The 143,421-nt window shown below is 42.5% G+C and overlaps 2 protein-coding genes across 10 annotated transcripts; one reads left to right on the forward strand and one right to left on the reverse strand.

The window, feature by feature from the left end:
- Positions 1-308: 308 nt before the first annotated feature.
- On the forward strand, positions 309-67,601 carry LOC146375051 (transcription factor COE3). 6 transcript variants are annotated; one of them, XM_084949075.1, is made up of 16 exons: positions 309-985; positions 1,275-1,431; positions 1,739-1,802; positions 2,079-2,134; positions 4,020-4,093; positions 5,763-5,831; positions 39,938-40,019; positions 42,013-42,154; positions 46,879-47,012; positions 47,156-47,282; positions 57,777-57,865; positions 62,899-62,964; positions 63,192-63,363; positions 63,733-63,918; positions 64,340-64,507; positions 65,751-67,601. In XM_084949075.1, the coding sequence occupies exons 1-16, from the start codon at positions 855-857 to the stop codon at positions 65,780-65,782; spliced, it is 1,749 nt and encodes a 582-aa protein (XP_084805201.1). In that variant the 5' UTR covers positions 309-854; the 3' UTR covers positions 65,783-67,601. The 6 variants fall into 6 exon arrangements, with proteins under 6 accessions (XP_084805201.1, XP_084805203.1, XP_084805202.1 ...); XM_084949077.1 differs by having other exon boundaries at positions 311-985; positions 42,013-42,130; positions 46,882-47,012; XM_084949076.1 differs by having other exon boundaries at positions 312-985; positions 42,013-42,130.
- An 8,422-nt stretch (positions 67,602-76,023) lies between these two features.
- On the reverse strand, positions 76,024-94,683 carry LOC146375052 (methylated-DNA--protein-cysteine methyltransferase-like). Of its 4 annotated transcripts, none has more exons than XM_084949084.1 (5): positions 94,597-94,683; positions 92,183-92,328; positions 83,222-83,382; positions 78,669-78,808; positions 76,024-76,179 (listed from the first exon to the last, which is right to left on the reverse strand). In XM_084949084.1, the coding sequence occupies exons 1-5, from the start codon at positions 94,603-94,605 to the stop codon at positions 76,051-76,053; spliced, it is 585 nt and encodes a 194-aa protein (XP_084805210.1). In that variant the 5' UTR covers positions 94,606-94,683; the 3' UTR covers positions 76,024-76,050. The 4 variants fall into 4 exon arrangements, with proteins under 4 accessions (XP_084805210.1, XP_084805209.1, XP_084805208.1 ...); XM_084949083.1 differs by having other exon boundaries at positions 92,183-92,331; positions 94,597-94,677; XM_084949082.1 differs by having other exon boundaries at positions 94,588-94,676.
- Between the last annotated feature and the right edge of the window lie 48,738 nt (positions 94,684-143,421).

Below are 143,421 nucleotides of genomic sequence, written 5' to 3' on the forward strand. Positions count from 1 at the left end.
TATGTGTGATGGTTACACCCGGTTGAATTTTCCATATCATTAAAAAAATCAAACTCACCACATATAGGGCCTAAGCAAGAGGAAAAGTGGAGCGAATGAGTGTTCTCAAGCTGCTGCACTATAGGGCTGTACCCGTACAGTGGAGCGCCACTGCCTGACAGGAACCGTCAGAGTTCCATATATGGTCAAAACCACGCCCCTTCAGCGTCATATTCTGACAGCGCCTCTCCCGTGGGTTTAGAGTTTTGGCTCCCGGGAAAGATTTCAGTCCTCGGGGAAAGAGGGCTTAGTTTTGCATGTTCCCATCCATCCTGCACGACGCGAAAGGGCCCCTTATCCACCTCTCCTGTGTACTAGGAACACCTCCACTGGTGATCAGCCTTTGCCTGTGTTTGTCTTGTGGAGAAGCAGCAGCACCTTTTCAGGAGTGGGTTTTTTATTCAACAAGAAGTCCTGAAGGTTTTGGATGCGGTGCTTCAGGGATGTGGGCACTTTGAGAGCAGCATCACCCACAAACACAAACAACTGCCATCGATTTTTCTGTGAATAGCACAAAAAAAAAGAAAAAGAAAAAAAAAAACAGAGGAACAATAGCAACACAAAAAAATCTTGTCTATTGAACAATTCACTTTTCCAGTCTGTGGATACCGCTCTAACTAAGTACAGCACTTTGAGAATTGTTCACATCGGACGGACTGAAGAGGGAGGCAAGACCTGTGGACCGGGTTTTCCCTCGCAAGTCTGAATCGGCTCTCGCTACTTATCCCGTGAAAAAAAAACCCTGAAGGATAACACGCTTGGACGTTTATTTGCCTAATTTCGCAGGAGGCTCTTTTTCACGCAAATTGTCCTAAATGTTTGGGATTCAGGAAACTATACCGCGGGGTGGGACGACGATGAAGGAGGAACCGCTGGGTGGACTGAACTCGGTCCGCTCCTGGATGCACACAGCTGGGGTGGTGGATGCAAACACAGCCGCCCAAAGGTACGCATGCCAAAAAGCATCTGATTTTTCTCACGCATTCCCTCCTCATCATATCGACCCCTCAATCCCCTGAATACTCTGTATCAATTACGGTCTCCCAATAAATGCCCCCCCTTCGGCTTTCCCTTCTTTCATTACATCAGATTACCCATTATTGTGACAAATCAAGAAATCTCCCCCGTACTCAAGCGTGCTTCTGCATCTCCAATGTTTCCATCAGCTTCTCCATCATCTAGTATCCCCGGTGTCCGGTGCTTAACCGAGATGGTCTCTTGTTTTCTCCCCGCAGCGGTGTCGGCTTGGCACGGGCACATTATGAAAAGCAGCCCCCTTCCAACCTCAGAAAATCCAATTTTTTCCATTTCGTCCTGGCGCTGTATGACAGACAGGGTCAGCCCGTGGAGATCGAAAGGACAGCTTTTGTGGACTTTGTGGAGAAAGAAAAAGTAAGCGGTGTATTTTAGAATACATGCACCTCTCTACATAATCAGCACATGTATCGAAATTATGTACTCAGAAATGGGCAATGGGTTACTAAGGGGAAGTCACGTGTAATATTGATTTTCTTTAAAAAGAAAAAAAGGGGGAAAAAAAATTCAATTCCTTGATGAAAGAGGGTCATTTTAGCATCTAAAGCCGTTTCTCTTCTTTAGCACCAAAACTCTGAATTTATTTTTAAACGCATAGACATGTGGTGGTGATGGGCAGTTGTTTTTCTGATTGCTGATTTTCACAAACTGTTGTTTTCTGCAGGAACCAACCAGTGAAAAAACTAACAATGGGATACATTACAAACTACAGTTATTGTACAGTAACGGTGAGTGAAACTGTCTTTAATATTTTTACAAACATGTGAAAATCGATCAGTGAGTTTGTCTGTGTGCGCAAAACCACACGTAATAATAATAATAATTATAATAATTATAATAATAATAATATTATAAAATTATAGTCACTATCTGAACTCTTAGATTTTAATGAAAAGTTCAACTTTTTTCTCTTTTTTTGAGGGTTTTATTATTATTTATTTTCATAAATTCATTACCCACAATTCCTCAAAAATGTAAAAGTGCTCCTCTTTTTCTCTCCCCAGGCGTCAGAACAGAACAGGATCTTTACATACGGTTAATCGATTCCATGACGAAGCAGGTAAGCTGCTGCTGTTACACTTGTTTCTGCGCACAGTGCAAACTTGCCTCGCATCCACGGTTCACAAGTGGGGGAGGAAAAAAACATTAAAAAAAGCCAAACCAAATCTTAACATGGCGTGCAAATCGTCACCCCCGAGATACATAGACACACTTCTCGGTTTTCTAAAAAGAAAAAAGAAAAAAAATCTGCTTGCAAAATGCAGTTGTGGCACAAAATAAAACTCAAATTACAGATGGAATCAGAAGAGACAGCTTCCATTTTGACTGTTTACGTTTGACCATATCATATTGCAAGACCCAAAAGTCAATTTCTCTTCGCCAGAGTTGAGTCTTTTTTTCTGTAGGTTCAGTTTGTCCAGCATTAAAATTTAAACACTACCTCTGCTCCATATGATCCGATTTGACTTTTCCTGCAAAGAGTCAGAGGTGACGGTCTAAACATTTTTTTTTTTAAATTGCTTTAAATGTTATATTTATAAAAATAGACATTTAAAAAAATCTGCTCAGGTGTAAACACGTGAATGGCTTTCATAGCGTAAAAATAAACCCCCAAAAATGTTTATGAGCATTTTTTTTTTTTAGATTACCGAACTTAATTATGATTAGGAGAAATAAAATTAGACGCCACGCTTTCGTCTCTCCATATCGTGTTTTATTATTAAACAGAGGATTTAGCTAGAGCCTCCTGAATAGAGCCGTGAAGCCTGGACCACTGGTCACAGACAACATTCCTGTGCGAATGATCCGAGTCAATGACGCAGAACAAGCAATTTATGGATTTCTGTTTCTACAGCTGCAAATAGCCACATAAATCAAACCAATATAGATAATCGCCTGGTTCCCCCGAAAAAAACGAAGAGAGGGGAGGAAAAAAAAAACACAGCAGGTCAAGTAGGACAGCTTTTAGAAGCGAGAGAGAGTGATGCGACCTGGTTCAGATATGTCACTTTTTCAAAGTCATTCTTTCCTGTTGGCATAAAGAGAGTCAGGGGCAAAAAATATAAATTTCATTCTAGGCAAACAGAACGTAAAAATTAAATGCAACCTATCAGGTTTATTTATTATTTATATATATGTAGATTTTTTGGCATTATGTGCAATATTTTCTTTATAATTTGTTGCTTTGCTTTGCATTTACACTCGGTGCCGGTTCAGCGTACGAGGGAGTAAAGTGTCTATCCTTAGAAATGGTAGAAGGAGGGAGGGATCGAGGGAGGGAGAGAAGAGCGGCAGAACTGATAGCTCCACGCCATCTGTTTCAGCCAATGCTCAAAAATTACTCAACCGTACCGCCAGACACCGCTTTTTATCCACAGAAAGATCATTGTTAGCGGCTCAAAATAAACAACAGATTGCCCATTAACACTTTCCCCCAAATATCCCCAGATTATAAGCATATTGATGACACTTCTATTGGATCTCTCCTTATGAAAATCCCTCTGTCTCCCCCCCCCCTCTCTCTTCCTCTGTCTGTCTGCCACATATTATCCAGATTAATAAAAAATACAGTTTATGATTATTATTAAATATATGCATTGCTACTTTTATTTTTATATAAATTTTTACTATTGCTGCCACAAAAATGTAGAAGCAGTTGATATTTGTGCATTTTTAATAGTTAAATTTAGACAGTCATTTATGTTTATATAAATCAGTATAATTTACAGCACAGGGGAATGCTGGGATTATTTGAATCATATTTCCTATTCAGTATTTGGTCTCATCTGTTATATTGTGTTGCTCTAACATCACCTGTGTTCATGCCCTGATTTATTTTGTTAAACAGTAGCCTAATTATTTGCCAGTTCAAGAGTTTTCTTGATGTGTGTGTTGAAAACGACGGCTGTGTTTTCACTTTATTTCCATCTCATTTTGTTTCAAAGGCCATAGTTTATGAGGGTCAAGACAAGAATCCAGAAATGTGCAGAGTTCTTCTTACTCATGAAATTATGTGCAGGTAAGCGTTATTTTCCTGCTCTGTCCATTTTGCAGATTCAAGCAAAAAGTAATTCCCTCCCCTTCAATAAGTTTTGACACTCATGATGTGATGCAGCGAGCCAAAACTGTCCTGTGGTCCTTCAGCAGCCACAGAGCGAGAGAGAGCTGCTGTCATTTCTAACTTTGATATGATGTGATTCAACTTTGATATGAATATGACAGTGAAAATGAACTGTCTTTTCCAGTGAAGGGGAACTGAATGTGTAATAAACACTCAGTGACAAAGTACATAAGTTGTGGTTTTGTTTTTTTTAATCTTTTAGTTTGTTTTTATATTTTAAGAATTATATATCAGCATGCCAGGGACAATGTGTCTTCTGTTATGCATTAATGCTGCATGCTATGCATCTTTTTTTTTTGTACTCAATTCTCGGTTGATCCCACCTGTCAACAATGATCAGCAAGCCTTTTAGTGTCATTTAACCACATAAATCTCCACTCATATTGCGCTGCTATTCAGCGGTGTCATTGATACTAAAAGGAAAAACGCCTTTTGTTGTTATTGTTGAGCTCAGCATGAGCTTTGTGAACATTGAATTCGGATACTGTCGGTTAACCGCTCCTTTGTTGCACCGGTGCATTGTTCAAGTTACTGGTTGAGAGCAAGTGCAGCATGAGAGCTGAGAATGATTTGTCTTTTTCCATGCATAAACTCATCACTCACGCTCAATTTATACAAGCATCCATCACTTATTTGTGACACATTGAATATGGTCGTGCTCGAGAGGTAATATATTTTTTTTTCCAAAGGGAAGTGCATTTTGCTGCTGAATAAAACAACTACTACAACTGCTGCCTATTATCACATAAGAAAATATACATAATGAGAATATTCTTTTGATATATTATCTAATTAAAGCAATTTTTTTTAGCCGTGTAATAAACTAGTTTTTGAATTATATATTTTTTCTCAGTACTTTGCAGCCATAAAACACTTTTTTATTATTGCTTCTAGAAAGTCATGTAAATCAGGGATATTTAAATAGCGTGTGCTTGACTGACAGTAGCTTTGCACAAAATCTTTGTTTTCCCTTTCTGCACCATATGGCATAAATCAATCTTATTCACATATGTTTATATGTTTTCATTTCAAATGGAAGCTGGGATGATGTATTTGTTTATTTTTGCTGTTTTTTTTATTCCAGTCCCAATCAAAGAAGTGAAAGGCAGCTAGCTATAGGCTTAGGGAGGAGATGGTTGAAACATGTGGTGGAAGATAGATTAGTGCTTTTGAGGCCATAATTGATAAATGCCCCGCAGAAATATTGGTTGAGGGTGGCACCTTGCATCTCCCTCAGAAATAGCAGCTTGGCAATTAGAGGTAAACAAAAGCTGAAGCTGTGAAAAGTGACTCCCCTGCCTCCTGGCCCAATCCCCACTCCCCTCCCCTCCAACACTAAGCCAAACAACACAACATGTTGTTTTCACCATTTTTATCAGCCATCAGCATCAATGGAAAGGATAGATTGAGTGAAAGAAATCTCATGGTAATTTTTACCCCCCATATCAAAAGCACTCAGATACGCGTAATACATGCATGATTTTTTTTTTTGTGCATTATTTATTTATTTGTATTTATTGTGCAAAGTATCGCTTGCCCTGTAACACACTTTTCTATGTTTTTGTAGCCGATGCTGTGACAAGAAAAGCTGTGGAAACAGGAACGAGACTCCCTCAGACCCAGTGATCATTGACAGGTAGGCCGTGTGCAGCTTTTTCCTTTTCTGTGTTTGCGAACAGGGAATGAGTAAGTGAATGAGTGAGCATCAGACTGACTAAATGCATGAGTGACTGAGTGGATGAGCAGGCACACGGATGAGCTAGTGAACAAATTAGTCCCCTCCCGCTGTACCAGACGGCCCAGTTGGGCTGACTTGCATCTTACAGCCCACAGTGTGGGAACTGTGGGTGACTCTGTGTGAGTGGCTGAGGGGTGTCTTTCCCAAGTACCTGTGCACTGAGGGGCGGTCACCACCTGGATAGGGTTTGTTCAGTCACAGGTGGTTCAATCACTAGAGGATCATGCTGGGAATACACCTAATTAGCTTAGGCAACTTTGCATTTATTTGGCTGGCTTCCTTTCTTTGTTTATGACAGTGATGCTTACACTGTCAATAGTTGTTTTTCATTGACTGTTTCCTTCGTTCAAGTTAGCTGTGAGCTAGGTGCCATTAAAGCTTTGTTTTAGGAGGGATAAACATTTTATGTCTGCTGTTTTGTTCTGCACCTTCAGGCTAGTTATCTGCCACTTTTATATTACCTTCATCACTTTATAAAGTGGGAGAATAAATGGCCTTCTTCCAGGCGTTGACATTTTCCCTCACACTGTGAAACTATAGGTCTTGGTCAATGTGAATATGTTTAGGTTGGTGGTACGAGGGTGTGCGCGCTTATGTGCTTATGTGTGTTTGGTGGCTATAGAGGTGAGGTAGGGGGTGTAGTTTGAGCGTCGATCTCAATGTAACTCTCACCACGTAGTAGGGAGAGACAGCAATGCTAATGTTTGACTAGCTGGAATCACTGTTTGCTTAGTGGAGAATGCCTGGTATCTGACAGAGGGGACAACTCTCTTATTAGTAATCAAATAGGGCTGAGCAGTTGTTGCTGCCACTCCACTCCAGCGGCTTCTCATGCATCAGGAAGTAGGAGCTGGCTGCCCTGGGAGCCTGGATGGATTACCAGAGCTACTGCTGTCTGAAGTCAAGCTCACAAAGACACACATGTAGATAAACGCAGATGCACACTCAGACAAGGACACAAACGCAGACAGACAGACACCCACACACACGCATGCACATCCTCAAACACACACGCGTGCTGCTTGTATGTCGTTCATGCTGTTGCTGTGGCTGAATGTATCTCAATGCAAGTACAAGAAAACTATTGAGGGTTTTTTTAGGGCATCGTAAGAGTATAGCTTTTTCCTTTTTTTTTTCTCGCCGGATTGCAAGGATTTCTTAATTCATTAGTCAGGTGCATTTGTTCCTTACAATAGTGACAGCGATAGTGCAAACATTAACATATAACTTGAGACGTCTACGTCTCCTGATTTCCGCCGCTTTCATGTTTGCTTTGTGCTGCTCTGCTGCCTTTTACTGTTTAGAGTTTCGCACGCCATTGTTCTTCAATCTGCGGGACAAAACATGTAACTTAAGTACAATAAGCAAAATGAATGCATGGAGAATTAAAGTCAAGAAGAGGGGTGGGAAAAAAAGAACAGGGAAAAAAGAAGCGGATGGATATTGTAAGCTCAACTGGCTCAGGGAGGGCTCGGATTTTCATTGTGACGAGTCTGAATAGGAGTAGAGTATCCCTTTCCTTGCACAATGAGCAGCTCTGTTGAAACACAAAAGCATATGTTCCTCATTAGACCCTCCCATTGTCTCCATGTCGTAACTATGAGCCCGTCAGCTCACCCTAACAGACCCACACAGGTTCCCAGTGACTGAAGGAGGCTCGCAGAGAGGGGTGCTTGTGAAAGGTTGCAGGGCAAGAGTTACGGACACGGCCAGAGCACACTGTAGGCTTGCTATGTAAGCTTATTTACTGCAATTACTTGACTTTTCCCGCTGTGCATATGGGTAAGCTTTTCTGTTAAAGCTTCCATGTTTTACAGCCATTTCTGTTACATCTGTCATTTTCTCATGCACATCATTACAGGCACCTGTGCTGCGGTCGCTGCTGGCAGAAACTGATTATTTCCAATTGAGTAGAACATAGTTGAGTGACATAAACCTAGAGGAGAGGTTTGATTGTTGAATCAGGCACGTCTCATCTGTCTACAATTACAGTATGAAAACCAGCTAGCACTGCCACATTTCCCAGAGAAACAGTAGCATGGCCGAACCTTAAGAAACAGATTTGGAGTGAATCATTGATGGCGTTCATTCTCTGTAACATTTTCCCAGATGGTAAGAGGGGAAAGCGCACACAGCTAGCTGGCATCTAGCAAGACATTAACTGGCATTCCCATGGATCTGGCATATCCAACGGAGTTTGGGAAACTTATCATTCCAAATGTGTCCTATTTTCCTGCGGTCAAGCCAGACATCTGTTTACCCTATTTTCTCTCAGAGTTTTGATACAGATTTTCACTCAGATTTTTGAAGAGGAAGGATTCTCTTTAAAAAAAAAAAAAAAAGTTGGTTAGATATAGGCCCAACAGCTGTCACAAAGTTTCAGCACTGCTTGGTCTTTAAATATTTCAGCACTTACATTTGATGCCCTTGCATAATTCATATAAATTTTTGGATGAAGAAAGGCCCTATTTTTGCTGCATTTGGGTGGGTTTATATGTGCTACTAAAGTTTCAGTGTCTTTTGCAAAAGTCAGTTCGTATTTTGCTCTACAAAAAAGTCGATTCACTGTTAAGAGCATGAGCACTCTTTTTCCTTTCTTCAGACATCAAACCAGAAACTAAAAAAAAAAAAAAAGTAAGTCAGTCCGTGCTTGTTAAATAAAGGAAACAGCCACTAATTGTAGCATTGTTGCTATGATCACATAGCTGTACACTTTGCTATGTCTCATTTATAAATCCAGCAGTGCTACAGTTGTCACATTTATAAGTTAATGGTCCTTTAAAGTAAGTGGGAGTGTAGGCTGATTTAACTGGTAATTTAAGTCTTTAGAAATATAGTGATGAGGCACCCAATATCTGATTAGATGGTTTTCCCATTTACAGTACACATATAGCCAAACATAACTCAATTTACGGTGACTCCTCTGGTTGGGTATCTGCCTTCACTCTCTTGCATATTGACTTTGTCCTCTCTTGTGTGAAAGATTAGATACATTGTTCCGGCTTACAAATGGATTTTGTAATAAGACAGCACATGTTGTTGAAAGAGGAGAGAAAATGACTCATTCTGACTGTCAGGGTTCAAAGGTCACATTTTACACAGGGATCTCGAGCAATTTATGCAAGTAGCATTGAAACAGACACGCGGCAAATGTGTTAAGAGCGTGTATGAATTTGGATTTTTTTAAGGTGTGTGAGTTTACGCTGCCATTCACCAACAGATTCTGGACCATATCTAAACATGTCAGCTTCATTTATTCCAGCGGCTACGGCCCTCCCTTTCACTTCCTGTCACAAAGGTCAAAGAGCACTGACCTTTGGAGTGCAGCCCAGCCACTGAATAATTCATGACATTGACTTGTTTTTTCCCCTTATTTTTCCCCTTGTCTCTTTCTTTCTCTCTCTTTTTTTTTGGTCAGCACACATGGTTGTGCTGTGGGAGGCTTTTATTCATTTAGCTCATTTATAAAGGCCTCACCGCACCTGTTCGTGTGTTAATGCAATTAAATTTTTGCCTAATGTAGATTTTGCTTAGCTTTCTGTTATGTCCCTCATTAGTGAGCCTGTATTTTCTAAATGACTTTGCGTTATCGTTCATTTGTGGAACACCTACGAGGTCATTTCCCAGAGTGCACTTGACTTGTTGTCAAGTTGTTTACCAGAAACAAAAGACCGCAGCCTTAGAACGTCTCGCATGTGGTTCCCTCGGCCTTCTAAGAAACAAATCGGAAAATTTGTGCGCTCCCATCTGGTTTGTGCAAAACCGTGATTACCTCCAAAAGCTGAACAAATGCCAGTATTTATAAGGTCAGCCCTTTATGTGGAAATGTGATGTAAATGAGAATCAGCGAAAGGGGACATTAAACAAAATTAAATTCATTGTCTCCTTTAATGTCATTTACATTTTTGGCTAAGCCCTGGACTGTCAAAGAGGATTTCTAAAACCATTTTAATTGCACATCAGCATTGGAAAAGAGGGTGTGTTTTCACTGAGCGGCTGACTTGATAACCTGCAAAGAGAAGTCTGTTTATGAAGTGCCTAAATGACATGTTTTCACTGCATCTGCAGAGGGGCAATTAAGATGGCACTCGGTAGGTAGTGTTAATCTAACACCATCCCAACATCCATAATGAAAATGATGCAGTGGATAGGGTCACTGTTGTTTTGATTTAGAGTTGATTGCTGCAGGTGTTACTTTTATTTCTCTTTTTAACATTATACCACTGAGCTGTGGGATCTTTAGATTTTACAGTGAGTCATTTAAAGTTGTTAACATGTATAGGAAATGCTCTGTTATTATATTTACACACGCATGCAAACACCTGCAAATGTCTTATTATTTGCGGCTTAATAAAATATCCATCTTGCTGTTGGATTTATGGCTGTGTTTGGTGTAATTCGTGTGACAGATGTGAGTTTTTCACGCCCATTGAGAAATGGGAGAATAAACTGGCCACCCCTGCCTAAGTCGACGTGATGTTTGAGTGAAGCCTGTCTCCTCCCGAGCCAGAGTAGGAAGAGCAGGAAGTGTTGAGAGTGAAAGCTGTACTTGGCAGCCCTCCTTTGGCTTGCACTTGCCGAGAAATGAAACCCAGACCCTCTCTGCAGCCCCAGAGCCAGAACCTCCTTCCCAGTGCTCCAACATCCAGGATTGGGTAATACTGTTCACTAAGCAAAACATTACCTCAAATTATTCTCGCCCTGTTTTCTATTCCCTCCTCCCTCATGTCGGTTTTATCGCAGTTTGTAAATGTCAAGACACGTACAAAGACGCACAGTATAAATGATATTTTCCAAATTATGCTCACATGTTTGGGTTCACATGAGTGGCGGCTGAATGTAACGTGGTGCCTGACGTTCCCGAGGGAGACCCACCTCACTAGGGTAGGATTCCCCAGTGGCATCAGCTAATGGCAAGACTTGACAACAGCAGAGAAGCCGGGGGTGTTGTGTTTTACTAGCGCTGAGCAGGGGTGATGACTTTAACATGTGTGCAGAGAAAGACGGAGATGTTTGTGTGGCGTGTGTGCATGTGTTTTGTGTGTGTACCTGCATCTCTGAGTGTGTGCACACACTCGCGTGTGTGTGTGTGTGTGCTGTGCTAAAGAGAGAGGTGTGCAGTACGAAAGTGGCGCGGGCCAACAGAGCGACGGATTCGGCTCCAGCTTGACGGCAGTGAAAGACGAAACATGGTTCCACATGTGTTGAGAAAGAGCAGTCCATCTGTCCATTGAGACAACCCCTCCCCCCCTCCAACCCCACCCCCCTTCTCTTTCCCTCTTTCCTTCTCTTCCTCTCTCCTTCTCTAGCTGCCCGAACCACCCACCCCCTCCACTTTTTACTCCCCTGGTTCACTGCTGACAGAAACAAGGCTAGAGCTGGGGTGATGGGATGAATGCTGGGCCAAGAGCAACACTGGACCTTGTATACACACAGTTACACACACACACACACACGCACACACACACAAGCCGAAGAGGAGTAAGAAAAGGTTATCAAAGATTTTATATTTATTTATTCACTTGTTTTTTTTTTTTGGTGTATGTCTTTATATGTTGTTAAAGTTTGCCATCTTTATTCGCCGACTTGTTTTTCCATAGTTTTCATGTCCAGCTGCGGAGCGATCATTTATTTTGATATTATGAGCGAAAACACTCTATCGAGATTTATTCACTGTTCCCCGACACACTGCTGCAATAAGCCACCGTGGTGAAAATCCTACATTATTGAAATTAAATCTGAGGTAAATAAAACATGCCACTCTTTCTCAAATATTTAGCAGCTCTCCTTTATAATTAAACTTTGTAGCTGTTGTGATGATGTTGTTTGGTTCCTTAAAGCATTAATGACGCAAGATCTTTGTCGAACAGCTCCCGATTCTGTGAATCACATTTAGGTCACTCAGACCTATGTGTGTGTGTTTTTTTTCTTTTTCCTTTTTTGTGCTATTTTTTCAGTTGAAAAAGAGTCTCCTTTCTTTCTCTTGGCATGTTCTTACTCCCATTCAATCCTTATTAGGTTTCCCCTAATTGTCAAACAAACTGTTGGGTCAACCTCAGTCGTATCTGGCCGTAAAACAGCACATTAGGCCCTGGTGAGGGATATATGTGGTATTTCATCGGAGACGGAGTAATGCTGGGGTTTTATGGTTAAGTACCAGTTCACGCCCACGCCATTTGTTTCGCATTAGAGTGGAGGTTTTGTAAATCAGATCAATATGTTCGCTGAGATGTGATTCCATGTTGGGATCTCCCGAGTCGTTCTTTCCTCAAGTATTTTTCTTAGGGGACTGGTTGTCGATGCACACTCCTCTGCTCCCCCTCCCTGCCCATCCTTCCTTTTTTCCCTACCTCTGTCAGTCCCTCCCTCCACCACCACCGCCGCAATCTTTTTCCATTTTCTGAATGTAGCAATTTGTAGTGTGACACAGGCTAGATTAGGATGGGAAGCAGTCTGAAGATTTCATCGGACATGGTCCTGCTCCCGCTGGTGTGAGGTCACAGGACAAAGATGGGGGAATTCAGGGATAGGGTCATCAGTTACCTCGGGGAAACGAGCTGGTCTGCTGGCTGCTCTGTTGGCCCCAGGGGTGCCTGGGATGTATCGGAGGAGAAGCCCCAGAGAAAGAACCCTGAACCAGTGTCATTTATTAAAAGTGACAAGTTATTTCTAACTATAGCTCTGTTTTTATTGTTTTACAATGCTGTCATTTGGAACAGTGCCTCTCTGTTCAGGAATCACAAACAAGTGATGAATGAACCAGGTGACCAGCTTTTTTAACATACACACATGCTCGATGCTCCTCTGCAACACACGCGCGCTGTTAAATGATATTTTGTGTCTCATTTCTGTGGTAAATTAAACAAATGTGCAGGTTTAAAAAAGATCGACCCCGTGATAAGTGTACAAAAAACATTTCACCATGCACCAGATTTTTCTGCAGGACATTTGTTCAGTAAATTAATAACAGCTTACAGTATGAATCTCAGCTTGACCTCTGCATAATCAGTACCAGGAGTTCTGCAGAATATGACCACACTGTGGTGTGTGTGTGTGTGTGTGTGCACAGAGAGTAGATATTCAGCTTTTACTGTTTCAGTTGTTTTTCTATTCTGGGTTTTATTTATAAAAATCAGAAAGTTCACAGTAATAATGGCATATTTTTTTAGTGTTTGACCAAAGCTCTTCATTGAGGGTCATTGAGGTACTCTGCTCCCCATCTTTTTTTTTACTGCCTGCCCCAACTGCGTTAATGATATATGACAGAAATTTCCTTGTGCTGGTTCAGTGGCAAGAAAGGTCCTGGCTAGTCTATATCAATCCATCTGACTTATGTTCCCATGTCTTGAATTACCGCTTGATGGAAACCTGCTGTGGGCTTCTCTTGCCAATTGAAATCAGATCTCCTCCACAGCCTGGTGTGATATTGATCCATATTCAACACCCAGGCTGCAGATCGATCAGTATTGATTTACAATAAAAAACACTCCTCTGCTTGTTCAGCACTGCGATCGATACTTTAAAGTAAAGGGGGGGAAAAAAATTTAAAAAGAAGAAAAACAGGGCTGTTCTTTCTACCATGCAGCGACCAGCTGGAATATATTAAAAAATATATATGAAGAGATGTTTCATTTCATTAGAGGAGTGCGAGTTTAAGTGACCAAACCTTGACCACACCAGCAACCAGCAACCACGTCTGCAGTGAACAATGATCCTCTCCTGCTCATGTGAGACAAACCAATAAAAATGGTTTAACAGGATGACACTTCTATAAGGACTCATTTATTGAAGGAGGTGTGTCTGTTTCTGAATTAGTGGCACATCTGCACTGCAGTGGGGAGTGCTAAAACTGTCATATCAAATCTTTCAGAAAATTGAAATGGAATGCTAAAAGTGGTGGATCGCTTGAGCTTGATTTCAGCGTGTTAACACGATGACATGATTTCCTGCGGTTTGATATTAATTCATGTCTCATTCTCTATCCCACCCGCACACACACGCTGGGCCCCTGCCTTCCACACGGTCATCATTAGGACCCAATACAACACCGAACACACTGGAACAGACTAACAGGACCTATTGAGCTCCATCCAGATCCACTTTCCTCCCTGTCACATCTTAGTCCTAATCTCTCGGACTTCCTCTTCTCTGCCAAATAACTGTTCCCATCCAGCAGGTCCCAGCTTTAGCCCGGGCTGCCAACATCTGAAAGTTATTATCCCCAATCTCTGACATCCAGGAGTTTACAGTTATATAATGATGGGGAAAACCACATGTCCCCAGAGGCAGAGAACATTTTTGAGATGCCTCCCCATCTGTTTTGGGGGAGCTGCCCATTTTGGGCCAAACTCAGAATGGCAGGCAGGCAGATATTTTTTGTAATCTTTTATTTTCGACCACTGGAACAGGCCAGTCTGGGAGTCATTATATGGGGTGATAAAGCAAATCCAATTGGGTCAGGTTCCCCTCCACACAGTGCTGGTGGCACCAGCTCTCCCTGCCTCACTGCTCGTCTGACTGTGTAAGTGGTGGTTGTTTGTTTGTCCTAGGGAGGCTGGGCTGGGGACTAATGCAAGCCCCGGGGCCAGCCAGGTCGGAGGCGACGGTAAACCCGAGCTGCCTGGTGCAGCAGTGTTCCCTCGCTGCTGGCTCGGCCTTGTTTGGACTGCAGCTCCGGTTTGCTTTCTTAGAGGGAAGTTGAGCCTCCGTAATCACTGAACCTTTCGCTCGGGTGGGGAGTGTAGCTGAGACCAGAGGGAGTGATGACATAGGTCCACAGAGGCCCGGCCTGGTCCACCCCTGCTGCTCTTAGCATATTTATTTTCTCTTCTCATTGTATGGTTTAAGTCACACATATTATGTTCGGACTTTATGCACGTGCATAGGCACTCAGATGGGATAAGGTGCATAGTGCAAAGCTGTAGGCTTTGTTTTTACTAATAATGCCAGGGATTAGTGACTTGCTGACCTCAGTGTAATCTTTATTAGTCTATTAACTGCATAGTCTAGCTATGAAGCCTGATTGGAGAAGAGCCGTACTGACATACAGCTCAGGCTAGCAAGAATCACCTGCTATTCTTAAGTTGACACTATTTTAGATTATAGCTACATAAATGTATGTGTCTGCTAAAGTGTTTCAAAATTTTACAGATTTAGATCATTTAAGATCTCCACACTGCCCCCTGGGCACCCCTCAAAAATGTTTTATTCAGCATCACCACTCTGTTCTGTTTTGTTACGTTATTGAAATGGGTTGTCGAGTCGAATAGAGTCAACCTGGTGCGCCAATCTCATTGTAGCCAGTGGAGAGTGAAAGCCATCTCTGCAGCGTAGGCTCACCAGAACACACACAGAGATTGGACAAGGGGGGCAGTGAGAGCGAGAGTGCGTCCTCCAGATGGAGATCCCAGATATGGGGGAAAATGTCCGGGCCATTTTCCAGGGTTTCCATAATGGGAATCTACCCCTTGCTTGGTTATTAAGTTGTGCACACAAGGCGGAGAGAGATGGAGAGGAGAGGAGATAAGGGCAGGCGAGGCGAGAGATGGACAACCTGCGTGCCGTCACCTCTCTATTGTAAGTGTCAAGCAGACCCTGTTGGAGAAATCGCAGGTCATGTGGACAGATGATTGTCAAAGCTCCACGTTGATATAAAGCTTTGCGATTTTCTTTGAGCAGCTAAGGTGCATTAGATTTGTTTTTGTTTTTTGGGGGGAGGAGAGGGAGAAAGTATGAGGTTCAGGTCAGGAAGGTCAGATCTGGGGGTCAAAGGGTCACAGCCTCTTTGGTACCTGAGTAACCTCACATGGCTAAGCCATTTCTCAAGCTCCCTGAAATGATGGCGGGGTGCAGAGAGGAGGGGTAAGTTGAAGGGGTGGGCAGGAGAGTGATCTATCAGCGGCAGCAGGAGACATGCAGACAGCATGGCAGCTACTGCAGCTAAACAGAGTGAGACAGATAGGCAGAAGTCTCTCATACGTAACACCAGGAGCTTTAAGAAGACAGCACTGAGTGTTATGGATGCTTGACATTGACCTCTTATACACAGAGTGTGTATTTATCAAGGTTGTAGGACAACAGTGTATTTGTTTGTAAATTATTTAGTTCACTGGGTGAAATGCTGTTTTCCTCACATAAAACTTTTGTAAGATAAGAACAATCTGTTTCTAGCCTCCCTTTTGTGTCTCTTGTCAACCTTTTTTTCTACAAGGCTTAGAATTTAGGTGATCATATTTTGAACACTGTCACTTCTATCAAGTCAAATCTACTTTAAAAAGAGGGGAGGAGAAAAAAAAAAGCTCTGAAGCTTACATTTTTCTCGAAGAGAAATATTTGTGTACAGATAGGCCTGTCATTCTGTGAAACAGCATTCATGATTCTTTTATTGGTGCTCAGCCATCACCCCCTCTCTTCCTCAGTGGAAAAAAGGCTAGTCTACAAAGTGGCTTTTTGTCGTTTGAGAGAAGTAAACTTCATCAGGTCGACGGCGAGGTGTGCTTCACATGTCACTCAGTCGAGCTCCCTCCTAATGAAATGCTGCATACAGATTTCTGCCTGCGGGCTCAGGGGGATAAGACCGTGGTAACAGAATGAAACAAACCCCTTCCCATTCCCTTCACTCACACACAAACACAGACACACATGCAAAACACACATCCACAAACACACATTCATGCCGTCGTATACACACACACACACACACACACACTCTCTTGCTGGAGAGCATCCATGTGAGGAGATCCAAATCTGCAATTTATTCAAATATTGATATTTCTACTTGTCAGGAGAAAGGTGCCTTGAAATTTCCTCTGAGTACTCCTGTCAAAAAAATAGCAGGAAATATGTCAGATAATTCATAAATGGAGTTCAGCGCTGCAAAGTCAGTTGGGAACAGCAAAATATATATATGCTTGTCAATGAAGAATAGGAGCAATATTACAGAGCCTGCTGCTCATTCTTCCATCATGTCAAGCAAACAGCTTTTGCAGGCCCAAGTGTATGTTTCACAGTCTGTGTGTGTATTTGTGTATATGCATGTATATTTGTATATATCCTCGTGTACGTACATGTGTATGTATATTTATGCATGTGAATATGTTTGTGCTTAGGCTGTGTTGTGACTTCCACTTAGATCTGTTTGTTATCTTTTTCCATCAAGACACTCCATTTCCCGCCCTGATGCAGCCAATGGGAATATGTCCTTTTTTTTTCTCTCGCAGAGGTCCGTAACTGGACGCTGGCCTCCATGTGGTTTGAATTAGGGCCCCCGAAACTGTGAAGGACGCCTCAAATGACGTGAGGCACTTGCAGACCAAATTCCATTCTGCTGAATGGTGGAGAAAAGAACTCTCCGGAATCCTCCGAGATTTTTTGGCTCGGGCACGTCAGCGATTAAAACAGGGCGGAAACCAATAACTCAATGAATCATGGGGCAACGTCCCATGAAATCTTTCACTGCTCTGTCACACCCTCGTGCAAACCCAGATCAACTCAAACTCTGCTGATTAGTCTTGTTTTTTTCTTAAGTGGAAAAAAAAATAGACAAAAGTCTTGTTCTTTTCTTCTGCTCACTGAACAGAACTTCGACAGTTTGAGCAGAAAAGGCACGTCTCTCCCTTGCCTCCCTTTTTTCCTTCACCTTCGTCCCATTTTTTGACAAAGTGTGTGCTCACCGATGATGCATCGCTTGACCACGTTGTGCCAAGGCAAGACAGAATAGGACTCCACATATCTCCTGTGGTCATGTGATGCCATAGTTCATAGCAGTTGATGAGATGCAGTTTGGCACAGCTTGGGACCCATCTGGGAGATGCAGATACGCAGACATGAGAAGTATTTTACAGCAATGCATCTGCGCGCTTGAAGAGCTATTTAGCATATGCTGCTATACAAGAGAATTTGCTTTGCTGTTGCCAGCTGCAGATTAGTCCTCATTTCTCAAAAATCCGACAGAACAGCTGATCCGTAGTCACAAACAGCATTGAGTGCTGTCCAAAAACTAATACATGTTAACATTTTGCTTAACTACATCAGCGCTGTCTCCAATCATAAAATAAATTAAGGAAAAGCAAAGTGTAATTTCGGTTTTCCTCGTATCAACAATAACAGTGTCAAGCGGTGCAGTAGTGCTGCTGCCTGCACTGGCCGTTTTGTTTCTGTTAGCTCCAGCAGAAGTCAGAGCCCATGCTGCTGCTCTAACTCAAGTGGCTGATATGTTAGGCCATCTAGGGCATGGCAGGCGGTTGACAGTCCATGCAGCCTGTCTACCCACAGGACATCTCCACATAGTGTGTCCACAGTGGGGCCAGTGCTGTCATCTGGGCCCACTATGGACCACTGCTCTGCTGACAGTGAGAGGGTAAACGTTTACCACCTCAATCCCCCATTAACTCGGTGAAGGCACTTCGATCCTCTGTGAAAATAATGATATTGATTGGAGCTTGGCTCTACAAACGAAACGGTTGCAACTAAAAGAGGGATGGGCCCTTGCATTAGAATATGGGATTTTCGAGGATAAAAGAGTGTTTGGATCTTGTTATATTTTTCCTCTCCTCCATCTCCCTCAAGCTTTCCCCCCACCTCCTCGTCTCCTCTCTTTCTGCATTTTTATGTGTGTGCATGTAGTGTGAGAGCCTGTGCGTCTCCTAAGATTACCCTCCGCTATCCCCGCAATCAAACAACAAATGACAACATCATTGCTCAGGCCTTTCAAAATACAACACAAAAAGTGTGTTGTAGCTACATTAACTTGCAACAACCCCCTAATAGACCCTTGTGGGTTTTGTATCTCTCCCCCTTCTCTCTCCTCTCTTCTCTCTGCTAGGCTGTCACATATCCACCCCCCTCACAGTGTGAGCCTCCGAGCCCCGGTGGAGATCAGGAGCTCCCTGTCGGAGGTGCTTTGTCACGTAGCCCAGGGAGCGTGGAACTCACCCAGAGCTGTTGAACAAACACAAGCACAGGGGCTGTCAATAGCAGCTCCGCAAACTAATTGCCTGTCAAATGAACCACCCTCGTTAAGCTGGCCTCACACACACGCATATGCACACACTTGCGTGCGCTGTGACATTCATGCGCTCACACACGCACGCACACACACCCGCACACAAAGCCGATTTGATTCAAAGAGTAGTGATACCTTGTTAGAAGAAAAGACACACGAGTGGCACTTCTCTGTTTGCCGTCTTGTTTCTTCAATCGTTACCAGCGTGTGTAGTGCAGTCACCGTGAGATTGCCTTTTTGTTATTATTAAAGGGAACATAGCATTGTATAGTATAGCTGATGTAATCTGAAGGCATTCCACGCACCCTACAGTATATCAGCTGGTGTAATATTTCTGTTTTTTAAACCACTCATTAGATGGTAGCAGAGCTCCATACGCCAAATGTTATTGTTTTTGTGTTTGTTTTGCTTCTTTTTTTTTTCTTTTCTGTAGTCATTAGGCGGTAGCAGTGGAGTGCCCAGCGCCTTGTCTGGGTGCCTGTAACAGTGCTGTCGGATTGACACAGCTGGGGAGAGCAGCTTGAGGCTGCACGCTCAGGAATACACAGGGGTGTTCAAAGCCCCTCTCTGAATCCTGATCAGAGCGCTGCCCCGGCCAACTGATGGCCTATTAAATATACATGCGCAGAGGTCAGAGCTGGAGGTCCCGGCTTCCTCCCAGCCATGTGCACTTAAGCGGAAGGGCTGGGCAACAATAAAAACCTCCTCTCTCTCCAGCGAGCTCTCCCCTGACACCCTCACCTCCAGTGTGTACGTCAAGTACAGTGCTCACCTAGCGCTATATTACAACTGCCTTTGTGAAAAGGCCAAATGATGCATTTTTTACATGGTTATTATATATTTATATTCAATAACACCAAGGACCACTCTTGTGTCTGTCTGTCTCCTGTTATTTTTCCATTGTCACTGATAAATAGCCTTGCTCACTACAAGCATACAGACAGTCGGAAGTGATTCCATATCCACGGTCTTTGTAGACTGAGACAAGGAGGTAGAGGGAAGAGCCCCGTAATGGCTAGTCATGATTAACATATTCAGAGTGACACTCTCTCTGTGTTCGTTCGTTAAGCCTGGTCTGTCTGACTAATGAAGTGGAGCGGCAGTTTATCAATTAATCCAGCGCTGAGCCATTTGTGCTGGGGATATTGCTCGTGCTGGGCGTCACAGTGATCCAGTTTGGTGCCCTTTAACCCCTGTGAGTGTCCAACAAGGCAGGACTGCGCGACAATGACAGCAAGACACACAAGTCCACAACTGGAGGTCTTCTAAACAGGATTTGTGCCTGCTGCTTGTCAGCAAAATGCAGAGGAGCGAGTGTGGATTTATTGGGTAATAGGATCATGAAAACAGATCTCTACAAACTAACAGTGGAGGTTTTCAGCATTCTCAGACTTCGCATAGATCATAGCAAACAACTTAGTGCTGTCTCTATTAAAACAAGCCCTCCCCTGCCATTATCTTTCCCCCCACTGCTCCTTCCTCCATTTCACATTGTTTGTGTTCATTAAGACATGGGCGACCTGCCTTATCCACACATCAGACCAAGCTCTCAAGAGTAATTGCAATGGTCTCGCAGAGGATAATGTGGTTTAAACTCAGTATAGCCTGTCTATTAGGAGAGACATGATGGCAACCACAAATAATAAAGAACTATTTATTCCTCTCTCTGTGACGCTAACTAGGTAACATATCAAGCCAGCGCCGCTAAGGGTCTCTCTTACTGTCAGAAATGGCACCCTTCATCCATTCCCAGTGGCCCTCGCCTCGACATCTCTGCTCTTCATTTTCTACATGAGCTTGGTCATAAATGCACACACACCTCATATATATTTGATAGTTAATATTTATCCTCACTAGGGAAGTGCACTTTACATGTGGTAACATACGATTACCTGCAATTCTTATAGCAAAGCAACAAAATCGATATGGATATATAATTCATGACACAGAGGCTATCAGTTTTTATGGCTCTCTATCCAGGCTCATTAAAGTTTTATCGTAATTGACTGCAAGCAAGAGTTTTTAAGGCATGTTTCTCCCTCACTTTCTAACTTTAATAATTAAGTAAAGTTTAATTGGTTGTATTTTGAAGCACCTAGTGGATGATAGGAGTCTCCCAAATTCAGAAGCATGAATTATAGAGTGATATGTTATGCATTAACCTGTCAGTTAGTTCATTTGTTAAGGCAGAAAAGTATGGTCCCAACCCCCCGAATCACATCCAGAAATCGAATAACTGGCTGGGCCCTTCAAAAAATTCCTTTTTATGTCTCTCATTGCTGTGTTAATGTAGTGACATGATGCTGTCACTCAGAATGCTCCCATCAACCGCCAGCCCCGAATCGACTCCCCTGATTGGTGGTCAACTTGTTCTCTTGAAGGGAGATTGACAGACGGAAAATTGCACTCTCAGATTTCACCCTTCATTCGTTGCAGTTGTTCTTCCACTCGTCAACTCTCCGCCATGCCTGAGACAGACAGAGGCTTTATCCATTAGCTGCTGGCTTGGCGGGTGGGTGGGCAGATTGAGGCGGGATGGAGGAGGAGATGGGGGTAGGAAGACAATCCTACATTTGAGCACTCTGAGGGAAAATCAATCATGTCATCATAAGTGAGAAGTATGGATGAATTTCATCAGCTGGTTCCTGTCCTGTTCACGCCGCTGGCTTTCTGACTGGCCTGTCCCTCTGATTGGCTTTCCCAGTGACCCTTAAATCCGAAAAGGGAGAAGATTTTGAAAACACTTTAATAAGAGAAATCGGACAGCAGTTTCAGGGTTACAATTTCCCACTTTGCCTGCTGCTACACTGTGGGAAACCTCAAGTGGTTTCTCTTGACAAAGTGGTAATAGATTTACCATATGATTCTGGGCCAAACCAGCATTAGGCAGTTGTGTAAGAAAATGTTTCTCAACTATTTTCCGTCCACAGCAGATATGATGAAGTGTTACAAAGGGCACCGTCACTCTGCCACTGAAAATGTATTTTATAATTTCCCCCATCATCTCGCAAGGTCACCGATGAGCACTAAAAGCACCATAGGTACAGGGTGTGAAGCAATCAAAAATGGATGAAAATGAAGACATGGGAATCACAGATGAGAAATTGACAGCCGTTTACAGCCTTGTTGTTGATGTGAGTGACAGAGTGAGGGAGAAAGTGAGAGGGAAAGAGTGAGAAGGAGTGAGGGGGGAAAAGGGAGAGTTAAAGTGGTGATAAATTTAATGGAAAAATCAAATACAAAACAAATTCATTCCTCTAAACTTGATGCTTCACTCGTTCTTTTCTTGGCCTGTGCTAAGCCTTAGAATAAACTGTCACTCCTTATCGATCGCATCTGAATTGTTACCGAGATTTCTGAAAAGTAGTCTTGACACACACCCCGCAAATAGTAATCTTGGGAGATGAGAACATCCAGAGTGAACAGCTAACACCCCTGACTTAAAATAAAAGAGCCTTTTCTTTTCTCCCCTCTTCAAATCCGAGCTAATACACTTTGGTGAATTACAAATTCAGTGATAAATATGCTCCGGTGAAAGAGGTGCCCTTGCTGGATTTTATTGTCTTTGCCGGTAACTCGGAATGCAAGGGGTAGAGGGGGCGGGGTGGGGGGGGTGGAGGCTTACTATTTTGTCATGGGGGTTGTTTATGAACAGCAACTGAGCATGAAATGTTTGTACACGATTTGTTTGCCATTTGTGATGGAGATGACATGATCAAAAAATCAATTCACTTCACATTTGATTTCCAGCGCGCGGTTAAATGACTGCTGTCGACAGCATCCACTGAAATTCATGTATCATGGTATGGTTCATTATATTCTGATGGTGTATTAATTATGGCTATAGATAGAGAGCTCTGCTGTGAGCGGTAGCCTAGCTGCTGTGTGCCAGGGGGAGCTAGCCTGAGGAGGAAAGCTACGCTTGTATCCACTCATCCCTCAGCTGACAGGCCTGCTCCAGGAGAAAAGGATTTCTCCGGATTGAGTGCCATTTTCTCTTCTTTAACAAGGAAATTAGTGTGTAAAGGAGATCTGTCAGGATAAAGTGCAGCTTGACTGCTGCCGCCCTCCCCTCCTCTCTGTCTTCCTTTCACGCCCTCCTCTCTCTTTTTCCTCCATCCTGTAGCTTGCTCTCCACCTCTCTCTTGCTTTCCCTCTTTCTTTCTGCCTCAATCCCGTCTTTCTTTTTCTTTTCCTTCTCCCCCACTCAATGGCTCCCTCAGGGGATCTTCCTTGAGCATTAGCAGAACACATCCAATGTCCCAGCTACATGATTTCATGATATGATTTGTACCGGGGATTTGCAATAATCCGCAAATAAAGTTGAAAGTGAATGACTCTCAATAAGAGACGCAGACAAGCAAAACCAAACCTTTTAAGATTTTCTTTATCTTTAATGGCATGAAAAATGAATTTGTTTTACATTAGATCACAACAATTTAGCAGTGGCCCGGGTATATTGTTTTGTCTTTGGCTTTTATGATCATGATTAATTCCCGCGCAGAAATCTCAGTGATATACAGAATACATTATTCGCTCATTTAAATGTGCAGCTCCTCTGCAGCTGCAGAAAACTCGGTAGCTCATTACACATTACCAATGTATGCCTGGGAGTTGGAGTAGGCATGTTTCTCACTTGTAGTCAAAGATGTGGTACCTGGCGCTTCAGCGGGATGTCATGAATTGACGATGCGAATAAACTCTGGTGTCATCTCCACAACACCTGCTTCATTCAACTCTTGTTAGTCCATTTGACATTAGTGAGAACTAACTTTTTTACCTTGAGTAGATGGACAGGGATGAGCCCCACTGGCACATTTTAATAAGTCTGCTTCAAAGGTGTAGGGTGTGAAAAAAAATCAAAACATCCTGGGTTAATTTGAAATGTACTCTGCATCTGTGATGGGAAACAGCCTCACAGGTAAGTAAGGGAGACAATTAGGGAATATCCGTAAGTGCAGGCGCTGCATACTAAAAAACGCAAATCACTATTTCCCCATCTGGCCCCTACTGTGCCGAGAACTGCAGCTGAGGTCCGATTTCACCCGTCAATCACGGCCTCCTCGCTGTGGGGTGTGTGTCCTGGTGAGAGAGCCTACCCCCAAGTCATTAGCACACACAGTCAAACTGTACTGAGAACTGCCCTGCACCGCTCTGCTCTGCACCACGGTTTAAATATCCCCAGCCTGTGACAGGATCAGTTTAGCGATCTGTAGGATTGATCTCCTCTTTAAAGTTTTGCCTGAGGCGACTCTAATTGGGAACGAGGCTGCCTCCCACTCCCCTCACTCCCTTAACTGTCAGTCTTGGCTTTGTTTACTGAGGACATGCCCAAACCTATTTACTCAATAATGAGGAGACGTGGTGGGGATGCTGCTGATCACATTGAGGCCCCCAGCGGGACTTCTGCATGCTGGGAAAGGCGGGAACATCAGTTTAGACTTTTTGAGCTAGTAAAAGTTAGCCTACGCCGTCACTATAATGTAGTATAGTGGATATTTTTTCATCTCTTGTTTTCTCATCTGGCGCTCATTCCTTGATTTGCAAAGCACTTGTCTACCTTTGGGAATTTATTGTTTTTCCCTGTCATGCCATGCAGATAGCTAAAATAGAACTGCATTTAAAAGGCCTGAGCACATAAGTAGTACCATTTCAGACTTATATAGTGATCACCATGTGTTTTCTGCCATCTAGAAAGGATTAAAGCAGGCCAAAAGCCCACTCGAAACGTATGAGGTATCGCCTGTGTCTTACCGTGGCGGAGACTATTCATGATTGGAGTGCTCTGGCCCATTGGGCCTTTTCCCCATCTCTTGTAGTGGATTCCTTAGATTCTCTCTCTCATTTAGGTTGTTTTCATTTGCACTGAATGACAAAGGCTTTGGTGTGGATGGCGAGGCCATGGAGTCCATTGATGCCCATTGGGATTATGAATGATGAAGTGGAGAAGCTGCCGCTATCAGAGGGACACAACACTGCTCTTAATAGAAAAGCATTTAGAAAGGCAGCAGGGAGGAGGTGGTGGTGCTGGGGGCTTTCTGACACTCCACTGATAAGAGGCAGCTCTTCAGAGGTGGTAGTGTGTACAATGAAACACGCTGATGGGGATACAATGACACACATGTTGCGTCTGACAGGCGCATGATTTAGACGTGGTACTAAGAGGAAAAAAAAAACAAACCCTGGACCACACAACAGAGAGTTTCATGACATGACGTGACACCGGCAGCACAGACTTTTCTTGCGAGTCTGCCTGTGCGTGTTTCTACTTATTGGTTTGATTTGAGAGAAAACGTATTGTCATTACTCATAGCCGAACTTGACAGATTGAAGAGGGACATGGAAAGGAAGAGAGGAGTTAGTAGTGTAGTGGCACGGGAGTGAAAGAGAGATATGCAGAAAGGGAGAGCTGTCAGTTTGAGGAATGAGCTTGATAAGAGGAAGGGACTCGGCAGATGGGCAGAAGAAACCAGCAGCACACTTCTCAATTAAACATGTAAATACCAAAAGCAGGCAGCGACGGAGAAGGGAAAGTTAAATAAACACAGCACCGTGCTGTGATTACAAGCTCAAAACACCACCACCTTTGCCACTTTTTCAGTTCTTGCAACTCCAGGGAACTCTTTAATCCCGCTAAACTTCTGCTTTAACATGTTATATATTTCCTCCTTCTCTTCCCCCCCCCCCCTCCTTTTCGGTTTTATCACCTCCTGTGGCTAAATTGATTCATGCAGAGTCAAATTCTTTGGGAAGTTGCACGCCCACCAGGAAATCATGATATAGATCTAATTGAGCTATTCATCCATTTACTTTGCCCTTTGTTATAATTTCTCTATTTTAATATTTTTCTAATAATCTTTGTCCATTATTTTTACATACATGCCCCCCTCTCCAACTCCTCCCCCGGTGCGCACCCTGCTGCGAACTACAGGGAGTATTTTAAATACTTCTGTAGGCAGTGTCCCTGACATTAATAACAATGAGCTTGGCATAACCACAGTACATTCTTAGGGTAGATTCACAGTTTGACATTCAGTCCAGATGCTATCGCGGGAGCCTTAGTGTTTAAGACCGCAGCAAAGACAGACATCTGTCACTTGTTACCTTTGAAGTGAATAAGAGAGGGATGCAGAAAAACACAGTGGACAAAAGGCCATTCTGACCACAGACCCTCAGTGTTTACAAACGGAAAGAGAGAGTGACAGGAGAAACTCAAGATGAATGGATCACTGCTGTTGATCTCTCCTCCTCATTCCATGTGCTAAGTTATTCCGTGGCTGCTACCCCAGTGGGGGGTGTAGGGAAACAGGAAGTTGAGAGAGGCAGGCAGAGGCAGACAGAATGCCTCAAGGACTCTGGAGGAGCAGAGCTCTTCTGCCTGCATGGGAAAAAAAACTCCCTAACAACTTACTGTACACTTCTCTAACCTGAGGTACCTAACATTACAAATGTGAACATAATCCACATTTTAATGAGTAGATGATGCTATATTAAGGCAATATTTGCAATAGTGTTGATGTTGAAACAAGCACGTCTATTGCATTAGCTGTTATTTGTGTTGGGGCTAAGATTTAAAGTGTAAAGAAATGTATTTCTACAATTATTAGAACAATGGCCGTATTCATTTATCTTCTGTCATGTCTCCTTAGACCTGTTTCTATTTCAGGTTGCACGTCAAGTGAGAGCAGCTATATCTGGCTGGCAATTAAGCTGGTCCTGCCTCCCCTTGATGCTTGATTAGTCCGATTGATGGAGGAGGCCATATGTGGCGGTGTCAAAACTTGGCAGCCGGTCTCCATCCTCTCAAATGAGAGGCAGGCAATAAAGAGGCAGGCTGCCCAGAGTGGGTGCATGTATGCGAGGCCTGCAGCGCCATGATTTGGGCCCCCTGATATGTAATATTTTCTCCGGAGGTCTTCGGGGCGCTGACCACTCCAGCCAAGTTCTTGTCGGGGCAGAGGTGGCCACCGGCTAGGCGTGTCACTGTACCGAGCCCTCTGGGGGCACAAGCTCCAGGCAAAGTGTGGGGGGTGTTGTGTGTGGGGTGGAGAGGAGTGGTAGATTGTGGGGGGGTTAGAAAGCTGAAAGATATGGCCCTCTTCCCAATCTCGCTCGGAGACAACAAAAAGGGAATGCTTGAGAAGGGGAAGCAGCGGGAGGAGAGCACAAAGACAAAGGCGCGGGCAAGGTCAGTCTAGCTAATGGGCCTGAGCCGTAGGCTGCCTGGGGCTAGGCACACTTCTGTTCTCTCTCACACACTGGGCCTTCAAAGACCCTTCAGTCCACCCCTCTCCTTCTCTCCTCTCCTTTCCCTCCATCTCTTCCACTCCTCTTTTTCTCATTTCACCACTTCCACTGGTGACAATTCCTCCCTTCAAAAGGTTTTGCACAGGTGCCTTTAAAGACACATTATCCACAAAACACCTCGGAAATACTCGCTTGCACGCCGTATCAACAATTGTGATGTTAATGAGTGACATTTCCCCAATTAGAAATAATTTCACACGGCCAATCCAAAATGACAGAGAAGGCGTTTTCTTTGTAAGCTAAGAAGATGCGTAATTCTCCGAGTGTATCCGCTGTCACCGGGCGTCATTAGATCCAAGGTGGGTCCCTGGAAGTGCTAAGAGGAACTGTTGGAAATGAGGAGGAGGTGGAGTGTTGTTGTCAGGTTGGCTGGCTGGCGTTGCTTGGCTCCACTCGAGGGCTCCTTTAATGTGCAGCGGAGTAGAATAAGTGAGTGGCTGTGGGCACCAGCTGAGCTCACTCTCGTCTTCGCCTGGTAGCTGAGGGGTGAGCCGCTGCCACCTGACACTGGGCACACGGCTCAGGGCTCCTCTTGGCAACGTGGCACAGCACACATGTCCCCTCATTTGGATGGAGATTCAGACACAACACACAAAAGCTTTACCCCTCCTCCTCCTCCCTTCCCTTCCCTCCCTCGCTCACTCACACAGTCTCTCTTTTCCCCTCCTGTTTTTTTTTTCTCCCCTTCCTTTAGTTTTTGACAGCATCGTAATAATCTGGGTATCTTCTTGATCATGCCCCATGTTTTTTTTTCCCTTTCCTCCTCATCTTCTCAGAGACGAGTTTGAAATTGCCTGCGTCAGGACTTTGCTAATTAAAGTCATACTTTCAAAAATGCCATAATAACTGTTAATTAGCTTGATGCTATTTTCAGCATAATTTGCTAATTAGTGGAAAACCTGTACAGCGTTTCTCTCTAATTACAGTATGGCTCCGCACGGCGCATCTGTGCCTTGACTCCAAATGATACCATTACAAAGTCCCGTATTACGCATTCTCTCAAAACAGTTAATTGCCTCCACAGATAGTGAGATACTTCAGTCAGCTGATTTTTATGGTAATAAATGGACAGGCACAGACACAAACCACCCTGGTTCATATTTATGAAATATGAAAAAGGAAAACAACCTCCTTATGAGATGCATGGTGTTACTTTGGAATATAATCTGGCTGGTTCTGTGATGATTTTGTGCGCTCATGCGTTGAGTTGCTGAGACTTTTAATGAAGTTTGATTTATTCTTTATTATAATCTTGTGAACAAGTAAGTCATAACATTGTCATTAAAGCAAAATATGTAGCGGGTAACAGCATAAACAATATGTAAGGTAATGGCAATGGATCTGATGGATTGTACTTTCCATGTAAATACTAGAAGCAACATAATGTGGCCATGCCACAGCTTATTACTGAGAATGTAAGTACCTTGTCGTCCCGCCACTTATTTTCATGTAGCCTAGCAAGGGGAGAGAATTATGGACATGACCACAGGTTGACCCTAATACATGTGTATACCAGACACAAATTATGACTCATTAAGTGTGGTGAGGAGCATGATTGGCATGACCTCTGAACTCAGGACGTCAGCTGTGCCCATCCTCCGCTTTGCCCTGCTTTTGACAGCCACCAGTCTGACAGGGCTAGCAGCGGAGCTGGCTAATTAATGCACCACTTCAGAGACCCTTTCATTTATGGCTTCTGAAAGGCATTATTAAATTAATTAAACCACCAAGAGTTAGTCATTATGAAATCAGGAGGTTTACATGGATGACAGCGTTTATGAATTAAACATCCCCAAAGTTCCTCGCAGGAGATACCCCGAGCTGCATGCGGGTACCTAGCGCGACAGATGTTTGCCCCCCTTCTCCTCAAGCTAACCTGTATTGCAAGCGATTTAGGTCTCATTTGGGGGTTTGAAAACTAAAGGCAGGAGAGAAAGAGGTTCAGGATAGCTAATGAGCAGAGAAAGAGAGGGGAAAAGGAGGTCACTAGCTCTGTTCATCTGTAGACAGTACAGATGGTTGTTTTTTATACAATACAACAATGGCGTACATCAATTTGTTGATCGCTAATAGATACTACTCTCAGATGAATTGCAGACTGGAATCAGTTGTCTGTGGGCTTTAGCTGTGAACTCAACATTTATAGCCTCAAAACATTTAGAAAAGCTGTATGCTGTTTTTAACTCATCATGTGATGTGAAAACTACAAATGGTTCACGAGATAAATCCCATAAACTTGGGCTTAGCTGGAGAGCAGGGGGCAGAGATGAGTAGCTCACTCAGGAGCCTTGACGATAGACTCCTTTTCATCTGTGGACTGAGATTCACAGATTATCTCAAGAGGCTCTCTATCTCTGTCCTCGTCTCTATTTCTCTTTTTCTGTTGCACCCTCCCCTTCTCGCCCCTCGATTCAGGAAGTTTGCCAGCTACTGTCTTTGTTTACAATGCCAAGGGAAAATGTCAGAGCCGTTGAGAAAAATATCCTTAGAATCTTTTTTTTTTCATCTTCTTAATCTAACAGTTTACTGAACTTGATAAGTGTCCTATCAACATGCTAATCAAATTACTTCGGAACCAAAATTGACAGTTTTCATTAATTATACAAGATTATTCTAATTGCAATTCAAATTTATTCATTCCGAACAGAAGGTATTCAGTAATATTTTACAAAATTTGCATATTAAATGGAGGGAGTTGTGCATTATGCATGGTAATGTATGCACAGTTTCTTATTTTTAACTTCACGGCCATATGTGATGTCGTTGTAGGAGCAGGTGAAAAGTCTAAGTGTGTTTAATTTGCTTGACAAACATTCGGCTGGAGCTTGTCAAGGGGAGTATTGTGAATGCCAATCTTTATTCCCTCTTTATTGATTACCCCAAACTCTAAACATCTGGAGGTAAATGGCACTGAGAGAGATGAACTGAATCATGGGATTAGTACCTTCAATGACTGAATCACTATCAATTACTTCAATAGCATAATTCAAGTGTACTGCATAAAAGCCACAGTACCTTGGTTTGAGCCAGGATTAATATTGCAATTTAACGTAACAATGGAAGCATGGGAATGATATGGATGGCATCCAACTTTTTTACATTGATGTCATAAAGCTAATGCCGTTATCTAAATACCAATGTATTTAATTCCTAATTTAGGCTTTGTTTGTAGAATGAAAAGGCTCAACGCATTAGGCGCATGTTTTAAAAAGGTAATGGATTCTGTGAGTAAAACAACCTTATTTATTCACTGAGACGCAAACCCCCCAATTTGCTCTTTGTTTTTATTTCCTAGAGCGGGCAGTGAAGTGCAAACAGCTTACTGGGAAGCTGTTTACAACTGTATATGACAAAGAGTGCGTGTGCATGTGTGTGCGCGCGAGCGTGTGTGTGTGTTAGTTTACGGGGAAGGGGTGGCTCTTCCAACTCCACAGGCAAGGTCTTGTGTTGTAATGTAAGCGTAATAATTATCAAACAGCATCGGGGGCTCTGGGTATGGGCTTTAGCAGGGGGAGAGCATGTTTGATATGTAGAATCAGCCCATAGTGCATCCATAGAGGGTGACTAAATCGCACGGTTCATGGATCACATTAGTATTGCTCTGCATCCACCCTCGCACTATAGGTGATTTCCATTTAGACACACATTTCCACATGAAGATAAATATGACTTGAATCGTAATTTCCCTGAAGTAAATATAATACAAATACAACATAATACAGTGTCAGGCCAGGCAGGCTAATAGATTACTAGCGTGTTTTCCATTTGTATGGTAAGTGGTGAACCTAGGTGGTGGTCTGGTGAGTAACAAATTGAATGTTTAATCCATCTCAGTGCAGATTGAGGGTATCAGAAAGATCGGTAGTCGTGCGAGTTCTCTCGTGACTGCTAGTATATTAGATATTTTTACTCTTTAGGGGTTTTAGGAATGTTGCTGGATTAACAAAAGGTGCAAAGTGGTAGATAAATTCAATTTCTTATCTTTTCTGAAGTCATCTGTTATTTTTCAAACGGGTATTTGGATTTGACATGCAGTCTTGCAGTCACTCACTGGTGTAATCTCTGATGTTGGATTGCAATAACACTAGCTCTGTTTGAGTTAAATACTTATACGCTTTTTTATGACTTTCAATTACAGAATTTAATATTGCACTTTATGTGGAGCATTGAATTATTAACTGAAACCTCTCTTACCACTTGACACTCACTATTCAGGCTTCTTCCTTATATGCTATCGAGATCTTTGCGGGGAAACCGTGACAAATATGTGAAAGATACGCGCCCTTAATGTTACCAAACATTCTCTGAGTACATATTTAATTCTTTAATAAATGTTTGCTCTGGCATTTTGGAGAAGCTAGATTAGCGTCGACTGCACGGCGTCTCATATAAGTGTGACAAATTGATATTTTTATATAGCTTAATCTGTTTACTATGATGTTTATGCGAGGAATTATTACAAACTAATTAAAGAAATCACTTTGATATAATTAGTCAGATTTCAGGAAGCTCATTAGTAGTAATTTGCATGAAAAATAAGCCCTGTAGTGGTGCTTAGACCCAGCTATCCGATCTGTGTTTTATCTGGTTACACATCAACCCCCATTGTTTGTTGTTTGAGGCTGTCTGAAGTGGCCCACAATATTTTCAGTCATTGCCCTGAGAAGCGGTGGGGTGTCTTTCAACAAATTCCTCCCCTAAAGCAAGTCAACCTGTATGTGGAAGCAGACACACGCCTCTGTGTACATAAGGCAGGAGGAGTGAGCGGCAAAACACTGTCTATTTATCTGTCAGGTTCCTGACAAAGAACTGAGCTGACAAGTATGGGTTTCCCTCAGCAGAGCAGGGGGGCTTTATTCACCGTACTTACATGCCCAGTCTATGCCCAGAGACTCATGTTATTTGCAAATCACACTCTTTGAAAATTCACAAACGGGGCGAGACATGCCACGCTATGAGTTTGTCAGCTGCCTTCACAACAGCTAGCTATATCGCTAACAGTGTGCGTTTCGGTAAGGAAGCAGCTTTCTCTTAGCATTTGCCTCGCTGTCACTTTTTCCAACACATGCGTTCCTTGTGTCTTCATGCTTGGGGTCTCTCCTCCCTCAGAGGGTTGCCATCTTCCCTTTGGACTGACAAAACGCCCACGCTGAAATATGAAAAAAAAAAAGAGAGGGGGGAAAAAGGAAAAGAGATTCCTGGAATTACATCATTCTCTGCTGAAGCAGTTTCTCCACAAACCTGTGTGCAGATTTTCTCACATTTAAAGGATGATTAAGAAAAAAAAAGTTGCCTTAATTTTTTTTCCTCCTTTAAAAGATACCTGGCCTATCTTAGGCTTTGGGGTTGAAAATGCTGGTACAAAAACAGGACCTGTTTATTCTTTATACCCTTTTCCCACCATTGGCGAAATCCTTCCCTAAACATCCGGACAGAGAAGCACTTGTGTGGCGCTGATGTCACAGACCTACCTGGCCTCCCTCTCACAAAAGCTAAGGTATCATTAGCTAGGCCCACACAATGGCCATTCAACCAAGCCACTGTGCTCCTCAGGACTCTGGAACAATGTTATTTTTTGTCTCAGAATTATAAGGACAGAGTTTTGCAGGAAACCTGACAGACAAAACCTTTTAGAGGTAAATGCTCCAGGCGGCTTTTGGGTTTAATCTTTTCCCATTAGCATTTCACCCCCCCCCCCCCCCCCCCCCCCTTACACACACACACACACCACCTCCACCCCCTCTATGCTCACACACAAAGACCATATTTACAGGGTCAAAAGTAAAGGCTCTGGGTCTCTGGAGACTGCTTTTTGTGTAGATCTTTCCTATATATTTGCAACACTTTTTAGAATTTATTTAGCTAATGGATTTCACTCGGGCTCCTGGGTAGCTCACTAAAATCTTAAATGTGTATTTGTTTGTGGTGAATTGTTTTTTTCTTTTCCATAACAGAATAAGAACACGGATAAATGAATATAACACACCCCTTAACTAAATATCGTGCCAAATTTTACACATGCGCACGAGAATATTAAAAATTATTAAGCCATAAAAGCGGGGGTTTATATAATAGAATTGTTTTTTGTCAACAATGCAACAGCTATGCCATGGGTTCATATGTGCTACCTTTGTGTGTGTGTGTGTTTGGTCTCATGTGTGCGTGTGTGCACATTCACTTACGCTCGTGTGTGCACGTGTGAGTGTGTATGTGTGTGTGACTCCATGTGTGTGATTCATTCCAGGGCAGTTTTAGTCCTTATAAAATATTCATTTTGGTTGTGCAGGGCCCTGTAATTGCCATCTCTCACCCTGAATTATTTATACCTCGCACAGACTGACAAAGCTTTGCCATACGGCCCCAGATGAATCAGAAAGCAGCCATCTCTGCTGCCAACAGCACTGGGCTTTCACACAAATATGGCAGCCACGTCTCTCTGCCTGGCCTCTCTTAATTTGACATTTTCTTTTTCCCCCTGCCTTTGTCCTAGGTGCACAGAAAGGTTACCTGTTAGCTTTAAGCACCGACCCGCTCTCTGTCTTTCTATCTTTATACCCCCCACCACCTACATGACAGTCCACAGTGGGTGTTTTTTTTTAAACTCTTCTGAGAATGCGTTAATGTGGTGCCGATGTCGCAGCCTCATGTTTCATGATGGCTTACCAGTTTTGACAGCCACTTTAGATGTATGTATTATACATTAGTAATAATACGATGCCGAAATACACTTGCATACATTTGAGCATGCATGGGCAGACAGCAAAACCACTGACTCACTGACCTATATGTTACACACACACAAACAAACGCTCATATACATACGCATGCAAATTAGCCCCTGCTGGCCTGCTGGGTCCAGCAAGGCTTTCTGTAAATGGTCAAAGCCCCCCTGCCGGCCTTGCCTGTACAGATGTGTTTCTCTCCGTCTTGCCTGGGTCTGATCACTCCAAGGTGCCACAGGAGAGAGACGGCGGCGGTGTATGGCTCTCATTGTAAACCCGCTCTGGGGCCTTCCAGAACCCCACGTCCAACACCCTAAATACTACTATTCACCCTGGCCAGTTACTCCAACATATGCTTATCTTCCATCTCACTAGTGCAGGGAGGTGCTGACTGGTATTTCCTCAAGGCCTCAAGCTCCAACGCTGACCAGTAATCAAAGCACCATATTTCTCCTCCTGCAGAAAAATAACCTGGAGATACCTCTATGCCGTCCAGCTGGTGAGCAGAGTAAATATTCCTCAGGGCTGTATTGTGGATGTACGTGATTATTTTTGTAATGTCAGCCACCTCATGAGGAACACTCAGACTGTCACGGTCATTATCAGTAATCATCATCACATTTCTGTGGTGCTTATGATTAAGTAAAATCTAGGAGTTCCAGTTTGGATGTAGATGATGCCGGCACTATAGCAGCAACCAGTGTTTTATTCGTTTTTACAACAGGGCCGTGCAAGACAAAACAACGCAGAATTATTTATGTTTTGTGTCTTATTATATTGTGTTCAAAGTCCTAGTAGAGAAAAAGCTGTATTCAGAGTAAAACAAAGAACAGCGTACAACAGTACACAGCCTCAGCAGTATCTTGATGTGAGGGGATGGGAGAGGCAGAGAGAAAGCTTGGGGCTAAACATGCAGTATGTGGCGGGCTGGAGCTAAAAGCTGCATAAAGCACACAGCCTTAGTCCACTGTTAGCAAGTGATGGATAGTTAGCAGGAGCTTCGAGTCTTCGTCTAATCTGTTACAGTAAACCTGTGCCAAAGCCTGAAGGGAATCAGTGGGGGCTGGCTAGGAGTGGGTTTGACGTGAAACCATTTGTGAAGACGAGCGATTCTCTTAAGTAAGAAACTAACAGTGTCCAGTGAGGGAGAAGGATAGTTAGAGAGCGAGAGAGACAGGAGGTGAAGAGAATGAGTGAGAGTGCGAGAGAGGGAGAGAAGGAGGAAGAGATACAATAATGAGTCCTGTAGCCATGGAGTAAATGAAGAGGGATTGACAGAGTGAGGGATCCTCAAGTGAAATAATGTCAATGCCACTCTGCCCATTAGAGAGAAAGGGGGATGGTGGAGGAGAGGGTAAAGAGGGATGAATGGAGGGACACAGCTACATCTTACGGTGCAGAGGAAGCACATAAATTATTTGTGACACCCTCACAACACACATACCACCAACAAAAATATGAAATATGAAACAACAAAATGAACTGACAATAGCAGCAGGAAAAAATAAAGAAATGAAAACAAAAAAGGCCTTGGAAATACCCAATAAATTCTTTGAGACACGTTGTTGGGATATTTGATGCCGAACAATAATAATCACAGTGACATCTGCCTTGCTGCTCTCGGAGGAGACGGGCAGAGCCCGTGAGTGGAAGGGGTTAATCTTCCAAACCCAATAAGGTTGGATAGTGAGGCACTTGTTCCCCGATAAAGAAGTGATAGGATCTGTGGGTCTGGTCCCTTGGCGCTTGTACAGGGGTAGAGCAAATATTGTTAATGTGCTGTGGTTTACTTCAGCTAAGGCGAGAAAAACAGCTCTGCTTGACGAGAGAAGACAGTGGCAAACATGAATACGACGGGAATGGCCACGGAGCTCAGTTCACCCTCCCAGGGACTTAACTGGCACATATATCCGAGCCCACTCAGTTGCATAAATAAGTGTTCGGGAAGATTAAGATCTATAAGTGTCTCTATTTCTCGTTTTACCTGCTCCGCCTTGTCACAACAGGGATCTGAATGCAGTTCAGTGAAGTGCCTAATAACTGGAGCAGTAGGTAGGGAAGGCAGGAAGCTTGACATTAAGACCCTGGCGTTTTGGAAATCCGATACGCTATTGACCCGTGTACTACTATCTCAGCGTAGAGATCTGGTGTCAGCAGATTGTAGTCTGGTGTTGGGAACCGTTTTCTTACAGGGCTCCTGTAACAGGGGCCCATTGAGTCTGGGAGGCAGCTGGGGCCTGATGGGCTGGAGCTGGGTGGTGATCGATACTCACCGCCCTGCAACGGATGACCTCACTGTCATGGCTGCCGGCTGTGGACACTGCATGCTAGTCATTAGTGCCGGGGCACCAATCAGGAGCTTAGAGTTGTCAATACCTGACTCTTACAGAAACCATGGCCATCTGTCAGTGTATTGTGTAGCAGCCTAAGTAAATATGGGCAAGCTCTTTTGAACAATAAGAACAAGGTGTACTATTAGAGAACGGAAAATATATCCTCATGTAAGCAACTAAAGAAACTGGTGGGTGAAAACACTTTTTAAAAAAAGCTGACTTTTTTTTGTAAGTCATAAGAAAATCCGAAAAAGAAATGGATAAAAAAATGTGAATGAAATTGACAGGACAGCGAGCCTCCACTGTCGATAGAGTCTTCTTAATAATACAACATTATCCTTATTTGCCCTCTTCACTCAAATCAAAGGAATGGACATTTATGCATGAGTGACATCAACCCGGCAATTAAGTTGGTCATTTAAACAAGAGAGGGCCTTCCTCACCTCGCCTGTTTGTTTTTTTCCCCCTCTCCCTCTCTTCTTTTTTTCCTATTCCTCTTCTGTTTGATGATGGGAGAGGGTGAGCTAGAATTAGGGCGATGGGTCTTCCTTTGAGTGTCAGCCTAAAATGATCAGAGTAAAGATAAGAGGGTCTAGCAGCCCTCAAATCAGTCAAAGTGCCAAAGTCGGCCTTTTTCTCCTCAATTACCGGGTCTGTGAAGCCAGGGAGTGGAAGGCGCAGAGCCTGCTGCATTACTAAAGAGACAATCTATTTCCCCTTTGACCAGAGGGAGAGAAATCATTATGGCATGATTAGTAGCTTCAGCAGTGGGCGAGCATGGAGGTACTACAGGAGAATCGTATTAATTGCCTTAGACCAAGGCATGAGCAGGATTGTTTTAATGTTGATTTGTGGACCTGTATGACTAGCTGTCGGAGATAAAAGCTGATGTCAGGTCTTAGTTATACTGGTAGACTTCGGGCATGCAGACAGAGAGGGTTGATGTCAGAATGAGCTTCTGTGGCTACACCGAAAGTCTTTCTCTATATGCCTGTCAATGTCTTCCTCTTTGTCTTCCTTCACACTTCATAGTTTTCCTCTACGCCTCCCTCTTTCCTTCCCTCTACTCCCCTCTTTCTCTCAGATGGACTACACCCCAGCCCACCCCACCCCTTCCCATACACCCTTTCTCTCTCTCGCTCTCCTCCAACTGATAGCTGCCTTGGCCGATTATTTCATCCAGTGCGGTCCACTGAGAGCCTCCTCTCCCGGCTTTGGAAGAGCTTTAATTAGCCATGTTAATATCCCCTTCATTGGCCTTAATATCACTCAACACCTTCCTCCATCTCAGCGGCCACCAGGGTCCCCCTGTCCTGTCAGAACAGCTGATTATTGAGAAGGATAGCTTTAATCAAACCTAATTGCAGTTCATTCTTTCTCTCTATCCCCCTTTGCCCTCCATTGCCAACATCTAATGGCAGCGACGACTTGATATCCCATTAAAAAACAATTAAACAACCTCCTTTTGTCTCTGTGCGTGCCAAAACACCAGCACAAACTTCTGTAGATATTTAAGAAGTAAAAGAGAGAGAGAGGGGCCTTGTCTTAATTGCTCTCCTTTTCACCAAGGACCAATTTGCACTGTGCTCATGGAGAATCTTAACCAACTCAAATGTAATGGATGCTATAGCGCTGCCACTGCTGTGGACTATGAAAATTAAGCTTATCTTTTTAGGAGAGAAATTGTGCTTAATTGCCTTCATAACAGTAAACATAAAGGAGCTACTTTATGATAGCGTGGGCGCTCAATTTCTTGTGTTTATTGTTTCTTAACTTTTGGTTTTGCTGTAGTGGGAACAGTATGTAAAAGCATTAAAGTATCCCAGAAAAGAGACAAGACTAACTCTGAAAGTAATGTGTTTCTTTTATGAAGTCAATGCATTGCTTGGGAAATATATTCTATCTCTTGCTTTGACATAAATTGTTTACCAACCGGTGATGGATGTACGTGCGCATGCCTGCACGCACATATGCATGTAGATGTGTGCACGCGCGCACACAAATACGCACCACCCGCCTTGCCCAATCTATATGAGAGGCGACAGACAAATAAAAGTCGTATTTCAGGTCTGCTTTCCGCAGATGTCTGCTGCTCTACATTATGGCTCTTTGGGGAAATAAAAACAGGGTCAGGGAATTAGAGTACATAATGGTCATTTTGATGATCAGCCAACAGATGCAACCCGAAAACACAGTGAACACAATCAAGCGAAATGCACTAATGACAAGTCAGGTTTTTTATGGCCTCACCACACACCGACAGGCAATCAGCATTCTGGCATGGGTTAAAACGTCTTTTATTGATGTCCAAGCCAAAGCTTCTTGGATGTGGAGTGAAAATATTTTCTCACCTCTCCTCTCCCTCCTGGGCCCTCCGCGAAGCACAAGGTATAGGAGTCTATCGAAGAACGCTTCTAAATGACCAGTGCATGTGTTAATGTGGCCGGGGTTAGAAGGGTCATTTCAGACTCTGATTTATGGCTTGGCCAGGATCCCACTGGGCGAACGAGAAGTCTTAAGTGTTGTGAAAGCGTCCTCGCAGGCCACACAAGCCACTGTATTTAGCTGAATGAAATGTCCGTGCAATCTATGGTGCAATCTATGGTAATCCAATGAGCCGCTGCAATTCTGTGAGTCAAGTTAGTATTACAATGAAAACCGCAGTATTGCATATAGTAATGCTAGTGCAATGTGATGAAAAATAAATATCACAGCACTGTATTTATAATGAATCGGAGAAAGCAAAGGCGCAATCAGTCATGATTCTGTGGGGAGAATTTGCAAAAACAACAAGTCGATTTCATTGTTTATTCTGTGTGGTTGTGCGGGATTTTACACAATGGGCTACATCTGAGATAATTTCTCTTATTGGTCTTGTTTTTAGTTTTCCTCTCTTTAACTATTTGATGTCTGTAAAGCCTCATCTGATATACAACTCTCAGTACGAGGGCTTATCAATAAATTCAGCAAGACTTGAGAAGACGGCTTACAAACTAAGCAAGCCCAGATCTCACTCAGACGTGACATTTGTTCAGAGACGATTAGCCAGGTTGTAATTTGTGGCATAATTGCCTCACCCACCCACAAGAACATGGGTGTGTGTATGCGTTATGTGTGTGTATGTGTGTCTGTCTGTGCGCGCGTGTGTGTGTGTGGCATACGGTGGTCCCAGGAGTGTCCGCCTAATTGCCTGACAGGACTATAAGTTTTGTGGCGCGCTCTCACCTTGTTAGGTCCTTTATCCCTGATGCTCTTCAAACAAGACCTGGTCACAGGTGGGCCTCATTTGCTTCCCTATTGAACAGGAGAACTTTAATTGCACAGGGGGTGTCCTGGGATTAAAGCGGTGGGTGGAATATCAAGTGACTTCCTATATGTTAGTGGCAGATGGGAGTTGGGAAAGACCCGTGAACTCAGGTGAGAGGATGAGATCACAAACAGCTCTAGATTTTGAAAGAATAATAAAGAGTGCGACTTCTCAAACCGAGATACCGTGATGCACACACGGTGAATGAATGAATGTGGAAAATGGGTGTGCTTGAGAAATCCTGTTGAAATATTCTGTCACCTCGCCAGCTAAAATTCCAGCTTCAAAAGTATAATTAATATTTTTGCTTTTTCTTTTCTGCTCTCTCACAGATTCTTCCTAAAGTTCTTTCTCAAGTGCAATCAGAACTGTCTGAAGAATGCAGGGAATCCACGAGACATGCGCAGATTCCAGGTGACTGAAAACTATTTCACACATATGCTCTATTTCTGTCCCTGTCTTTCACTGTCTCGCTCTCTTTTTGCAGACACGCACGCTCTCACACACACAGGTGTGCAAATGCACAGCCACAGCTGCTCCACTATACTAAGTCACACTGACACAGATTCACATATGAATACATTTTTATTATTGGCACTGAAGGAGGCAAAAACCAGGCAAAGAGAGAGAGAGAGAGGGATTTTGTGTCCTGTGTGCTCTTGGACAGAATATTTATTAGGGAATACCATCTGACACAAATAAGGATATAGGATTTAAGAGTGCCATCAATTGTGTCCCTGACAGCTTTCTGAGCCTCTGCACAGAGGGGAGGACGATCCAACCAAATGTAACAACAGTGTTAACTCACGAACTGTCTGGCAGCGGAAACGCATACCTTCTTGCACACGCATATCTGCAAGCACGCCCACAGGCAGACACACACACGTAGACATATAGATAGATGTGATACACGCTAGGAACCCTTGCATATATGTTTATCCACATATGCATGTACTTTATGTCAAAACCATGCTTTTTAAAAAAATAATAAAACATTATTGTAAGCTAACAAAATGCTGCCAGTTAAAATACATTTTTACCGTCTCTTAACTCAGTCTTATCTAAAGTGTCAAATAGTTAAGCCTTAAAATGATTGACTCCCTGTTGTTCCATTTGTCTACCTATCCTACTCAGCAGCCCACATCACCACAAGCAGCCCACTAGGTCAAGGTGAGACAGTGAGAGTTTAGTGTGATTTGTCCTATCAGGGTAACGACAGCCTACAGGAGGGCGGTCGTCACTGGCAGCACTGTTTTGTGATAGACACATAAGCCAGCATCCTCCAGGAGGAAGCCCAGATATGAAACAGACAAGACAGGGTGTCCCCTCCTGATGTCACTACCATCAGACCTCCCCTGCCTCTTCAAATCTTCCCTCAGGCTGAATGTGGACTGATGCGTGACAGCCACCAAGGGCTTTCACCTCTCACTCCTATATGTCAAAAGGAATGCAAGAACTTTGTGCATCACTCTTTTTGTGTAACTATATTATTTTCCCAAAACAGAAGATGTTTTTACTTTTTATTATCATTGATTGCCTTTATTCCAGCAGTTAGTATGTCATTTGCCCTAAATAGATTTCCCAGATGTGCCACCGTAGGTGTTTCTCTGGCTAAAGTTGTGTATTCTGCATGCCTTCCACTCTTCTTATTACCCCCAAAACCAGCTGGAGGCCAGAAAGGGCCCAATCCATCATCCTCAGCTTGGCCCAGCTCTGAACCTGCTCACAAGAATGGAGCTCTTTCACTTCCCCTTCTCTCCCCTCCTCTCCCTATACCCCCACCTACCCCAAACCAACCAAAAAAAGCACCCCCCTAAATTCCACTGCTACACCGAGGTCACTTACCGGCGAAGCAAACCTGAGAGGGGCTCTCTGTTTCCGGCTCAGAAACACTTTGGCCATTCACATGTGGCTCACTGTTTGGAATGTGGTAGCCAAAAAAACAACAACAAAAATAAGCATTATGAAATATGGAGTATGGCTTGGAATTTGATCCTAGTAAAATGTTTGCTGAGAGATGGGATAGAGCACTGTTCAGTTGCTAATGACTCCAGTAATATTTTAAAAGGGAGGCCTTCCATCCTCAAAGAGATGGACAAGCTGATCAATAATACCGAGCTTCGCCTATGATGACAGTTGGTAGAGTGGGTAAACGGAAATGGTATTTTAGTGATCGAAATGTCAATTAGCTGTACACAAATGCACGACAGTAAAAAGAAAAAAGGAAATGGCAGGGAGGGGAGGTCGATGTAATGTGATCTGTCCAAAGAGGACAACCAATTCATGAGCTTTAGCACCTGGACACAACAAACTATCCCTCAGAATGTCCCTAAACCTTTACTAAAAATGTACTATTATCACCTTCAAACTTGCTCAATGACATGTTTTGCTTTTATTCCTCTCGCAGGTTGTCGTATCGACGACCGTCAATGTGGACGGCCATGTCTTGGCTGTCTCTGACAACATGTTTGTACACAACAATTCCAAGCATGGGCGAAGGGCTCGCAGACTCGACCCTTCAGAAGGTACGCCTCCTTATCTGGAGAATGGTAGGCACATTTTTACATCTTATAATTTGCTACGCTCCTTTTTCTCATAGTTTCTTTCAGACATCCTCCCATTTTTTTCCTCCCAGATCACACACCTAGTTGCTTCTAGTTGCTTAGAAGCTTTCGTTCCTCCATCACTTTCATTTTTTTTCACTTTTTAAGTTGCTTTTGGCCTCACTCATACCTGCTGTTATGTCTTGATTGGAAGCAACATGCATTAGTCAGTGTTTATCATTTCAGTATCGCCAGCGAAGATGATAATACTCTGACTAATTCACTCTTTTAAAATGTTATACTACTTCCAGTCTCCTAACGCACCTACATTTGTCTTAAAAGCCAATGTGAAACATGATCAAATTGCTGAAGAATTTGGCTGTGAGGTCAATTTCCTGCCACTGGGTTCTGCCGTTTTAGCTGTGAGAGAGCTGAAACAGGGGGAGGAAGGAGAAAGACAGAAAAGAGGGGGGAGGTAAGGGGGGTTGCTAGTGTGTGTGTGTGTGTGTGTGTGTGTGTGAAACAGAGAGAAAGAGAGAGAAGGGGTGTGGGGGGTGGCCTATGAGAAAAACAGAACTTACTGTTTTTCTTCCAACTGATTCCATATGATAGACTGATTGCCTTCTCAGCCAAAAGAGAGAAAAGTAGGACCACCAAACCATGGGAAATCCAAAAAGTAAAATGCACTAAACATAACCTTCTGACCCTTGTGGCCTCCGCTTGCAGATGGGAGCACACACAGCTGAAAGACTGCAAGAAAAAAAAAAGAAAAAGAAAAGTTAACTGACTTAGCCCAATTGTGCAAATTGCTTATTTTCAGATTTCAAGGGCCAATTATGGCTAGGCAAACAGTTTATATACACCACTGACTAAAACAAGCTTCTCTACACATTAATGGGCATTAATGGTTCTATCACCAAAAGCAAATGTAATGTTTAATACAACAACGACTAATACAAAAAAGAAAACGAAAAAAAAAGACCAGACAATTAATATATCTCAGTGCTCTCCAGTCCTAGTGGGGGAAAAGCTAATCTATTTGTTTTTGTCTTTATTAATGACTCCTCTACTGGAGAACAAAATCAAATAATTAAAGTCCTGCCCGGAGCACCAAAGTCATTATGTTCGCTGACATTCTGTTTGTGTGTTTCACGTTTATGACACGATAGGTGTGGATCGCCTAGCAACCAGTTTCTTAATGAGGAGAGCAATTAAAGAGGTTGAGCCCTCGCCTCCATGTTCCCCCGCTCCCATGGGACCCCCTGCGTTGTGTGTGTGTGCGTGTGTGCACGCTCGTGTTCTTTACAGGTTACCCTAACCCATCCTTTTTTATTCTACCCTTCACCACACTCTTCAAAGCAGCAGAGTGACACCCCGTAAAGCAAGAAAAGAAGCCATTGTCAACCGCCCAGTTGAACATGTCTTTGTCTAATAACTTTAATACACCTTCCCTCTGCTTAACTGTGTGTGCTCACACAAGTTGAGATTTGTTTTTTCCCCTCCCTCCCTCTTAGGCTCGGCTCCATAACAAACTAATTTAACATGCATCAACTGCGATTGCTCACTTTGTTTGCGTCACCTTTAACAAACAGAAATGTGACACATGAGAAAAGGAGAGCCGGTCATAAAATGTAATTCCAGCCATGTCCTCCACACTGCTTTGACAACTAGCAGGCAGACAGCATGCTTTAAATTAGCAACACATTCTTCCTTGGGAGTTCACTGGGCGAGAAGCCTTAGATATGTGACTGGCTGACTGACTGTGTGGCTGAAACACAGAGGTATCCTTCCTCTCGGCTCACACCGCACTTGCACCGACTGCCTTGCATTGATCAAGAAGTGCTGCCCCCTGTTGGCAAAGAGGGGCCACAGCCTGTGGATGACAGACTGAATCTCGCCATGTGACATTTTTGTTCACTTGTGTGTACTGTCACACAACAAGCATATTATGCATTCAGACATGGATGTTCTTTGTGACTGCCTGTCACTCAAACATGTATAGATTCAGGCTCAAAGGTGCATAAACATGCTCACAAATAGCTGAGTCTTTCACACAGAGCACCCCCCCCCCTCTCCCCACACACACACAGACACACACGAACAACCAGCACTGACACACACAGAATTTCTCTCTCTCTCTCTTTCTCACTTACTCAGACACACTCGCGCACACACACGTTCCTTAGCTCAGTTCCACCATTATAGAGCCCCAGACAATATAGGAGACTCAGCATAGAGCCTGCAGCGCCTGCCTCATTTGCATGCCAAGTGGCTGTAATGCTGTTAGGGTTTATGCAATAAAGACAAGTGAATCCAGACTGCTGGGCCTAAGAGGAAGAAAGAGAAGGAGAAAAGAAGGGGGGAAAAAGGAGAGGAGGAAAGGAGAAAGAGAAGGAGAGAGTATGAGAGAGAGAGGCTGAGAGTGAGCGAGAGAGAAAGAGAGAGAGAGAGAGTCAAAGGGAACAGATGGCCCAGGGAGAGGTAAAAGGTATAATCCCATCAGCTGCACTATCAACCGACCATCTGGACATCCCACAGCACAATTACAACACATTTCAGCAGGCAGAACAAAGGACGGCTTCACGGGGCCACATCAGACCTGTTTGAGTGTCACAATACTAGAGCTAGGACCTCCTCCGCTCAGATCTTGGATCGGTTTTGACGTCCTCCGCGGCTAACCCTAACCAGAAACGACAAAGATTAGAGCAGATCCCAGATCAGCACCCCGCGATCAATTCACAGCGAAGGCGATCTTGGGGAAAAAAAGTCAAGCAAACAAACAAAAATGGACATGGGTAACGTTTTAGCAAACACAGAGAGAGAGACAAAAGAGCCCCCAAAATAAGCCATGACATATGAATTCAAATTCAGTGAATTTCCTCAGCTGTAGCCCAAAGTTTGCAAAAGACTTAGTGGTGCAACACTCAGAGCGGCAGGGCGGCTCTTTGCATCCTCATCCGTCCACTCCTCATGATGCCTATCATCTGCTGAGGGGGCATTGTGCGTGTCTGTCATCAGATCGCCTGCGCTGACTGTGTAATCCACTTCGCCACGGTCCCCATTCAGCACATGCTTCCCTCTCTGTCTGTGCATTGAGACATATGCAAATTTTTAGGCAGAAGGGTGGACGGCTTAGGGCCTCAGTCGCTGCCTCACCATGGGTCCTTCTGCGTGTGGGAGGGGGCACTGGGATTTCCGAGGTAGTGCGTCTGCATGTGTGTGGTTTTGTGTGCGTGCGCCTGTGTGTGCGTGCGCCTGTGTGTGCGTGTGTGCGTGATTGTGTATGCGTGTCGCAGGTTCCAGGCTGCAGCTGCCCCCCAACAGTCACCGTCACCATCAGGCCCACTTCTTGCCTCCTCCTCCTTCCTGCCCCCCTCGCTCTCTCATCCCCAAAGTCAATTTGTTTACAGTAATTTTGAAGGGTGAATTATTTGCTGTAATCGTCCGCACTGATGAAGGTCAGGCCCTTAGAGGGGGCCCAGCATGCCCATAGAGGGTTGGTCCTCTTTCAGACGCTCTGCTTCGCAATTAAGGAAAGCAAATGTCACTCCTCCAGGCCTCACAAATGAAAATCTGTACGAGGTGATTAGCATGAAGTCAACAGCGCCTGTTAAAGTCAGATTCCCTGTAGTACCAATGTGTGTGTGTGCACTTTATGGGCACGGAGAGAGAGCAAACATGACCTGAACAGACCCAACAGCAAGGCAAACAAAGGGAGATGTCTTGTCTGAGGTGATCCATACAACAATGGCTGACTGTGATTTACTTACTGGATGGAAAGGATAATAGAGGTTTAGAAGTGAGCTTGTAAAGGGGAGAGAAAAAAAAGGAACTTGCAAAATAGTTGCTCGTATTTTGAGGATAAGGGAAAACATGCACAATTCATAGTGTATTAAAAGATATTGATGGAAATAGATTAAATTTGATATTGCTATTTTATGGCTAGCTGTCATGCTATTTCTGTTGTAAACACAGTGTTGTGCTGAGCACCATATTAAGGTAATGCATCAAATGACAGTGAATGTGAGGCACCAGATCACTCAAATTAGATTATAATAACAACCCAGACTGTTGATGAATGGCATAGCTACGTAGCAGAAGTCATGCCAGATGAAAAGCATTGTAATAAACAATATGAAATGGATTGAATCGATCACAAAAAGAGAGAAAAAAAAAACACAATCTGAATAATTCATGAGTGCATTTCACGTTATGAAACCTGAAACTACGCTCACCGCCTGCACTGTACTGCACATGAAGAACAAAGGTAATGAAATAACATGAACCAGCAAAGCTTTAGCTTGTCATTTCCACTTTAACAGCCTGTATTCTTGACTCATTTAAGATGTGTTCAACTTTGAAATTTTACTGTACATGCGGGTGCATGCTTAATCAATTCTGATAGCTACATTTGCCCTGACACATAATTTGCTCCATCAAATCATTTTCCTGGTGAGCCTGGCGTTTAGCCTTTGTGAAGTGGACCATTTGAAGGGTCTGCTTAACTACACCACTCCAGCGCACTGATAAATGATTTTGATTCTCGTGCCTTAAAGGACAAATCCATCATTTTTTTTTCCAGGGGCAATTTCCATGATATGTCTTTTGTGAGAGAGATATGGAGGGCTCAACGTAGAGGTGGCGCAGTAATGTGTCTGAGTGGAAGGAGACGTGAGGCCTAGTGTTGAAGCTTAGGTGCTGAATTTGCTCTTCTCTTTGTCTTGGATAAGCAGCCACCCCATGCATCAAGGCTATCAGTCCCAGCGAGGGATGGACCACTGGAGGTGCCACTGTCATCCTCATAGGGGACAACTTCTTCGATGGCCTACAAGTTGTGTTCGGCACCATGCTTGTATGGAGTGAGGTACGATGTAGAATTTCACATTTTATACTCAATTGAAACCCATTCACAATATTAGAATAATAATTATTAAGACAAACTTTCTAGCAAGTAATGACCGCTTATACCCTCTTTTCTTTTGCCTTTTTTTAATCTCTGTGATCCAGCTCATAACTCCCCACGCCATCCGCGTCCAGACTCCACCTCGGCACATTCCCGGTGTTGTGGAAGTAACGCTGTCCTACAAGTCTAAGCAGTTCTGCAAAGGCGCCCCTGGAAGATTCGTCTATACCGGTGAGTCAAAACTTCCTCCACCCTGCTCTCCCTTTTTCTACAGGCTTATTCATGTACCCCCGCTTTTCCCCCTTCCTTCTGGATGGAGCCCCCAGCCTTAAGTCCAGGCACTAATAATGAACTAACCGTCCGACTTGCTGAATGTTGAATGTGTGAGATTTGCACTGCTCGTGAAAAGCTGTTGTGGAGGGGGGCGACTACAAGTGCAACTCGATCCCTCTCTGACCTGCCACCATACAAGGTCGTTGCCAAGCTCCGTTAGAATCAAGCTGTCAGGAAAGTTATTTCTGCCAGTTCTCTTTATCTGTTCTTTAGTGAGACAGATAATGCTTTCTGCTAATGAGCCAATTTATTATAAGCCAAAATGTGATTTCTTTCTTTTTTTCTTACAATAAATCAGATTAGAAAAGCCATATCTACTGTAGGTTAAGTGCACACATATATCTGGTTATTCTCATGTATGCTGAACATGAATTCATAGGAGAGAATTAACGGCAAAGAGGGAGAGATATGTACGTGAGAGAGAAGGGGAGTGTGTGTGTCACACTCTAAGTAAAGGATCTGATTATCTTGGCTAACAGAAGGAAGTGGTGGTCTTATCTGTCATCATTGGTGAGGAGACAGAGGTTCTGGGGGTCAGAGCCTGTCTGACCTGGAAGCCTCTGACTGTTCCAACTCTGATGGGCAGAATGAAATGGTGGTGCGTCAAGGCACTCACACTTCCCCCTGCACTCCCAAGCCTCCAAGCACAACCCTGGCCTTGCTACGCTCAAGGCCAGGGTTGTGCAGCCCCCCCCAACTCCCTCACCCAAAATCCCCATCCAGACCCCTCCATCCTGGGGCAGCTGTTTCTCATCAAGTCCCCCCTCCCACTTCTAAAATCTCCAGCACCACCACCTCCACCACCACCCCCAACCACCCGTCCCCTTCTCCTCCAACCGTGCAGTCTGGCCCAGCTCTCCTGCATTTAACCTCCCTAGCAGGAGCAGAGCAGAGGCCAACAAGGCACTGGGATAATGAAACAGGAGTGTAGTGTGGCTGCGTAAGTGTATGTGTGTATTTGTATGAGAGTGAGTGAGGGGGAAATGTGTGTGTGTGTGTACATGTGTTACTGTGCAGCCCTGAGAAGGTGTATAAGTTAAGACATTAATGGCTTCTATAGCACCCTAGTGAAAGTGCCAGGTCCCTTAAGAACAGACCCCATTAGTCACAGAGGCTAAGCGGATTGGGATGATTACCATCAGGTTTTACTGGGGAAACGTGTCCCCTTCTCCCTATCTTTGTTGTTTTTTTTTCCCACCATTCTTCTTCTCTGTCTTCCCTGGGTTCCTACTCACTTCCAGTTAGTATAAAGATACAATTACCCCTCGAGGCAACGGTGGTACAATTGATTAGTGTGGTGAATTAAAAGAGAAAGTCACCAATAGACAGGTCTGGCTCCTCTGCTCTGCTATTCCCTATGTGGCTTACCCTGATTGTACAGGGGTTGACGCTTGAGAGAACGAAACCGTTAAAAGAGCAGAATGCATAACGCTAGAAAAAGATATCGCTGCTTCCACACGTACAGTAGTTAAAAGGATGTTAGCTACATCTCTCGGACATTAAAATTACAATTGGCTGATGCATTGAGTGCAAGAGAGCAGATATTGTATTTAAGAATGAAACTCATTTCCAGCTATAGCTTTTCTTTCTGTTTCTGACTCTTGAGCAAATGGCACTTCATTTGCAAATAGATTTGGAGTTATAATAGCACATTACATGGGCTGAAAAGGGCATGTAGTGACACAGTGCTGTCTAAAAGGCACAGAAAGGTACGGTGTCATATTGGAGAGCACCGTGTGCATATCAAAGGTCTAGTTATCAAAGCATATGGCTTCGAGCACGGCTTGAGAGCACGGCTTGAGAGGAGTGCCTTTTTAGACTTTTTTTTTTTATGTTGACTCTTCTTGCACCACCACCCTAATTGTGGAAATTTAACTCGCTCAATTTAAGAAATTATCACAAATTACCAAGAGTCAACACAGAGGAGACTGCAGTCAATTCGAACAGCAGAGGGACATGTCCTCACTCGGGTTAGCACCCTGGAACGGCTCCAAAACTCACAATCCATTCTCAGAAAGAGAGCACGGTGTAGTATATGTCAAATAATCCTGTTGGCATCGACTCTTGAATGTTTAAAACACTAATGAGACAAACAGACATACTATATAAAACTTGAGAAGCCTGCAGTTTACCGACTGCTTTAAATAGCTTATATCCGTTCTTTAAGTGGCACATTTTTAAAGGAATGACTTGTTGCCTATTTTGATGTTTTACAGTCTATACCTTTTACCTTCTAAAAAGCTTGTCGTCCCTTGGAGCTTGCTGATTTGTCCTCTGTCTAATCCATATATTGGTTATCTATTGGTCAGGACAGGACTGGTAGAACCAGCTGTCAGCAAGGTTGTAGAAAATCAAAAGGAGAAAGTCCTGGCTGTATCTGAGTCAATACTTTATTATACTTTTCACTTTATTAAACCCTAAAACCTGTACGTGCGGGCCAGATTAAATATTTCTAAACTAAAAGGTCTCAATTTTCTGGCCTCATTTGCAGCATTTTCACCTTTTTATTGCATACTTACATAAGTGTATGAAAGAGTAAATCATAAATAAAAACTTGAGTGTACAATTCATCCAATTTAAGCTCCTAATTGCATCAGAGCTTTTGGTTTTCTATCTTGGCCAAGTTTCCACGAGTGCTCCCCTCCAGGGGCAACGATGCGGGCTCTTGGTAATATGGTTCTGCAAGCAGTCCTAACACACTCAGCCACTATTTATCCTAATCAGTGACATCCACATAACCAGGATTGCTTAAAATGAACCCCTTCCGCGCCCCAGAAAACGCACATTTACCGGGACCCCATTTGTCATGGGTAAATTGAGGGTCAGTAAACTTCGCCTGTATCCTCCAGTGGGGATCCAGGACATGCATCATAACGTTAGGAGAGAATGATTGGCGAAGGCGAGCTGTCACACATTTGTCAGGGGGAAGGGAACATTATTTGCTAATTTCCCAAGCTGGGCACTGACAGGGTGCTTCGTCTTCAGACCTTTGGTGACCAGCATGGCTTCGCAGCTATTAGTACAAGTCAAGTGTTTTTTCTTTTTCTTTTTTCTCCCTTCACTGTAAAGCGGCAGTAATAAGAGCCATTCGTTCGACCTCACAAGACTGCAGCACACACTGGGTGAAGGATTTTTGGATGAAGCGGATGCCCCCATACAGTGTTCTGTTCTTGCCAGGCCTTAGTTGTGGCCAGACAGCCTTGAGGGCTGATGGATCACAAACTTTCCTCGTCAAGGTGACGCTATCGACTCCACTGCACCAAAATCTGACAAAATGGGTATGAGGCAGTCATTCATCAACATAAGGACAAAGGGGTCATGTGTGCTTCACTCAATACTGGTGGAGCTCAAGAAATGTCAACCTTGTAAGGGATGGAAAAGGGAGATGTTGATAGTGCAGAAGTAAGGGTTCTTTGTAAATACACTTCCACTAAAGCTTCCTGCTTTATGAAAGTCAAACTATTTAATGCCAGTCTCCAACATGCATGCACCCACACTGAGCTGACAACCTCTATGCACAAATCAGAGATATAAATAGTGAAGTCCACTTCTCAAATCCAAAATTAAACCCACTTAATGTTCCGCTCTTAGAAAGAGGAACACAGTGTTACAGCGGTGGACCCTACTCTCCCTAAAAAAAAAAGGAAAAAAAGGGAAAAATTAAACAAACAAATGCAGACGTCTTTATCAAAACACATCAGATAGGGTCCTGTGCTGTCCAGCTCGTGAATTGGCCCTATCCTTGCGTCTCCTCTCCGCCCTGCCGTCACTTTGAAGTTCCAGACTTAGAAGCTGATCAGATGAGGCGCTTCCTTTTCATTTCCTGTCCTGATGGGTTGGGTTTGGTACTCGGTTGGTTGCTGGTCAGCGACGGGGTGTGGCCTACAGCAAAGATATGCTATAATCAAAGGCATTCAAGGAGGTATGTAAACAGATCTGCTTTTGAGGAGCTCTTTGAAACACACACGCCAAACGACTTCATACTTCCGCACCCTTTAAAGCCACTCCGCACAACATTTGTGATATTTCTAAAAAAGGCTGATTTAAAGGAGGAAAAAGAAAATCCCCCTGCAGTATGAACTGCTACAATGAGAAAAGATGACATAGGCATTTATAAATGTCACTGCCACAGTCACGTGGGTTGTAACCAGTTGGCACAACAGTTTTAGCATGTGTCAAAGCATGTTATCCACTAGCCATATCCCCATACCTACCTGTCTCATTACAACTCTGATATTTAGCACCAGCTCCACGGGAGTGGAGCAGACACTCATTGCCAAGTTAGATGGGCCTGGTTTGAAGGCCTTGTGAGCTTGTGTGGAGCACGACAAGGTTCCACGGAGGAAGGTCCTTGTGTCCAATTAGAGGGCTGACGTGACACGTGCTCGCACTCCCCCACTGTCAGGCAGCTTGTCAGGTAGGCTTTGAGAAGCACACTGTGGCATTATTCCACAGCGTGTTATCAGCAAGTGACCTGTGAAATCCAGCTCCAGGAAATTGATTGAAATAAGCACTTGCAGTTGAGCATGTATTTTCCTCCATTACATCTCTCTGTGAAATGCATTGTGGTTATCTTTCATGAGAAAAATGAAAGCATAGGTGCGTGCTTTTTTCTCTCCCAGTAAGGATGGTATTCATTGATTTAATTTTAATTGGACCCACTTTTTGTCCCACAGTATCGTTAGAGGTCTGTTTTGTAATAGCTCTTAAAATGGATTGTCCTCACGAAGTCACAGCATCAGTCCTCTGCCACGGGAAAGATAGACACAGGAGGCAGGGAGGGGGGCTCTTGATAGACGAGGATCTTTCCCTCCTCCTCCTCCTCTTTTTTTCTCTACCTCCTCTTCTTGCCCCATTTTCAGTATGATCTGCACCCAACGGGCTTTAAAAGAACTCCAGCCTCCCGCCCCCTCCTCTGCCGCATTTTGATTGAAATTCATCGGCAAGTTTATTGAGAAATGAATGAGGGAGGCAGCATGGTATTGACTTTGAGAGGAAAACACAACTCATCTTGAATGAGGGGGAAAATGCGGCCGTAATTTAGCCGTCATCGATCTGTGCCCCGTCCATGTATTGATCTTCATTTTACAATATTAATTTGCGCTTGCAATCAGCTGTGAAGGGAACCCATTTGATTTCTGTTGGCCGGTAATGTGTGAAAGTCCGCTGACGTCCTCAGAGAAGTGGCACAAGTACTTTAGATGTCATCTAAGAGGATTGAACAGGTGTCTTCGGCCCTTTCTAATAATACCACCGATATGAAGGGAGTCTGGAATTATGGATGGGCAATCTGTAACATTGCTCCCTTTTAAGCGTGTTAATTACATTTTATCTGTTGCAGGAGCAATATCTGCTGGAGACTGTAACTGTCTGGGTTTTTTTCATCTGTATTGGCTCAAAGTTCATGAAATTTCAATGAACATTGATCTGTCTCCATTGATTTATCTTAACTGCAGATCTTTGAAATTTTAATTTCCTGTTCATCTTGAGACTGCTGGAGATGGAATCACTGAGTGATAACTGGCTGCAGTGGATGGAGATGATATGGTCAGTGTTAACACAGATGAGGTTTGCTTTGCGTGGGTTTGCTGTGAAAATTTCAATTTGCCTTGGTTTGGTGTTGGTTGATTTTTTTTTTAAGATGGTCTGCATGCGTATTTTCTGCTCTCAACACTGGAACACATTTATACTGAGGAGCAGCAGCATGACTTCTGAATATCACGCCTTCCTTGTACGCACAGGAGTCCGTTTTAATTCCTTAACGCAACGCTGTGAAGATATACGCTCGTCCTACGTCCGCAGCTGTTAAATATTGACGAGAAGAGGTCGTTATGTGTGTTGATGCTGTTGTGAACTGCATTCATCTAACAGACTGCAGGTGCCTAGAAGGCTTCAGTTAGACTGTTTGACAAGTCACAAATGCAATAACACTTGAATGAACTTCTGCCTGTGCTGTTTATCTGTCTCCCCCTTTCCAACTCCCACTCCACCTCTAATTTGTGTTAAGGGGAAAGAAAAAAATAACTGCTCAATGGTGTAGGAGGAGTGGAGATAAGCTCGAAGCAGTTAAGTATAATTAGCGAAAGTAATAGCTGGCAAATGGCAACAAGGCTAGGTTTTTATCTCCTGGAAAGATAGAGTTATCGTAATAAGCTGTAATGGCTGGCAGGAATGCTAGTACTCTGTGCGAGCTTCCATTCAGGCTCATAGACTTAACAAGGAACAATTTCCTTTAAATTTACTGCTTTGCTCAAACATTTCCCTATGTTTTTACCTCGATACTGTAAGCCAATACAAGTGTTCAATCCGCTTTCATATGGACTGTGGGCACACTGTGCTGTATCGCCATGTAAGCACTTCTGGCTGCCAGAGACGGCCATGTTACAGTGTTCTTGTAGAGCGGTTACTCATGTCCTATTTCTAGAGAACATGGAGAAGGAGCAGCGGACCACACTCAGATGCCATGTACACGCCATCCACTCTACATTTTAAGTAAAGTGGCTCGACTGAGGCGGCTAAAGGAGCTCTCAGAGAAAATGTGTTAGTGGCATGAAAGGGTGGCAGATTAAGGCATCAGATCAAAATAAGATTGGGAATCTCACTGAAGGCCTGCCATGCATGCCCGTGCGCATGCGTGATATTCAAAATTGGAAATGATATGGTCACAGCTGCACACCGAGTCATGCATTCCATTTCTTCATATTCTGAAACATGATCATTCACTCTCTGGAGAGAGAAAATTACTGAAATATTCATAAAAATGTTCTTCCAAACCTTCGTGAAGGGGAAGCACACTCTTTATCACGTCTGTTCTTTCGTCACTTACCATGCTAATTTTGCTCACATATGGCAATAAATCCTTTTGTTATCAGCTGTTTAACTTGAAACGTATTCGCCGTCACTTTGTTGTCTCATTATATTTGTAAAATTTGTATCACGACAGAAATTAAACCCCAGGCCATCGCTGTGTATATAAGACAGGCAGGGAAAGAGAAAAAAAGAGATATAATTGAACAAAACACGTAACCTGTCTAAATCTGAGCTGAAAATGAGAGAAAATGAAAATTCTATTAGTCTCTAATGTTCCCTCTGCCACCTCCAAACATCCCCCCCGCATGTGCTCTTCATCTCTCCTGCAAAGTATTCAAATGCAAGCCCTGCCTTACCTCCCCGTGTCTCTTTTTCTCTAATTATCCATGAGGTCAGTAAGCAAAATGGGGAAGAAGCCAGGAGATCAATACAAATTATCCCTGAGCAAACCAGTGCTGACAGTTTGAATTGCAGCATATGTTTACCCAAAATCAGGCAATTTATCTTAATATCAGGCGAGTAATGCAGCAGGGGTGAGAGGTCACACAATCTCTCCACCTCATAATTACCCGCCTCTAAAACAGGAAAGTGGTATTGATTGGCCGCGGGCCGGGAAGCGGGCGTGACTGGAACGTGCCAGCGACCCCCCCACCCGTATCATACCTCCTCCAGTCCACACCCCCCCCGCCCCCCCTCCCCTCGGCTAGACTCCCCACCCAATTCAGGATTTATGGGATGTGTGTGGAGGGTTTCATGTTTCCTTGCAGCGATTGAGAAGCCTTACAAGGAGGGGTAAGGAGGAGGTTAGGGGGAGGGGGGCATGCTTTGTCCACACCCTCACCCCACCTCTCTCTCCATATTGTATTGGAAGGAGCAAACAAATTCTGGCATGCATCGAGTCATGCCGGGGCATCACAGAGCTGCTCTTTAGAAGAGAGTAAAGTTTACGACAGAGTGTGAAGTTGGAACATAATGATGTGTCAAGGATTAAAAAAGACATGAGGTGAAGAGGTGGGGCTGCTGTCAATGTGTGTGGTGTGAGGAAAAGTAAGGCGAGTAGTCCCAATGATTCTTGTAAAAGCTCAGCACATGAAAGAAAATCTTTGCCTGAAAGAAAAAATGTGAGGCGCAATGCAACAACTGCACTCATAACACATTTATTGTCTATATTGAATATAAGTGCTCAGTATATATCATCAGCAGCTCTTACAGGATTATTGACATTGTCTGTGTCTGTCTGCACTAGTGTACATGCTATGACTACAAAACTGTCAACTCATCAACTGACAGCACCGTTTAGCGCTAATGCAAGTCTCCATCAGCTGTCAAAAGCATTTGCATGAAATCAATAGCAGATGGCGGTCCGTGTCACCAATTTCATTATGCCGGGGTTGTTACAAAGATCATCTCCATGATAGATGAGATGGTGACATGTCGACATGTAGAGATCATGCCTGATGCTTGGACGACAACTGCAGCCGATTCTGCCAGGTGTTAAACCATGACGGAGAAAACTTTACATCTAATATCGGTTTAGTTCGAGGCGTTTCAATTCCTCCATATTTAGGTGTGTAATAAACTGTGAAAGCTGTCGACAAAATCCAGCATAAACCACATTTGAAGGATTAAGGAGACCCTACCCTCCAAAACATGCATTTACAGGAGGGCATCATTATCACTGGAGAGGCACATCAAACAGAACACCTCTCCCAACCTAGGTCTTGTCCTGTACTGTACGTCTCTCCGGCTGTGTTCCCAGCATGCCTGGCGGGTTGTGTAGGCCCCAACTGAGGCAGAGGACAGGAGAGCGTGATGTATCACCCTGAGAGAGCCCACTGACAGCCTCTGATGATGGATGGCCTGATTATGGAGTGCTTTTTACACATACACAATTTACATCACACTGAGCAGCAGGGTCTGGCAGGGCTGCCGTGCACATACACTCTCTCTCTGCCGGCCATATGCACTCACATCTACACACTCGTGTGTGTACACATGCACACATGTACGGGACTGCCAGAGTGCATAGATAAGAAGGGGAAGGGGGGGTGGAAATAACAAAAGAAAGGGGGCAAATTCCTTGCTATAGCCTTGTCATGTACGATCAATACGGCAGATCAATCCTTTATTAAGGAGAAGATGGCTTTCCCCCACATTCCAAGGCAGACCTTTGTCGTTTCGGGACGCATGATGACATGTCAAATCAGATTTCCAGCAGTGTATGTTGTTGTGGCATGGGTTTATTCAGGTGTGTCCAGCCTATGAGGCTGAATATCACTGTATTTGTAAGCCAGATCCTTGCTATCGATTATCACCCTGCATTGTCCATGCTTGAACACATAACTGCTCCACTTGAGCACGGTTGAGCTAGCAATTACTGTATTTGAGTTTTAGCACAAGTGGTGTGTTCGATTATAAGTATGTGTGTGAGTAACATAAGTATGCGTGAGTAGGTGCAGTATGCCTTATGGGTGTGTTTCGGGGTTGTGCATGTGTATCTGATGTACAAAAGAAAGAATGAGAAACATAAATGTTCCTTTTCCTGCCCTGACTCCCTGGCTTGTGCTCCAGTGGCCCTGCCTGCCTCTATGTGCGTGTGTGTGTTTGTGTGTGTTTGTGGGGGGGAGGGGGGGGGGGGGGTTGCTTGCTTTCACATTCTCTGGTGTTCAGCAGGTTCAGCGAGCTGTGCGGTGTTAATGCTGAAATTACATGCTGAGTAATGAGTGATGGGCCAAATTACAGGCTGAACAATGAATAGAGGCAGGCAGCTCTTATTAGTCTCCATAGAAAGCCATTGATTTATGAAGTGCCTTGCTCGGTGGAGTTACTCTCCTGAAAATGATATCTACATTGAGAAGTGATGTTCTCTATTAAGTCGTTCCTTCCCCCTTTACACTGCTCTCCTCCTTTCTTCCACTCTTCCCCTCCTTCTCTCCTCTGCCCTCCCTCCCTCGCCTTGTCCTGCCTATGAGTGTACACATGATTGTTTAGAATCAGGCGGAGCTGTAAGGAAACCTTCAATTACCCATTAGGACTGTCAGACATAAAACGCCCTGCTCTCACCAAAGTCTGGGTTATGATTCATTTACTTTGTGCCTCTGATTCATCGCCCAATATGCTTCATGCCCCAGATTACTATTTGAGGGGTGGGAGAGATTAATGGCTCCATGGGATCTGCTGCCGTATTTCACATGGCCAGTGTTGCAGTACAGTTGGTGCAGAAGGGTGAAATGACGGCAACTTACACTAGATCAATGTGTGGACAGCCTTTCACAGATTATTAAGGCTCTGTTAGATTAAAAGACCGCCGCTATGTAGTTTGCTTTAGTCAATATTCTCAAGCAGATAAAAAGGGGGAGGGCCCCTCTGAAGAATCCTCAGACTGATGTAGGTCATCATGGCTTTTAATGGAATAGCACTTAGTGGCACAAGTGTCAGAGGAACTTGTGTCGTATAAAACACTGTCTGGCCCTTGAGGTTTGGATTTGGAAATGACTATTTTACTGTAAACTCTAACTCATTTCTCAATTAGTTTAGCCCCCACAATGCTCTAATTTTCACCTTCTCTCGTCTTTCTTTCAGCCCTGAATGAGCCAACCATCGACTATGGGTTCCAGAGGCTGCAGAAGGTCATCCCCAGACACCCCGGCGACCCTGAGAGGTTACCAAAGGTCAGTACAGTGTCTCTGCTGCACTGAAAACCAAAAGAACCATAATGACACAGAGCGGTCTGGGTTATAATTCTTCGACAAATAAACAAAACAACATTACAACCAAGCAGAGCAGTGTGACCCAAAACTCTAACAGATTTTCTTCACATATGTGGCTTACCCACTAACCAGCGTGGTAATGCTATTGGTTTTGTGTGTGGAGAGAGGCGTAAACTCTCTGTGTGGTAAAATAGCTCAATCAGGCGTTTTCCTCTCCAGTAGTCTGTGGAGATGGTAATCTGGTCAGAAACGACGTCTGCACCCTCATTACCCCACTCATGTTTTCCTTTCATTTTCTGCAGCTCGATTTGGTTTAATCTTTTGTTTACAGAACCCTGTGCCGTAAACCCCCTAGTCTTACTGCGGCTAATAGACAAAGACTGCATGTTATTATGCTTTGGCTTTCTTATTGTTTTCTTTTGAACCTTGGTGAAGGAGTTGAAAGCCACATCAGTTTTATACACACCGGTGTGGCACATAAAGACGCTGGCATATTGAAAGACCTGAGCACGAAAACTTGGGTGCAAACAGTGAGAAAAAAACCCTCCCCTGCAGAACCGCTTTGATTCTTTTATTCTTTTTCTCCCCTTTGATTCTTGCGCTCTTTCCATTTCCGATTGATAAAATCTATCTGTGTGTTTTCACTAATTGCTACCCTGCCAGTAACCATTTTGATGACTGACGTTCCAGATGTGTCAAGTGTAATAATATGACTGATTAGTACTTTCAAAACCCCTCGGCACGCAGTAAAGTGGAGGCCACCTCAGAGTTTTAATAATACTGTAAAACCTTTAAAGACCTTATCTATTAAATCCCAGCATGCTACACCGCAATATCATTAATGTCCAACGGACAATTTAATAAAGAACAGACTGTGTGGTAGCTATAGACATTTGACCAAGGCAATGTGGAGAAATGGAACATCACAGCTAGTCCCTGGTTCAGTATATGAAGTGTTTCAATTAGACCCAGTCCCTGTGGAGACAGGAAACAACACCTAGACATGAAATGTTACTCTAATTTCAACTGTAAACGTAGACCAAAAGGTAAAGTACACTTACCCTTTCATATCCACATGACTCGTTCTATCTCCGCAGGCATCACAGGTCAGTCTAGCTGCACTGTTTTTATTTTATAAAGTCACCCAGTGTCTTTGTGAAATCCACATCTTGTGAACAAAGAGAGCAACAGTGTTTAACACAGCTTTATTACAGAGAAACCCTCCTCCCTTTTTTCCTTTCTTTTCTTTCTCTTCTTTTTTTCCTTGAATACAAAGTGTTGTTGGCTCTGAGACAGATTTTGACACTGAACCCAAGATTAGTTTCCTGGGTGTGCGCATACTTAATATAGCATGGTCTCCCAGCCTTTGCATGAAACAATCACAGAGTGAGATGAAACCCTGCACTTCCAATAAACAACATAAATATTTGATTTGCTCTCTAATGGACCCAAATATGGGGTTCAGGGGGCATGTAAATGATCCCACCAAGTGATTCGTCATTGTTAAGCTTGCCATCTGAGGGTCAGCTCTCGGGGTCAAAAGCACATTCCCAATAAAACAGCCCGCGGCGGGCCGAGGCTGGCATGTACATTTGGAATGAGAACAGAAACGGCATATAGAGAACAGCCATTACAGGGTGCAGGTGAGGTAGGGAGACTCTATAAAAAGAAGATAAAGCTGGAGGACGCGCGGTGTGCATTAGCAGAAAGGCAAATCGACACCAAGCCCACTCACCACCTCTACTCCCCCCTCCCATGACTTCACCCTCCAGTTGATAATATTACTCCACTATTGATTTCCACCAGCCTTCTCCCTGGGACCAGTAAGACACGTGGTAATTGTAAGGAGACAGAAAGCCAATATGGGAGTGCTCATGGATAGCAAGGGATGCACGCTAATATTGTTGCTACACAGAGAAAAAAGGGGGGAAGCTGCCTCTGATTGAAGTTTACCTCGTAATTCTAAGACAACATCGTAGATGACAGTCTGACCCTGTGGGAGGAGTGGAGATATAAAAATTCAATGCAAAGTCCAGGGTGAATATGAAAGTAATAAGTGTGAGCAGTCAAGTGATGAGAAAGGAGATTGGTTTGCGGGCATTGCGTTAAGTGAAGAGAGACTTTGGAATTCACCCTCCCTTTTAAGATCTTGTTATAAAACAATTTTCTATTCATAATATAAAAAAGACAATTTATAATACCATTTTGTGCCCTCTGGCAGTAATGGACAAATAGACTGGATATCACATTATATCACACTCAATTTCTCTCTTCTGTAACAAATTAGATTCATTATGAAATTAAAAGTGGAAACTCAATATTGTTTTATTATTAAGCTGATTGCTTTGGATTCTTTTCTTTCCTCCCAAAATGAGCATAAGCCCATTCTTTTCCAATTCTTTGTGTAATCCACAAGGAGAAAATATTACAAATGTGTTCATGTCAAGCAATTACCCATGTATTTAAATGAATCTCTCTTCCTGTGCTCTTTGAAGTACCTTCATCTAATGGCCCTATGCTTCTAAATGCATTCATTACCTCAGGCTAGAGCTAACAGAGTAATTGCCTTACAGTTTTATAATGGCATTAGCACTCCAAGCTACATAACCTAGGCCCTTTTTTATTAACTGTGATAATATAAATACAACATCCATGTTAATCTACTGCTTGAAGAATCACATTTGGGCCATTTTAGACCACATCTCCTTATTGTTAGATATTTTTTATAACACATCATTTGATATGGCTTCCCCCCCACCCACCCCCACCCCCCGGTCGCCTTTTTTCTCAGCAATAACATAAAACGGCTCCTAAATCTTAGGTGATCTGTTATCTGAGCAGTCCCATTTAGACAGTTGCGGAACACGAGACCTTTATGCAAAGCATGGCAAACAATAGAAGGAATCTGTCACGCATTTGTCACAGAACAACAGAAATCATTTGAAGCCTTTAATTGTTTCAATTTAACATGGTGTGTTCTGATATGTCTCCATGACAAGAAAGCCAATTACACTTATGCTGGAGCAGTATTGAGATTTACATGGAAATGCCCTCAGAACACTATTCCGTGTTAATCGTATTCACAGCGTGAGCTGATACGCATGGAAGCGTCTCGTCAGAAGAAAACAAACTTCTTCCTTGATTGGGTGCAGCACTTCTCATCATCCTCGGATATGACTAGGTTGCCACTTAAGCATAGCCCTGCGAGTCAACTTGGTTAGTTAAGACACCACGCGGTAAACGACAGATTAAGGATGAGAGGCAATATCGTTTTCCTCCCTCCTTTTTCCAAGCTCTCCTTATGTCACTGCTGCAAAGTACCATATGGACAAGGAGGGAAAGGACGTTTTACAGAGAATGAAACATGGCTTGCAAACGCGACAGTCTTAATTGCTTTAATTGTTGTTTAAAATTGAGAGCCATGTAGGAGATCTTGAAATATGATAGAATAGATTATTGGTAATTATTAACTGCAGACAAAAAGAAAGAAAACCACTTTATCTCACTCAGCAAGAGAGAGAGAAATCTGTTCTGCCTGATGAGAACACATCAAGACAGCTGGTCCTCTCATTTAGTCTACCTGCCTCACGACAACCATAATTCTTTATTTGTATGCAAACTAGATGCATGCAACGTTGAGCATACACACCAATTTCAGAGGTAAATGCCCATTCTAAGAGCCACCCATCCGGTAACTTGGGGTGGATTAAGCGATATGTTTCTATAAGAGAGCATGGCATACGCTGGAAGTGGCTTCTACAGTGATTCATCTTGATAAATCAAGGACTGTGGTAGATATGCTCCTCTGGATGAAAGGGCCCATACACACGCTCCATACACACTACATACGCTGTGCCTTGGAAATGCAGGCCAAGTCTTGGAGGCCGCTGTTTGAAGGCGCGAAGGCTGTGTTTACATTCATTTATGGCAGCTGCCGTCTTAATCCCACACTGCTATTGCCAAGTGATGGAACACTTCAGACAAATTACCGGGGCCCGCAAAAGAAAACACAGCGAATGTGGGAAGAAAACAAGCGCCATCTGAGATGTTTCTGGTGACAGATTTGCATTGCTTTTAACCAGGGTTCTAACAGCACAGGCGACAAATCTCTGCTCTACAGCAGGTGACAACAAGCGAGCGTTTTAAAACACACGCGAGAGCCGTGTCTGCAACTTGCCTTTGTCAGATTATATGCACTCTAAAAGGAGGAGAGGATTTTTCATTGAGCATATTGCCTTCTGTATTATAGAAAACAAAGAGAGCAGCCTGGTTGCTTGAGAGGGATTTAATTGTAAGTGCTGAATTCAAAGAGCAGATAAAGATACACAAACGGGCCAAACCCCACCTTGCTGAAAGCCCGAAAGAGAGTGGGGGGGAACGGGATCCGGGGCCAACTCATTTTCAGTGTTAAGAGCCAAAGCAACACAGCTAATCCGCATTGTCAAGCGGGGGCAAGCATGCAGACATGGATAAGACCACATCCTGAGCATCCGTGTCCCCAAGGCACAAGCACCCAGCTCTTGCTGGATGGGAAGTCATTTGTGAAGTCCTTTGCAACAGCCAGTCAAAGAGGTTAATTGAAAAATTCCTTAATGTCATTACAACAGAACTAGATTAACCCAGAGCTAATTCACTTTATTGTTCTGAAGAGAGGGGACTCAGCGGTGAACTCTGGAGCAAACGTGAAGCCCAGAATCAGGGGTGAGGTGTTGTTTTTAAAGGACTATGCCAGTTTAATTAAGATAGGGAACATTATTCACTGCTCTGCATGGTTGGAAGGAGTAAAATGGTAGTGCCATATAAATGCAGCTCTAGTGCCTCTTAAATCAAGGTGGCTTTTATTTAGTGTTTGAATATGTAAACATTTCTAAAGCTCCCCGCGACCCTGCTGCGCAATGTTGCTTTTGATATTTTCTGTTACTGTACGTACCACTGGGCTCTCCAATGTAATCTCTTTAGGTTTTAACATTTACTCCCACTGCTTTCCTCATCAGGAGGTGTTACTGAAGAGGGCGGCTGATCTCGTCGAAGCCCTGTATGGAATGCCTCACAACAATCAGGTCCGTGTCCACACAGCTAATTTAAGCATGCTTGTACCTCTGCTAAGTAAGAAACAATTTAGTATCAGCAAAGGGTATTTTTACCACTATATCTGGAAAAATGTAGGCTACGTGCATTGTGAGTTAACCATATAGTCATGAACCATGCATCAAAGAAAAAGCACAGCTATAAAGAAAAAGCAAAAAACAACAACATAAATAACAAAACCTTCCCCTGTGCTTCTCAGGAGATCATTCTGAAGAGGGCAGCTGACATCGCAGAGGCCCTGTACAGCGTTCCCCGCAACCACAACCAGATCCCCTCTCTCGCTAACACAGCCTCCCACGGCATGATGGGAGTCAACTCCTTCAGCAGCCAACTAGCAGTCAATGTGTCTGAGTCACAAGGAAATGACCAAGGTATGAGATTTTGGATATGACTCTGCAATTCAGGTGGGTTTCCAAAGTAGGGTGCAGGGACCTGGAGGTGGGCCCTTGAGGGTATTCCAAGGGGTTTGCAGGAAAATGAGAAATAGTTACATTTCCCTCCTTTTTTCTTATTAAAGTAAGAAAATTGAACAGGAATTATGTCTGAACGCTGTTTTTTTTTTTAAAAGGGTCCAATTAATGTGTCAAGTTCTCTTCTTATTAAACTGGCATCCGCAGCATTCGTTAATATAAAAATTTTACTGCAACAGCAAAACTCCATTGTTTTTTCTTTACTGTAATTAGCAAACACTCCACATACATTAAAAAAATATCCCTCTCCTTTTTTCTTGTGTTGTTCAGTGGGTTACAGCCGGAACACCAGCAGCGTGTCCCCCAGGGGCTACATCTCCAGCAGCACCCCACAGCAGTCGAGCTACAACACCGTCAGCAACAGCATGAATGGCTACGGCAATGCCGGTATGAACTTGGGAGTGCCAAGCTCCCCTGGGTTCCTCAACGGATCCTCTGCCAACTCCCCATATGGAAGTGAGTAGCTTGCCACTATCGCACGCTGTAGTAGCACTAAGCTGCTGCTGATTTAATTCCAGCTCCCACATTCGTTTTCACTTCTATGAATCATTTCTGACGGGGGTTTATAAAATTACCGATGGTGATAATATATTACCGGTTATTCAGGGGGCTTGTTTAGTTTTAGCACTTTGGAGAACACGCGTGCAGCTTAGAATCAAAGAAATATTCATTTTGTCTTTCACCGTTTGCCACCTGTGTTTGTTCAACTGGGCAAGATGTTGATGGTAGGGGCCTGTGAGTACTGATCGTGTATCCCCCCTGGCAGTAATACTATCCCAGCCTTACCTTAACTGCCCTCTCCCTCTTGAGCACTACTCACAGCACGTTCTCACTCTTACCCTCCCTCCTTTCCTTTCCTTCCCTATCGTCTCCACAGTTAAACAAAAGAGCGCCTTCGCCCCTGTGGTCCGACCCCAGGCCTCCCCACCCCCCTCCTGCACCAGCGCCAACGGCAACGGACTGCAAGGTGAGCCCCCCTCACCCCCTCATCCCTTCCCTACGGACTACTGGTCAGATACCGCTGCTCAGGCCTCTGTCCGGTTTGGTGAGGGATTAATCATTACAAATATATGCATTTTGACAGGCCAATTTACACCTTTCAGTTTACATTCAGACGCACACACTCACACAGAGCATGCCTTTGCACACACGCACAAGCGTAGGAGCGCAAGCTTCATCCCGCGTCTTCGCCAACATTCACACAAACATACATCCTTGTTGCCCTTTCATACAAATGATCCCCTCTGATGTCGCAGGAAAAGACCTTCCCAGAATTGTTTTAGTAATTATGTTTATTAGGTTTTGTGCATGTGTCATGACCAACATGATTGCTTTGAAAACAAGCTTAGCCGTAGTGTGTGCCCCAAGATTAATAACATTGGGCTTAATGAAGTGGGAAATTAAAGTTCATCTTGCTACACGTTCATACTTATTAATACATGTTGTGCAGAAATTAATGAGCAATGCCTTGCCATCATCTGCGCTGGCAAACTTAAAAGCATTTCAACCATGACTCTACAAATATACTCAGAGCAATATAATAATATATCATCCCAGCACTTCACTAGTCGCCTAATTGTTAAAACGTGTGAAAATACTGAATATATAAACTCTCAGGGTGAGGTACAGTTGCTAATGATATCCTAAGCAGATGGTCTCGGTAAAATAACGGAAGCTACCTTTGATCTTGCCTAATCTCTCTTGGATAATGACGCAGAGGCGTAACTTGGGGAATGGGGAAACGTAGGGCTAATGTGCCGCTCGGTGTTGGAGAGTCAAGGATAAAGAAGAGATGACGGGTGGAAAGGAAGTGATAGGACTGAATTTGCGGAGAGGAGAGTCTGGGTGTCTGGTACTGTAGCATTGTGGCATTGTGGGAAGTGACCGTGTTGTTGCTCTGCCGTCACCACGGCTGTGTCTCCTGGGAGTCTGGGCCAGTGTTTGCTATTACCCCAATGCCAGGAGAAATATCACACATAGCAGGACTGGCCTGCTGGGGGCTGAAATGTCAGAGCAGGAGGGAGGTTTTCAAACTCTCCCCGTTAGGAGGACACGCAGCAGCAGGCTGGCGGACACGGCAAACACTCACAGGCTCATATGCAAACAGGCACATTAAGGCTTACATTCACGCACTTGCGCACTGTCAGATGGCCACACACGCATACACACACACACACGCCATGCATGCACTAAATTACAACACTTTAATAGTTTTTCATACTTATATCCATACCTGCTTTAGCCTAATAAACTAATCTCCGTTACCTTTCTCTCTTTTTTGTCCCCAGCCATGTCCGGCCTAGTTGTCCCTCCAATGTAAATGCACTTTCGTCATCTCAAGCACCAGTCTACCCACTACCACTTCACAGGGCACCCCCTCAGCACACTGCAAAAGGCTGGTGCAATGTATAGTCCACCGCTTGTTCTGTTTTTGAAGACGAAGAAAAAAAAAGAAAGAAAAGAAAGACTTTTTTTTTTTTTTTAATTTTCATTGACTTTCACAGCCTGCAGAAAAAAAAGGATTTCATGATGAACAATATTTTTTTTCTGTGGGATTTTTTTTGTTTATTCCCCCACCCTCCTCCCATTTTATCACCCTTGAAGAGGACACAGGATGATGAAGTGTTTATTTTGTATACCTGTCGGGTTGCGCTTCGGTCTCGGATTTGTCCAATCAACCACACGCTCAATACTGGAAGGGACTCTGTGGACTCACCATCTGGTTGTAAAGTAAAAACACTGATGTACAGTACATTTGCCAATGAACTTGTTTGCCTCAGAAATTGTTTTCTGTTTCAACTCTCTTTTAATAGATTCACAACAGTTGTGTGTCTTTATAATGTGACTTTTTTGTATTTTTATGTGTGAGAAAAATACACAGGGGCCAAGACAGTTTGAATTTCAACTGGAAAATATATGAGATATATAATGTAGAAAATCGATCATAAAAGTACAACAAATACGAGTAAAAAGGGGCAGGGCTGGGTGGGTAACGTTGTATCATGTTTCATTCCTGCATTTTAACTTAAATTTTGTAATTTATTGTAGCTAGAAATCATCTTCAAAAGTAAAAAAAAAAATCCTCTTTGATTCAACAAGCACACTGATGTGTACAAAACACTGCTCTGTTGATGAATATGATGTACTTCCATGTCTAGAGCTTCCTTTTAAGCAAGTGTGTTTTGCCATGTTTTTCAACTTTTTTGCTAGCACTGTATATTAATGCATTCCTAGGCTACTGTGAAGTCTGTTTCTTGTTGATGAGGAGCAGTCTCCCCCCCCCTAGCTCCAACTCCCTTATGTGTTTTATATGTGGTAAAAAAAAAAATTGTAGACTATTGTGATATTGCCAAACGTGTGCTAAATATTTATACATCTGTCTTTTTCATGTTCTTTTAGATCAACAAAAATGAAAAAAAAAAAGAGAAAAAAACCCAAAACTAAATTACAATCCATTGACAATGTAGGACTATAGTAGTTCATTGTCATATTTCTGTTCCAATACACACTTGCGCTCACTGAGGGAAATTTTGTAACATATCAACTATAAATAATGTATTTATCTCTGAAATTTTGTATATTGCTTTTCATTATGTATGTATTAATCGTCATGCCCTTAATATAGTGATGCAGCACAGATAATTCAGCCAAGAACTGTTGCCTTCATTTGTTTTTCTTTTTGTATTTGATGAAATGCAATGTGCATATATTTCATGTGTATCCTCAAAATTTGTGTTACTCCGTCAAGACTCTCTGTCCATTTTTTAAAGGGGAAGTCAAACTTCATTGTTTATTTTTGTATTGATTTTAAATTATCTATACAGACCATTTTGGAGAAAACTTTGTTGGTTGTATTGTCAAATAAATTGTTTGTGACCCATATGATAGTTGTTAAGATCCAATAGAGACTAATGTGCATGAGGGACAACCTTGGAGATAAAAAAAAAAACACTCCATCTGTGGTTGTATTTTTTTCTGTTTTGTAGAATGTATAGAAGTCATTTTTACTCACCACTTATGACTCTGCCACATAGCTTACTTGTGTTTACAGGGAAGACAAATTTAAAACTGTTCAACATTTGGAATGGAAACAGAAATGAATAAGCGATGTTTTATTAAAATTTTCAGTAAAAACACAATAGCTACTCAACTGTGGACTTCTTCAGTTTGAAGTACAGTTTGGCTGGCAGACAAACTGACAATCAGGAACAAGAAAAAGACAGTAGAAACTTCTGAGGACAAACCTGTGATTCGTCTGTAAGATGTAGTGTTTAGACATTGCTATAGAGATAATTGTTTGACACCTGTGGAAAAAGTGTAACATCCATAAAAGATGAAAACTGCTCTTTACTCATATTCTTTCAGCAAAGCACTCTGACATTGTGACATATTCCTACTGGTCTTTGTATCAGCATATCCTGCATCTGTGGTGCTTCAAAGGTTCATTGTAGCCATTCATAAACAGTGCAAGCTTTTTATTCAAAACACCCCAAATGGGGCTCATTCAAATCCCTCATTTCATTGCATTAAGCCACCTAGTTAATAAAGAATCAATACATTGAAAGAGCAAGGTTATCCTTTGTCTATAAGGGCTGGTATCGTTTTGAACCTCTTATAGTTAGAGCGTTGAAAGGGGGCCGTGGTGAAATCTATACTCATCAAGTGGGTCAAACAGAAGGATAGAAGTGTTTGAGGGAAGAATAGTGGTTCTCCTTAAAAACAACTGAGCATCTTATCTGGCATCCTGAGTGGTCGCGGGAAGCAGGTCGCAAAATGTCAATTTCTCATCAAGGCAACATTGTCCGAGGCCACCTCTGCCATAAATGCACAATTAAGCGGCGTCAACCTGAGCGCCAATCAGCATATCGCAGCTTATTATGTCAAACAGCATGCGCAGATCTGGCAGCACCGGAGATAGCCCAGGAGCTGCTGATAGCACAAAGGACAGATACGCTAAAAAGAGCTATTTAATTTTCAGCCGCCTTGTTCTTCAAATCATTCCCTCGATAATCCAGCGCGTCTGATAACAACAGCCACACAGATACACAGGTTTGGATCCATCTCCTGCGCACCACCGTGTCTTATTATTTTTAAAAAATGTTAGGACAAACAGCACATTTCTTTAGAAACCAAACCAAGCAAAAACAGCCAAAGAAAGAAAAATTCTGAGGGTAAAAGTGCAATCAAAGAAAAAAAAAAAAAGACAAGTTTAGTTTTGAGCGCTCTGAAGCCTGGCAGGCGAGCTCGAGGTACAGTATATTGTCTCAGCAGGTTTCCCTGTACCCAACAATCAGCCACTGGCTCTGCCACAACATTCAATCATCGTGAGAGCCTCTTTTATTGGAGAACTCTAATGGCTACCCTCCACCATGATCTTAATGTGTGCATTAAATATTTATAAATCCTGGGTCAATAATGCCCCATATCCAAAGCCTGACAGACCCCCACCATACCATGTGGCTGCCTCGCTCTCAAACACAAGCAAAGGTGAAGGGGTCACGCAATCAAAAGAGAGCGAGGTTCACCGCATCCATATGTTGCCACTCTTATCAAGACTTTCCTCGGTACTGGTTATCTGTCAAAGGAAAGAAATATTGAAAGCAATATCGATCTTAACTGGCCTCGTGTTGCCGAGGGCCACTCTTCAAACATCTGCTTGTGCATTGTTATATTTCAAAAAAAAAACCTCCTTTCGATAATATAAGCCTGAGCAGTAATATTGAACATGTCTTTGTGACGCGGGCCGCTCAAGCGTGACTAATAACTGCGTTATTAACAAGCATCACTTGAGATTTTTACAAGTTGATACGCAGTATACGTACTAAACATTTCTTCACTGGCGTGGGGTTAATTGCGCCGCCTGGCAACTACACGAGTGACTCAGTTTGTTTTGTTTTTTTCCCCCCCTCTCTCTCCTTCCTTTTCTTTTTAACGTGACTATATCCAGGCTGCGCTCCTGTGCTGTTCAGGTGAAAGATTGTGCTCTGGTGATAGCGCACACAAAAGAGCGACCGGACAATAAGCCAGTCAATGGAGAGCTCCAGTTGAAAGAGCCACAATGGCCGTGCATGCTGGGAATTGGGCTGGATGATATAAAGGAATGAAACCTTCACTGAGGCCGTGGAGGACAAGCTTTCAGAAAAGAGGTTTTGTTTGCTCTTTATCAATCTGCCGTTTCCCATGAGAAAAAACAATTCAAACTGACCTTAAAAAGGGAATATTACCTTACGTATCCGCTCTCTATGTAACTCTTATTGAGGCTTATACGTTCACTCTTAATGCATTATCCCACATTGATGTGGTAATGCGAACATGGGTACAGTACCCGGACGGGTCGTAAAACAAAAAGCTGGATGCTAGATTTTTTTGCTTTATTTTATCTTCTCTGCTTGATGGGCAGTGCTGAGAAGTACTTTTTCAAGGATTTGCTCTTGGACAGACAGGATTTGTGAAGCCGCTGAGTGATGTGTTTTGTGGAGGGGAAAAAAGTCTCTGCAACTCCCGTGAAGTTCACACATGAGTGGGAAGCTGCTTCTTCCACTCATAAAAGCCGCACTACTGCAGATCACAACTCGGAGATGACAATAACTCAAAATAGGGAGTGTGACCTTTTATGAACGATTCGAAATTTGAATCAAAACTGGGAATCTGACCCACATTAGCGCCGTCTCCCGTCTGTAAATCTGTACATCAGATAAGACACTGCTCCCCTGCTACTGTACACTGGGAGTCAGCTTTGGAAGGAAAACTCTAGATCCTCACAAAGATTTCCACTTCACTCACTGCAGTCAAGAAGGATGAGCAAAGTATCCCAGTGCTTCAAAATCCATTAAACTTGTATTTGGGTGTCATTTGATACTTCATCAATGTTTCAGTACATTTCAAACCCACAAATGCAGGATTTACCCGCGGTAGAAATAGAGCATTCACCGTACTTTCCTTCCATGAACTTCACCTAGCCCAAAAATTACACTATAAAGATTGCCTGGTCAGGGAGTGCTAGGCTGCAGTAATAAAATAATATCACTTGAACAGTATTTTTCTGCCACAGTCTCCACCACATAGAGCTCCTTTCATAGTACTCCTCTGTAGTGCTTTGTCCAGTAGTTCTGGATATGATATCATCTATTAATAATGTATTGGCAATGGATTACATAAAAAGGGAGCAGAAATAACATCCAATATTCATGCCCCCTGAGCTTGACTGTGTCCAATCCGTTTGGCCCATAAAACCTTAGCCCCATTTCCATATCCGCTGTGGGTCACAACAGGTCTGCCGCACAAAGGCTCACAGAACAGCTCGACTCAGGAAAAGGGCAGTAAAAATCGGGTGGATTTCTGAACCCTTATGAAACAGCCACCCTTTGGAAAAAAACGTGAAAAAAGCCCTTTTCCGATTTCAGCGGCTGTGAAAAACCTGGTACTGTATTTCCCTCTTTAATTGTCCCACTTGAGAAATTGACGTGCCTCTGAAACATGGCATGAATCTCACAGTTATTGCAGTCCCCTTGGCAGGGAATGTTGATACAACATCTGCATGCTATAGAAAGTAATGGAAGTAGCAGAGGTGGCAGCTGCAACTCTACAGGAAGTGTGCCATTTTCAGGCAGCGCTGCTGTGAGAACCACTAACTGCCAGCCTGGTCTTGCAGGCAGCTCTGATTGCCAGGACACTATGACAAACACGCAGGGGCTGGGAGTGTTGCATCCTGGGGGATGACAGCTTCTGTTTGATTGTCAATAAGGCTCATTAGCAGAAAAAATGGAGAATGTGAAAAGAGATTAAATGACTTGAGACAGGGTCCCCCTCATGTTTCATTACAGAGGATTTATCAGAGCCTTTATTTCATCAATTGAACCAAAAAAAAGGAAAAAAAGGAAAGAATATCACTCACTTCTTCCCTCCGAAAAAAAGCAGCGAGTAGTTAAATTTATATTGATAAAAATTTGGACATTTCAGATATTGTAACAGACTCGACGAATGCTAATGAAGCCCTTCCGAACCTTACATAAACCTCTTTCCTCCTGCTCTGAGCGCCTCTCATCTTAAGAACAGTGTTGGATGTTTCCCTCCATCTTAGGGAGGAACGGCCAACAAAGCAGCGTGTAAGGGCCTTTCCCTGAAGAGTCCTTGTCACGCCGCGCCAAACCTCTGTGATTATCGTTGTTTTTGCAGAGAGTGTCCATGCCTGCCAATACTGCTGTTCCATAAATGAATTTGGCCCCTCGTCAACGAATTACCTAACACGCAGAACTGTGTATGTGTCACATCCAATTCCAACTCACCGGCTTTGGTGGTGTGTGTCAGCTGGAGGACTTAATCATCAATCGTCAATCATAATAAGCGAAGCACATTGATAGGGATTCTTTTTTCCCGCAACTACACAGTTAAATAAAAGTGTAAAGGGAGAAGTTAAAGCTGACCTTGTTAAATTGGGACCGCGATTTATATTCCTAATTTAGTGTATGGATTAATTAGTCTTGGCAAGTGTGTGTATATCAGTTTTCATGTGGCACAGCTTAGAGTTATATCTACTTGATCAAATCATTGCTCGCTTTCATAGGAAAGTCTGGAATGATATCTATCAGTCTTATCTTGATGTTTTTACTCAGAACAGGCTTCGCATATTTTTTCGTGGCATACTTTTAATTAATACTTAATCGGACAGTTTTTAAAAAGGACTTTTTCAGCATTAGTTGCTAATCAATACCCCCCATCTCACATCATACAAATTTAATCACTGTGACCTGTTATAAGGCCTTAACGCAGCCACACATGCATCCACGTGTTACATGCAAACTGGCAACGCGGGTTTTTCTCACAAGTTGAGGAATCTGGCTCATATTTTCCCTCTCGCTGATCCAATGCACTCCTCTCCCTCGTCATATAGATCGGAGTCTGCAGGGGCCAGAGGCGCTGACAGAGCCCAGATGCTCCCACTCTGTCTGGGGGACTGGGGAGACTGGTGCCATGGGGTCCTGGAGCCTCTGAAGTGCCGCCCCCTCCGTCAACATGACCAAGGCTAGACCTGCACTTTCTCCAGGCTGAGACACTCTCCTTACCACTCTGACAGCCACCCGGCACAGTCACAGATTGATACATAGAGGGATACACGCTCACAGGCCCCCGCTCTCACGTAATGTATGGCCGTTCATCAGCCGTTCCTAATTAGAGACCCCCAGACCGACGCTCGAGTTCACGAGGTTACGATGACATGCTGATACAAGGTTACAAACGCGCGCGCACTCGCATGCTGATACCGCTCAGGGTTTCTTTCACGTTCTCATTTAATCCGGCTCCATCTCATCAACACTGTTTTAAACTTGCTCGTGTTGAGAGGAGTCTCTTTGTTCTAAAGATACGAGAAAAAATAAAAAATTGACGGCGCACCATACAAATCCTCTGTCCCCTCGCTTTCTCTCTCAAAACACAAAGATCATTACAAGAGCATCAAAGTATGCCATGTTTGAAACGCTATTTCTCTTTGTAGTCGTGGCATAGCATGGAGTGTGTTGGTATTAGATGCTGCTGTGGCAGCTGTCGTGGCTGGCTGTGTGGTGCCTCGGTGTCAGGGCCTCTGAGGCCAGGCTGTCCCGGCAGACAGACAGAGGGGGAGGAAACCTGATAGTGCAGCCAAGCCCCAGTCTAATGTCTGTCTATCCAGCTATCTATCCCTGCGTCTATCTCTCTGACTCACTGTTGGACATTGCCTATCTGCATGCCGGATACTCCTTCTGTGTTCCCAGGAACAGAGCACGGCTTGCAGCTGAGTTACACGTTCCAAAAAGTCTTACTTTTATTCATTTTAAACATACAAACTTCTCTGGAAGGATAAAAGCAGCTGTTTATCGATCACCGAAGCGGCTGCAGAATTAACTTGCGCAGAGTCCCCACTAAGCTTGTGCCTCGTACCAAGGGGTGCAGGTTGCGATAACATTAGAATTATGAGCCGACATGTATGAAGAGAAGGAGATGGAAGCACAGAGTGTGTTTGTATTTGATGTGGGGGCAGAAAATTGTTCTATAATGAGGAGGGGTGCCAGGATATGAGATGGGAAGTAGGGAGTTGGAGACAGGATATAAGTTATGAGAGGGAAACTAATGTTAGGAAATGCAGAGGCTGTTGTTGTTGTGGTGCTATAAGCCAAAACGTACCTTACCACTATTGGCCATGATTAATACAGCCCGGCCAGGTCAAAACCCCGCGCTACCGCTACGGATGCCACCAACCATATCCTTGCTCTTTCTGGGGCTCAAATGAGTGTGTGTCGTATGGAAGGGAGAGAGTGTGTGTGAGGGGGTTAATAAATGTTGAATCAAACGCCGCACGAGACACTCACACTCCTTAAGGGTTGCCCATTAGCGGTGTGTGGGTGCATGGGGAGTTTATCAGTGTCTGGGTGATTTATGAAGTCAGACTCAATATCATCCACTTCACCCACACACATATGGACATACACATGTGCGCACACCAACATGCAAGGCCACATGCTCACGCACTCATGCACTTATATAGTCTTTCTCTATGAAATGGAGGCAGATATTAGGCCAAAATTAAAGGTTTCACAGAGATTAACAGTGCGGATGATGAGATCGTCTCAGCGTCTTTTAATCTAATTCCTTTTTATCTCTGAGCCAGCGTGATATGGAAGCGGTATGCAAGGTGAAAGCACAACAACAAAACAATACAGACGTAATAATAACAACACTGTTACCGATAAATGCTAAAATATCTCAAGAGTGTAAAACTGGACAAAATAAAAGGTGCGAATTATTTTTAGGAGACTCCTTAGGTACCTCCGCAAATTACACGGCCAATTACTGGCAGCGTGTCAGAAGCTTTGATGCTGGACTTGTTTTTTAACATCAACCACAGCACTCTACAGACATCAGTATCTCTGGTTGCTAAATTCATAGCATTCCATAGAATTTACTTAGCCACAAGCAAAAAAAGGAGGGTGCTTACAGTGCACTTCAGAGTGCGCCTGGCTTAAATGGGACCCCTTGTGGCTGTGTCACAGCTCCCTTCGTTAGGGGGCTGACTGTAGCCTGTAGTCACCACAGGCATCATTAGCCCTCTGTGAAACCACAGACTGAGTCTCATTCTTCATCTGCCTGTCTGCTGCCTCAACATTTACGCTGCGATGGTGCTCCAATGGCAGAGTAAGTGAGTCCAGCAGCACGGCAAGACAGCCACACGGAGCTGATCGGATAAGAAATTCAAAAATGCAGCAAAGTTCAAATGTATTCAGTGAGAGGGCCACTTGAATTGGTTCTGCAAAGGTTAGAGCTGAGGTTATTTTTGGAGGGTGGATTATTAGGCTACCTGGGCTGAACAGAAGAGGAATAACTATGGGCAAGTAAGGGTCACTCTGGAGTTTCACCAGACAGTGAGGAGAATCACGAATTTAAGAGGAAAAGGATAAACTGTCACTGTTACAAATATCACTGCGAGAAAACGCCGAAAATAAAACTAAAGGGCAAATTCAATTAAAGTAACAGATTTTTCTAAATGCACCTCCGCTGCTGCTGCCCTCTCCATATGGTGTTTTTTTTAAGAAGGAAAAAAGATATCCCAAAGGGGTGAAATAATGTTGTGGTGAATTTTTTTATTTTTTTTAAGAAAGGATATAAACATTTAAATTACAGTTTAAACGCTCAGGATGAATTCAAGGTTGAAATGTTGATTTCTGTTTCCCGTTCTGTACTGCCCTCTAATGGAAAACACCCCTCAGAAATAAAAAAGGAGCTGTGACATACAGAGCAGCAGCAAGGAGAGAGACGTACAGCATAATTAATCATGAGCTGAACTGAGTGAATGCTACATGAAATCACTTTTTAAATTAAACGCAATTAAAATGATGAAAAGACGGGATTTTGTCAGTTTGAGACAGATTTATTTAAACATGTCTAACGCAACAAAAGTACAGTATAAAATGCATAGCACAACTCTCCACTCGAGGTGGATTATAAGGCGAGAGCAAACAATGAGATCTAAATGAAGACAAAACAAATGCCTCACTACAAAGCTTTGTAGCCGTAAAATTCAGAGCCTTTATCACTGGATGTTGAACAAAGCATTCACTTGGCAGGAAATTAAAAAACCAACGAGAGGTACAAAGACTAATTCTGCTTAGGAAAAAAAATAACAACAACAACAATGCAAGAGACATATTTTTAAGGGAATAATAATTCTTTAGAAAAACCATTCCAAGCACTATCTGGCAAACGCAACGGAGACCCACGGGAGCATATGTTTGTAATTCCTACTGTTCTCTGTTTAAGTTATTTTTGTACATTCTAATTCTGCAACAACTCTGTATCATATTAACTATGCAGCATCTCTATTCTTAGATTTAAAAAAAAAAAAAGGATTATAAACTGAATATTTACAAGTTACTCCAGTTGTTCCACGGTGTGTGCCAAGCAAGGAAAACTTTATGGCCCTGTTTTGTGTTCTGAAAAGAAAAGAAAAAAAAGAGACAAGAATAATAATAAAAAAAAACCCTGGCCTTGTGAGTGTGTATATATATGTGTGTGTGCGTGTGTGTGTGCACTGACTGAAGGACAGTTGGGCTCTGTCATGCTTTAGCCTTCCCCTCCCTGCCTCTCATGGGTGAGCAGCCATTGTTTGAGATGGTTGCCCTTGCCGCTCATGTACGGCCCACTCTGTCCACTGCTAGAAATGACTCTGTGACAAGGAATGAGGAGAGGAACCTGGCACAGACAGAGAGAGAGACGGGGATTTAATAAACATGTGCAATTTTACAAATATTAGAATTTGTAGGACCAAGGCCCACTTTTAAAATGTGTTTGTTTTTTTTTTAATAAAAAGTAACTACTACATTTGGTCAGAATTATGGGGAAAAAAGGACATTTTCACTAAACTTTAGAAATTTAAATACCTAAAAGCTATGATGTAGAGGAACAAAAAGTAATATTTGAGTAAGACAGGAACACAGATTAGACCGCTGGAAAAAAATCAAATACTTATTCTCAGGTTGACATTTATTGTCACAGCACCACAATAGTTGCAAGTGCTGATAGTAGATATGTATTATGTATGAAAGAATCTCTGATTTAGCACATAAACGATGTGACTTAAAAGTAACCAACGTGCAGGAAATATGAACTGCTTTTGTTTTTGTAGCACTTTTTATATTCATGCACTGCATGAAAACAAAGTGCCACACCAGAAGTGTCTGGTTTGATCCTGCACAAATCCACATTCAGGGTGATGGCTCAGTCTTTGGGTATAAATGTTTTTTACTCTTTAATAGTGAAAAGCAAAGAAGCAATCAAAAATTAATGGGCAAAAACACCAGCAGGATGAATATTCAATCGAGAGGGTGTCAACATTAAGATCTGATAACCCTGTGATCATTAAAAAGAGGAAGTCGGTGGAGCGTTTACTCTTGTTGCAGACGACTGCCAGGGGGGTCCCGAGTTCTTTGTAAACTAAATGGCTGGAGAAAGATTAAACAAGCAAGCCTAAAACACTTCGATCATTGTGAATTCAGAACAAGAAGAGTGGCAATGGTTGGGAATGAATCACAGCAATTATTTCTTTTAAAATAGTCTTAATGTTGCCCTCATTTTGTTCTTGTTATACTAACCGGAAAGGCAACACAACCGCTGCTGCACTGTGACTGTATTTCTCCAATGTAACTGTGTTAGGCTGACGTGACGGTTGCACCTCCAGCCTTTTATATGAAAGTTGAACATTCACCGTGTTTCTCTTCAAATCCATCATTAAACCCTCTCCCATATCAACAGCAATAAAACTTTCCGAGCCCCAGATTAACCTTGCAGACAGAGAAATACTGCTCGAGTATTCAGATCAATACTGTTCCCCGGGTTTGGAGGGAGAGCAGGGTACCCTCAAGGCCTTCGGATCTGCCTCTTCACTTGGGGGGGAAAAGAGCACTACACCAGGCTTATCAATACTCAAATCCTGGTGAAGAAGAAGTGCCACAGAGAGGGGAGGATCGATTGAGCACACTGAGCTTTTCACAGCTGAAGCCTGAGTAGAGCAGTGCTACTGACAAGTAATTGACACTGACAATCTGACTCTGGATCTGAATCAGGAGCTGATGGCTCAGGCTCCCAGCCTCCTGGACGAGAGGAAAGAAATGTCTGTAAAACATACTGATGCTAAATCGGAGCGCTATTATACAGCCATCTAGCTGCAATGCCACTGGCTAATGCAATGTATAAAGCATACAGAGAATCCAGAGGACACTATTAATTAGTTTATCTACATTTTATTCTGTGTTATAAATTGAGTGCTCTCATTATAAATAACTTTTTGTCCCCACCCAACATCAATTACAACATGCATGAGAGGGGAGACCGAGCACTAAGACGAGGATGCACACATGCACATATGAGGGAGAACATCTCACTGGCTGCACGGCTGCTGTACAAGTGCTCTCTGCCTCACAGAGCACACCGGTGGTGCCCACAGCACTACATGGGCAGAGTTAAACAGGCTTTGATCAAAGGGTTTGATCAAAAGAAGACACACCACTTGCCCTCTAGCCCTCCATTTTGTACACAGTGGATTCATGGGCAAAATGATGCGGGCCAGGTTTCTTACAAGAAGCGGAGATTTGCAGCGAACATCTACAGTAAAGACTTGAGAGAACAGGAACAAAAGGTGTGGGCTTAAAATCGTGCTGTAGGTAGACTTTCCCTCCTCAGCTGTGCTCAGAGGGAGGTGTTTATTTCGCCATCGCACGTACTCGAACACGCCTACAGTTTAGATTACATATCATGCATCGGGGAAAACTTTTTAAAATGCATTTTACTGGAAAACTTCAGTCGTGCACACGAGTTAGGAAACTAGGAGAGACAATACCTCACCAGGAAATGACCTCAAATGTGATCTTTGCCTATTTTATGTATTCTGTCATTTTTTCATGCATTTGTACAAAATGAATTACTACCCAATAAATATTATAGTTCACAGCAATCTGCTTCCACTTATTAATACAACATATAAACTAAGAATAATTTAAAATTACTTTTCTGTTAAAGGGCAAATTCACCGAAAAACTAATCATAACACTTTAATCTTGCATGTGTTAAATATTGAAGTCGCTAATAAAGTTTAAAAAAAAAAAAATACAAACCGTTACTTTACCTGTCTGACTAAATAAAGTAAGCAAGACAGAAGCCTGTCAATCAATGTCAACCATACTCACCGGATTCTTCCTCATAGCCCCTCCCACCGCCCGCACCGCTCTGGGGTTTCCCGCCATCTCGGCGAGGCGTTTGTATGAAACCGTCTTTCCGAACGTCACATCTCTCAGAAGTACCTGCAGCACGCGGCTGGTGAATGAATCTTTGCCAGAAAGCAAGAGGACGGAAGAGTGACAGAAAGACGGGAAAGGAGAAGGGGGGAAGAGAGAGCTCCTCATTTAATCAATCAAACTCAAACAGCCAGCCGAGAGGCTGATAACATGAAGGAACTTTAAACATGTGTTATATTTTTTTAAACTCTCTGCTGTTTTTAATTAAAAAGCCAACGTTTGACTCATTAATGCATTTTCACCTACTGGTGAACACTATAATGTCCATCCTGGCTCCCCACAATTCCATCTTTTTTCTTCTTTCCATCTTTACACTGCTCATTATGCACCTAAACACAGAGAAGTCCCTCAATTTGACCTTAGAACTAGTATTAACATGCTACAGAAGCTGACGTGAGAAAATTATTCCTATGGCAGAAAAATCTAGGTTATGCTTTGAAAGGTCACAGCTAAAATTAAAAAAGTTCGCTCCTTCATTTAAAAGGATTAAGAGAGGCCAAAAAGACTGCAAATCTGCTCCAGATTTTTAATAATAATAATTTGAATGTTGCACACCATTTGTGGCAGCGGGATGACTTTGAGGTTAATCAGACCAATTTGTCCTTTTAATTGCTTTCTATTCAGAGTAGATTCATTATATCATCTTCACTTAAATGGCAGAATTCTTCAAATCATCCACAGCTTAACCAACCACATTAACGGCTTTGATTTCATTAGCACTTTAGCAGTAGCATTATCTTTTCTTTTTTTTTCTGGATTACCAGGCGGTGACTGAGAGGCATGTTTGTCTAGCTCTGATTGCTGAAGAAAAGTATTTTAGGCATCTCAAAAACCTTAAGACGCCGATGCACCGAGGTTGTGCAGAAAGCACAAAACACTCTTTTTCTGCACTGAGAACAAGATGAGGAACAATGGTCTCGTTATCAAGAGGGGGTGAATTTCTTCTAGTATATACATGTACTCAGTCATGAAAATTCAATTAGTGATCTCCCATTCTCTCTCATTTATATGGTCTAAGAGAGCACATGACAAGTGATCTATGTGAAATCCTTCTAAATTGGCATTGTGTGAAAACATGTCACACCCCTGTCTCTCTTCTACAGAGTGAACATCCTTTGCTCCCCAGGCTCCCTCGCTACCTTATAGTCACTCTCTGCTACACAAAGCCACGCGAACAAGGCAATTTGCCTAAACTGGGGGGAATAAGTGTAAAACCTAAAGGGGATACATTTGATTGATGCACACCCATGTGAGTTCTTTGTCTTGAACAAGGCCCGTAGGTACTGTTTAATAATTTTTCAGGTAATAATCACACTGTCAACGAGATGACGGGCTCTTATGCAGACAGACTTAATGTTATGAGGAGATGAGATACACCCCTGAAATTCCTTTCATGCATTACTCTCCCTCATAAAGCTCGGATTTGGCCACATGATGTGTGTGATACATAAGGATTTCGCTTTTGTCACAGGCGGGGTAGATGACAACTTGCCCAGACTGCAGCTACGACAAATCCACAGTGATGCAAACGTTATTGACAAACAACCAAAGTCACACCGGCAGACGCAGACGAGAACTTTTGCCTACAAACAGACCGAGCAACAAGCTATGGCGCTGTGTACACCTTTGACTAATCCCGAGCAGCTGTTTCTCCTGGAAGCTTTCACATCTCCTACAGTTCTGGACAAAAAGTGTCTGTACTTTTATCTGCAGGGCACAAAGGTTAAAGAACTTTGCCCTCATCAGTGGCTGTGACAGAGACTTCAGGCAGGTCACTCGAGGGGACCAGCAATGACTTGGAGAGCAGTCCCCTAGCCCCATACTTCATAAAGAGCCTAATACAGTGTGTCTGGGGTCAGGACCCTCTTTAGATCGAGGAGCACTGGTGTCAATTGTTTAAATAAAAGTTGAGAGGAACCACTTACATGTTTACAGACATCCCCATAATTATGTCACAGGTCATTACCTGCCATGAGGCCAGGTGACAGAGCCACTGCGGCTGCGATGGATTTACCCGGAGTAAAATCGAACACGTTCGGCAGTTATGATGGTATTGACATATATGATTGATTTGCTCATAATTCTGTGTATGGGAGCAATTTGAAAGCCAAAAAAAGGAAAACAATAAACTGAAATCCATCAGCCCTGCTAATGATAGATTTGGAGAGATGACTTCCAGCTGACAGTCACCTCGTACATGGTGGTGAGAATAAAAAGACAATAGTGGAAATGCAGCTACCTCATTATCCTTTGTGTCTAATGGGAGGGAAGACTTTGACTCCCAGTCAAAGTGTCTCTTGAGTCTTGAGGGATCCATACTTTTGAAGGCTGACGGGGTGCTGATGATTCTCTGATTATTCGATATTCTGAAAACGTTCATTTCCCTAATTCCTCTCCACATCACAGGGGCGAGTCCTGGTGAGTGTCTCATCTCGCCCTGCGCTGTGCACAGGGGGAGGTTCAGACTCCTGCAGGAACACAGTCATTTGGGCTTTGAAGAGCGCCCTTCCCCCCCTTTGCACGGCCCCCTCCCCGCACATTCCCCGCGCCGCTTACCGAGACTAAGATCCTCTCGTCTGTTACATATGGATGTATAATTAATGAGATAAGAATATGCATCGTTTTAAGAACCCACGTTGGTGTCTGTGTTTTTCTGAGGCAGCCAGCACACATACACAGGCGCAAACACAAGCTAACTGAGCATAACGCACGCGAGCGCTCGCCATTCCCTTACCCCCGCCGACCAAACTTGCGTGTGATGTTGTGCATGACAATCAGTCGAGACTATAGAAAACTGCACCTTGCATCTCCTTTCATGTCACCTCTGTTTCTCAGGTATATCGTGACAGCTAATATGAAAAGTGGCTTGTTTTGTCAGAAATGTGTAAATAAACATGGCAACACTTCAAGTGAAGGTCACAACTCAATATTACATGACAAGTGCTGCGAGAGCGCTGTTGCGTTCAGGTTCTCCCACAAGATAACTGAGCAAACAAAAGTTGGTTGTCACAGATTGTAATGACCTGATTAAACTTGTATCTTTTTTTTCCCAGGCAGGCAGAGGCTGCACGACTAGATCGAGGAGGAATTTTTACAGCAATAAGTCAAAAAGAAAAGATACTTAATATTTGTGAATCAACAAGCAAGAAAAAAAGAACCTTCCATTTCCCCCCCTGAAAAGACAAATACTCTTGATGCTCACATTTAACATTTTTATACTGGCATGGCCTATGGTTCTGACTACTGAGAGCAATCCAAGCCTAAACCCTGTATTTACGGAGCCCCAAAACAACAGGCGAGGGAGAGAGGTGGAACACAGCACAATCACCTATTCAGATCAGGTACTAATGAAGAATTCCATCTATCCTGAAATTTAATTAAAACCCCAAAGACTTCAGATGAGATGCGATTTGAAAGAGCCTGGGGCTGGTACACAAGCACTTGGTGGCGAAGGGAATCACACTGAAAGTTGATATCGTAATTGGTCCTGATGTATTTCTGCATTGCCTTTGCGGGAGCGTGGGACTCATAGCTGTATACAGGGTCTCGATGGAGTACCTGCTCATTGAAAATGCCATCACTCAAGCACTGCAGATCTGCATGAAATTAGAGAGCAACTAAGGCCTGATTGCAGGGGAAGAGAGGCACAATTGTTAAATGCATATATTAAAGTCATTTTTTTTCCTGTGTAGGTGTGCTTCTGTGTCTAAATGAGAGCTTCTGAAAATCTTTCAGTTAAAATGCGATGAGCATCTCAGTGTGACAAAGGAGCAGCCCGCAATTGTTTTGAAAACAAATTTCTGTTTACGATCTCAAAAATGAGTCGTCGGGCTACGATATTATGTATTTCCTCGAAACGAAACCACGGTTGGCAATCAAATATTCATTTTGTTTGCTTTTGTTTTCTTGTTTTCCTCTGCATCTTTAGTCGTTCGCCTCGCCGAAGCTACCGGTTGAAAGGACACTAATTGTCCATTTTTGGGGGGAGCTTTCATTTCACTCACGGTAGGTGACTGATCAAGCCAACAATAAGCTCATTCAAACTTTACCACCATTCACATGTTCTCATTAAAAAAAAAAAAAAAAAAAAAAAAAGCTTCCTGTCTGAAAATGTCAAGAGTGGAATTCGATCAGTTTCAAAGAATGTGCCAAGAATCATGGAAAAGCTTGCCAAGACTAACACGCGTGGTAAGAGCTGCCACAGATTACTGAACCAAGTTACAGCTCTGTGTTCTGTTCTCTCTCCTTTCACTCACCCACTCACTCACTTTTCCTCTGCTCTCGCTCTCTTCCTCGCACACTCGCTCTCTCTCTCGCTCTCTCTCTCAGCCATAAAATACTTCATTATAACACACTGAGCCAGTGAGTGTAAGTGATGTAACTGACAATTAAGAGTGAAAGCCTGATCCCAGTCATGGCTCTGCAAATATTTATCCATGACAGACCTCCTTGCAGGGCGGGGTGGTGAAAGCCAGGGAGCGGGAGACTCCCAGTGGTCTGCGGCTCACTGAAGTACGCCTGGAGCCATTCAATGCAGCGCTGCAACTCAGGGCTCGTTTCTGCCAGGCTATCGTTGACCACACAGCTCAGGGGGCCCCCGCTGCTCCTGTGAGGGATATAAGGCAGGATGGGGAGGTGAGGTGGGGATCAGAGGAGCAATCATAATACCCAATTCTTGCTTGAACAGTGCTAAATATGTCACAAGAGTGTAATAACATGCCACGAGTGACAAAGATGCAAGATGACATAATTTGCTGAGTGGAACTGAAGTTGTAAATTAAGACGTGTTTAAAATCTGAACTTGTACATTTTTGCATGTCGCTCGGCTTTGACGGATACCAGAGCTTTGGAAGATAGAATAAACCTCAGGAAGATAAAAAGGCAGAATCCAGAATTTTCTCAAGAGTAGATATAATAGAGTACGAAAGGGAAAAAAAGACAAAAAAACAACCGTCAGGTCATAAGAAACAGCTAACAGTTCGTTTCAAACTACTTTAAGGGAGAAAAAACGGTTTCTTAAAACAGAAAAGTAGCAGACAAAAGTTAAGAGCACAGCATTAACAACAGTTTCAACTCTGCTTGGGTCTAGTTTATAGTTCATGACAAGAATAAATGGATTTTTTTGGCCAGAGCGATGTTAGCCAGAAAAGCGCCGCACTTGGACATGCATCTTAGCTTGAGTAGATGCTTGGAGGAATTTGCCGACGGTTGAGTTGGCATCACTTAACAGCTGAATTTCTCTCTGCTGCTGACCACCCCCCAGGTCAATGCAAGCAGACTGACCCATATTTGACACTTAAAGACCCTACTGGGAAAGTCCTCTCTTAGCATGTGCATTACTCCAAAGTGGACCTCAAGCTGTGTTGTGGATCTAAAGCAGGCCCGCCAATTCCATTAACTGGTGTACAGGACTTATAAATAAATAATACCACCATTTAAGTGCCCCCTTTTTTCAAAATTGGCTTGTCCTGTACGGTATTAATAATAGACATTTACTTTGTTAAACACACAGACCGTCTCTCTCCTGCCCGCCGTAACAGCGCGGCCCTAAAGTGTTTTTACACTTGTGCAGGTCACAGTTTGAGCTGCGTTTTATATTGGACACGTGAAGCTGAGGTTTACTGGAGTGTTATGACTGAGCAGGTCAGTTTTCAGAGAAACCACTCTGCTTGCTAGTTTGTGGCTGTGTGATAAAAATCTCCCGGGTGCCGTTTAACAGTGGGTGTAAATACAGTAAAAGGTGTAAATACTCTCATTTCTAAATAAACCACACAGCAGTTTATAGTTGAGTGGTGAAAACTTGGAAACCCACCAGCGGGTTCTGTGCTGAGACCCGCTCAAACAATGGCCATGGCTCATGGCAATCTCTGTCGGCATGGGTGAGTGCCCAGCCAGCCCCTACTTGTCATTGTCTCTCCTTTCTATCCCCTCCTTCCCCTCCCTCCCCCAGCTCTCCCTCCTCATTTCCCCCTCTCTATTGCTCTATCCTCCCACTCCAGCTCTTTTGGCTCCCCACCACCTACACCCCGACACACACACACACACACACACACACCCACCATCCCCCAACTTCTCTTTCTCTCAGCAAGGATCTTCAGGCCACTGTTCCCTCTCTACACACCCTCAACCCCCCCACAACACGCATCCTCACACCACCACCACCACCTCCTCTACCCCTCCACACCCTCTCTTTCTCTCCGAGAGGATGTTCCAGCCGCTGCACACTGACAGCTCGGGGATATTGTGTGTGGAAATGTTCCTGTTGGACCCGCAGGCCCTTACAATCTACCGGACAAAGGCTAGTGCACCTTTGCTTAAGGCTTGGCACCTTTGACCTTGTGCTTACACTTCAGACTTGTCACTGTGGCTAATTTTCCTCTCCTCCCAGCTTACGGATGCGCCCGTTTTTAAAAGGTGTTTGACTGATACAACATTGACAGTAGTAAAAGTTAATGCAATGCAGTACATGTTATGGCTGGCAAACAACAAGGAAATAAATAAATAAAAGGGGGGGAACAACATCAGTTGAGCTGAAGTCTGTCACCTCTAGGTGCAATGGGGGATTGTTTTTAAAAGAGCATGTGGGCAGTGGAGATGTAGCACTTGTGCTCGCAACATTTCCAGCCGCTTCAGTGAATCAGAAATCAGGCAGCATCATGTGATCTTTATGGAGTCCAGACTGGCACATTAGAAGCTGTGCCCTTCAAATGAGAGATTAGAGATGTCTAATAAATGTCGGACTAATTACAACAAAACTCTCCAAGGGGAAACAATCTTTATATTGTACTAAAGCAACTGCCAACGCTCTATGAAAACCAAAAATGATAATTAGCAGTGATTATAAAGAGTATTTTAATAAACGTGTGTAGCGAGTGTGTTGACGGTAGAACAAACAATTCAAATTGGGTTAAAGAAGAATTGTTATTTTATTATCTTTTGACTACATAAATCATATTTTTTTCCATGTCCTTCAGCCATTTACTATTTCATCACAGGTAAAGAAATCAGAAACTAATTCCAAACTAGCCGAGGATCTGCTGCACTAAAAAGAATATTTCCCTTGATAGAAGATTGCGATTTGAGAAATTTTCTAATATTGTGCTCCTGTCACAATCAATTTCCAATTACCATAAATCATTGTTGCGTAAAGTGGGACTCATTTGGAGTTCTACCCGTTTTCCAACTCTAATATAAGGAATGAATTGAGCATTTATACAATGTTGGAGGCTATTTTGTTCATCCTGGAAGAAACAATCAAAGGAGACAAAGGGAAAAAAAAGAAAAGAATAGCTGACATTAAATTAGTCTTTTTCTGTATCTCTAGTTGCACAAGACTTCAGTAAGACTTTTTCTATCAGCTGCAGACGTAAGAATGAAACAGGTTAACCACAGAATCTAATTGAAAGGAATCTGGCGAAGGGTGTAATGGTATATTGCACTAAAAGGGGAAAAACTCAGAACTCATGCCTCCATCCTGTGAAGCGTGATGGCGCTCATCCTGACTCGATCGGCTGTCACTTTTGACACAGCCTGCCAGAGTTCTCCTTCACCGATCATGGGTAACATGGCGGGTCAGAGGATGAAATAGAAAAGGCCAAGAGCAGTCCAATATTTTCCTCAGCCTTATAGCTGCAGATACTTAACTCAGAGACGTCAAAGACTCAAGAGAGCATGAAAAAAGCCTAAAATGACTGTCTAAAAAGGGAAAAAAATACAGCATGTCTCTATGAATGTCAAGATCCTGATGGTCTCTGAGCCAAAGGCTGTGATACAATTGTAAGCCACTTGCTCAATGCAGCTCGTTCAACCATCGGAAGATCATTCAGATGCCTATCTAGGCAGTGCAGCACTAAACTCGAGAGCTTTTGGAGTGGGAAGCTGTTAGGAATGCTTCCTACTCTGTTCTGGGGTGCACGTTTTGTGCTCCGCTGTTTCAAAATAAAAACAACTGGGCCGGATAAACTGCTCTCTAGATATCCCGCAACTCTTATTAGTGAATGTCCGCCAAAGAGGCTGCAACACTCAATCCAATACATAAAGGTGGTGGTAAAATACTGCAGAGTAGGCAACAAAGCACACAACAATTAGGTCTTCTCCCAACTGGCTAGCCACAGGAGTCAGTGAAGGCATGTATTACCAGAGCCTTAACTCTTACTCCATTATGTAGTGTATCCACACCCCGACGCCGCAATGTTTATCTACAACAGACTACTGAGCAGTTTCAAATAGCGTTTTTAGCCTCTATTCTCAAGTGCCACAGTAAGAGACTCCAATTACCCGAATGGTAAGGAGCCAGTGAGGGAGGCATAAAGTACATTAGGGATCCCCTGTAACTGCAGGGACCTTTTAGAGCCTCAACTGAAGAGGGCCGGGAGACTGGGGGGACAGTGACCCTGCATGGATAGCCTCTGTCAAAATTTGACCACGTCAAGCACAAAGGCATTATGGGAATCCAGTGTCACCAAGTCCTAATTACTGTCTGTGTTCAGAGCAAATTACTGCCTTGTTCCTCTGATTAGCGAGGAGGCTAATCTTCACCTGTGTACGCCAGCACTGCTGAGGGCCCTTGAGTGTTAGCGCTTCGTCTTCTGTAATTTATTTTTAAATCAGTGCCCGCTCCCAAGAGTTTTGAGTGTTTTGTTGTGAACCGCTTACCATGATCCCCACCACCGCCCCCTCACCCCTAAATCCTTGACTAAATCCTTGTTTGGTGCCGCAGGAAGATAAGCAAGAACAACACTTGGGCATAATTGACTCGTACTCCTCTCCAAGATGTCAGAGCGGAATCATCTCTCTGCATATTGCCTTAGTATGTCACACACTGTACACTTCTGCATGTTGCAGATATAGAATCCAATCAAGTTCTAAAACAAACTAGTGCAACCCTTATGCTGGAAAAAGTTCCCGGTCGACAGCAGGGAAAGGGGAGGGAAACAAAAAAACTGCAGGAGCTGCTTTTAGCTGCATCTCCACAGTGAGCAGCAACTCTCATTCAACTCAAAACCTCACCCTGGAGGCTCCGCTTTAGAAACCACAACATTTGCAGATTTTCATCTGAGTGAATGTCAGTGTCTCGTCTGTGTGGGGCGGTTTACAGGTAGTGTGTTACACAGGTGTTGGTTTACACAGGAAATGGCACATGCAGCCTGATTGGGACGGTCCCGGGAGACGGAGGCATAAACATAGAGCACAGATGGGTCCAAGGGCCAGTGGGAGCAGCACCTTAATGAATACGCAGCTGAGTACTACACTTCACAACATGCAAAACAATATTCTAAGGCCGCAGCAAAAAATAGAACAAAAATCATCAGAATATCATTACACAATGAATTATTCATACCGTTTCTAAAGGGACTCCGTCAAAAAGTCTCTCCTTGCTTTATTGATGATTTCATTCAATATCTCAGCAGTTCATGGTTTGTATGACAAAGCATTTTAGTTACAAATGTAAGCAGTTTATTTAGCACACAGCAGTGTCTATATATATATATATGTATGTATGTATCTACATATCAAGCAAAATTATAATTTAAATGAACAAAATCCTACGTTAGATGAAATACACCATAGATGGAGAAGCGGAGAGAAAAATTACAGTGGAATAAAAAAAGTTGTTATATTTCCCGGTGTGTGAGCACATCATGTAAACAGGCCCCTCAAAAAAAGGAACACATTTGCCATACTGCTATTCAGCGTGAACCAGGACATTGATTCACAACACTACATGAGTGTGAGAAGAAAAAAAACCCAAAAAACGATAAATGCATCACCTCAGATATTTCACACTAGCGTTGGTAGTGTGTAAAAGCTGTTGTGACAGCTTGGGTATTAGGGATAGATAGATGGAAAATGTCTGGCTGCTTATGAATGCCAATGTGAGTGGGGTGGCAGATTTGACACAAAAACACTCCACCTCAGAACAATTAGGCTGTTCTCAGGCCCCATCCAGTGTTGTCAGTGATAATGGAAAGCTGTGAGGATAACTGGTGATAAATAGACTTTAACACCCTCCTCCTTAAGAGCAATGCAGTCTTGCAGTCCTCTCATATGCTTAACTAATCATGACCATGGCCAGCAAATTCATACAAAAGACTAATTACTGTTGTACTTCACTTCAGTCTCAAAGGCCTCTTATATAAGGACTTGGGGGTTCTCTTGCCTCTTTTCTCCTCTTGATGGGTATTTTTTTACAAGTAGGCCTCATGCTAGACAAAAGCGTTTAAAAATCGGTGATTGCTTTCATCCGCTTTAATTACATTCAGAAATGGCATTTCTGCCACATAATACACCCCTATTGTTTCAGAATTATCTGGCTTGGGGAGTAAAATCTACAATATTTGACGATGCTCCCGAGCTAAATCGCCTCTTGAAATTGAAATATGCAGCCGAAATACAAAATAAAAAGCCAGCCTTTGCTGCTGATATACTGGAAGCTCCTTGGCTTTCTCCAGAATGCTATTATTATGCATATCCAGGTAGAAAGTTAATTAACCCAAAGCTTAAGCTAATTATGGTAGCAGAATGCTATCAACCAAACGCTTTCAGTCAGACAGCTGTCCAGAATTTCATTTGCTAATCATTTGTCTTTTGCCGGAGCATATGGTACATTTCCCCGCTATCACAGCAACAACAAACAGATGAAAATCATTAACTAAAAACAATGTGCAATGTGAAAAATCAGACACAGATTTATAAGGCTTTGTGTCAGAGAAAAAAAACGGGGAGGGGGGGGGGGGGGGGATTTATGGCCTGGGAAGTATAATGATAATTTTTGGTTTTAGCCACTTAGGATTTTAGGCAGATCACGTGACCCGAGTGTGCTGGGAATTCAGATGCACAAATATATTGTTTATATCTATATGCAAATGAGACAGAAGTGTTTATCCGTGTAAAATTAATTACAATTTTCTATAGGAGCATATGCGAAAAGATCTTGTTCCTAACAATTTTTAGCTTCTAGCACATTTTGTGCATGTTTTTACCAACACAATATTTTTTGTTGTTAAAAGTAGAAATCCCTCAGCTCTGAATTAAATCAATTATTTTCCAAAAAATGTTTCATGCATTATTTCTGTTTTTTTTTTTCTTTTTTCATAAAAACACATCACACTGGCTGTTAAAGGGTGATTGATATCAGCATTGCCTTGCAACATTATCAGGCAATAAAGGCTACTCAGGTTCTAATGCAACATGTCATACACAGGCTCCTGTAGTACATTTCTATTGAGGACCTCACAAGCTAAATTGCTTTTTTCCTGCTCCCCCACATCTCAGCCAGCTTGACAGACAAATTGATCAAAGCATTGTAAAATAATATGCTCACAAAATGTCTCGGGGCAGGAGTCCAGCCCTTTTTTTTCATTTTTCACCCTAATAAAAAAGTGCTCTATGATTTCCTCTGTATTATGTGTCTGTGCTCTGTGTGAAAGAGGCAAGAAGCATCATATTTCAGATAATAGTAATCTCCTGTAAACAAAATGCGTATCATTTTTCTGTGAACGCTGAGGCCATGCTAAAAACTAAAGGGGGGAAAACTGGTTAACAGGGAGGCTGGTGCGTAGGGCCCCAACAGGGGTTGTTGAGATGTAATGAATTTGTTCATCTGATGGTGCCTTCAGGGCTGTCGTTAGACTGGCAGAGGAGGTTGATTTCAGGAAATGTTCCTAAGATCAGTTAGGAAGCAAAAGGGGCTTGAGACGTTTCTATTAGAAAGAGCTGACGGTCATGGTGTGTAAGCAATACTTCAAGGGCGTTTATGTAGCTATAATGGCATTTATCAATAACTATCTATCAATGCCACAAATGCTTCTGTTGTTGGCCCAGCTGTTCAACGCCAAGCAATAGTGAAGTCTGAGAAACGCAGGAGGCAAACGCGGCCGTGTAAGCCTTCAAAGCTCTGGCTCGTTGGCAAATATCTGCTATAGGTCTGAGTTTATGCTATGAATGGACATTATCTATTTCCCATATCTAAAATATGCTCTTAGAGATCATTTATCACAGTGACTTTCTAAGCCTGTACCACAACACATCCGAAGCTGGAAAGAGCCTTGTTTAGTATGTCATAAATAAATCAATAGAAATGGCTGATCTGAACTATTACTGCTACAGGCGGGCTTTGGTGAGATCTACATGTAAAGCCGGTTGCAAAGATAAGCCTGTATTTTGTCACTTTATCTCGCCTCCCTTAATGCCTGTTTACATTGCGTTACTACATATATCTAAGGTGGCTCTAGTTTCCCCGTCCTGTGACAATAACAATATATTCAACCGGTTGAGATAAAATCTAAACATTTTTACTAGTAATTTTTTCTTGGGTGGGGGTGGTGGGAGGCTCACACCTTTGCAAACATACAGCGATGTGATCAGAGCTTCACTTATGACCGACATAGCAAATGATATTAAAGTGAGAAATGATCTAGTGATGCGAATCATTAAATTCATTTGCATATTCCTACTGAACCTGAACACACAAATTAAACCCTGTTCACAAGGAGACGGAGAAAGGTGCTTGTGCATGGTTACAGGACATCTTCCATAATCAAAATTCCATATTATTAATTTTCTCACTTCAACTCATTAACAACAAGTGGAATGTTTTTTACTGCTTGATGAATTTTAGGAAATAGCAGACAGTCGAGAAGGAAACACATGTTGAGGTATAATATACAAGGTCATTAATGGGTTTCCATAAATTAGAATTTAAACATACATTTTGAAAAGGATAACTTCCTATCCGGGTGCATTTGGAAATCGTTTAATTTCCCCGACCATTCAAGTTTATCAAATGCGAATCTGCGATACATGGATATTTAATTTCAATCTAATCAAAACTAATCTGAGCTGTAGGATGTGGACCTGTAAAAATAAGGAAGAGGCACTTATTAATGCTGCCTTTAATCAGTTTCAATCGCTTCAGTAAGACTGTCAACGTTCCTGACACTTTTGAGGGATGGGCAGGCCGAGAAATGCAATCACATATTACATTTCTGAGTGTCAGTCGACACTCAGAACTACTGCATACAACTTGAAGGAAACATAAATAAACAGGAGAGAACAGTCCATGCTCCCCGTGGCCTTTGCTGACCCTACAGACATCAGTTCTAATCAACTCCCTTGTGGGTAATAAACAAGTTATTTTTCTGAAATTTCAAATATACTGCAGGAAGAATCACAACCACATGCCATCAGAAATCTAATTTCAAGCCCAACTGTATTCTAGTGCCCCTCATATTTCTAGTGCCTGCTCATATTTGCCCAACTTTCTCCAGGATATTTCTTGTGGGATCTACAAAAATGCCCTGCTTCCAATGAGGAATGGTGGCACTCCATCACAGGAGTGGATTCTGTCTGCCTGTAAATTTCACACCTTTGTTTATCACGTCACCAGCCCGGCTGTTGTACAGTACCTTTCAGCAGGTGCGACATCCATTAGGATCTGGATGGTGTGCACACCATTCTCACATCCACTGACTTGGATCGTCCCCAGGGGGCTCAGCAATGAGATGGTCTTCTGAGTGCACTGGCTCTCCCCCTGCTTCTTCATCTTGCTGCCCTGCTGAGGAAGTACAAATTACACTACGTTCATTGACATATTCATGTGGCAACTTTCACAATTTCCCACACATATTTGCATTGAATGATCTATTGAAAACCTAGCGGGCCACCAACGGAAGATGACTTACATATTTGAACACCTTGCCTCCAAACAATGTCATGATGTGACTTGATCCCCACATTACTATCCAATATTTCTTCTGTGTATGGAAAAGAATACGCCTATCTAACCAATAAATCGCCCATTTTTTCCCCTCTTTCTGTTCTATATATCACATAAATGAGAAAAACAATGCAGTCTGTTCCCTTGTCTGGTGGGGGATTCCCAAGATAGCTCGACATTATTTTCAATCCGTCATTTTTGGTTGATGGCCGGGATGTTTTTCTAGCATTAAATTTGTTCCTTAGGGTGCAACTCCGATGGGATTCTGGTTTCCAGCCCTTAACAACAGCAAAAACGTGCAGCTTTTCTGACGACTGAGATGGATACTGGCAATAACCAGACAGCAGTTCCTTTTTTATTTTTACTTTGAGGGAAGGAGAGGTGATTGACTATGTTATATGTGAGTTTTTGAGAGATGGGGGTTATAATAAATAAAGGTCACATTGATTGTAAGTTTCAAACAAGTAACCTTTCCTTCCCAGAACGATGATCTGAAAAGTTTAAAGTGCACAAATGCAATATCTCCATTTTTGCTTTCAATATTACCCATACCACGTGTTTTTAAATGGTTAACTCGCACGTGTGTGTACATTGATGGGAGCTGTGCACTGCTTTGACTAGACTTTATTTTCATTATGAATTATTATTTGTTGCATTTAATTACCAAACAGCAAATAAAAATGACACATGACAATTAAAGTTTCAAAACAGACTATAAAGAGGGAATGATATTAAAAAAGCAATAACAAAATTTTTTTTAATGACTGACTAATTGTTTTAATTTTTGCAGGCCTAGCATATTAACAGATGTGAAACTCTTCCTCTGCTAAACTGACTTTTATAACATTTTTAGGTCCCATAATCAAATTTTCAATGCTCACCACGTGAAATCTTGTGCACTAGTTATTTAACGAAGCAACAAAACAAACTACAGATGAAACAATTAACCACAACTGGTAACTACTTCAATAATTAATCCTTTTATTTGATTTTTTTTTTTTTTTTTTTTTTTTTTTACTAAAAATAAAAGTATTCAACAATCCAGCTTCTCAAATTAAGAGCACTTTCTTCTTTCCTTTGTCTTCATTGCTCGTAAACTGAATTTTGGGGAGCTGTGGAGTGGAGAAAATGACACCTTGAGCTTCAGAAAATTACAGACTGTTTAATAAAACAATAATCACAAGCTGTAGCCCTTAAACAAAGCAAAACAAAAACACTTCACTGCTCATTGCACACTCTACTTTTAATTTAAGAATGGATATCTTTTATTTTTAGATTACTCCCGTATCCACCCCCCCATCCGCACTTCACACACGCATACTACCAACACCACCACCACATCTGTCATGGTATGTGATCACAAATGCGTCTGCTTCAACTTTCTTGTTTCTACTCTTGCAGCTCTCACTGTATTCATCAGGGGTTTGCCTGAACTGACAATAAAGGCGAGAAATTTTCTGAGCCAAACAATGGTACAGTGCACTTTGGATAAGCACTGCACACACTCCGTGCCATTTAGCAAGATGGTAATAGACTCATAGATAGAATAATGGACTTTGGCAATAATGGCCTTGGCTAATAGTCTGCGCTGATTAAAAATAATGCTATCATGTTTGTTCTGTGCCGTTTTCGGTGCAGTAGAGTAGTCTAAGTGAGTGCCTGGGTGTTTACCCAGCTCTTCACGGTGAGGAACAACAAACAATAAGCAGATTGTGTTGTTAAAAAGAAAAAAAAAATCACTGGCGGCATCCTCATGCTCGTCAATCATTTGACTCGTTTCTCATTAGACTAGTTCCTGGTCAAACCTGCGTGATTAATTGAGTAGAAAGCGCCCCGTGACTGCGCAGGTGTAAAAATGCAACATGTGTCCTTAATGTGCTGTTTCAGATGACGGCTCCTTGGGTGAGTATCTCTTTTAACGTAAAAATATACCTATCATAATAATGAAATAAACAAGCGAGAGTTCGTGTCTGAAAGGCGTATTAGCAAACGCTAGCCCTCGTTAGCTTAAGCGTACGCGTACTTTCTGCTTTGTGTATGTTGTTAGCTTGTGTTAGAGAAAGTTTAACGCTGTAAATTAACGTCGGTGCTTACAAATTTAACCTTGTGCATCCAAACGGTGTCTCTGCGATGCCCACTCCTCTTCCCCCCTCTGCAAAACACATGTCAAAGCAGAACTCTTCCTGTTTCTCAAGGCAGCGTGGTCAAGCCGACCAATCACGAGAGGCAAAAGTCCGCTCTCGCTCTGTAATTGGTCCAGAGAAAGTCTCCGCTCCTCCCCTCTGCCAGGGACAGACATAAGAAGAAGGCTTTTCTAATAGGTCTCAAGTTGGGATTTGGGGTCCTTCAGGGGGTCCCCAGTACGCCGAAGACTAGTAATGGTAGTGATTTAGATATTTGATTTGCTTGATGTTTTTACAGCAGGAAAAAATATGATAATGCATATTTTGAGCATTAATTTCAAACACTGTTATCTTTCCACTTATTGCTGAGACATTTATCCAATTCTGCATCTCCTGTGACAGCTTCTCAGTGAGGTCTTTAGGGTCTCAAGCGTAATGTTTGTGGATAAAAAAACACCTATGTGACTGCAGCAACCAATAACACCTTATGTATTACCAACTAATAAAGTCAGTATTATGAACAACACATGGGGCAGCACTCAATCCTTTTATTAGAGTTTTTATGCCGTTTAAAGGAGGGGGGGGGGTTGCCTTATGTTGCCTGGAGCAGTCATAGATTAAGTGGAAGCATATATTTCAGTCATTATGACCAAGTGTGTGGCATCAGTCACGCATTTTTCTTTTCTTCTGTCTGTTGTCCTTTGCAGCTTTATTTTTTTGTTTCTGTGATGCCTTCAGCTCTCTGCATGCCTCCGTTTGGAATGTGTAGGCCGGCATGGGCCTGTGGCCCACACCCCATCTCAGCGGTGAGGGTGGGAGCGGGGGAGAAAACGCCACCCCTGCAGAGACCATTTTGAAATCTGTGAGGATTTCCGTGCCATCTGGACCCGCTGCCAGTCTGCCCCAGATAGTAAGGGTTGGCAACGGTACCCGACGGTGCAATATGGCTCTCTCTTTAATGAACTACTAACTGTCCCCCGTTTTAATTGATGTGACATTTGAGCCATTTATCTCTGACATTTCAATGAAGGATGATTCTCAGCCTTGCCATTTACTTTTTTGTGCTATTTTCTAAGAGTCATTTGCATTTTTCTGCTCTAAACCTGCTTTTTGTCTCTCATTAGCTAATTAGAGAGCAACATGCACGATTAATAAAAATGAACATAACCTAGTTTGATATAGGCTTGATGAGGGATAATCAGAAAATCAGTGTTTTCTTAATATTCATCAAAAATGATGTGAGGGGCTACCTGTGGTAAAAGGTGACTTCGATAAAGCCTTGTAACCTTTAACCACATACCAACATGTAGCCTACAGTGTGGGACAACTTATGTTCGCAGCATGGGGAGAATCAAGCTCAATTAATCAGCATATGATTGCAGTAAGCAGCCCCCTCTGCTGGATCTTCTGAGCCATACTGTTTGAAATCATTTTAATGCTGCATTCAGTGGCCAGACAATTATCATATGTGGCAGCCACTAAAGCCGTTCCGTGTTTGCTTTATTGCATTTACTAAAAATGACAGAAATGTGCAATTTTAAATATTTTCTAAGACAGATTTTATTATTTATTTATTTTTTTGTAATGCAATTTTTGTTGTGTGCTAATCTTAATTACCACCGGCTCATCAAGGCTGCTTTACACATTTTACAATCATATACATTTATTATGAGGTGTGCAAAAATTCTAATGTTAAAAAACAGGAAGCATATTTGCCATTATGTGTTGAAATAAACAACCTAAAGTGCGTGTGAGTGACATAACAACTTGGTATACTAAAGGCTCCAGGCTCAATTGTTTTCCATAATGACACATATTTTCAATCTTTTAAAGATATCCTTTAAAAACACGGCTCCACTGATGACGACTGTTCCTTTGATTGTGAGCGGCATCATTGCCAAGGTGTGGTGCCCTGTCTGTGTTGGCAGCCGGGCTGATATCTTTTGTTTGGGACTCAAAGAGCTCCTTTTCCTGTTCAGTTTCCCTCACTATTTTTGTTTGTGTGAGGTGTTGACGGACTTATACGTTGCACAGCTTCCTTTTAGTGTACAGCACCAGATGTTTGCGAGAATAACAGCCCTAACCTTTTTTTGTAATAATGACAGCGATTGTTTATTAGCAGTTTTGTCCATCCGGTAATGTATGATTGTCATAGCTCAGTCATATACTGGCAGTCTGTGTCTTGCTCTCTTTTCCTGTGTTTGCAGCCTCGCTCGCATGTTGGCGTGGGAGGAGTTGAAGTCATTTATGATATCAGATATTCTTTAGGAGAACAGGAAAGTCCTGACAGACTGAACAACCACCATCATCTCACACAGTGGTGTGTGTGAGTGTGCATTTTAATCAGGAAAAATGGCTCTGTGGGCCTCACATTGCACATTGAGGAGGTCTTTTGTGTACCAAGTGTACAGTAGATGTGTCTATTCCTCTAAATCAAACCACGAAGCAGACGCAGAAAAAAAAAGAAGCAACCTGTTATTTTGTTCTTTTTACTCTGACACTTTGTTATTCCACTCCTCTCAAAAGAATTAGCCTGATGATCATATAAGCAATTCCACGGCCACAAAGAGGTGACAAAATTTCCCTGTATCCTCTTGTGTCCACTTATTTAGTGTACCTGTGTGCCTCTGTCCCTCCATCTCTCGTATGATGTGGCTTCTCTATTTTACTGTTGACATAGTGCTATGAATGTCTGAGCATTTTGCAAATGAAGAGGCTTGAACTCCTGACAGGCAGTGTCGCCGGCACCATGACACACTGGCCCGCACATGCTGTGCGGCATAATGATGACATTAGGATCCAGTGATAATATCAGGACGCACTTCAGATAAATGACTGATAAACCAGGGGTTGTGCCTCTCGTATTACACGCTTGACAGAGCAGCTAATCAGTGTCCAAGTGACTGCTATTACATAAATCATGAGCTCGACTTTGATGCATATTCCATCGGTGTTCCCTATTCATCACGTCATCTGGGGGAGACTCTCTGGATGACTGGCTGCCGGGCCAACACACATTTTAAGAGCATATTATGTTTTCATTAGAATTTGATATGATCCATTCCAGTGTTGATTTGATTTTACGTGCTCGGGTCATTTGATAGGAAGCTACCGAGGAGTGGGAGTGTATTGTTACACTCTGTAAGCTGTTTTGTGTTGCTTTTACTGGTCACATTTATCGTAAAAAATGCCTGAAGGTATGCAGCACTGTTTCCTCATATAATTAAATTTGATTGTAAAAATAATTTTTTATGTATTTTTTTATTTTTAGCAGACTGAATTTATGCTCTTGGTCACTTTTGCAAAGCTGTTTTATAATATGGATTTGAATAATATTAACCTATAAGCCGAGTATCATTGTTTTATTTAGGAATAAACTCCAAATACATTCAAAGATGAAGTTGGAGGGGAGATCTGGGGTGTTGAAGTGAGTCACCGTGTATGTTTTATTCTCCAGTATTGGGGTCAGAGAATGTGAAGGTGGGGGTGTTAATTTAATCCCCATTCTTACCCAGAGCATGGCCACACTCTCTAAGGAGCTTTATCTCTGACAACTGTGTCAAATTAGAGAGACCACGAGCCCCTCATAAAGAATATGTCTGTCAGACTACATTGTTCCTGGCCTCTGAAATATACGGCTGAGAGAGACAAAAATAGAAGATAACACCGTGGTCCCACTGTTGGACTCGAACATGATGAAATAATTTTCAAGCCATGTGATCCTGTCAGTGAGACAAACCACTAATAAAACTGATGTTCACATATTATTCTGTACCTTCTGCGCTTTGCTATTCATAGATTTCAATAAGCGTGGTCGTGTTAAATAAGAATACCTGTTCGGACATTATTACATTTTAAAAAAATCCTTTATGCTAATAAACTAGTTGAACGAAATTATTTAGAAAACTTTATTGGACACTAATTCATTGTAATTCAGCCTGGCCTTGTAAAATTGATGGGAGTGTTACATTCCATTAGGCATGGTACATAACTCTAGGTCAGTCCAGTCTAATAAGTGCCCATCATTTATCTCCCTGGTATCATCGCTGCACCACAGTCAAACATGTAAAACAACTCTTAATGTTCTCCCTAGTCCCCTATGGGTGTTTCTCCCTGTTATCATCATTGCCTCTATTCTAAGGGGACTTCCTCTGGAGACAACATTTTCATAGACCTTTGACCTAAACCATATTTTCCATTTGAATAGTCTGACTAGTGAATATTTACAAGCATGTTTAATGTATAATAGATCTCATCTGTAAGAATCAGGAGCCATTTTCTGCTCAGTCAGGTTCTGGTGTTGGCCTTGGCCCCTTGCTTGAGGTAATATTGACCCCTCTTAAAAAAAAATGACCTGTGCCTCATTTAGGCCAAGTAGTATGCATACGTATTGCACAATTCCTAAGGGCATACATGTTTATAACAAGGAAAGCTGGCGTCTCGAATGTAAACATCTTAGCACTGTAATATTATTGTATCAGTAAAGTCCCAGAAGGTGGTAGATTTAATAATGTGGGTGGATTATATAAGAGAGAAATAAAGCAGTAATTTGAAATTGTTAGGGGACCTTTTGTGTCAATGGTTATGGAGGCTAAGGGACAACTCCATTCCCTCAGGCCACTGTTAAAAAGGCAATGACTTTTCTTGTACATGCACAGCATTTTGGAATCTACATGCATTACTAGCACCACAGGCTTTTATCATGTGATTAGTAATACATAATACATTTGATTCTATTATCATGCATGGAAAAAAAATGAATGAGAGTGGTGAAAGGAAGAACATGTTGATGAATAACGTTTGCAGTGAAGTGCTTGAATATACATTTGATAGTGAAACAGATCTCGGTTTGCTTCTCGGGTGCTTATACAACCACGGGGTTTTTAATCTCTTTCTCGCCGATGAAAGTCCCAGTAATTGCTATATTTCCCTTTTTGTTTCAAGGACCTTTGATGATCCCTTGGCTTGCATCAGAGGGCAAAGTCATTAGTGGAGAAATGAGCTCAAGTGAAGAGAAAGAGATTGCAGGGCTCCCAGCATGATTGGAAACTTTGCTTCACATTGCATCCTAATTTGAATTCAATTTTCAATGTATATTTGATAGATAAGGACAATTAGAAAATATGTACTCGGAAAAATCGGTGCCTTTAGCGTTGCATGTTTAGCATTTGGAGGCAGCACATAAACATTTAATAGATATTTTACAGCACGCTGTAATTTAGCTGCTTGAAGATACTAGGGCAGTTTTGAAATATCCATTAGCTTACTTTGTTTACAATTTCACTTAAAAATAAACATACCGCTGAAAGTCTGTGTTTTACAATTGAGTTATTTATTATTTTTATACGCAAACATTCATATGGCTGTCCACAGAAGGAGTAGTAGTTGATAAATTAATAAACACTTGCAATTAGATTGCAGTTTGTAAATAAACAATATACGGTTTGCAGACAGTAAATAGAAATTAGCGTGCTCCCGTTAGCCTCTGTAAAGCTTGACAACATTCTTAATGCATTTATAATAATTAATGTCTACACACAGCAAATACTTCACGTTAATTTCTCTGTCTGCTTGCTACTATGTTAAAGTGCAAATTTATTAAGTGTTTAATATTATGTGTCTTGTTTTTGCATGTGATTGACGTTTTAAATAAAAAAAAAAAAAACAAGAGCCACTGGATACATTTTCATATTATAATTAGAACTATCATTAATTTAAATTCACACTTAGTTTATAATTTATCTTTTGGATTTTTCAGAGTGTAACAGATTTTTTTTTCATCCGTGTTGCATACTACATGCAGAGGAGTTATAGCAGCTAAACTGGCAATATGCTTTATGATATAATGCTGCAATCATCATCAAGTTGTTTAGGGAGGGAGTAGGGGGTGCAGGGACAAGTGAAATATGAAATCCTGTCAATCAAACTGCGGTATACAACACTCTGTTGCGGTTGGGTGACAGTGGTTCTTTCATGTAAATCACAGACATTAGAAATAAAAGACAGGCCTGTTGACTTGTTTCATGCTGGGAATCGGTGGCCCAGCATGTGTTGCTCTGTCTGTGCTTCACTCTCCTGTGGAACTGCTGTCCCCTGGGTCCTAGCACTGCTCCCTGGGGTGCACTGCATATAATTACCCACAATCCACCCTGAAACAGCTCTCATTTACAGTAATCAACAGTCTGCACTTCAAAGGATTCATGTGGCATCAGATACCAAGAGCCAGTGTGTGTTATTACAAATTATTATTATTGCCTCACAGTTACCTTAATATACTGAAGCTGATGACTGTGTTAACTAAGGAGACTATGAAATTCCTGCACGCTTCTGTTTGCCCATTAAGGGCTGATGAGGGCAAAGTTGATACGCTATATGCTGTTAGGAACTTCAAAAGCAGGCTTAGTTCAATATAAGGTCTGCACAACAGCAGCAAAAGCATCAGATGTCTAATATTATACAGAAGGGGTGTGAGGAGAAATGGGGGGTACGCTTCATCAAGGGCTTAAATTTACATGACTAACAAATTCAGACCGCTGCTAAGAAATGCAAGATCATTTGATCAGTTGGCAGGCATGATAGTGGCGTGTGTGATAATGGTCATTATCATAAACCGGAGCCATCATTAGGCTTGATTTCAGATAATGGTCAGCGTTGAAACCATTTTACACTAAGAAAAGCCTCTTCCCATTAAAGACATATTAAGTGAATTAACTCACATCATGAGTAGAAAAGCACTGTGTGGTATTGCCTGGAACATAATGTGCTTATAATGTGAAGTGATTTCTCCTGACTGGAGACAAGTCAGCCAGTTTGCATTCATAATAATTTACCTTAACCCCACACAAAGAAAGCAAAAGAAAAAAACTGCATCTGTGTTTTTTTTTCATGTTTTGAAAATAAATATTATTTAACTACTAAAGTGGGGAGATTTATAAGTATGAATATACATTTTCCTTGTGTTTTTCTCCCAAAAATTAAAAAGAAATTTCTTTTAAAAAATATATTACTGTAATTTTATGTATAAATTTAAAATAGTTAGTGTTAGTTAATGTGTACATAAATAATAATTGTTTAAATCTATGCATGTACATTCACAATATCATTTCCATGGATTCTTGTTTGTAATTTGGAGAAACAGTAATTCTTCTACGATTTACCTCCTTGCAAAATAGCTGCTGTGCATCCAGAGAGACCACCTTCAGACATGACATCTTCCGCTCTCTAGTGGGAAGAGCAGCGTCCTCCACAGAAGCTGCCTCTGACCCTCTGGCACTGCTGGGCCTCATCATCGCCGGTCCATTAGGGATGGTGGAGCAGGTCTCCGAACGAGCATGGCTGCACCGCATTACTCCTACCCCTCACTGCTGGCAGGTCCCCTAGTGGCCAGGTCATGTCATGGCATGGGTGCCCTGTGAGTGAGCTTGTACCAGGTCTGCCCTTGACATGCCCCCCTCGTACTCCTCCTCCTCCTCCTCCTCCTCCTCCACGGAGAAGGGAGAGCAGACCGTCCGGATGGGGCACTGGGGGTGCCAGCTGGTGCCAGCTGCGAGGGGAGATATCCAAGGTGGCGGACACCTGTCCTAACTCGCGCCCCCCAGCTCCCACAATGCATCTGGTGCGGCCCTGCAGACCCATCGTGGGGAAATGAGGCGCTAACCTTGAGGAGAAATGCTCCCAGCGTCGCATTAAGAGAGGCCCTAATTGCTGAGCGCTAGCTCTGCCAAATGACATTAGGAAGTGCTGTCGTTTACTTTAACATAATGGCTCAGCGTGTTTTTTGGCTAAACTTCCTTTGCTTCTCTGAGGTGTTTCACAACAGTGGCCGCTTTGGCCCTGCCATGACCAGGACTTGAGGATGACAGCAATTCTTGAGAACAATAATTCCAAAAGCATTTGAGAGTTGGACATCCACATTTGAAATTGGACTGTACGGTGAAGAAACACACACACACACACTGCAGAAGCACACACGCTTATGTGTCTCCATGTTAGGAAATCACCATACCATGTAAATGGTTGCCATTTGTGAAAATGCAAATGCATTTACTAGGCAAGTTGGTTGATTGGTTTTATTATTTATTCCTTTTTTCTTTTTTTTGTCAAACCAAATTCTTGTATGGCTTTGTCATTTCAAAGAAATCCTAACACAGTCCACTCAGTGTGATTAAATTAAACAAGCATGCTCATTACATTATGCATACTGTAATAAGAATAGCCCTGACCGGTCGGTAACAGTATAGCAGGCTCCACAGAGAATGATCACATGTTTCGCTGCTGTACTAGATTTTTGGGGCACCCATTAGCAGAACAAAAATCACCTTTGATTTAATGAAAGGTCCTCATTTGCTTACCGTCTCCCCTCACTTATGGGCACATGGTTAAATTAAGCACCCGCACCCACCCCACCGCCCAACCCCCCCACATCTTTGCCTCCATTCGAAGGAGACACCGTCCCCTCTCCTGCAGTATAATGCTGTGATGATTCTATGATCTGGTGTTTCAAGTCTGCGGGAGTGTCAGAAATCCACTGCAAGGTGCTTCTAATTGCAGATACACCTCAGCACTTGAAAGTAATGAATGTGAGCATGGTTAAACCTCCAAGGATCAAACGCTAGCAATACATCATCAGTTCTGAAAAGGGTAATTCGTTTCCCTTCGCCAAGCAAAATATTAGAAGTTCAGATAGGGGGTTTTATTATTAATTTATTCTTCCCCCAATACATGATTTTGTAATTGAAGTGCTATGAATAAAGTAACCCATATATCTTAGCAATCCACTATGCATCCGTTGACAAGACGTGGGATTTGAGTGTGTAAATATTGTCTGTAGCAAGTCGCAACAAGGATGATTCTTCCTCAAATACACTTTGGTGATATCTTTGATTGGATTTTGAGCCATGTATTTCCCTGGATCATAACAAATCACACTTTATTGTGTGTCATCTCAGATCTATAGTGTTATTTACTGAACTTCTAGCAAGCTTAACTCTGTGATTTTGTTTGAAGTTTTGCTCAGATAAAACATGAAACTGTTGGCAGGTATTTTATAATTGTTTAAGTCTTAAATCAAAGAGACTTCAAATAAAGAAAGCATTTGTAGCATTTTTTTTTCCTTGCTTGCACTGTAATGTGCAGGCATATTATTCAAGTGTTATTTCTAAACTTTGCTTCACCTGATCCCTCAGAAGAGGAGCACCTCCAGTCACCATGGGGTAATCGTGCCACAGGGACCCAGTCAAAATAAGTCCGGCAGTTTACTAGAAGACGGCTTCTTGCTGCTGGCTGACCCTTGCGGCCACCAAGCTGTTGACCCCAGGAACGTGGGGGTAAGAAGTTCAAAGCCCAGCTGTCTGTGCATGATCTTTTCGTCTAGGCCATGGTTGTGCACCACAGGGGCCACTTCCCCCGCTGCCTGAAACTGGTCTTCGCTGAAACAAAATCAGGATATGCTATGCTTCTTCAGTGGTGCTCTGAACTGCTGAAACTCAGTTGAGCGCAGAGTGTTTGTGTGTTAGCGGGATGTAATTTACAGCCTCGTGTTGAATGTGAGCTACCAACCTTGTGCAGGGACCAGTGTTGCGGCTGCTCATGGCATCTGCTCAGATGGCCACTGAGGAACAGGCATAACAATGTGCCATTCACGGGCCAGATGATGTCCAACTGCGAAGAAGAGTTTGGACAGGAAGGGCAGGAGAAGGGCGAAAAAAGACAGGGAAGGTTGATGGACTTAAGAGGAAAAAAAAAACCAAACAAAAAAATAAGCTCTAAACTGCAACAGGATCTATGCAATTTATTTCATGGTTTATTTATCGAATGCTTACCGATGAACAGCATATCACTAGATTTCTTACATAATCAGTTCTTTCTTATTTCCACGGAGAGACAAATCCGAGTTGTGGTCTGCAGTTAAAGCCAGGTCTCAGCGACCTGTCATCTGCGGTGTACAGTTAGGAGGTGGCTAACCCCTCAGGGAGGAGAGAAAGTGCTGGGGGGTCTGAGGTGTAAAAACCAAGGAATTTCAGGGGCTGATAAATGAGGCTCTTCCTAACTGCATATGGTATGTGTTTTAAACTGACTCCCCCTCGGCCCTCCTCATAGCCAGCCATCCTTCATGAAGAGTTCAGGGCCCTCTGCTGTACATGGGGGCCCTGTTTTGTTGCCAAGACAGGCCCCCTGCATAGGCTACATATGGGACTGTATGATGTCTGGCTTGGCTGGCTTTCATGGATTGTTATGGTGGTGTTATGAAGGCTTCACATTGGGTCATTGTTAATTTACACTACTTTGTAAGCTATTAGTTTTACAAAGAAAATGGTTTGTCACTCAGGATATACACCTGCTACCTGAGAATAACAGAAGTCAAAATTAGAATATTTCAAAAAGGAAAACAGTCAAACAGCATAGAAATAAGTGACATCTGTCTGACAGCTTCTTAATGTGATCTAGAAGTAAGGACAGACCTGAGAAAAGCTTTAACACCACCTTCCCTTAAAAAGAGCCCACTTATCCAAGAGTGCTGCCACTCATGTACAAAATAAAAAATAAAAGCAGTCCAATAGACATGACACTATGTTGTTTTACAACATCAACAGCAGCACAATTTTATCTAGTGACAATAATGGGACCTTTTTGGTGCAATGTGCGCTTAGTATTGGTTATTTCTGCACAATATAGCCCACTATTGGCCATGCTGGTTGTTCACTGTCCTGTTCAGTAGTCTTATAACCAGCCAGCTGGACATATATGCCCCCCGGTTATTCCACCGGACCTTTACCTCCTCTCTTATAATAGCGCCCCACTCTCTCAGTCTTTCGAATGTATTCTACTCATTGTTTACTGTACATGCGGGTCCAGAGTAATAATAAATAAGGAGCGTGTGTGCCGTGCCAACATGATTGATTACGACAGGGAGGCAAGGTCAGGATGGAGGAACAGGCTAGGGCTGTCCGACTCATTGAGTTAACACTGTATCCGTATTGTATGAATGTCACCAGCGATCGTGTGATTTATTACTACAGCCACTGCTCAATTCTCCTTTTCTACCTCCCCCCCTCTTCTTTTGGTACCTGACCGAGATACAGGATATGAACAGAAGTGTAGACAAAATTTAGTCTGTCAGCGAGCACACTGCATAGGTGGAATATTTAAAGATTTTTTGCTTATATTTGTCAAACATATGCAATATTAATTAGGAAAAGCAAAAGCACTGGCCTTTTTTTTACCTGTTCAAACAGATTAGTTAACATGCAGTAAGATATTTTTATTGCACAATTATTAAGAAAATTCTGTTTTGGTAATTTATCAATAAGCTTAATCTACTACATTCCATATGAAAAATTTCATATAACAAATACACACATTATTCTTGCATGCAGCATCACTTTCACAATAACAGCAACAAGGGCAAAAATCTGAAAGGACTGACAGAATTGTTTATTTGCTTGAATAACACACCAAAAAAAGTCATTGTCACTTTCAACAATATATACTGAACTACTCTTTCTTTTCAGAGGATCTAACCTTTCGTCTTGGACTGAATACACAATGCCCCTCTGGACCTCTGGACTGCTCACTCTTTAGTGCATGTCAAGAAGACACCAGTCTGGACTATTTCCTCTGGGAGGTGGGTAAGCAAGCGCCACGCTCTGTCAGTTAGCGTAAAATGTTTCAGACTGAAGATGGATGGAGACGACGTGTCACTATGGCTCAACCGGGCTTTCACTGCTGCCATGGCCATGTCCTGGTCACATCAACCCAAGCGACCGAATCGCTAGGACCTGTCCTTCCTTTTGAGTTAGCATACACACTACATGACAGAGCGTGTGGCCTTCACTCACAAAAAAAAAAAAAAAAGATTCTTCTGGCTTGGTAGGTCATGTGGATGAAATCAAATGCTTTGATTGATTTGCTATTTTTTTGGGAAACTTTTGATTACCATAACATGTAAACAGGGAGTTATTTACATTCATTCATTACAATTATGTAATTAATAATTTTGGAGCAAGTTACAATTGAAACAAAACACAAGACAAAGAAAACTTGAAGGGTCTGACGCGTGGGACCTTGACATGGGAAGTCAAGGAAACCGCTGACCTCTGTGTTTGACCTCCTTCAATATGTTTCTACAGGCAATTCCATAACTCTCTAGCCAACGTTTAAATGCTTCCTGTTTGACAGGAAGTTCCACATCACTCCATGGGACCTGAGCTAAACTCAACTGTGCGAAACGACAGCACGCAGAACCCAGAGTTAATTTATATCGTGTCTCATCACCTTTTTTTGGAAGACTGCGCACACACATGTACACAATCAGGCAGAGACAAACATTTGAACATGGGTCTTTTTGGTCATGCATGCTTGTGAGCAAACACACACACATGTGTATACACATGCTGATGTGGTAATGTACCCTACCATTTGAGTCAAAGGTACAGTATGTAGTGGTTTTACACACTTGCAGGAGTCAAAGGGTCTGTATGACAAGATATTTTTCTCACACTTTTACTCTCTCTCATTCTATGCCTCTCTCCCTGTCTGTGTCTCTTACTCACTCACTCACTATTTCACAGTGTTGTTATTGGAATCTGTGTGTGTGCTGGTGCGGACTGTGAAACTGATGAATGACCAGCCATGGCAGATTCATAGTCCGGATCCTGGTGCAGCTGGAGAGGAAACTAATGGCAAGCTGGGACTATGGAGGTCTCAGAGCTAATACCTGTCTCTTCCATCAGGAGACCTGGGGGCATTTTTTTACACCCAGCCAAATAAGAGCCACCCCTCCCAACCCCCTCCACCACCACCAGCACTCTTACTTTTAACACCTTCCAACTCCTCACCACCACCCCCTCAACATAAACCCCCTCTCCTCATGCACATACATACACATGCATGAAGGCTGCATGCATGCACGCACACACGAGCAGTCAGGCACACGAGCATGCGGCCACACACAGATGGACACACACACCCCCGCCGAGCCCCCAAACTGTCCAAACTGCGGGGTGCTGGGGGAAGAGTTTAATAGTGAATGGGTGGCCTTACAGGTACTGGGCATCAGCTGTCTGAGAGTAAATGTGCGGCAAAAAGACAAGGATGGGCACTTTACTGGACATTGCCTTTTGCTCCCTGCTGATCAGCCACACTATGAAAAGCTTCCTTTGTGCAGAAGGTTCAGTCATGCAGCTTGAAGTTGTACCCAAAGAAATGTTGTGGTTGTTCCAATTTCCCCAGCAACCAGGTTTAATACTGAGCCCATGTCTCAGTACATATATTAATGCTTGCATTCATCTGCCTCCCAGTGTTATCCTCATTAGTGTTCTATACTATGCTCATCCTCAGAGCAGTCTGTGAAATAAAATCAGAGCGCTAGTGGAAGTCATTAGTCAGTTTTGAGTGTGCATATGTTCAATTGACCTGCAGTATGTAAATTCCTGCAATGCTGGCCTTGCATATGGGCCTAGTGCCTCACTGGAGGCCCGTCCAGCATGGTGCCTCATTACAGAGAGGCTTTCCAGAGTCCTCTCTGTTAATTAGAGAGCCTTTGTCCATCACGTGACTCTGCTGGTCTGACACTCTGAGGTCACAGTAAGGACTTATAGATCTTCCTCCCGCAATGTCCGTTTGTCTATCTGTCTTCTTGCACAGCACTGCAAGTGCGTTCGCGTCCACATTTTTCATTTTTTGGTGCACATGGCAGACAGTTCTTCGATTGAATGTTCCAATCATCCATCAACTTTCATGGTCAAAGGCTTAAAATAATTCACCAAGTTGCAAAGTCAGTGTTTTGGTTAATTAAGTCTGTATCTCTGTAATCTACTGTGAAAAAGAGTCAGGCCAGAGTTGCTTTCTTGTTTGGGTCCTATCTGTGAAAATGCCAGTTTTTCCCCCTGTCTTTTCTACCTTTTCACCTGCTTGTCAGACTTGCAAGGCACTCAGTGAAATTATCTCCAGGGTAACAACAAAGCACTGTCAAGATACCCAGCATCCTGCGGCTTAATTGTTATTAATTTACTGCAATTAAAATGTGTCTCTCTGTCTGTTTTTTTTTTTTCATGCCTTGACAAGCATGGATATTGTTTACACGCAAAGAGAAACTGTTGAAGAACATTTCCAAGCAATGTCACTGTCTATGCATAGCTCTAAGCAATTCCGGCACACATCGCGATAAAGCCCATATTTGAATAGGAGCGGATATCAAACACATTCATTAGGTTACATGCTTCACTTGATTAATTATATCTGAAGAAAATTGCGGGCACTTCGGATCTTAGTCTGGTAGTATCGCCATGTGCCACGGATCCCTAATTTCCAAAAGAAAAGGGAGGGGGGGCTGAAGGGGATTTTTTTTTTTCTCCCAGTCTATCCCGGACAGCCTGCCTCTCTCCCTAAGGAAATGAACGTATTCAAATGTATCTCCATCAATGAGCACAGTAATTATGAATTCAGCACTAATTAGTAGATACACTACTTTCCTTGCATATTTGATTTCCACTGTGAGATGTTAATAAGGGAAGTGCCCATTTTTGTCCTATCTCATAAAAATTCCAGAGAGTTGGAGAGGGGAGGGGGGGGGAGGTAGGGAGGGGAGCAGGAGAGGGGGTGGGGTGAGCGAGAGGGGGGCACGGAGGGGGTGGGGGGGGGGCAGATGGTGTGAGGGAAACAGGGGATGCATTAAGTATGCATGGTAGTCGAAAAAAATAAGTTTACAGATAATTGGCGTGGTTACTGAGGGGCTAAAACAACACTGCTTACCTTAGTTAACATTCTGCTGGCTAAACATGGCTTTTAAAAGACATACATGCATTGTATTACTCTACTCTCGTTTACAAGGCAAATAAAAGCTTTCCACCAGGAAAAAAAAAGGGACCCCAAATACAATAATAACGTGTTGAATTACTAATGTCACACCCTTTTCAGGGAGAACACATTAGCATATGAATAATAGACAACCGCTGATATTTAAAATGTTTATTTTTTTTATTTTTACATATTATATAGCTTTGTTCAAATGTCATGAAAAAGTAAAACCCCAAACTGTTTTGCTCCCTTACAACGCCAAGGGGTAATTACAATATTTTCCCAGAGAGAGAGAAATAAGAGAAACCCTCCCCTTCTTTGATAATGTTGCTGAAACATATTTACAGTGCACCACTGCTTGTGATTTATTAATATTAGAAGACAGCTTTTGTTGCAGTGTTTTCATAGCTAGTGATTAGCACAGCCGGCTACACTGAATAAATTCATAAGTGGATTAAATTATCAAAGTGGAATAAATCTAATAATATAAATGTTTATTGGAAGTGAAGGACTTCATATTTCCGGCGCTGTCAGATTAGGGAGCAGATGGTCACCCTTATGCCAGTGTTACTGTGTGAACGCTCATGTCAGAGGCCATACCTTTACCAATAACATGAACATATTTCTGGACAACACACAATTGCATTGGATACAGTGGATTTATCTAATTAATCCAATCATCTCTTTTGAATGGGGATTTCTGTGCCCACTGGTCTCCTCCTTTTTGACTGAGATTGGCGTCTTTGTGCCAGGCTGCCAGGCTGCCAGCCTAAGAGGCTGGTCCCCTTCTCAAGGAGACTGTTATGACCATGTGGTGTTCGTGCCAACCTCTGGCTGTGGCGAGGAGATAGGGAGTGCGCAGGAAAAAAAAAAGGAAAAGAAAGGAAAAAAACACACACACACAGACAGGAATACAAACACATCAGCGCACATAACTAAACAGGAATACACACATATACTCAAAAATGCACTTGTAACATTGATGTAAATACACAGATATAAATACTCTTTCAACACACACACACACTCACACATACTCCCACAGATCATGGGCAGACGGGACTGCCACTCTACAATCTACTTAATCTGTGATCAGATAAACTACAATAAAGGCAAGACTGGCAATAGAGGGCACGGGCTATTATGAATGATCTGTATGTCACTCAACCGCGCATACACACACGCACAAACAAACAGGCATACAAACACACACATACACACAAAGGCGGCCCCCTCACACTCTTATTTGACTTTGTGTGTGCTTCGCTGGGTTTATTATGACAGGCTGAGCGGCGGGGAGGGAATTAAACTGTTAAGCAGACATCAGAGGCAGTCTAATGTTTAATGCAGGAGCCGGGGCATGTGCTGACTGATAATGAATACAAACAGGCCAACGTCTTATTTGTTGTGCTTTTCATTGGGAATGACTGGGGTGCTTGACATCCACAGCTAATGTACTGTACAGGGCTATTGTTCTAACCCCCCTCTCATCCTTCCTCCATATCTCTCTCTGTCTCAATCTCTTTTTTCATTTCACTTGTCTTCCTTTATTGTGCTGATTCTTCAAAGCTGCGCTGTCACTGCCATCACACAACAAGCCCGTCTTGGTCTAGAAGTGACAGGATAATGTTGTAATTCTCGTGGAATCACAATCTCCATCATGATAATGTGTTGATGGGATGTGGTAATAGTTGTTAAAAGGTCACCCAGTGTGCTGTAATTGGCTCTTTCATACTTCACTACGTTTACTACGACAGAAGGCATGACCTCGCTGGCAGAGACGGTAAATATGCCATCTTGAGAGTGTAATTATACAAGCCAAGCCTTCTTGGATCCCTTTCTCCCGCCTCCTTTGCCCTCTCTTGCCACTCGTTTCCTTACAGTCTCACTTTAGATGTCCAAATGTAACTGTAAGTTGGCATGATAAATGAAGCAAAGCTGCAGTACAATACTGTACGTATGCCATGATTGGCAACTGTACAGTATTGTTAGGAATGAAGATCTCATTTGAAGAGGCATCCATATTTGAAAATATTCAAATTAATCCTGAAAAGCTTTGTCCACTTGTCTACTTGTTTACTTCTACTTAAAACAAACAAAGGATAAAGTGACTGCTGCCAATAAAACAATGCAACCCAATATCTGGCGTCTTCATAGCAAAACATTTAAATATATATTTAGGGATGTACAAACAATTTAATTGCATTTGAACTGCACCGTGACAGCACAGGGAATAAATAATAAATAACAATAATGCATATTTATTTTACAATAACAACAGCAACAAAAGTGCTGCATTTAATTAGTCCAAATGCACAATTAAATGGAAAATATGATTTATGCTTTTTGGGCATTAGGTGTTAAGTTGCATCAATACTGCAATTAATACACTGATATAAAGGGACCATATGAAAAAGGCATAATTGGGCTAATCTCATAGAGACTGTAAACACAGGTACCTAATTAGTACATTTAGAACATCATCACTATTGTCAACTAATGCTATGATTGTGTGATTTAAAAAAAATATTTGTAATTATTATTATTATAGATTTTAGAAATAAACTTTAACTTTAATTTCTTTAACATTTTTTTTGCAAGTTTTACTCCGGCTTTTTCAGTGTCTTGCCATTCACTTGAACTTAAACTCAGTGCACAGCTGAGGGTTGAACTTACACAATTTTAAATTCAAGAAAACAGTTATTCCACACAGGCACGCTAAAGTACATTTCAGACCTGTGGTAGCATTAATTAGACATTTTTCAATTAGCAAAAATGTTTCTATTATGTTGCGTGGGTCACTCATTTATTCACCTAATTAGTTTTTCTTCTTAAATTATTTAAGAAATTTCAAAATGTGCTTTCACAAAAGCATAAAAACAGACAGACGCAGGCAGGGCTCTAAATATTTAAATCTAAGTTTATTTTTTTTTAAATGGGCTGCACTCACTGACATTTTACAGTGTATAGAGTTAACACAATTTAATTGCATTTAAAAGGGAAATAATTTTTAATTATTCGTATATCAAGCGACTATATTTAAAGCAGTTAAAATTATTTATTGTGATTGTAATAATTGAATTATCTGGCCACTCCTTTCAGATTTTTAATAAATTTAAAAAAAAAGTTTGCAAGGTTTTGTCATGGATTTCCTGCTTTACATTAAATTTTGTCTTTTGTTATATCAGAATAAAAAAGAATGTGAGATTAAATTCCTTTTGCAGACGTGCTTCAAAATTGGTAAGTGAAAAAAAAAATACATATAATATATAAAATCTATAAATACAGTACATATGCTTCTTGTAATAAGGGATACAGATCCATAGCACCTCCCTGTGGTACTGACCATCTTATTGTGTGTAGTGTGATCTAGTTCCACTTTCAATATCTTATCTTACATCTCTTCAACTTATAGTCGCTTTTATGTACCATGTGAGAATTTGCTTTCCATTTTAAGATTACCCTGTTAAATTACAGCCTCATAAAACATTAAAAACGAGTGCTTCTTTTAGAAAACTTATCATCCACTCTGACAATATGCTTCATTCAGTTTAGGCAGCTATTGAAAACTGCTGCCATCATTGTAACATTGTTATGGTAACTGCATGCGTGAAGTCACCAAATCTTATTGTAAAATCTCCTACAATATCATAATAACACTTGGAAGCGGGGGCAGCAGAGTTTGACAATAATATATCTGCGGAAATCTTTCCCCCACTCTCCAGATCCTCAGTGAGAGGCACATCAGAGGAGACATTTGCGCTTTATGAAGTGCATTCATTTGGCCATTTGCCATGTTTCCTCACCAGAGGACTGCTATGATGAATGAGAGAAGAGAAGAAGCAGATTTTCTCTCCCACCTCTCGGCTCTCCCCTGTGATTACTAATACAGAGCCCTGCAACCTCCCACACTATATGAAAACTGTAGGCTTGCTCTCATATCCTGGGTAATCCTCAATTTCCCAGAATCATTAAACTGAGACTAGCATCTCTGATGGCTGGAGATACTTGACATATTATGATTATTATCATATGAATGCCTCGTTGTTACCTAGGAAGTGGCGAGGTTGCCTTAAAATCGATGTGGAAGACTGGCGCAATAGCCTTTCCTGGTTGCTGTGTTCGAAAATATAGGCCCCTGTTTATATGTATAGGACTCATCACCGGGAATTCAGCCCTCAGCCGTTGTCAAAACAAACATTTGGGAGGAATTTGATACAGTAATGGAGAAGTTCAGAGGCGAACTTTTAAACATTTCTGTGCTCAGTTTTACAGTAACAATTTAATTTTATTGCTTTTCAATCTGCTAAAGTCACGGTTTGATTCACAGACTCGTCCATGCAACCACCTGGAATCGAAACCCATGTCCCTGAACATAAGTATCTGGAGGTGGAGACTCCCTAGCCGGCAGAGCCACTGCAGGCTTGTGGTAACACTAAAACTTTCAAATGCATCATTTACTGTACTTATAAACTCATGCTTCTGATTACAAATGCTACCCTAAGGTGAAATGGACAAAATTTATAAAGCCAAAATGCTGAATTCGGAGAATTAAAGCCGGCTGCTACTGTGTTGGGGGGGGATACTCTGCTGTAGAGGGCGGACCAGGAAAATTTATGTGGGAGAAAAAATGTATGTTCAGCGGATCGCCTCCAAACCAAACATATTATCTTCTGGTATGCCCTCCTCTTCATAGCCTCAATCAGTTGTTCACAGTGTGTAATTCGCTGACATGTTCACCATGCAGAGACTTAGGAGAACATGCTCTCTCTCTCTACCTCTGAGGGGAAGGATACGGAGCTGATACTGCAGCTAACCTGGCACCTCTTCAAACATTCAACACAGTTTACTCATGGAAGAGAGGGCTTTTTTTTTTTAAAGGTAGCAAAAATGTTAGAATCAAAACTGAATTGTGTTTTTTTTTTGTGCTGCACTTCATACCCACTTGGTCCACAACATACAGAGTGGAAGGTTTTTAAGACTTAAGGCACTGTCTTCTGCAAGTTAATGACTAAAAATGTCCAGGAGCATTCAGAAACTGGAAGTGAGCAAGAAAAACAGTGTAGCCCCGGAGGGTTACATTAGTAGATCTCTGCTCGGTCTTCTACATGAGTTCTAGTGACAATTTTGGAGGATGGGTCAGATGAAAGACAACAGAAGGAAAGCAGGATCAAAAGCCACATGCTTTCCTGTATCCCTGCTTGTTCTAAGGGGCATACATAGTGCATTGGATTCATATCAAGGTCTTTGTACAGGGAGAGTCGGCCAACATGCAGTGGCCTTATTATTCTTTACTTCAATAACAAACCCACGTCTTCCCCTCTTGCCATCAAAGGCACAGCTCTCCAGAAGTGAAAATACACATCATATATGAGTCATTCATCTTCCTTGAAATTTAAATAACTCCTTTGAACATTGTCTTTGGTAAGTTTTGGCCAACTATGTAATTCCACATGCACTGCAATGTATAACAGTCGACTGAGACAATTCGGTGACAGCAAGGCTCCCTCGTCAGTGGGAACTAACACCTTTAAGAAATGTGCCGTACTTTTCTCAGACTGCGAAACTACACCACATAACTTTTCATACCTTTCAATCGACTCCCATTCGCAACCCAGTAACGACATTCACTCCCTCGCCCTGAGTGACAATAACTAAGTTGTCCACATCCATTCCACACAGTTATCCGCCCGTAGCCTATAAAACAGAAATAACGTGGAGGTTTACTCACAGTGAGGGGTTACTCTCAGACCGGACCTGGGCAGCCATTTGAAGTGACAGGGCCGCCCATCATGCGCCTCTAACGGGGTCAGGGGGCCTTATGGGGACTTGATCCAGAGCGAGGCCAAGGGGACCGGGCCTTTAGAGAGGATGGATGGAGCTCGAGAAAGAAGGAAGGACAGGCTGATTACATCATTTTTCAGACCCACCAAAAGGGCCTGTAAGGACCTTTGGGCAACTGGATTGACAGTTGGCCTCTCTGCTAATACATTTTGGAGTGATTTGTCAAAATGAAGAAATTGTTCTTGCTGACCTATCTCGCTCAGCTGTGAGTGACTCAGTTGGTGAGACTTGACGAGACGAGCGACGTATTGCTCATGCTCACCGCCGTCCGTGTTGAATATACGAGAGCCAAAGTCATAACAAGCATTCATCTTCAGGAAAAAAACTTACTTTAAAAAGATCATTCAAGTCTGAGGAAAATGACATTAGGGGAAACATGTCAGCAGCTGAGTTAATCACCTCTTCAGTCTGTGTTGTACTGTAGGTGGCGTTTGCGGCGTCTGTGGAAGGGAAATGTTTTGTTTTTGTGCATTTCCTGAATATCTACAAATATTCCCTAAAGGCATGCTGCAGTGCGATGTTGCGCCACCTGTTTTCAAGGCGCAGTTGTTCCCCGGGGCCCCTCAACAAATCATCTTCCTTGTTTTTCCTGCGGGGAAAGAGACACCGTCACTTCTGGGTTTTGGGTGTCATATCATAGCTGAAAGATGCTAGAGCAAATTCGACATTTCCGTATGTCCCAACAGGTAAAGTGAGAATCAAAAAACCAAGTGATTGTGAAATTACAGAAGCAGATGGAAATTTTAAGCAGGTTTTTCCCCTTTTAGAAACCCATCAGGCTGCAAAGTGGTAAACGCCTTTCCCCGAAACTTTATTGAAAACTAGATTTCGGTTTCTTCCTAACTGGTCTCGAGTGTTGAACAAAGGAGGATTTAGTCCTCACGTTTCCACTTTTCTTTTTTCTTTTTTTTTTTGATGCATAAAATGGCATCACCACACCCTCAGCTTAGTCCTGTATCTTTGTCTCAGCAGTGCAGACATAATGACTGACCTGGATTCATACTACTGTTTTCAATCACCATCTCCCTCCAAGGTTATTGGCCAAAATCCAAAGGTTGTTCTGGGATTCCACTTTATCAGAGGCAGAGGCAGAGCAGCATGCGGAGTTAATAATAATTTGGTCTGTGTTTTACAGCTGTTACACAATGGACACTGTGTAAACCTCTTACAACACGGGGCCTCGGAGCTTTCCATTTTAGAAGCAGATCCGTCTTTGTAAGACGGTCAATGACAGAGAAATAACAAAAAGATAGCGGAGCAAAGACAAGAACAGGTCAATCTAATGTGTTACATTATGTTCTTTTGATGCCGTATTCAGGAGACAGCGGGTGTGAAGAAATGTTCCTTTAATAGCACTGGTGTGAAACTTTCTATAGATTTTTACTGCGGTCTCCTCATGTGGTGCGAAAGCGGAGTTAGGAAGGCAGCAAGTAGGTGCTGCCGCGCTGAACATCTGCTTTCTCCATTACAAGCTGTGCACGTTAAAAGCTACAGGTAAGTGTTACTGCAGAAACAGTATTCCTGTAAGCTTGCACATTCAATATAGATAAAACCAACATTATGATAACTAGGTTTATCTAGACGGCAAACATCGTTAAAAATTGAAATTGGGAAGTTTCATGAATTTTCCCGCAGAAAAACAAAAGGACTTTCGTTATTTACTGGATGGCTCGGAACGCTTCTAATGATGAAGCTGACGTCTGTCAACAATGCCTTTTTCTGAGGAATAATGAATATATTTACAATGTAATTCAGAACTCCAGTTGCCTCTAGACAGTTGAGCTTCCCCTTCATGCACCCCTGTATTTTATTCAAAGCAGAACCTCACCAAAGGAAAATCTTCTATTATCCAGCCTAACACTGCAGCCTGAGGAGAAACACTGGGTAAAACAGAGACTTAATATTTCATATTGGTGAGATTATTCATCCACACAAAGACATTTCCCTTTTTTCCTCCCTCACATTGCAACGCCCTCATTAAAAATGGGACACTGCACATTGAAACTTTTTAAAAATTCAAATATTTTCTTTCAATCTTTAAAGAGCTTATATCTAATGAACTAAGATTTAATTTGGCATGGCTTAACATCTATTTGCACTGTTCATAATTAGGAATGCAGACCTCAGTATTAAAATGAAGGGGCAAAGCCCTCAGTAAGTTCCCAAGTGAAACAAGAATTGGTTCCACTTTAAGTATTAATTGATTGGCTTTGCAGTATCCCTTACAGGAGAAGCGTGCACACACACACATCCACTACATGCAACCACCCACCCACACACACACACACACACCACAATTTACAGAGCACTCATTTCTCATCAATCTGGTGCTGCTTCATTTGCCTGTCTTTCAGTCCCCCAGAGAGGGACAACCTATCCGCTAGCAGAGCTTAGCATTTGATCACGAGTGTCAATATCAAACTGCAAAGCAGGATTACACACTGCTGTCGTCAATAGGCGTAATGGTTTTACATGTGTTAAGGTTAACTCAGCCATTTAATGTGCATAGTACCTTAGAGATAATCACTCAAAAAGGACTTAAAAATGTCACACAAACCTCAACAGACCAGGGCTTCTGCAATGATCACACACTATACTCAGAGGGTCTTGTTGCATTTTTCTCTTTTCTAAGATTTGACAGCTTATGACTATGGAGTAGACAATTTCTACTGTATGAAACTAGTCTTCAAGGTATTTGATTCAAATTTCTTACAAGGAATATCTTCTGTGATGTGTGATCACACTGTCTGCAGAGTCACCAGAGATACTATTATTGATCATAGGCTGACCTAATATAAATTCTGTTAACTGTTTATTAAGGAAGAGCTTTAGTCCTGCACAAAGAGTTTTCTTTGTTGATCATTTTATTTCACTGCGGACCGTAATTCCTATGACTTCAGAAAGATGAATGAAATTCTGTTCTTACTTTTGCACTTTCCTGCTCAAATTTTAACTAAATGTCTGCCTTTACTTTTATAGTTCTTTATATACAGTGTATTTTTCTTTGTGTGAGCGCTTTAAAGGATATGTGTCCAAGTGTAGCCGTGTGCTGAAGTCTCCTACATTTATTCTCACTAAACATAACACTCTCCCAGTGTAAACCTCTGCCGGTGCAAGTGACAGCTAAAAATCCCCCACAATGCTGTGAATTAGGAACCGGTCTATTAGACACATGATCACATGATGTGGGATTAGTGGACTGAAGTCTTCAAAGCTGCTATTACAACTCCTGAGATGTGATACAGGCTCCCCCACTGCTCTCTGCAGGGGCGTGTGGCTCTTCCTCAGAGAATTACCTGACACCGTCGTGTCTGCGCTCTGGGAGACAAGTGCTGTGGCTCGGAGTGGAACAGCCAACATCAGTCGGAAATGCTCCCTCCATGCTGCGCTGAGCCAACAAACCCTGCATTTAATCCCATGTGTGAGCTGCCATGATGGCTACATGAGTTGACATCAGAGAAAAGGAGTTAGGGTGCTAAGGCTGGAATGATGGGTGATAAAATGGATTACAGATGGGGAAATGCCATCATGCTTGAATAGTAAGTCAGACTCAAAATGTTAATATTAGTGATTCGCCATTTGGCGACCGCGCTTGTACAATCTGGAGTTAGTGTGATGTTGCTAGAATTAAAGGTGGAGATGTTTCACACTTTAGTTTAATTGTGTAGTAATGTAGAAGAGATAAAAATTAAATTAGCTTCAGAGAGGTATTTTTGAAACACGGCTGAAAAATAATTACATTTTAATTGCAGTACAAGTGTGGTCTCCCAAAACCATTTGCAGGGCATGATTTTAAAATTACCCAGCATGTAAGGATTTTAAAAAAACAAGTGTAGTGCCGTTACTACTATATACGCTATATCAAAACAAAGAACCAAAAAAATGGAAGAAATAAAAGTGAAAAAGACATAATTTGTGGAAGAAAAAAAAAAGTGGTTGCATTCTGAACTTCAAGTTACCTTTTCTAAAGCTGAACACTGGGAATTTGGACCTCCCAGCGCAAACATTAACGGGCTGAAATGCAGCTCTGGATGTAACAAAGGAAACAATACCAGGGAAGAGAGCCAAGAAGGCAGAGCTGGCACGCCTGTTCCTGGGACCATGGGAATTTGGCTCCCAGAAATAATGGGGTTGAACAGGGCCCAGCACCACTGCTACTGTAGCTGGGAAAATGGTGCACTGCAAGCCAGGCTCCATCCGGGGAGACTTAAAACAGGGGAGGGAGGAGGAAAAAAAAGAAATGAAATATACAGTATGGGTTGCACCTCACAGTGTGAAGTGAGATGAGTAAAATAATGGAGGAAGGGGAAGCCTGTCTTATGTTTGTCCTGAGCAGGTGATTGTAAATCAAAAACACTGCCCAGCTTAGTGGCTGGATGTGAGCTAACATAATACACTGCATGGACAAACTGCTACCTGGGCAGAAAAAGGAAGAAAAGAAAATAATAACAACGGACCTAAAGCGCAAGACATAAAAGGTCTTTCATGTGTGTGCGCCTTACACTGTGTGGTCAGAAGTCGAGTGAACTATATTGCCGCAAGTGTATTTATAATATTGGTCGTGTTAATGCTAGCAGCTCCTCTCCAGCCTAATTAGGACAATAAAGGGTTATGGGCTAATGTATGACTGCCATGCCAAAGCTAATGAATGCCTGGTATACCTTGTTTCCTCCCAAGCGTCCTTGGACTGTCATCTCCAACCTTTTGATGTTGTATCTGATTATCCAGGCAGCGATTAATCATGATTAAGTAAGCACCAAGTCTCGGAGAGAGAAAGCAAAAGCAGAGAGGGTGGGTGGACAGCAGGAAAGTTGCCCAGGTTCAGGCCTTAATTCTGGGCAGCGCAGTCTCCAGTTTCTGCCAAGTGGACACTGGTAATGAGAGAGCAAAGTAAAAATCATGGAGCTTTTTTTTAAGTGTTGTTAAAGGAAAGATTCATTATCCAAGCCAACCTTTATCCAAGCCATAGTTGAGGCTTCCAAAGAAACGCCTCTTGCCTTCTGTGGTAACCATCGACTTGGACACCACTGCACGTTTTCACATGCCCAGTGCTATTTGACAGCCATTTTTGCATGTTTTGTTGATACACGGACATTTCAATATACCTCCTCGCTCACTGCTTTTCCTCCTCTCCAAAAACATTTTCCTGCTTTGATATCAGTTGATGGAATATAAATGGGTTGGAGCAGACCTAAGGTAACCACCTATTGGCCTTCATGCATTTCTAATGTAACCTGTTCTGCCCATGCTCACAGAGTAGGGCTGGCTTCATTACTCCAAGGTGCTGAGTCTTTTGCCAGAACCCTGCCTTTTCAGCGAATAGATCACCCTTGTGACCAGGGTCTCTGATACTGTATGAACCACCTGAAAGCTGTGGCTGTTTGCCCAGGTGCCAAAATAATCAAGTTCAGCTCGCATGGCAGGTTATGAAAGAATATTAACTGTGGGAATAACCCGGCTTGACATGCGTCGCCCGCATGCATGATCAAACGAGAGCCCTCTCCGAAAAGGAGTTTTCCAGGTAGGCCTACTGGCAGGGAAGTCTGGGCTCGTGATGACACCAACTCAATCATTGTTACTTTGAAGTCAGAGGGGTCAGTGTTGTAATGGGTTTGGACAAAGGTACAATGATTCTCTCTTTTTGCTTTCCGATCCTTTTCTGTTAATGCGTTTAGCATTCGGCGTCTGTAATGGGTTTACCAGTGAGGAGGCAGAGTGGAAGCTGTTGTTAAAACACGTTTAATGACGTACCGAAGGACGTGGAGCAGAGGTCCACATTATTGCCACTATCAATAATACAACTCTTTAAGTGGTCTACTTGGACTGTAGGAAAATAATACTTCCCCTTCTACCACTGTTCTGCCTCTCACTGTGAAAAGTATTTTCTCCAATAAGATTTGATGTGCAGGAATTTGTTTTGAGTGCTCATTCTGAAAACCGCACCGCCTTGTCATGGTTTTCCTGTCAGACTTTATTTCTCTTAAATAGACCTAAAATTTGATTTTACTTGGAGGATTTAAGGTTTCCACCTTCATGTTTTTTTGGCATTTCTTTCCAGAAAGTGCTCCGTTTTCCTCCCTTAAACCAGTATTTCAAGCTTAAATTATGGGAAATGATGTGTGTTCAATGTGTTGTGAAGGAAAACAAAATAACCCCTGATGACTTTAGTGCAACTTAACGTCTCCCTCACAGCCTAATGTTTAAGTGGAAAACTTCCCAACCACGAAGGCATAAATCAACCAGCCTCTCGTGTACGCTTCAATCTAGAATTGTTAGATTATCTTTCAGAGCCTTTATGAAAACATGGAAAAATAAAGAAGCATGAAGTTATGTATCTTGTAACCATCAAACACAAAGAGAAATCAAGGAGATCACCATATAATTGGTTAGAGTGTGTGTACACATGTCTCCCTCCAGTTCCAGCACAGTCCTCCGGTTCAGCACGGGCTTTGAAATGTGGATTCAAAGCTAGCGGACTTCCCTGAATCACTGAAAACCCTCAGGACGTGGTTTGGCCTTTGCGGAGGTGGAAGCCAAATATGAGTCTGAGAAGATGAAGCACCCTGGCCTATCGTCTGTTCCTGGTAGGTGTTCACTCCCAATAAATATTTCATTTTGGTACAAAACAAATAACTTGACATAATTCCTCCCCCTCTCCTCCGAGTAGAATGACAGAGTGGCTGATTTACGCATGGCGAGAGGTGTAAAAAGCATAGAGGCATGCCGCTTTTCTCTATCTACCATCTAATGGATGCAACCCGACAGGCTAACAACTGTTTGCCTTTTTTGCAGAGAGCTGCGAAGTGAGGACACACTTGGATTCATACGAATTGCTGACTGTGATTTGTGAAGAGGTCTGTGACACATAACAGTTGGTTAATGCTGCACTGAAAATATGCAAGCATAAGGCTACTATCAAAAATAGCAATAAAGTAATTCACTTGCTCGCAAATCGAAATGATAAAAGTGTTAATTACTCCTGCAGAGGCCTTTTTTTGTCAGTTCCTTCATGAGGATACAGAAGCTAAATAGTTTGACCCGAGCCAAAGTTACATTTGAGACATAAAAAGGACAACTGATTTAAACTTTAAATCCACTGTGAAAGTGCATTAACCACTTAAGTATTTTCTCATTTCTTTCTTCATGAATGCTCGAGGCTGTCTCTGCTTTGTTGCATTTGTCAATCACTGTAATTTGGGCTCCATTTCCAAAAATAATTATCAGGTGAGTGGCAGCCCTTTGCCTGGAGTGCCAACTTGGAAGCGACGTGCCCAAGAGTATTAATTATGCCGCTCAAAATATGAAGTCTTTTAATAGAGAGGCTGACGTGACATCATTGTTTAGATTCTTTCTTCCCTACAAACATGACAATCACAGTTGTCCCTCTGGTCATCAGCAAAGATGAGGAGGAATTGTCAGAGGAAGTTATTAACAAGCTGTGTACCATGTGATAAAGTCAGACAGACTCTCACTGGTACTGTGTCTGTTGATTCGCGTAGAGGAGAAGCAGAGAGCGCATGAGGAGTAAGTCAACAACTTCAGTACAGCTGTAAGAGATACAGCGCGAGGTGGAAATATGCAGAGCAAAGACTGAGGGGGAGGTATTATGCGCAAAAGCCTCAAATCTTTCAAATCCATGTACTAAAATTATTGCTGAATGTAACTGTTGACGCTGTACTCGGAGGACCATCCAGTTTCATACAGTCGCCAGCCTAAATCTCCCTCTCACACACTCGCTCTCTCTCTCTTGCTCATTCTGCCAATCAAGTGCTCACAAACAGTGCTGCACTGTAGTTGTGGTTCACATTCAGCAGTTGCTTCTGTGAAACCCTAAGAGGGAGAGACAGCTTCCAGGTCTCATTAGCATCCAGTAGCGGCTAATGCTGCCTCCCTATTACTGTCTGAGGAGCTGAAATTCAGTTGGAGATGAGCACAGCCCAGGGGGCTTAGGGTTGCCAGTTTAATTAGTGCCTGATAATTTCAATAATGAGTGACAATTCATTGGGGCTTTTTAGGTTGGCCCACTGTTTGAGTGCAAATCGATAATCCTCTGTTTCTTCCCCCACTCTCACGAGCAGATAAAGGGTGAGTGTGGGGTGGGGTGGGGAGGGGGGCCTCTATCCTTTGCAGGAATTAAATGAAAAGAATCAACTTAGAGAATGTCCCTTTGAAACCAAGAAAGGGAAGCCTATGTGATTTGATTTGCTGTTATTGGATGAGCAGGTGGGTCTTTAGTTGCTGTCGTGGGGTCCAGAGTAAAAACAATTTGCCTGGAGTGATACGGGATAAGTGAGTGGAGGGTGAGAGGTTTACACTTGTTGTTTTCTGCTCATCCAAATGATGCTCTCGTGTTCTGAGCAGAATCAGACTCTTATCTGTGATCATGTAGACAAGATGAATTTATTGGGATAATGTGGAAATGCCCCCCTCTAGAGCAAAAACAGGCCTGGATTCGGAATATTTCCTGCATATATATGTACAGCTTGCATACAGTGCATAACTATAACGAAAGGGTGAGAAATGGTAATTTATTCAATTGCCCCTAAGCTCAAAAAACATGTTTACCTTGAAGGTGTTTGAACCCTCTGTAATTCAGTGACAGGCAATGCAAGCCTGTTAATGCTTTGCCACAATTCCGGTTTTCCTCTGAAAGCTGTTTCACGGCTCCATGCGCAAAAGAATAGGTGAGGGTGAATAAAGTTTAAACAGGCACTTTTCATATTCACTGAAATAATTAAGCAAGGTAGCATGCTGTTTTACAGCATGCTGTTTTACAGTGTTATTGGAAATGAAGAATCCGTTTTAGGTGTCGCAGATGCAGTGTATTAAAATACCAATTAACCACATAACACCCAACCTCTACCTGTCACTTGCATTGTAATGACTGTTGAAGCAGGAAGTAGGAGCCCATTATTTCCTAATACACATCTTCTGTTTTGGGGAGGAAAAAAATCCTGAGGCATGCAAAAATAAATTATCACAAAAAAAATAATCAGTGAAGTTAACAAAACACACATAAGCAGCAGATTGACATCACACCTGCCAATATGTGGTGCAGAACCTGTGCAGCGGTGATAATGGTATAGCTTTATTGCCCTTTGCGACATGTCTGCATTTGACACGGTATATGTTCCACAATATCCTGATACAATACTGAGTCAGCACATGAGCTGCCTCTATATTCAGACCTCACCATACAGCGGTAGAGTGAAAGTGCAGTGAGAGCACGCAGCATTTCCTCAGTCAGTTAGCCTGACATATTGTGAAGGACAGTAGCCTAATTATTCCCTGGCAGTGGCACAGACCTGCCAGTCCCTTCAGATTGAGTTGAACCACCGAGGCTGGAGTTTGATTCCTGAGTGCCTGCTATGTTTTGAGTCAGATAGGATCATGTCCACTGGAGATTTAATTTGGACATTCAGTGGTGTGAACCCAACCCTTATTACTTTAGCCCCCTCATCACCCTGACCTGTAGTCTTCCTCTATTACAGGCCCAAGAAAAACAGCAATCATCATGTTAATACAGAGAACATCAAGAGACTATTGATTGTGGTTACTTGCCGAATATTCCCTCCATGACATGTGGTTCAGTGCCCCCTTCGTGCTCGTCTGTGGCAGTCTTTTTAAATATTCATGACGAGCTTGCCTTATGGTTCTGCAGCTGAATTTCTAATTGGGCCGTCAAAAGAGATACAACATGCCCTTAAGCAGGACCGTAACAGCGGTCAGCTCAAACAAAAATTGTGTGATTCAGCCACAGGGCTAATTAGCGATTAGCATTCACTGTTTACAAGGGTTTTTACCTGTGGGCCAGGCAATGGCTGAATTGAGCTTAAATCACTCCATTCTGCCTTTGAAGCTTCAAGAGCTGCCTGTCCATATCATAATGACTGGGAGGAGAGAGGGAAGCGCTTCTACTGTGTAACAACATAATCATCAATTAAGGCAGGGAAATGGCAAGAAGTGGGGATTTTAGCTCATTAAAAAAGCCCAGAAGAAAAAGTATTTCTGCATTTATATATATTTTCACTCTGTCTCTCCTCTGTCAATGCCTGCCATCTTCAGAATTCAAATGATTTTTGTCTTTCAAGATGAGTGGAAATCCTGAAAATATAATTCAGAGACACAGGAGCAGACATTCCTAATAAGGGCTAAAATATGAATGACATTTGCTCCGAGAAGATCCTGGATGGAAATGGAATTGCCACTGATTTCCTATTAGTTTCCCTGGTTCTAAATTATGCTTAAAGCTTTTTTTTTTTTTTTTTTTTTTACAGCCATTATAATGAAAATTAATGTTAGTGAATTTCAAAAACATTCCTGAAATTACTGTGCCTACTGCAGGCTTGTAATTAAGGTATAACAGTTACTACTACTCTTACATACTGCCTATACTTAAGTTATATTTACTAGAGTATGAATAAGGCATTCATTGAGCAGTATATCAGTGTTATGGCCTGCATATTGCAGCTGTATAGAAGGGTTTTATTACCTCAGCGTAAAGCACACATGGAACTGAGGCCACCTTGTTCTTTCTAAAATGAAACTGTTAAAATATCTGTGACTAATCCCACCACATGATGTTACGGATTAGCTGCTTACGACCTGTAATTTTATATTTTATTTACTGCCCACCTAAACAAAGAGAATGAGCATTTATTTAGTCCAATATGTCACTTTTATTTGATATTTGGGGATACCCGGTGGCTAACCTGGACCATTGTAATATATCATCACAGTGGAGCCACTACAAGGACATACAGTAGTTCATGTCTTCAACAGCTTTCCAGACATTAAAAAGAATATCAGATTCCCCCAACTTCTTTGAGGATGTTCTGCCTTTGAGAGAGGACTTCTTTTGAGCATATCCAAACGTTTTCTTCTCTCATTTTTTTAAAGTCTATTTTTGCCACAAAGTAGGGACTCAACACAAACTTATTCAGGGTGATAAAAAACTGCTGGAGTGAATTTCCTGCCTAACAAAGTACAAAGATGGCTGATAAAGAGCTTATTAGAGAGCCATCATTACTTTCACTTTGGGTTGAAAACGTTGACTGAGAAGCACCATTATGTCCCGAAAATTTTTCCTTTTTTTTTCTTTTTTTTTTGCTGATGTGGCTATAAGCTGAGGTGATGCTGAGGCTTTCCCCGACTGTCTGAGGGTTAGTTGAGCAGACCTGTCAATGATGATATCCAGACAGCAGGAACAGTGCAAACTCAGGGATAAGAGTCAACAGTAATTAAAATCTATCTGGGGAGATGTAAATGCATGCACGCGCGGGCACACACACACACACACACACACACACACTGCAGATTACATTTATATGGGCTCATGTATTTTAACATTACTCATATGCAGACCTTCCTCAAGAACCATTGTAATGTACGTGCTGGAATTAGAAAAAAAAAAGCTAAAAATACTTGATATACACACAAAATTAGTAGAGTCATTCACGTGCAATAATATGCACACACACACACACACATACACACACAAGAAGCGAAGACCATGAAGATTCATCAAAGACGTGTCCTTTAGTATGGAGATTCTGGCTGTATACTCCCCTTTTCCTTAATTGCTCATTAATGAGATGGAAATATATTTCTGCCACAAAGTTTGAAAAAGATTCACTCATTGAGAAAGCCATAAATCTAAACATTTGAAAAGGAATTAGTAACAGGAGCCTCCCATTCTTGTTCTCTGAAAAATTTATGCAGCGCATGTTATATTTATTACAAGGCTGACTGTCATTCATTTTACCCGAACTAGCAGAAATTAAAAGTGACAGCAACCTCATCAAGAATGAATGCCATTGTATTCTACGTGGAGCTGAAAAGACAGGGCAAAATCACATAATAACACACGCAGGCTTCCACGGTGCCTCTGTAACAGGGAAAACCAAAGCTCAGAGAAATGCCGTGAATGAAGGAATGAGGGCAAAAGAAGGCATAAAATGCACAGCAAAATACACCCTTATAACTCTTTTTTTACTTTCTCAATTCAAGTCAAAGCACGACTGAGAATCCGAAAAAAAAAGACATTGCAGTTATATAGATATGTTCAAGACAATAACAACAAACAATACTAAAAGCTGTATAGTGAAACACTTCCATGGCTACTCCAAATCTATTTTTTAAATATTTTCCAAGATGTGTATAATTGCTGCCTTAACTCATTAAAGGAGAAGGGTTCTGATCTGACTATGCTGCTGCTAAATGGTCAGGTTCCCATGTGAGGGAAATAAATGAAATATTAGTTTATTACATATTTAAATCTCTCTCTCCCCAGGCTGTCTTACACTCTTTTTTTTTCTTGGGTTGGTTTGCATTATAATGTTCACCAAACAGCTTTCCCAACTAATGGGTTGCAACAACGTGGTCCTGCTTTCCCCCTCTGCTTTTGGTCTAGATTTTCATAACAAATTACTGTGGTACGCCAGGGGAAGGGAGTATGCTCCAACTTCCTGAGGAGGCAAAAGGGAAAAATTCATCTTTAAGTGGTACAAAGTTGAGCATTGCCTGTGGAACATTTTCACAGTGTGTGTCCGTTAAACATTGAGAAGACAGTCAACTGCAGATAATAAGTCAATATTGTCAGGAAGCTGACAGCAACATTTGGAAATAGAAAATCCATATTGCATGCTGCTGCTGCTGCTTGGGAAAAGCTTTTTCACCAAAGCGGGCGAGATTCGGATGCACATCCCTCTGACAAACAATGGTTTTATTCCTCATATTGGCATATTAAGTCCAAGGTCATGTTTAAAATTCCAGACCGCTTTGTAAGTTCATAATCTAAGCCCTATCCATCAAAATGCTGATGTATCAAAACAAACAGAGGGCTGAAAGCACAGATACAGCACGGGATGGGCCCTCTGAATAATCGTTAAGGGCAGCCCCCTCGCTCTCCCTATCTCAGGTGTGTGATTAAAATCAATTAAATCACTCCTCTAGTGTCAACCGCCCCAAATCTCCTGACAAATGAAACGGTGCTTTAGGAAGACGAGGATGTTCCTGGTCCTGTCGTGGCTCGGCTCATATTCACAAATGAGATTAAGATTGGGCTGCTGAGGGATTTCAAAGGCCTGTTTTCCATAAGAGCATGAAACAGCCTGTGAAGCCCATGTAGGCTACATTAAGTAGACTTGAAAGTGTCTGGAGCAGAGATCAGCTCCCAGCCCACAGTGAGAGTAACTAGCTGTAAAAAAAAAAAAGAAGAAGAAGAAGGCAGCGAGATTATTTACCTGCATCTACGGTGTAAGACTTTTATCAGTGCAAGTTGGGTCTGTATCGCTGTAGTCTTCCGGAAAATAATCCAATATTCCATAAATTCTTAAAAGCCCTCAATCTATTTATGACACAGTATTATGATTTGTCTGATGCATCCATTAATGAGTTATTCATCCAATATTAATATGTATTAAATCATGTGTTTTGAGTCAATACAGTTTTCACCACAGCACTGCCTTTGCTGCGCATCTTCAGACAAATTAAGCCATTTACAGAGCATCAATATGGAATCATTAAATGCCCTTTGTGTATTGTTCTCTATGGTCTACGGACCACCCCTCTTTTCCTCTCTCTTCCTCTCACTCACACGCTCGCGCACGCTTGGCTCGTGCATCACATGTGAGCCGAGGTTTGAGCCCTCCGCAGGCTTCTTTATGACGACAGTCGGTGAGATCTGCTGATCCCATCTCCAATGGGCCTCTGTAAACCCCTTTGTAACATTAGGCAAAAAACGCTAAATCAAAGTGTGGAGTCAGCCCAGTGTGTGTGTTTAACGTCCCCCTGCTCTTGTCACCAATGACCAGGGGCGGGCCGCCACGTGTCCTTGCCCTATCCCCCGGTGTCCTATCACTCCTTTATCTGTCCACAGGGCATGGCCGCTCTCCCAAAGACAACCACACATGCATGCTCAAGAAGGGCCCTTTTTTATTCATCTCAACACCCACAGAGAAAATCAGACATCCCAAATTGTTCCCCTAAAGCAGTTGTTTTATTCATGGTTGTGTCTCAGAGCAGTTTTTCCACACTCACATTTAAACATATATCTACAATAATGATCATTTATATAAAGCAACGATTTAAAAAATGGATATCCTTATAGTGAATTTGACAAATTTGGCAAAAACACAAACTCACGTTTAAAATATGATGCAGAAATGTTTTCGAAACTGCAGCAAACTTATGTAGGACACTGACCTGTATTTCATTTTGAAGAGCAAAAGAAAAAAAATATACTTTTAAAACTCTGAAGTTCTTATGGGAAAACAATAACAGACAGTATGTTTATTTGCGATGAAGCTACACAGCACAAAGAAAGAGCATCCATACCAAGGGATTTTCCTGACTCTTGAGAAGGGTACAACCAATATTCCCAAAACCATGCCAGGACTTGTGATTTCGCTGTATACTTTTTCCCCCCCTCTCTCCTTTATGAAGAATGATCAAATCAAGCATGGAAGTGTGTTTCATCAGTCTGTTGGAGGGTAAAGAGAGACTTTCAAAATAATCCCTTAAGTAGATGAGGTTTTTTTTTCTTATGTATTGCTTTTTATTGTAAGATGATGCATGTTTCGAGATAGCAGAGGAAATGACAATTATGTCGAGATGCTATGTTCCTGAATGGCAGGACCTTTTTCTGGAACCACGCACAAGACTGGATTGCAAGTCCGCACATCTGATCTAACAGTGTTATTATTCAGTCTCTTGACAGGTCATATTTTGTCAAATGAAATGCTGAATTGCTTCATTCTCTACACGGAAGCTGAAGTGATACATGTAAGTAGAATTAAATTACTCTATAGTATATTACAGCCACAGTGGGATTGTGGCTGTTCCTCCATTTTTAATAAGTGCTTATTTCCCAGGGGGCCTTGTTGGGCACCATGGGTCAACAGTGTCCAAGAGGGCAAAGCTTGTTCACCACATTCTAGAGCCCTTTAATTGCTTGAGGTTATGTGTGCTATTATCTTCCTTTTTCTCTTTCATTATGGAGGTGCAGAGGTTCGGATTGACCCATCCTCTCAATTTTGAAAGCACTCGCTGCGTTTAGCGCACTTCAATTAAGTGTGCAGAGGAGTGCTGTGATGAGATTTATTTAATTAATTATTCCACTTCTGTTTTGGCCCATGCATATATTCCTTTTTAAATCTTTCCTTGGGTGTCCCGGGTCCGCTCTTATTTATTCTGTTGTGATAATGTTACAACTGTAACAGCAATATTTTCGGTACTCCCAGGAGTGCTTGGTCTGACTCAAACATAATAACCCACGGCAGTGTCTGTCTGACTCTCAGCCATTCTCATTCCTGCTTGCAGCTGATGCCGTAACCCTGGCCCCTTCCCTGCAGGCTGTGCTGACGGCTGGCTCGGAGCAGCCACACACGCACACACGTATATGGAAAAAGACTTGTAGACCCACATTTGCATGGACACAAATGTTCGCATGCAAACATATGCAAATACGCTCATGTACATGCCAGTGTAGGCAGTAACACACAAGCGCGCACATGTCTTGATTCCCTTCCTCTGGTTTTAAATGAAAGACCTACACTATCGTACACTGTGGAGACACCAAAGTCATTCCAAAGTTGTGCTAGGAGACCAGTTCAATGGTGGAAATTGTTGTGGTGCTCATTTAACTCCAAAGCATAGCACTTGCGGGCAAACATTGTTCCCAAGTAAAGCATTTCACGGTACAGAGCTGTGGCTTCATAAGGGGATTTGATCACTTTTACCTGTACTGACAAGTCTTCCCTTCAGTTCAAAAGAAGCAAAAACAGATGACTGATCAATATAAATGCAGGTGTTTAGAGAGATGGGGATTGATCAGTAATAGTCCCTCAAACTGAAAAAAAGAACAAATCACAGGAAAGAAAGTGAAAAGTTAAGTAGGACACTGTCAGGGATTCCCTGGGCACGAGTCTTGGAAAAACTGCACAGCACAAATGAAAAAGAACAGAGGAGAGCTGGTTGGGGAATTCAAAAAAGAATAATTAAAAACTCAAATCGGGTTCTTAACTGTGAGAAAGAGAGAGAGAGAGGGAGCGAGAGTGGGTTTTTTAAATCCACCAACAAGAATACACTTGGATGATAACTACCTCAGCCGTAGGCTATTAAAATATTAACCACCGCTGTCCGAGCTGGGACTTTGCAAACGGTACTGAGCAGTATCCTCCCCGGATACTGGGCCTGAGAGAAAGGCTCTGCTCCTGTTCGTTGCCCTGTGGGAGGCTCGGGCTTGCATGAGGAAGTGTTTTAATGTTTTTCAGATGCCTGGCTTACTGAGAGAGCTTTGACAAGGCAACTATCCTGGGTGTGATTTAAAGGTGTGCACAGAGGGAACCAGGTACTGGAGCTGAGGGCCTGTTAAGCTACCGGGTGCCGTTTCTAGAGAAAAAAAGCAAACTTAAAAAAATTCCCCAGCTGCTGAGCAGACCTTGGTCCCTTAAATCCAAACCATTCATATTATATTAAACAAAAACTGTAATGCTTCTGCTATTTACGTTAATGTGCATCTGACAGTGTAATACTTACAGGATATACGTTTACAGTACATTAACTTGTTGCCAAAGATAAATATGTGAAATACCGTGAAACGTTCACAAAATGAAAAGAAACCATAATATTGATATCTAAATGATTTGGGGCCAAAACTGCATTTGCATGTGTGTCTATTTCCTTGCAATTTAGTTCAATGACTGATGTTTCCAATAGCCTGCAATTGCCTGGAGCTTATTACACTCATAATGTATAAGCAGATACTTAGTGAGCGTATATCTAAATCATTTAGCAGGACTTCGTTTAGGGGGGAACACATGGCGAGGAGTGCACTCTTATCTCAAATAGTGCAATTGTAGAGGTTTTATTGACTCTAACAGATAACAGCAATTATTTCTCTGAGTGTGCTTTCTGGTGTCTGCCAAATGTGAGCTGGCAGATTATTAAAAAGACAAGTGGTCTCTTTGATACTGAGACAAAATACAAGAGTGTATTTTTAGCAACTATAAAAGGTTGCCAGCTTTGTTCAGGTGAAATCTCTTCACAGAATGTAATATACGTTCATGTGCCGCTTGTAGCAAAGAGTCGCCGATTGAGATAGGGTGATTGAAAAGTTGTTGAATATTCAGAGTGGCAGGTTCTTTGAATGTTTTATGAGATTACAGAGCCACGGCATGTATCGTGGCATTGACTTAAATTGTTAAAGTAGCCTGAAGATCATTGAAATGGTCAAATCTCTAATTTTTTATTCCCCAGCTGTGGTCCACCTAGCAGGGGAATCTCTGTCTATCCCACTCTCGTCTTGCCGTCCCGTGCCTGACACCCACCCATTCTTCGGTCCGGCTTTGCTCCCACTCCAGCATCAACCTGTGTCGTTCTGCCTCGTCTCGGTTCTCCACACTTTCCCCCGTTCGCTCCTGCTGTCTCCTCTGTTGTCTCACATCCCCTTCTCCCCGCTTCTCCCAGTAATGTCCCGTCTCTCCCTGGAATCAGAAGCTTGGCTGCTTGGCAAGCAGATGGGACAGATGAGGATGGCAGGGATTGGCTAATCCCTAATCTGCTGTCTCCTTGCCATTCTGGACCACAGAGGAGAGAGGGAAGCAAGTGAGAGAGAGAGAGAGAGAGAGAGAGAGAGAAAGAGACGGAGAGGGTGATGGAGCCAGCTAGATGGAGCCAGCTGTCAGATGGAGAGTCTTTCATGGTCCTGCGCACACAACAGCTGCACAGGGCCCGCCTGCACGGCTCTGCATTATTAAGCATCTTTTTAGTTGGTTCCAGATGCAGACCTAGCTGTGTTTACCCAGGCTTTGTGCTTTCTTGCTCCCCCACCCCACTCTCCACCTCCTCTTCCTACTTCACTGTCCTGTCATTTCCTCATTCCCTTGTTGCTTTGTTGCTTGATGTGGTCAAAATCATTGGACTTTTCCTACATGTTTTTTTTTTTTGTTCTTAAAAAGTAATGTGATGTTCAAGCCCGTGACCCCCGTGCATGAAGGTAGTATTAGCGCCTCAATAGTTTAGCCCCGTTAGATATTTCCATTTAGAAGTATTTGAATCATTTAAACATGTGGGGACTTTTTTGGGTCGGTGTGTTTTCCTTCTTTCGTTGAACTAATGAAAGTTAAGCTGTGGTGCAGCCCTGCCAAATAGTTGCAATGATATCTAATGACATCAAATGAAAAAGAAATCTTTTCTGTCGACACATATGGTAATGGCAGAGAAGTAAAATGTAATTACAACATAATTAAATGGTTTCATCGCTGTAATTACATACCGTTTAATGTGCGGCTGTCATTATGACTGTACATGTCTGCATATAGTATGTGCAAACAGGCAAACTTGTTTAAACACAAATGCACAGGCACACACAAACACACCAACATATGCGCGCACACACTCACACACGCGCCACTTCACACCAATGTTCGCATATTCACAGCAACCTTTTGCAAAAGCCAGCTTTGAGAGGCTAATCTGTGCCTCGGTCCTGTCTCTTGTCAAGTTCAAGAGGGTTAACAAATCTTTACCTCCAGAACAGCCCTCCTCTTCCCCCTTTCATGTCCACATTTGTTCGCTGTATGTCCAAAAATCTACAGAGGCCCGTCCCGACTCAGTTGGGATTGGTTTAGCTGAAGAGCTGGAGGCTTTTCAGTTGCTGGCATCTGTTGTTCCTCTTCCCAGAGCTGCTGGCAGTCAGTTAATGGCCATGCTTGGGACCCAGAGAGAGAGAACAGTGGCTGATTTCCCCATTGCCATCGCACCAATCCCGGCACACCACCAACTGCAGATGAGCCACCAGCAGCTAGAAACATTCAGGCTAATGCTCCGCTTCTCTGAGAGTTCGGGGCAGATGTTCCACACTTTTTGTGTTTTGTCACATAACTTAACACTATCAAGTTTGTCTTTTCATTTAGAGTGTTCGCAGATTTTTTCTCTTTTTTTGGTTTATCTAGTAAAAATAGCATTGTGATTAAAAGAACATTTGAAATCTTTATACCCCTTACGTTTTTACTAACCACAGTGATACCGACCGACCTCCCCGGAGTTTAAAGTTTAATGACAAAATCAACAAGTTGTATTTTTTGTGCCTTTCGTTCCTATGACCAATACATGGTTAATTTTGACTCAGTGTGGATCATGCATCTTATTATTACAGGCACTCTGGGCTTACTGCTCTGCATCTGCATAATACTGAAGGAGGTTGCTACAGTTTAATCAGTATCTTGTTACTCTAGAGAGTAAGGCTGGATATGTTATCACTAAGGAGGAAGTTCAAATGAAGCTCGATAAATAAATTAATGCCTTGATGATTAGCTGTCACATAAGCAATTAAAATGACTTCAAATTATTCATTTTCAAACAGGTGCAGTGAAAGGAGGGTGTGATTGTTGTAGTAATTGTCAAAATCAAACAATTTGTTTTGATGAACCTTCCATATGCACCTCTTATGAAGAATTTAACACAGTGTGCATAAAATTATTCAAAGGTATAGAATAACAGATTTCCATATAGTGTTTACATCATGGTGTTTTTTTAAAATATATATATCTGTTGTTTCGGTCTTTCCTGGGCCTTTATTTTCTCTCCTCCCTCACGCTGCTGCTATAAATGTTCTGGGCTCTGAAAATCACCACGACAAAACTGTGTATAAAACTCAATCACATTCTTTTAGCAAATTATTAATTGTGACTGTCATAGTCACAGCATCCTCCCGACAATCACACAACTGCCTCAGAAAAATACACTTGACAGCTCAGGACCCCAAATCCCACAATGAATTCGTCCTTGACACATCCTTAATGACGATCATCTTGATGATTGTAAATACATTATCATATCAGATCACGTCTGTGTTGCAATCATCACCTCCATTTCCTTTTAATTAAACAGCAAAGCTGACACCACATCTGTCAAAAAGGAAGTGAGACTTTTTTGAAATCGGTGTGAACTTCTCCTTTTTCCTTATTCCTGTTCCACAGCAAACAATAGAGAGGGAAATAGCTTTGAAAATAACAAGCTCTATCAGTGCCTATCTCCTCCTTGCCCTCTCCGTCTTTCTTCCTTTACCCCTTTCTCCTCCCTCCCTCTTCTCCCTCTCACACACTCTCACCCTTTCTCCCATCTCTTTTCTCTCCGTCTCTCCCTTTCTCCCACCACTTGAAAGGCAGGGTAATGAGACAGCTAGAGAGCAAAGGAAGGTGTCCGCAGAGCATCAGTTGTGCACGGAAGAAGTGAAAATTTACTGCAAATGAGACGATGCCAGTAAATTCATTTTTATTCAGATTACTGTCATCATACATTACGGCTTCCCTTGTAAACATTTGGCCTCGGTCTTTGTGATGAGGTGTCATTATTTGCCAGATTACGTTATTAAGCTATTAACACGTCAAGCACGGCGGGCAACAATACAGGGGCACGCTTAAACAAGCTGAAGAGAATGGAGGAGGTGTCACTGGCTTGACATATGAAGGCACTTAATAGCTACTGCTCTGAGGACAGACGAGAGAAATTAAATAGACAGCTTTCAGTGGAGAATGGAGAGCGCTATTCACAAGTACTCAGAGCTGACTGAACTGTCGTTACAAGGTGATTATTTACCAGGCCAGCAAATAAAATGCCTCAATTTAAGTCTATGGAAAACATATTTCCTTTCGCATGTATGTTTATAGCACCTATTTACATGTTATTGGTGTCATTATTAAAAAGACGGCTGAGTTTGTTTGGAATTTGAAGGCCCAGGAATTCAGCTGTTGGCTTTTATTGCACTCTGAATGATGTGGAGCAATCTTTTAAAACGTAAACAGAGTTTCTTTTCAATTAATTTTGTTCAAAAAATAAAGTTAACGTGAAAATGGCGGTTTTAGGTTGTGCTGTTTAAAACTGTGCAACTGATGAAAAAGTTTCTCTTTGTGTGTGTTGTTGTGTTGAACTTTAATTTTTCATCAAATCTTCTCAAAAAAAATGTCAGCGTTATGAAATAAACAGAAGTCCCACTGGTGACATGAAGAGGCTGAACACGGACAGCCAAGTCAGCGGTTTTGAGTGGATAAATCCATGGTAACCTATTGAAATGGTTCAACCACAGCCAAAATCGGCTACGACAGCCGACGGAGCCAGAGCCCCCCGTTCAGCCAGCACAGCAGCTTAGCAGTCTTAACAGAGAATCCACCACTTATCATCATCGGCATCCAGCGCCACAACACTCCACCATGAAGAGGCTTGAGTTAAGCCGGTTAAAATAACACGAGACAATACATCAACAACAGCTTCCTCTTCCCTTTTGATGCCTGCTTAATTTGAATGGTACAATGGGCTGAATCCTGTTCTGGTGCTCGACCAGAGGACCACAGAGCTCTGTCCATCTCTCCTTCACATCAGAGGCTGCTGGAGGAGCGGGGGGCCCCCTGATACTGTGTGGGGTTGGCTGATAAAGGCCTTATTTCAGGGTCTTCCAGTGAGGGGCTGGATTCTACTCCCCAGCAGGGACGGCATGGACCGTGCCGGTTAAGGGAAATGCTAGAAACTGCAGTTAGAGCTGAAACACTGAGAGGGGAGGGTGGGACGGAAAAGTAAAAGGGGAAAGCAGGAGAAGAGATTGAGGGAAAAGGCTGAGTGAAAGAGAGAGGTGTTGACTGATAATAGATGCTACCAGGAGAGTTTGCCATGCATATGACACCTTTGAGCTATAAATTGGAGAGTTTAAAAGTTCAATCTTTTCACTTTCTCTTTTGTTTTGGGAGCCTGTAAACGCGGCCTCATGGTATTTGACTTTTCTTGCAGGCGCTGACACATGACTGAGGTCCCATTACCTCCAACCCTGTTTGCTATTGAGGCAAACGATACCCATTGACCGGTACGGGCCCTGTGAAGCATTTTACCTTAGACTCATCCAGGACTTGACATGACCTTTGAACCTGAGGAGCACAGCTGTCAAATGTCTCTCCTGTCATTCCCTTTGGAGACCCACTGATTCTTCACAAGAAATGACACACACACACACACACACACTCTGTTGCCATGAATCAACAACACACACACAATATTACCACATTTCTTGCATTGGACTAAGGAGCTCACATAAATCAAGTAGCAAAATCAAGATTAGGCATACAGTGCATATGGAGAGACATTAACCATTAAAAACATGTTAATGCTGTACTGAAATTCTAAATCTGAAAATACTGAGCATACATACATTCACTTTTTCTTAATTTTGCAAAATACGCTGTAGTGGGACTTCATGAATATCTTCCATCATCTTAAACATGTACATGTAGTGGGAGGGGAAGACGTGTATCGGCTAATGAAAAGTGGGTGTGAAAGACTTCTAAAATTAGCAACAGCAAATACAAGTTTCTATTGCAAAAGAGGAGAAAGGAAAAACAATTTCTCAAACATGTCTTGCTCTAAAAATCTAAATTTGCATCATTGTGTTTTGTGTTTCCAACGCGGTTTGGAAACTGCCGAGAGTGTATTTATGCGAGTCACAGAGATATCCAAGCTTGTGAATTTACTGTGACAGGAGCACCACCAACTGGTCAAAACATGCCTCACCATTAAATACCTTACTACTCTCTCCTCTGATGTGCATTGAAAGATTAGTCACATGCATCCAGTTGCAACCTCTACATTTAAACAGTCTTGATTTATTCTTAGTGTGATCTGAAAAACAAGCAAGGTTTTTTTTGCTTCCACCTCAAAACCCCCTCGGAGAGGTTGACTTCACGGTATCCATCATCATGCATCTTTAATGACGTCAGGCCAGGAGCATGGGGTAAAATCACAGTAGTGGCCCGAGGCTAAAACCAGCTAAAATGAGGTTCCTCTTACCCCTTCCCACGCAGCGAGAGCTCCACATAGGCCGAGAGGGAGGGTACATCGCACCCATCGATCGCTGAGGCGGCTTGGCGGCTGGCGGCCACTCGGTGGGGTTGATGGATACATTTGTGCCGTAAAAACTCAGAGTTGAACGCGGTGGGCCTGAGCAACGAGCTGGGAGACAGAGGTGTGACAAACGATGGATGCCTTGATTTATGGGTGCTTCTATGAAACTGAGAAAAGGACAATCTTCTTTTTCCCAATTTGATTTAACTGTAAAGGGTCTTTGGGGACCCACGGCACAAAGCCTAAAAAGTAGAGAAACTTCTCTATATTCAAAACACATGTCAGAAACTGGAGCACTGTAGTAACACTAAGCTTTTATCCCAGCCTGAATTCTGTCATACAAACCTCCACGTTCTCCATTAACTGTAATTCTATTAGTCACTGCAAATTCACAGACGAAAAAAAACCTACATATTTTTACATATTTGTATATATATATATATATATATATATATATATATATATATATATATATATATATATATATGAATGTAGTTTTTCACATTATAGAGAAAACAAATAGACTAGAGCTCAACTCAATTACATATGGTAACCCTCAAACAAATAAATCAAATATAGCTCAGGGCCAAAATGCATTTTATATCACAGAGAGCAAAACAAAAGAGCAAGCAATAAAAAGATCTCCCACATTTCACAGCGTACAGTATTTCTAAGCTATTTCCTGTAAAACTCTATGATAGTCTGAGTGTGGCTTGGAAACATCTTTCAGTTGCCGAGCCCCCAGCCTTGACCTCAGGGGTCAAAGTCAGTCAGGCTCTTCCTGTCTGTGGCTTTTCCCAGGATCCCCTGCCTGTCGGCATGTCAGCACCTCTCCTGTCTCCTCACCAACTCAGGATGTTGCTTTTGCCTTCCAAGAGTTTCCTGAAACCGGAGGAAAAAAAAAAGATCGGTTTCCATGCAGGGGTCACTTGATGTGAAAAAAGAAACGCCATTAAATACTGCTGTTTTGTATATTTGACTCAATTTTACAAACTCACTGCCCTTTGACTTGTGCCTATTTGTGGAAGTGAGGATGTGTTAGCCTATGGGGAATGAAATGTGAATAGAAAGAAATGTTTTTATGAAGGGTAAACACAAGATCCACCTTCCCTATTTTCATATTTTTTTTTCACACAGCAGCTTCTCATTCACCTTAGCTGCTTTTTCCAACATGTAACAAGCATTGCAAATGATTTTTTTTATCTAGTGTGGAAAAAGATGTCTTTAATGTTTAAGCATGAATCTAATGGAGACCATGCAAAAAACCTTGGATGGAAGGAGCTTTGCAATACTAGTCCCTATAATAATTAAGTGAACACTAAAACAGGGTCATGTTCTGATTAGAGGGCATGATGGACAATTAAGGGTGACGCTGCTAAAAAAGTGGACTGCTTTTGAGCAGAGGTGACTGGAAATGGGGCACATTATTAAATGGGATGTAGGTGCCTCTCTCTCTCTTTCTTTCTTTCTTTCTTTCTTTCTTTCTCTCTTTCTCCAGGTACTGAGAGGAGGAATGAGGGCTAAATGACAAGGTTGCACCCCCGGCAACAGACGTCCTGATTACTTTTTGTCTCAAGCTTCACAGCAGACCCAAATAAACCAAAGGCACTAAACCTATACACTCAATTAAAAGCCATGTTTATGATGCAGAAGTTAGCTATGCACACCTTTGTCTAAACTTTGATATTAAGTCTGTCATGGATGCTTAAAAATTCTTCTTAGCCCCTCCAGTATACCCGTAACTCTTATTCCCTTGTTGAGCAGCCCAAAGAGTATGTGTGTATAAATGGAAGGCCTGTCATTTCACATTCATTAAAAGTGAAGTTCCAAAATTAATAATGTAAAAATATGGGTTTTAATTAGTCTTCTATTCTGCCCAATGTACTTAAATTGGATCATCTGGTCCCCGATGCCCTTTCACTTAATAAAGAATTAGCCTGTGATGTTCTGAGCTTGACAGGTAGGATAAAGTGGAGAAAATCACTGCTGTTATATAAAGGATATATCCGTTTGTACGTAATTTGCAGCTTAGTCAATTTGACAGGGGGGAGGTTCCCAGCCATGGATCCCATGCAGGTTTCCATTTAATGCATTTCTATCATGTTATGGCGTGACCACACCAGCGCCTTGCATCGTTCAGTTCTGCCATATAATTAGTGACATTAATCCAATTTGATTGGATATCTGCCTCAGTCTGGTAAGAGTATTACTTCTGAGTAAAAGCTGTACCTACACATAGACGGTTACTACTAAGTGTGATCTAGTGTGTTAAAGCTCTATTTAAAATTTTGAGTTTTTGTGTAGCATGCAAAAAAAAAAAAAAAAAAACCCAACCTCATTGAATTACTTTTTATGATGCAGAAGAGAGAGAGTATGCATTTTATATACTGCAGCCGTGCTTTGAACATGCAGAGATAAAAAAAAAAAAAGCAGCTTCTCCTCATGATCGTCCAAAGCTTGGAGGTTGTTGTATCTTAAAGGTTAAACGGTAGAGGAGGGAGGAGGGGGTGGGGGGGTGTTTAAAAGGAGGCTTCAGTTGAAAGCATATGGCATCCATGAGTGATCCTTTACATTCAGTGGTCATATACTGGTGTTTGTGTACGGGTGAGTGGGTGTTGTCGCGTTATTCTCAGGCAACGAGCCCAGACAGCCCTCACCCTCTCCTTTCCTCTCTCTCTCTTTCTTACTCTCGCTCTCTCACTCCCTTGCGCGGGACAGGCACAGCTGTCAGATCAAAATCAATCGCATTTTAAAGGACGTGCGAGCTAAATATTTCATTCTTGCCTTGGGAACCAATTAAGTGCTACATATGAAGTCAGAAGGACTGGTTGAGCCGGAGTCGTACTGGTGCGTACCAGCTGCTCCATTCCTTACACCAACCCCCCTTTACCCCATGCAAATGTGTCAGTGTGAACATTCGAGTTCAATTACCTAGTGATGTTTTAAAAATGCACCAAAGCCAGACTGGCAGTCCGGAATTGGAGGGGATCCACCCCAGGTATGTTGTTTATTTAGTTGTTGTCTGTTGTGCTGGCTGTAACCCATTTGCCCTGATTGCAGATGTAAAGGATAGCAGCGATAGGAGGGACTGAGGCCTTCAAAGTGCCATGTGTCAGAGAACACCTCACACCGGATGGCAGGGAGAACTGGCATCCATTCCTCAAACCTTAACCCCTGCCTCCAGCTCCCATTACACAGCATCAAGAATCTTAAAAATTAAGTTTTTTCCGAACTTAAGCTAAGTGAACATTTCCTCTACGTGCCCTTTATATTTTTTTTCTTATGCTCATTTTAGTCCTTTTTATTTGCTCTTTTGTCCACTTCTCCATTTCTTCTTCACTTTATTCCCTGGGCATGATAAATCACGGTCTATTTATTCCTGCTGAAGTTGGAACAACGTATCATGTCCTTCCAGAGCATCTGCTTTGTCAATTTAAAGGACAAGTAAAAAACATTTTTTTTATTTAACTAAAAGTTTGTACTAAGACTGGAGCATGGTAGGGGTGAAACAGATTAGAGAGCAAAGAAAGAAAAAAATAAGTCACACTAGGAAGGTTAAAGTGTGTATATGTGAGGGAGGGGGGGAGTTGAAGGCACGTACAGAATGTGACTGAAAACGAAAGAGCTGGTTGTCTAAGTGGCAAAGAGGATATCTGAGAGAGCTAAGAGAAAAAGTGAGAGGAAAAACAAAAGCAGAGAGTAGAACAGGGAAATACAGAGAATGGGGTAAAGTGAGAGACAGTGCAAAAAGGAAACAGTGTGAAAGAGAGAGTGGGAGAGAGGAAAAGTGGTAGAGAAAGAGAAAGAGAGACAGGGAGGGAGTATGATTGATAACGGTGCTGACAGAACCCCTCTGGCCATGCTCTCTGTGGCAGTTTGGGGAGACAGGGCCTCCCCGCGTGAGACCGAGCTGCCCCTCGCCACTGTCCCAGCACACACTCCACATCTGGTGGGATCGCCCACGCTAGGTCAGGGGTCACGGCACCATGGGGCTACTTTCGGACTCACATCCCCAGAATGCTTGGAGAAAAACACAAGGCCTGTCGGGTCCCTGCAATAATCAGCATTTTGAAAGTACAAGCATGAGACTAATCACTCCTCAGGAATATTTTGGCTTTGCACTGACCTGAGGAAAAGGTAGAAGGAAAAACAACGAGAGAAAAAAATTATTTTTTTTTTTGTAGCTAAATCATGATGACATAGTGTATCACAAAAACAAAAGCACAGTTGAAGGTAAGCAGAGATTAATGTGCTGATGTGCAGTGTGGGTCCTGCGTGTGTGTGCATGTGTGCGCTCACACTGAGTATGTGTGTGCATTACTGCCCGTGTGCAAGGAGAAAACACTGATGAATTAGAGATAAATAATGAAGTAGCTCAGGGACTGATTTGTGATAGCAAGTGGGCCCATCAACAGAGAACACTAATACTTTTGAATGCTATGCCGTTTGATGTTGATCAAGTTCAACTCGGCTGACAGGGCTGAGAAGACTGTGGGGAGCACAGGGACCATACTAGAGAACCTACTCAGACAGGTGAAAGAGGAGAGGGACAATACCACTCAGACACACTCACGTACGCTGCTACTCACACATACAAACACACACCCGATGACTCACACACATACACGAATGCAGAGAAACCCTTATCCAGTGTACAGTTATTTAAGCATTTTAAACAGGAAAAGGTCAGCATGTCATTTGTGTACTAAAAGTTAATTTCTTCCTCTGTAGAGGTTTTTTTTTGTTAATTAACTTTGTTAAATTCTTGAAAAAAAAAAACAAGCTCATATAAACTGGCATAGTCCCCTATCATTTTCTGTCCATAGACATTCATGACATGCCACTGTTCCTCCATCGCTTGGGGCATGGGTCATTTTGAAAGTGTCACCATTTAACTGGGGGGAGGGCTGGGTCTCCATACCTCCAGCATTAGCCCATGTGGGCAGAGTTCGGATGTGTGGAGAGCGTGGCCTCATTATGAAGGAGATAAAGACCGTTAAGGCTGTTTGGTCTTGGGCCGGCTCCAGCCCCTATGGTGAAACACACCTGCTCCCCTCTTTAAAAAGCCCTGCTCCAGTTTAGCTCTTGGCCACGGACGAGTAATGACCTATCCAGGGGGCCGTAACGCCCGCTTCGTTTAGCCTGTCGTTAAGACCCAGAGTCAGCAGCATACTGCGGCACAGTACCGTGCCAAAACTCAGTACAGGGTGTCCTTGCCAAAGATCTAACATCAAGCCTACTCTGTTAGAATATGGATAACTAACTAGCTAACTACATT

The sequence above is a fragment of the Perissodus microlepis genome, chromosome 13, assembly GCF_051167445.1.
Source record: "Perissodus microlepis isolate ML-2025 ecotype Zambia chromosome 13, ASM5116744v1, whole genome shotgun sequence".
NCBI lineage: Eukaryota > Metazoa > Chordata > Actinopteri > Cichliformes > Cichlidae > Perissodus > Perissodus microlepis.

Bases quoted from the DNA above. Each gene is read 5' to 3' on its own strand.
- LOC146375051 (XM_084949075.1), top strand. From the start codon at position 855: ATGTTTGGGATTCAGGAAACTATACCGCGGGGTGGGACGACGATGAAG. The intron at 1,803-2,078 runs GTGAGTGAAACT...TTCTCTCCCCAG, and splicing joins ACAGTTATTGTACAGTAACG to GCGTCAGAACAGAACAGGAT. The intron at 63,364-63,732 runs GTATGAGATTTT...TGTGTTGTTCAG, and splicing joins GTCACAAGGAAATGACCAAG to TGGGTTACAGCCGGAACACC.
- LOC146375052 (XM_084949081.1), bottom strand. The intron at 78,809-83,221 runs GTCTGTCATGGA...TTTCTGGCAAAG, and splicing joins CCACCCCGCCCTGCAAGGAG to ATTCATTCACCAGCCGCGTG. The intron at 76,180-78,668 runs GTGAGTATGGTT...TGTCTGTGCCAG, and splicing joins GGGCTATGAGGAAGAATCCG to GTTCCTCTCCTCATTCCTTG.